The sequence below is a fragment of the Oryctolagus cuniculus genome, chromosome 4, assembly GCF_964237555.1.
Source record: "Oryctolagus cuniculus chromosome 4, mOryCun1.1, whole genome shotgun sequence".
Lineage (NCBI taxonomy): Eukaryota > Metazoa > Chordata > Mammalia > Lagomorpha > Leporidae > Oryctolagus > Oryctolagus cuniculus.
This window is the reverse complement of record NC_091435.1, coordinates 115,513,235-115,657,413: the sequence shown is the minus strand read 5'-3', so window position 1 is coordinate 115,657,413 and position 144,179 is coordinate 115,513,235. Positions and strand designations below refer to the sequence as shown.

Below are 144,179 nucleotides of genomic sequence, written 5' to 3'. Positions count from 1 at the left end.
GAAGAATACATATTGATTTTCTCAATTTTCCCAGGATTATCTCCTGAAGCAAGCATTCTGATTAACTCTTGATTATTAGTTCTGCAGTTATATCAGGTTAGACAATTTTTCTTATATTTATCATCAAAAATGAAAAAAATAGTGGCTGGTGCTGTGACTTAGTAGGATAAGACTGCCCGTGGCACCAGCATCCCATATGGTGCCAGTTCAAGTTCCAGTTGCTCCACTTCTGACCCAGCTCCCTGTAATGGTCTGGAAAAGCAGTGGAGGATGGCTCATGAACTTGGGCCTCTGCACCAATGTGGGAGTCACAAAGGAAGCTCCTAGCTCCTGGCTTTTGATCGACCCAGCTCTGGCCATTGAGACCATTTAGGGAGTGAACCAGTGGATGGAAGACCTCTCCCTCTGTCTCTCCTCTTTATCTGTAACTCTGCCTCTCAAATAAATAAGTAAACCATTAATAAATAAAAAAATCACTTTTTATTTTATAATTTAAAAAACTAAATAGGATTTTTTACCTTAAACTTCTTAGAAATAAACCCTTTATATCTAATTCAAAACTGCTATGGCTTGCATGCCATTTCCAACATTCACGTTGAAAGTTAATGCCATTGTAATGATATCAAGAAGTAGGACCTTTATGGAGTGATTGGATCCATGAGACAAAACCTTCATAAATGGACTAAGTCTTGGAAGCAGTTCATTATACCTAGGTTGTCTTCAGCCCTCCCTTTTTTTTCTCTCTGTCACATGTTCTCTTGCCATGTGTTGCTGTCTGCTAAGTTATGATGTGGCAAGAAGGTCTTCACCAGATGTGGACCCAGAACATGGACTTCCCAGCCTCTGAATTTGTGAGCCAAATCAACATGTATTTTTTTTATATTTTACCCGTTCTTTTGTATTTTGTTCTAACAGCAGAAAACAGACTAAAGCAACCACTATACACAATTCTATTGTTGAAAGCAATACAATATCTCTAATAATTACATTTATCTAATATTATATGAAGAATACTTAAGAGGTTTTTTTAACTGCAAACCTGAACTCACTTACACATAGAAGACTGAAATATCATCTCCTGACCAAGGGATAATCATTTTGATTCACAATCATTTTTCAATTCAACTGTAGTTTGTCACTACAGTTTGTTCACAGGAAATTTACTCAAAAGTCTTGAAATTTTATTATAAAATATCTGCTCTGTATCTATTCGTGGTAAGCATTTGCTATGTATTTAGTGCAAAATTAAATCTCATGGGGTCAAACTTTGCGAATATAATAGACAGAAAAAACAAATCACTTAAACCAAAATAAAATGAAATGTCATCCAGAAGTTCCAGTTAATTTTTTTATGTTTTTCATGATAATTTATTTAATTTTCAATGTTTTTGCTGGCACATGTAGGCATTATAATAAAAATGCTATATTTGTATGGTCATATGTTACACAGAATATATAAACAGGTGTTTATAGTCTGAGGCTGGCAGTAAAATATGAAAAGTCTTCAAAATGTTCATGGGAAATGAATGGATTTCAAAAATTTTAGTACCAAAATAAGCTTATCTTTTATTTCTATTTTTTACAAACTTTCTGAAATCCCTTTGTAGATCATATCCAAAATAGAGATTGTTATTTATTTTAGCAGTTCTTTTATCATTTAGTAGAATTAAATATAACATTTTCTAGCACCATTAAACGTATGTTTTCCATTTTTCTCAGCATATTATCAATCTGGTAGGATGACCATGTTGTTTTTTTGGCCCATGAATTGTCATTCAGAGATTTGAAAACTCCGAGTTTGGGAAAGCAGGTGATACAGCTCAGTTTGACTGCATATCTTGGCTCTCAGTCCATTCCCCCAGGGCACCACTTCATTATTTAAGTTGATAAACTTTTATTTTCTCATTGCCTATGCTTCTTTGATTCTTTTTTTCTCATTTCAGCATGCGATTGTTTACTTCGTTTGACTTCATGAGGTAACTCTGTCTGTTTTTCACATCATACAGACCAATCCTGATCTTCTAGTTACTTTAGATCACCCAAGTATGAACTACTGCTCTTTTGCACAGGTCTACATTTAATCCACTGTGTTCATGATGTCACATGCAATTGTAGGATTATACACACATGATTTTAACCAGGAAACCAGTTAGGAGGCTAGCTTTTCAACTAGAAAGATTTAGATTTGAGTATTTAGCTTCACATTCAATAAATGATGTTGGGGAAACTGGATTTCCATGTGTAGAAGTATGAAACTATATGGCCACCTTAAAACCTTACACATACACACACACACACAAACCTACTCAAAATGGATCGAAAGCTTAAATCTATGACCTGATACCATTGCATTACTAGAGAACTTTGGGAAAAATCTGCAAGAACTTGGCAAAGGCAAAGACTTCTTGCAAAGAACACAGGCAGTCAAAGCCAAAATTCAGGAAGGGGATTACAACATACTGAAAAGCTTCTGCACTGCAAAAGAAACATTAAGCAAAGTGAAGAGGCAACCAACAGAATGTAAGAAAATATTTCCAAACTATGCAATTGATAAAGGGTTAATATCTAGACTCTATAAAGAGCTAAAGAAATCCAACAACAACAACAAAAAACACTCCAGTTAAGAAATGGGCAAAGGACTTGAAGAGGAAGATTTCAAGACAGGGAATTCAAATGGTCAACAGACACTTGAAAAATATAGGGTCACTAGCCATCAGATAAATATAAATCAAAATCACAGTGAGGTTTTCACCTCACACCCTTTAGAATGGCTCCCGTACAGAAATTAGCAAATAACAAAAGCTGGTGAGGATGTGGGAAAAAGGGACCCTGGTCCATTGATGGTGGGAATGTCAACCAGTGCAGCCACTATGGAAGACAGCCTGCAGATATCTCAGAAACTTGAATATAGTGCTATCATATGATCTAGCCATTCCACTCCTGGAAATTTACCCAAACCAAAAGAAGTCAGTATATTAAAGAGTTATCTGTACCCACATGTTCATTGCAGCTCAATTCACAATTGCTAGAATCAACCCAGATGTCCATCAACTGAAGACTGAATAAAGATATTATGGTGTGTATATATATATATATATATATATCTTATAGAGTACTACTCAACTGTAAAAAAAAAAAAAAGAAATCCTGTCTTTTGCAACAAAATGAATGCAACTGGAAATCATTTTACTCCGCGAAATAAGCCAGTCCCAAGACAGATATATGTTTTCTGTGATAAGTTATAACTAATAGAGTACCTAACATATTTTGTGTTGTAAAAAAATGGACATTTTGAGATTCAATGATTGCCTAAAACCCTTATCTCTTCTATTGAGAAACCATGTTTTTTTTTTTTTTTTTTCCTTCATACTCTCTGTTGAATTCTTTTGTTTAGTGTAGGGTTAACCTTATGTTCATGAAGTAAACTGAAAGTAGATCTTTGTAAAAATTCAGAGTGCAAATGGGAGAGGGAGGGGAAGAAGGGTTGGAGTGTTGGCAGGAGGGAGGGAAGTATCATGTTCCTAAATCTATGTATATGAAATACATGAAACTTGTATAACTTAAATAAAATTTTAAAAATGAAAAAATAACATAAAAATTTAAAAAGTGCTAACTGTGGCAAATATTTGTTGGATTATTTATTTAACAATGCTTTTATATCCTGAAAGTTTCCATACTTCTGTACTTGTGCCCTCAATATCTCAGTTGAAGGAATCACCATCTTCCTAGATAGCCAGGCCAGGCTTCACAAGAAAATCACTCATGCATCTGCTGAGTCAGCTCTTCTGATGTTGGACAGCATTCACTCTTGCTGTTTCTTTGATATCCTGCAAAAAAAAAATGAGAGATTCAAAAAATGGAAACTTTTCCTCTCTCCTCAGCCATTCTTAACACCCTGGAAATATTAATTTCTGCAAGATAAATTGTAGACCAAATGGTTTCAGAATTTTTAAAACATGCAAATATTGTTAATCTCAGATGTATCAAACTTTTTTAATCATAACAGTAAATTTACCTGATAGTTTACAGTGCTAAAAATTAAATGTACATTTTGAGTTCTGTAGTAAGAAATGTGAATTTGATGATTCAGAGAAATCAGTATGTGTAGCCACAAGTTTGTGCTACTTTGTTGAACTCGCCAGCTACCTGAACTTGTGCAGCTGACGTGAAAACTTAGATGAATGTTTTTTATCCAGTCATCAAGTGTATATTTATATTTCTCAAGAAATCTAAAAGGTAAAAGTTATAGCATTCTTTAAATAATTCAAAACAATCCCTTGAAATTCATGCCAAAAGTGAAAAATATAAATATCTGAAATGAAATGCCATAAAAATCTTTCATTTGTATTCTTTGGTTTGGACAATTCAGAAACAACTAAGAAGGTCTATTGCATGGTAATTTGTACCTTTGCAGTGGCACGGATTTTAATCATACAGATGCTCAAAGTTTTATGAGTGGATGGGAAGCATTTATTTGAGAAGTGAGCCTCGCTTACTACACAGCATTAAAAGTTCAATGTGGTTTCACTGTTCTCCATTTGTGTATGCTCCTTCAGTAACCTTAAGGTACATCTGAAAGATGTCTTCTAAATTTTTCACTTATACTCTGTATAAAGTTTGGACTTTGAGGCTCATGAATGGGTTTATAAATTCTCATTGTCTACTAAGTAGAGAAACAAAACAAACCTCTCTCTAAAAAAAAAAAAAAAAAAAAAAAAAAAAAAAGGTATGTTGTGATAGGAAAATTGTAGTCTTTTGGTATTTGAAAGTTACATCAAAGTTGAGTGGAAAGTGACTGTGGTTCCTCGTCATAACAGCGAAAGAATAAAATCTTAATTACCATTTCTAAAACTTTTTAAACAACAATCTAAGCAGATTATAATGAAATTACACTTTCATTTGAGCTGTAATGTAGCAACCTTAATAATTATTAGTCTATACATTTTTCTAAAATAGTATTTGGTGTAAATATATAAGAACAGAAAGAAGGGTATAAAAGCTATTGAAAAATTTTTATACAATAAAACCAATACTGAAAATTAAGTATTCCACTATGGAAAACAGTTTTTAGTTTCTCTCTCAATATACAAATAATGAAATTTCTAGGATGGAGATCACCAAATGTAGATAATCGTCATTTCTGTATGATGTTAATTTGGGTAATTTAAAATTATATTCTCATTGTAATATCTTTTTTAAATAATCATCTTTATAATGCTTACTAAAATATTCTTGATATTAGAAATTTGTTTTGTTATTTTTATAATTCCAGTGAAATTTGTATCTTGCTGTATTTAAATAAAAGACATTACAATGAAAACATAATTTTAAATTACCCAAAATAACATCCCAGTGCTTGTGTTCTGACAGGCCTGGGTCTGAAGCAGTGGGATGCAGATAGTATGTCCCCCAATTCCCAGATACAGAACTCATGTGACTGGGAAATATAGCTTCAGCATTTATAGTCCCACTGCTGCAGGACATGAAGGGTAATACCCATGAAGGTCCCATGGGGTGATTGAAGGTTATACTGGGGATTATACACCAACAAGTGTAGGTCTCAACCTGAGAAATGAAATAGGGCCTCCCCCAGGTTCACAGGGGAGCACAAGTGTCTCTGGGACTTATAGAACCAAGAATCACAAGTCCAGGCCAATCATTTGCAGCTTACCCAGGTATCAAAAGGCACATGCAGATTTTTCTAACACAGCATGGAGCTTAGTAGCGGCTGTGCTGCAACCCCTCATGTCTGCAGCTTTTGAGGAGGCAATGTGGGTTCCTCTTTGGGAATATAGTGGTGGCTCAGACCCCAGTCAGCTCTCTAGACTGTATTTAAAGCTGGTGAGGACTATAGCATTTTCCTGTAGTTAAGGCTGCCTAGTTTCACATTTATCTTTTTCCATCAAGATGACATTCCCTTAGCTGGGGAGTTGAGGTAGGAGCATAGTCTACTTGTTCTTTCTGCTGGCTTTCTGAGTCTCTGCTCTTTGGAGTCCCTGCCATGTCAGTGAAGTCTTGCCTCAGTCAGTCTCCTGCAAATGTGGTCCTTCCTTTGCTGCTCTGGTTGTTCTCTTTGGGAGAGCCAAGTGCAGGGTCTCCTTATTCAGCCACCTTTGATCTCCATGTTTTATTATTTTAATAATATCTTCTGAATTAATACAAAAATAGCCATCTTAAGCTCTTTAAATGTATCCGGTTATTGGGAAAACAGAAACAATTACTACAAGAACCATTTTCTGCCTCCAAATAGCAAATATTTTCATGAGTCTGAGGGCAGAGACTCTGGTACCTGAAAACATGTCTGAAAATCACATATTATGAAAATTTGGAGCTATTTCATAAAAAGCAACTTTGGAAACTCTGAAAAAATATATCTGATTTATAGTGCTACTTCAACAAATTCATGGAAAAATGGAACGAAAAGATAAAGTTTATTTTGGTACAACATATTTTGAAATCTATGCAAAGTTGTTTTTAAAAAGATTTTTAAAGTTTATTTGAAAGAAACAGTGAAATGGAGCTAGGGAGATACAGAGAGGGGATGTCTTCCGTCTTCTGGTTCACTTCCCAAATGCCCATTAGGCAAGGCCACAACCAGGGATCAGGAACTATATCTGGGTCTCCAATTTGGCGTTCAGGAACCCAAATACTTAATCTATCATCCCCAATCTTCTCAGGAACATTATCAGCAAGCTGCATTAGAAGTAAGAAGCAGATAGGATTCCAACCAGTTGCTTCATTGAGTGGTGTAGATGTCCAGGGTGACAGCTTCAGCCACTACACCACAATGTCCTCCCCTATATATATAGTTTTTTCAAATATACACCTTCTGTGAACATTCTGAAGACCAATACACTTAAATTATTTTTAAGGAATATTTACTATAACCCATACAATCGTATCAAGCAGATACTACTATTATCTTCTTTGTTATGATAAAAATAGTTATTTTTTTAACTTTTATTTAGTAAATATAAATTTCCAAAGTACAGTTTATGGATTACAACGGCTTATGCCCCCCATAACTTCCCTCCTTATTCCTTAAAATAGTTACATAATTTGACCTGACTGGAACAGCTAGTGTTCCCAGTAATTGTTGTTTGTTGGAAAATACCATGCCTGCTTTTCTAAGCTCTCACAGAAGGGGAATTGAGTCTGTAAATTTTCCCAGAATTTCTTGTTAAAGAATTTCTATCGAATAAGTTTAAGTTTGATACAAAACCCAGAATAAAAGTTATTATTCAAAGATAGGTATTTGGACATCTTCAGACGGTAGATATAGGATTTTGTTTGCAATGATCAAACATCTTCCTGAGATAGATTTACAGACTTAACTCTGGATACACACATTATTAGCATTTCACCTCTAAAATATTACTTATATATTCCAAAGATCATATCATAGTGAGAATGGCAACAATAGTTCTGAGTGCCATCTCAGGTTAAACCTGAAAAATCAATATATTAGATTTCTATTTCCACTACAATAAAATATAACATTTATAGTAGCTTATGGTGACATAAATGCATTAAATTACTTTTCAAGATGTCAGAAGTCCTAAATGGACCTCACCTGCAAAATCAAGGTGTTAGGCAAAGCTATATTTTTCTGGGGCTTCGGGGAGAATCTGTATTCTTGCCTTTTTCCAGGTTCCAGGAGTTTCACATATTTTTGTTCAATATTCCTTTATATTTTTGCAGAGCAACAAATGCTCAGTTAATCACGTCATTCTTTCTTTCTTTTTTTTTTTTTTTTTTTGCCTTCATATTCATCTGGAAGAAGCCCAGTGATTACCTTGAGACTGCACAAATATTTTATGATTATTTCCCCACCTTAAAGTCAGCTGATTTAATTTATTCTGCAACTTATGTTTTCTTTTGCTAGATAACTTAACATATACATGGGTTGCCAAGATTAGGGCATGTACATCCATGTGGGATTATTTTCTTCTTACCATAATTTATTATTATAATAAACCAAATGTTGAAGTTTCAGATCACCAAAATTTTTAAAGGATATAATCTTTCTTTAAAATATTTATTTATTTATTTGAAAGGAAGAGTCACAGAGAGAGGCAGGGGGAGAGAGAGAGAGAGAGAGAGAGAGAGAGAATTCTTCTGTTAGCTGGCTCACTCTGCAAATGGCCACAATGTCCAGGGCTGGTCAGACTGAAGCAAGGAGCCAAGCGCTTCATCCAGATCTCTCCCGTGGGTGCAGGGAAATAAGCACTTGGGTCATCCTCTGCTGCCTTCTGAGGTGCACCAGCAGGGAGCTGAATTGGAAGTGGAGCAGCGAGGACCTGAACTCACTATGCCACAGTACCAGCCCCAGAGATCACCAACTTTTAACCTGATGGCTAAATATGATTCTTGTGATCTTCCGTTTGAGTAAATATATAAGATTTTTATAAATAAAAACTGTATTTGTTATTGCAATCATTATGGAAGCTGTGGCAGTGTTGGATATTTGTGGCAATTTTACTATTACATATGCAAAAGTAAATGTAGTTTACAACGATTTGGTTCTGTAACATTGTTTCTAAAAAGACTTTTTTTCCTTTTAAGAAAAAAAATCTATTTTAAAAGCTAACAATATTTGAAGACAGAAAATATATTTCTGAATCTCATTTTAAACCAATTGACACCTCTTAGGATGTGTTAAACTGAAAAGGCAAGCATCCGTATTTTCAATATGGCATATGAAATGATAATGCTCATCAGGTTAGCTCAATTTTACCACATATGTCTAGTAAAATTCAGAAATACATCAGTGCCAAGGTAAATAATACGGATTTCTATTTCTTTTACACAATAAACCATTTAAAAGAAACTAAGAGATGGAGAGCTGCAGGAATATCTATATAAAATAACAGCCATTCTATTTTAGGAAATACTTCTGCCACTCCCAGTTCATGCAGGTGCATATAAGGACATCAAGCCATAATACTTTATAGCCAGGTATGTGAGATTCTAATCTATGCTCTATCATTTCTTGCTGTCTGATTTTTTTTAACTTTTATTTAATGAATATAAATGTCCAAAGTACAACTTATAGATTACAATGGCTTCCCCCCCCATAACGTCCCTCCCACCCGCAACCCTCCCCTTTCCCACTCCCTCTCCCCTTCCATTCACATCAAGATTCATTTTTGATTCTCTTTATATACAGAAGATCAGTTTAGCATACATTAAGTAAAGATTTCAACAGTTTGCTCCCACACAGAAACATAAAGTGAAAAATACTGTTTGAGTACTAGTTATTTGCTGTCTGATTTTAAAAGTTTATTTATTTTCATTTTAAATGTACAGGCAAATACAGATTTCAAGTATTTCTAGAACAATTAATTCAGAAAATGGCACTTGACAAAGACCTGAATTAATTGAAGGAGCTAGATATGCTTTCACATGTAGATCAAGATTTGGTCAAAGAAGTGATTGTGTAAATGTTTAAAATGAAAACAAGGATGGTATTTCTTCGAATACAAAGCAGTAGGTGTTGAAGCAGGGAGAGCAAATGAAGGAGTGACATGTGCAAGTGTCAAGAGCTAGGTTTGCACCAGATCAAGAAGATTCTCAGTCTCATGTTAAGTCACTTATTTCCCCAAGACAGGGAGTACCATTGAAGGATAAGCATAGCAGTAACATCATTGTGCCTGTGTCTCACTAAAAAAAAAAAAAAAAAAAAAAAAAAAAAAAAAAACCTGCCTTCTTTAAGGAAAAAAAGATAGGGAGATAGCATGTATTGAGGCAACTGATGAAATTAGAGTGATTAGTCTGTTATGCTGGTCCATGTTAGCCATGGGTGTGATGGAGATCAATATTGGGTGATGCAGCCTAGAAAGACTAGGACCTAGCATTGACCAGATCTGGTGATGTGTTAGATCTGGTGGATAAAGGAGAAACTATTGCCAAAGATGACTACTCCAACTTTGTTGTGAACTACTGGGAGAATGGGACTGTCACATTCCCAAATAAAATTTAAAAAAAAGTATCACTGGGGGGCCAATTCAGCAATTAAAGTTGAGCTAGAGAGAGAACCAAGATCATGAGCTCAGTTTTGGGGAAAAAATCACTTTTGTTGTGCTTCTGGGGTGTCCAAATAATAAGGACAAGGACCAGGAAGGAGTTGAATGCATGAATGGGAAGGAGGTGCCCTGAAAGTTGCTGAAGTTTGAAATCATAAACAACAAAACACGAAGTGGCATCAGGGACCAACCTGGCTTTGACTAAGGACAACAAAATGATGGGAGTGTCACTTCTAGGAAATGTTGATGGTATAGGGATTCACTGACTAAGGAACTAGAATGCTTTGATTCTCAGAGGAGGGTAAAAGAGAAGGGAATAACTGAGACAGAAAGAAGGATGTAGGAAGGCTTTAATTTAAAACAATTTGCTCTGAACCTTTACATGTTGATTTTTGATATAATCTCATTTCCAGTTTCTAAAGATTCTCCTTACTGTAACCTGTATGTACTGGTAATGAATTTTATGTTTTAGTTGAATGTAGCAGATGAACTTGAATAGTATACATGTGGTTAATGTCATTACATCTTATTAGATGAACACTTGTAAATAATTATCTCCCCAATGTGATTATAATTTTGCTTTATGTTATATCCTATTAGTATATTTCAAGTATGAATTTGACCTAAGTGAACTATCCTTTTTTCCTAACTTACTAAGAAGCGAGATACCAGTTGATGTTAAGTACAAAGTTCACATTAATAAATATACTAAAGTATAATAAAACATGTTTTCTTTTCCAGTTGACCTGTTTTATTATAATCTCATTTTAAAGTAAAATTATGTAATTAAGTGGTCAATACATGTTAATATTCACATTACAAGTAAGCCAATATTTGTTTCTAGAGTGAATAGAATGTTACACAAAAACCCTTAAAATATTTACAAAGAGCATGAATAGCATGATATGAAGTCATAGGGGAAAATTCTTAACCAGACAGATGGTAGGAGCAAAATGAGGTATAAAAATGTGAAAGCCCTGAGTGATTAATGGAATAATTATGTGATTGAAAAGTTGATAGTTCCAAGTCCTACATAATATGTCAAGTTAAATGAAAAACCTATATATAGCTATCCAGAGAAATCCAAGATCATTTTAAAAAGTAATTCAAACTAAAATAACATATAAAGATGATCAGACAAGGAACAAAAGGAAAAATATTTTTGAAAGAATAGCCTTTGAACAATTTTTTTAAAAATTTAATTAAGCCTGAAAGAGAAATTTCTTTAAAAGGAAATATCAAATAATATCAAAAGAAGCAAGTATTTAAATTTTGAGAAAAAAATAAAAGATACATTTGGAGCATATACAAACTTTTAAAAGCGCCTATGTATAGGTAACTGCAAACATGCTAATCATAAGATGCTAAGATTTTTACTGCATTACTCTTCATAATAGGCAAGAAATGCAAATAACCTGTGTCCATCCACTGATGAATACTTACAGAAAATGCTACATATGCACAATGAAATACTACTTAGCCATAAAAAAGATAGCTCTTCATTTGCACCAACATGTGTTAATGCAATGGAGGTCATTATTTTAAGTGAAACAAAACAACCATAGAAAGTCAAGTATCGCATGCTATCATTCATATGTGGAGTAAATAAAAAAAAAAAAAAGGAATCCTCATAGAAGTTAAAAGTGAAATGGTGGTTACCAGTCGCTGGAAAGGGAAATGGAGAAGAATAGTTAGGGAAAAAGATTATTAGCAATGGAGCTAAATTATAGCTAGATAGGTATAAAAAGTTCTGGGGTTCTATTGCATAGTAAGGTTCTATACAGTATGTTAATGCATTTCATCTTTTATACAAAAAAAGAAAGATAAAAGATAGGATTTTGGATGTTTTCAACATAAAGAAAGGTTAAATGCTTGAGAGAAACATATTCACCCTGACTAGCATTGCACAATAGATACCTGTATTGAGACAGCAATAACACTGAATAACTATGTACAATTTTAATGTTTGTTAAAAATTAAAAAAAAATAAAATTAAACTTCCCCCCAAAAAGATACTGCACATACTCTTCAGAGTGATTGTTAGACAATTTATTTTATTGATTAGGTCATCAATTCATTAAGTTATAGCTAGGAAAAAATAAAACACATTATGGGTTAATAAAACAATAAATTCTTTCCCTAATGTTATGTAGCCTACATTACTGTTAAAACAAACATCCTTAAAAATTGTTATGCACCAAAGAAGACAACCTGTCAGTCTCCTCTTCACCTTTTCATAAAGTTCACACCGTGTCTCCACTCTTCCCACCTGGCTGAGCTGAATGATCTTCCAAAAAAAGAGTCATTTGTAGGCGGTGTGTAGCTAACCTCACCACATTGATGTAATTAAAATTATACAATATTTTATTCCCAGAAGAGCATTATTAATACTTATCTAACATGACTTTTTCAATTCCCCCCAAATCTATTTTCCCTTGTTTTGTTACATGTTTTCTAAATATATTTTCTAGCCATCCACTAATTCTAATTATGTACGCTCTACTAATCAGGAGACATGAATAGGACTTAATTTATTGTAGTATATATGGACAAATTTAAAAAAAAAACCTGAAATATCCACATTATTTATATACTGCATATTAATATTAATTATATTAATTATACCTTTTATTTTTTATATTTTTGTGTTTTTTGTAATCTCTTTAAGATTATTTAGAGGGATTATTCATACATACATTGAATGTAAATTAATTGACCAGTATAATTATCATTCTCACATATACAGACAATTTTTCTAATATAAATTCAATTGAAATTAATATAAGGAAATCCATGAAGTTTTTCAGTGACAACAATGAGCAACAGAAAAAAGAGGTCAAAAGAAAAATGTTATGGAACCCACAGATCTGCTGGCTAAAAAGCCCATGACAGCATTTAAGGCATGGAAAGCCAAGACACTGTGGCAAAAAATGACCTACATGAAAGATCTCTGTTAGTGAGATCCCTGTGGAAAGAAGAGGCCATCAAAGGAGGTACCTTTCTCTGAAGGGAGGAGAGAACTTCCATTTTGCTTATGGCCCTATCTAAATAATGTCAGAGTTTGTGGACTCAAGAGGCTTTCAGAGCCTTGGCAGCTCATGACAAGAGCCCCGGGTGATCACTGATGTCATAAATAAGAGTGTCAATTGTTAAAATCAACAAGAAGAGTCACTGTGCACTTGCTCCCCATATAGAACCTCTGTCATTAATGGGTTGTACTATGAGAATTAATGATAAAACTAGTCTTCAAACAGTACCTTATACTTTGTGTGTCTGTGTGGGTACAAACTGTTGAAATCTTTACTTAGTATAGAGTTGATTCCCAGTGGAAAGAACAGGCCAAAGGAGAAGGAGGCACCTTTCTCTTAAGGGAGGAGAGAACTTCCACTTTGACTATGGCCTTGTCTAAATAAGATCAGATTTGGTGAACTCAAGAGGCTTCCATAGCCTTGGCAGCTCATGACAAGAGCTGAGGGTGATTACTGACGTCATAAAAAAGAGTGTCAATTTTTAAATCAACAATGAGAGTCACTGTGCACCTGCTCCCCATGTAGGATCTCTGTCCTTAATGTGTTGTACTATGTGAATTAATGCTATAACTAGTACTCAAACAGTGCTCTACATCTTGTGTGTCTGTGTGGGTGCAGTTTGTTGAAATCTTTACTTAGTATATACTAAGATGATCTTCTGTATATAAAGATAATTGAAAATGAATCTTGATGAAGAATGGGATAGGAGAGGGAGTGGGAGATGGGAAGGTTGCGGGTGGGAGGGAGGTTATGGGGGAAAAGCCACTTTAATTCTAAAGTTGTACTTTATAAATTTATATTTATTAAATAAAAAATAAAGAAGTATAGAGTTGATCTTCTGTATATAAAATAATTAAAAATTAATCTTAATGAAGAATGGGATGGGAGAGGGAGTATGAGGTGGGATGATTTGATGGTGGGAGGGTGGGTATGTGGGGAAAAGTTGTACCTATGAAATTTATATTTATTAAATAAAAGCTTTATATAATGAAATATAAAATGTAAAAAAAAAAGAAACTCACAGAACTGGGAACACGTGAATGAAAATGTATTTCATCAAAATTTCCCCTTCTTGTCTGTACTATTTGTTCATGGCAAAAGGCTATTCCTTCAATTAAGTTTCGTGTACTAGGTTTTTTTTTTTGCCTACTTTACTAATTGTATTACTTCCTGCACTTTATAGCTCTGAACTTAGTAGCTTAACAGAAGAAAGATGGCAGGAGTTTCAAATCTGAGATCTAAATCAAAGTGCTCAAATTTTTATGCCAAACTAACAAAAAAAACTAACTTTTTAAAAAACAGAATATACAGAAAAGTTGTAAAATGCAGAATATTCTTAATAGATTATAGAAATTTATCTACAAAAGTAGATATATATAATGAAGTCCTGGAAGCAAGTAAACCAGTTGCAATCAATGCAACATGACAAAATCAGTCATGCTAAGATCTACATTGATTATTTATGAATAAAACATTATTGGCCAGTGCTGCGGCTCAATTGGCTAATCCTCCTCCTGTGGCGCCGGCACCTGGGTTCTAGTCCCAGTTGGGGCACCAGATTCTGTCCCGGTTGCTCCTCTCCCAGTCCAGCTCTCTGCTGTGGCCCAGGAAGGCAGTGGAGGATGGCACAGGTGCTTGGGACCTGCACCCACATGGGAGACCAGGAGAAGCACCTGGCTCCTGGCTTCACATCTGTGCAGTGCACCGGCAGCAGCATGCCGGCCTTAGCGGCCATTTGAGGGGGTGAACCAACGGAAAACGAAGATGTTTGTCTCTCTCTCTCGCTGTCTGACTCTGCCTGTCCAAAAAAAAAAAAAAAAAAAAAATACATTATTGTGGAATCACTGGAAATTGCAAAAAGCATTAAGAATATGCCATATAAACAATTCAAAAAAGGCATATGTCTGTGAATAATTGTATTTAAGTTGAAAGTTAAAAAAATCAGTTAAATAGAAGGATTACTTCATTCATTATGCCATTATATGAGAATTTCTAATGTAAACTGTAAAAAAATGACAGAAGAAATATTTGAAATGTGTGTGTGTGCTTAATTTAAAGCAGAGTATCAAAGAGAGTGAAAGAGAGAGAGGGAGACAGAGAGAGAGAGAGATCTTCCATCTTTTTTATATTTATATTTTATTTTATTTTATTTAATGAACATAAATTTCCAAAGTACAGCTTATGGATTACAATAGCTCCCCCCCCATAACTTCCCTCCCACCCACAACACTCCCCTCTCCCACTCCCTCTCCCCTTCCATTCACATCAAGATTAATTTTCAATTATCTTTATATACAGAAGATCAATTTAGCATATATTAAGTAAAGATTTCAACAGTTTGCACCCACGCAGAAACACAAAGTGTAAAATACTATTTGAGTACTAGTTATAGCATTAATTAAACTAATTAATTAAATTGAATCTTCCATCTTTTAATTCACTCCTAAATTCCTGCAGCAATTGAGACTGGGTTAGGCTGAAACCAGGAACCTGAAATGTCATTCTAGTCTCCCAGTGGGGTAGCAGGGACTCACGTACATTAGTCATCACATGTTGGCTTCCAGGGTGCACTTTAGCAGGAAACTGAATCAGAAGTTGAGCTGAGACTTGAATCCAAGCCCTCCAAAAATGGTTTTGGGCATCCAATGTAGTGGCTTAACAGTTGTACTATGTTTGCCCTGAAAATTGTTTTAATGAGATCCTTACATTATACCTTATACAAAAATCCACTCAACATGAATTAAAAATATAAATCTACGACCCAACACCATCAAACATCAGAGAAACCCTGTAAGATATAGGCACAGGCAAAGACTTCTTGGAAAACACCCAAGAGGCACAGGCAGTGAAAGCCAAAATTAACAATTAGGATTACATCAATTGAGACATTTCTGTACTGCAATAGTAACAGAAAAGTAAAGAGGCAACCTACAGAATGGGAAAATATTTGCAAATAATGCAACCAACAAAGGATTAATAACTGGAATCTACAAAGAATCTTGAAATTCCACAATTGGCCAGCACCGCGGCTCATTTGGCTAATCCTCCACCTGCGGTACTGGCACCCTGGTTTCTAGTCCTGGTTGGGGTGCCAGATTCTGTCCTGGTCGCTCCTCTTCCAGTCCAGCTCTCTGCTGTGGCCTAGGAGGGCAGTGGAGGATGGCCCAAGTGCTTGGGGCCTGCACCTGCATGGGAGACCAGGAGGAAGCACCTGGCTCCTGGCTTTGGATCGGTGCAGAGCACCAGCCCTGGCAGCCATTTGGGGGGTGACCCAATGGAAAAGGAAGACCTTTCTCCCTGTCTCTCTCTCTCTCTCTCACTTTCTAACTGCCTGTTCAAATAAAAAAAAAATTCCACAATAACAAAACAATCCACTAAGAGCTGGGCCAGGACCTCAATAGACATATTTCAAAAGAGGAAATCCAAATGGTCGACAGACACTTGAAAAAATGTTCAGGATCACTAGCAATCAGGGAAATGCAAATCAAAACCATAATGAGATTTCACCTCACCCCGGTTAGAATGGCTCACATACAGAAATCAACTTAACAACTGATGCTGGAGAGGATGTGGGAAAAAGGCTCACTAATCCACTGTTGGTGGGAATGCAAACTGGTAAAGCCACTATGGAAATCAGTTTGGAGATTCCTCAGAAACCTGAATATAGCCCTACCACATGACCCAACCATCCCACTCCTTGGAATTTACTCAAAGGAAAATAAATTGGCAAATAAAACAGCTGTCTGTACTTCAATGTTTATTGCAGCTCAATTCACAATCGCTCAGACCTCGAAACAGCCTGAATGCCCATCAACAGTAGACTGGATAAAGAAACTATGGAATAGGTACTCAATAGAATAGTATACAGCAGTAAAAAAAAAATGAAAACCAGTTATTTGCAACAAAATGGAGGAATCTGGAAAACATCATGCTGAGTGAAATAAGCCAGTCCCATAGGGACAAATATCATATGTTCTCCCTGATTGGTTACAACTAACTGAGCACCTAAAAGGAAAGCTGTAGAAGTGAAATGGACAATGTGAGAAACAATGACTTTATCAGCCCTTGTCCTGACTGTCGAGGAACAAATTACTATTTTATTCCTTTTAGCATTTTTTGGTTATACTTAATACCATTGGTTGAACTCTAATTAACACACAATTATTCTTAGGCATTTAAATTTAACTGAAAAGTGATCCCTGTTAAATATAAGAGTGGGAATAAGAGAGGGAGGAGATGTACAGTTTGGCACATGCTCAATCGGACTTACCCCTAATGGCAGAGCTAGAAACATGCCAGGGGATTCCAATTCAATCTCATCAAGTTGGCATGTACCAGTACCATCTCACTAGTCAAAGTGATCAGTTTAAGTTCATAATTGATGATAATGATAGGATTAAGTGTCAAAGGGGTCACATAAACAAGACTAGTGTCTGCTAATACTAACTGATATAATTAAAAAGGAGAGAATGATCCAACATGGAAAGTGGGATACACAGCAGACTCATAGAATGGCAAATGTCCTAAACAGCACTCTGGCCTCAGAATCAGCCCTTAAGGCATTCGGATCTGGCTAAAAAACCCATGACAGTATTTCATGCGTGGAAAGCCAAGACACTCTGGCAAAAAAAAAAAAAAAGACCTAAATGAAAGATCTCTGTGAGTGAGATCCCAGCGGAAAGAACAGGCCCTCAAAGAAGCAGCTTCTTTCTCTGATGGGGGGAGAGAACTTCCACTTTGAATATGGCCTTGTCCAAATATGATCAGAGTTTGTGAACTCAAAAGGCTTCCGTAGCCTTGGCAGCTCATGACAAGAGCCTCAGGTGATCACCTATGTCATAAATAAGAGCATAAATTGTTAAATCAACAACAGGAGTTACTGTGCACTAACTCTCCATGTAGGATATCTGTCCTTAAAGTGTTGTACTGTTCAAATTAATGGTAAAACTTCTACTCACACAGTACTCTATAGTTTGTGTGTCTGTGTGGGTGCAGTTTGTTGAAATCTTTACTGAGAATATACTAAGTTGATCTTCTGTATATAAAGATAATTTAAATGAATCTTGATGAAGAATGGGATGGGAGATGGAGTGGGAGATGGGCTGATTGCTGGTGTGAGGGAGGTTATGGGGGGAAAAGCTGCTATAATCCAAAAGTAGCACTTTGGGAATTTATATTTATTATATAAAAGTTGGAGAAAAAAGAGGATAAATAAAAGCCCACCAAACATGATGGTAACCGAGTATCTGAAACTAAGCTTAGAAGACTGAGCAGGTTCAGATATAAAGATATAGCTTTCAATAATTAGTACCATTTTATTTCTACACTTAAAGTGCCTCATATACTCTTAGTAAACTGGGTAAACAGGCTCCATTCTAATCCACATATGCAGTTTTGGAAATTGAAGATTAATATTCTTAGCAAAGGTGGTACAGTGTATGGATAAAATATGTGGTGTTTACAATCAGATTGATATATTTTCTAATTATAGAACCTTGGTATGTTATTTTACCTTCTCTTCATTATTTTTTTTTCATTTATAACATGACAATAGTGATATTACATACCAGTTAAAGGTTAATGAAATAACTTGAGATAGTATTTTAAAAAATCACAGTGAATATTTTGATTATTAGTGTAATCTGTAACAAGAAATATGGTAGTTGGTAAAATATGGATTCAGAAGCTGAAATTCTGACGGTCACTATATCATGGTTTCTCCTCAGATTGCATAATGATTTTCTTCCTTTTTTAAAATAAATGATTTATTTATTTGTTTGAAATTAAGAGTCAGATAAAGAGAGGGAGAGCAGAGAGAGAGATCTTCCATCTGCTGGTCCACACCCCAGATGGCTGGACCAGGCTAGGGCTGGGCAGGGCTGAAGTCAGGAGCCAGGGGCTTCTTCCAGGTCTCCTATGTGGGTATAAAGAGCCTAAACACTTGAGCCATCTTCCACTGCTTTCCCAGGCAGGGAACTGGATTAGAAGTGGAGCAACCGGGACATAAACTGTTGCCGACATTGGATGCCAGCATGACAAGTGGCAGCTTTATCGGTTCCACCTCAATGCCAGTCCCAGAACAATATTCTTAAAGGCTAACAGTATTAGATTTTAATTATGTTGGAAATAAATGGAAAGCCTTTCAAGCATATTCCTGAGAAAATGGTGGATGATGCTACTGCGGTTTAAGAACAGTTTATCTGGAAGTGATGTTCAGTGTAGTGGTAACTTACTTGATGAGAATACTGAAGGCAGAGAGGTTAATTAAGAAACACTTTTTCATTGGTTGACAGTTATTGTAAAGAAATAATCCTTATCCATACTGTGGAACAGTGGTCTCTCTACTTTCTACTTGTTGAATTCTTTATTTAGTGGAGGATTGAGTCTATAATTATAAGGTATATTAAGGGGCTGGAGCTCTGGCACAGCGGGTTAATACCCTGCCCTGAAGTGCCGGGATCCCATATGGGCACCGGTTCAAGACCCAACTGCTCCACTTCCAATCCAGCTCTCTGCTGCGGCCTGGGAAAGCAATGGAAGATGGCCCAAGTCCTTGGGCCCCTGCTCCCACGTGGGAGACCCAGAAGAAGCTCCTGGCTCCTGGATTCAGATCGGCACAGCTCCGGCCATTGTGGCCAGTTGGGGAGTGAACCATCAGATGGAAGAGCTCTCTCTCTCTCTCTCTGCCTTTCCTCTGGTTTTCAAATAAATTAACAAATCTTTTAAAAAAGATAAAGTACATTAAAAGTATGTTATAATGAAAGTTAAAAGGAAAAAGGGAAGGAAGAAGGAGGGAGTAAGAGGGAGAGAGTGGGAAGTATCATTATGGGCTTAAAATTGCATATATGAAATATATGACATCTGTTCTCTTTATATCAATTTTAAAAGCCAACAAAGGAGGGGCTGGTGTTGTGGTACAATGGGTTTAAAGCCCCAGCCTGAAGCGCCGGCATCCCATATGGGGGTGGGTTCTAGTCCCCACTGTTCCTCTTCCAATCCAGCTCTCTGCTATGGCCTGGGAAAGCAGTAAAGGATGGCCCAAGTCCTTGGGCCCCTACACCCACATGGGAGAGCTGGAAGAAACTCCTGGCTGCTGGCTTTGGATCAGCATAGCTCCGACCATTGCAGCCATCTGGGGGGTGAACCAGCAGATGGAAGACCTCTTTCTCTGTCTCTGCCTCTCTCTGTAACTCTGACTTTCAAAAAATATTATAAATCTTACAAAAAAAAATCCCCCAAAAGAAAAAAAAAGTATAAAATTGTATTTTGTATTCCAAAATACAGATGTGGCTAGATAGATGGAGTGGAAGAGACTATGAGACAAGAAAATTGCCTCACAATATTCAAGGATATGTCTATAGAAATCTAACCCATTCCATCAAATAAATTTATACAGAGGAATGGTAAAATGAAAGTACTCAGTGACCTTTGGAATTCCTGTTACATTAATTTCATGAATTATGAATTATAGATGTTATATGTACAATTTACGATTAAGTGACTTTGAGAAGGCTGACGCATACCAGTCTAGCCATTTCAGTAACTTAAAGAGTGCTGGCAAATCAAAGAGTATACAAATAGATTGAATTCATGTATGAGAAAATTCAGAGTAATATTTATAAGAAGACAAAACATTGCTTGGTCGACAATAGTGCCAATTATTTGAAGAATTAATTTCACCACCTACTGTATTTTCCCTTTGAGTCATATAGTATTATTATATAAAATATGTTTTTAAAATATGAAATGCGTCTCACGTGCAAATTAAATAATGAATTTGGAATTGAGCCTCCCAAAATGCATGGGACATACAGAAATGACAGTCAATCTCATTGAAAGGATACATGAAACTGACATAATTAATGAGATCATCACTGGAGCATGAAGAAAGAGACCAGCAGAAAACTATTAGTTTAATTTTAGAAAAATCAACATAATGGAAATAAAATGATTTATAAAAGAAAGCTCATCAGCATCTTCTTATATGCTGTCGTATAGTTTGAGGAGAAAGTGTAAGTATGTATTACTACTTTTATCATTGTAGAAAAATTTTTGGCTTAATGTAACATTTACTGTTTTAGAATATTTTACTTATTTATTAGGATTTCTTCACATGATAAGAAAGAGATTTTCCAAGAAACAAACATAGGAATTAAATCTAAACCAGCAAATATATTTCTATTTATCTCATTAATAAAATTTTCAGTTTTTAGTAGCTATTGATGTATATATGTAGAAACACGCATAAATGAGTTAAATGTAGAATTGAGTGAATTTTCACAAATGAATTCAGTTTTGGAACTAATAACCTGGTCATTTGTTAACATTCCTTGGTTTTGCCTGCTTTTTGATTTTTGTGCACTAGGAATCATTGTATGAAGAGCAAAGAGAAAATTTAGTTTTTCCTTAGGAATTAAAAAATAAGTCATAAAATACATTTCTTTTCCTATACAATATCTTCTTATTTGATTTTTAAAGCACTGTGTTTCTGCAATTAGCTGTGAAAACCAGCAATCCAGCAGCCACTAGAGGACATACTGATTTGGAAATCCCCAAGAAATCCAATCATCAGGAAAATAATACTGTTTGACCATTCCACAGTTCTCTAGAAGAGACACATTCACAGGGTCTGGCTTTATTTCACTTGGCTCAGAGTTTTGTTTTTTGTTTTTGTTATTAACAAAAACACTGTGACAAAGATATAGGTCAAAAATGCCTCACTGACAATTGTTTAACATTACATCTTATGAGATAGCAGTAGCAACTGGAACAAAAATATGACCAAAAAGCTTAAAAGAAGAACTGGAGAATAGGATGTCTACATGGGCCTGTTGGAAACTCCAGCATATTCCTAGACACCCAGATATCAACACACATGTGCAATGCTGCTCTGCTTCTGCACAGCTGTGAGCCTGTCCCAAATAAGACATGAAGAAGCCCTAATTTCACACCTCTGCCTGACTTTGAGATCCTGAACTAGTAAGGGATAAATCAAAGTGGTAAACTGTTGCAGTGTTGAAGGTGTACTCGAGTACATACACAGAACCTCTTAATAAAGGGCTCAAAGTACTTAAGGATATTGCTGGTCAATCATTATCATACAGTTAAGCTAAACAAGCAGACAATTCAGTAGTTACACCATTCAGAGAATATACACTTAGTACAAGAAAGTCAATAACAGTCATGATACAACATGAAGAAACAGATTTCCAGCAACAACAAATACAAGGGAGAATCAACTGATTTCCCTAGTTTTCACATTCTAAAGCTAAAAATCGGCACAACTCTACCAAAAAAGAAAAATTAAAAGATAAGCAAAGAAATTTGAAAGTATGCTCATACAGAGGGGTGTCACTCCCCCTCTTCGTGGAGGAACGACAGTAAACCCTGCCTAGGCTTCATATCCGAGTCACGGCACCATTATGTCGCTCCCCCTCTTCGTGGAGGAACGACACTAAGCCCTGCCTAGGCTTCACATCCGAGTCACGGCACCATTATGTCGCTCCCCGTCTTCGTGGAGGAACGACACAGGACCCTGCGCTGTTCTTTGGTCTGCTCGGCCCTCCCCGGGTTTGCTGCTGGTTCTTCCCGGGTTGGCTACTATCCCTTCCACCTCCGTGGAAGGGCAGTTCCCCCTGGCCACATTCCCCACTTCCGCAGGGGAGCGGCACACCGCCGGCCGGCTCTTCTCGGGGGCTGCACAGGTGTTCCTTCAGCTAGATGTTCCCCTTAGATGTTTCTCGTGCATGCCGTCTCTCTCCTCCTTTATAGTCCTCCTCCGCCAATCCCAACTCGGCTGCCCACACGCCGAGTACGCTGCTCTCCAATCAGGAGCAAGTCCTACAGTTTATTGGTTGAACTGGAGGCAGCTGTGCGGAAGCTGTTTACTTCTCTCCCAGCGCCATATTGTGGGAGAGCAGATGCATAGAATAAGTCTTAATTCCAGTAACTCAGTCCAGTCCGGGCTGCTCCCCACAGAGGGGTAAAAATGTGTTTAGTGAAAAATGACTCTCCAAAAGAACCAACACTGGATTTCCTAAATGAATATGTAAAAATAATATTAATTCATTGAAATCTTAAGGAGTCTAAACTCTAATTCAGCATAAATATAGTAAATTACAAAATGTGGGGCTGGCATGGTGGCATAGCTGGTAAAGCTGCCACCTGCAATGCTGGCATCCCATATGGGTGCTGGTTTGAGTCCTGGCTGCTCCACTTCCAATCCAGCTCTCTGCTATGGCCTGGGAGAGCAGTAGAAGATGGCCCAAGTGCTTGGGCCCCTGCACCCATGTGGAAGACCTGGAAGAAGCTCCTGGCTCCTGGCTTTGGATTGGCATAACTCCAGCTTAGACTTGTGGCTAGAAATCATACTGAATCTGTTAAAATTAATAAAAATAAAAATAAAAATAAAAACAAAAGGAAAAGACAAAGAGCAATGTTGAAAACAATGAAAGGAAACCTACTCATCACAAGAATAAATTTTTAATCAGATTAATTACCAGTTTATCATTAGAAAACATAAAGGCCAAAAGGCAACGGGATGGTTTCTTCAAGTCTAAAGAAAAAGGCCTTCAATAACAATTTTACATGCAACAAAGTTTTCAGAAGTAAAGATGAATTCAATGTATTTCTAGACAAACAGAAACAGAAAAAAATGTGTTGAAATTTACACCTTTTTATAAGAAATATTAAAGATTATTAATCAGGTGCTGGCATTGCAGTGCAGGGGCTTAGGCTGCTTGCCTGTGACGCTGACATCCCATATGAGGGCCAGTTCAAGTCCTGATCACTCCACTTCTGATCCAGCACCCTGTTAATGTGTCTGGGAAAGCCGTGGAATATGACCTAAGTACTTGGGGACCTGCCTCCCACATGGGAGACCTGGATGGAGTTTCAGGCTTCTGGTTCCAACTTGGCCCAGCTCTGGCCATTGCAGCCATTTGGGGAGTGAACCAGCAAATGAAAGATGTCTCTCTCTCTCTGTAACTCTTTCAAATAAATAAATAAATCATTAAAAAAGATTGTCTATGAGACTGAAATGAAGGAGGAAATACCAACTCAAAATAAACAAGAATAAATAAAATACACTGACATAAGATAACTAGGTAGTGAAGCATAAATGGAAAATATTTTTAACCATCAGTGATTAATTTTATCTGATTTAAAATGCAACTGCATATAACAATGAGCATATTATCTGCTGGTATGTCTACATCCAAGTATCCTCAAAAGCTATTCATTGCAGCCATTGTTCCCAAAATTGCAAGTTTAATATCTATAAAACACTAGCATGAATCCAAACACAACTGTCATTTAATTCTATTTTGTTTTATGTCTTATGAATCTTACATTTATTTTCCAATATTTATTTATCATTTACTCTGTGCTGAAACGAATTCTAAGATCTACTGATAAAAATTTTAAAAAGCAAAATGAAATTTCCTATCAGTCCATATTCTAGTAGAAAAAGTTAAAATATAAATGAGCATAGATGTAATGTTCAAGGAGTTTTAACTACAAAAATAAAATAACATAGTATATACAGTGAAGGTAGAGTATTTAAGAAATTAATATTTTCTGTTGAAAAGGAAAAAATGCAAGTACTTGCAGGAAGACATAAAAATTAAGGATATTTAGCCTGAAAAATTATGAGAAATGCAATGAAAAAATAAGCCATATGATTGATAGGGAGAGAGGTAGATGTTCAGACTCAACAACTATGACAGGGGACAATGGTACTTACATACCCAGCAACCAGTCTCCTCTGATTTCTTCCTAAGCTTTCATAGATTGTCTTACTTCCCATGAAGTTAGTTGCTGTCCTCACTTACATGGTGGAGACTTCTTGATTTGTGTGAAGTTAACCCACCCAAAAAACCACATAAACATTTAACCCAATCATGGCTAATGGGAAATAAATTAAAGCCATTGGAGAAGTTGCTAAGAAAAAAATCCTGTTTTTAAGAGTAAACAATAGAAAAAACAGAATAATAAGAAACCAAAATTTTTTCTTCTTCTACCTTCACTGTCCAATGTGATAATCATTGTAGTTATAGACAGTGAGATAGAGATACAAAGAGAAAGGTCTTCCTTCCGTTGGCTCACCCCCCAAATTGGCTGCCACGGCCAGAGCTACGCCAATCCGAAGCCAGGAGCCAGGTGCTTCTTCCTGTCTCCTATGCAGGTGCTGGGGCCAAGCATCCTCCACTGCCTTCCCGGGCCATAGCAGAGAGCTGGACTGGAAGAGAAACAACCAGGACTAGAACCTGGTGCCCATATGGGATGCCAGTGCCACAGGCGAAGGATTAGCCAAGTGAGCCATGGTGCAGGCCCATTTTTTTTTTTTTTGACAGGCAGAGTGGACAGTGAGAGAGAGAGAGAGAGAGAGAGAGAGAGAAAGGTCTTCTTTGCCGTTGGTTCACCCTCCAATGGCCGCCACAGCCGGCGCGCTGTAGCCAGCACACCGCACTGATCCGATGGCAAGAGCCAGGTACTTATCCTGGTCTCCCATGGGGTCCAGGGCCCAAGGACTTGGGCCATCCTCCACTGCACTCCCTGGCCACAGCAGAGAGCTGGCCTGGAAGAGGGGCAACCGGGACAGAATCCGGCGCCCTGACCAGGACTAGAACCTGGTTTGCTGGCGCCGCAAGGCGGAGGATTAGCCTAGTGAGCCGCGGCGCCGGCCTCATTTTTTTTTTTATTACTTATTATATAAAAACAGGATATATAAAGTTCTTTGAATTTTAGTAAATTAATTTTACCTATTATTTTTTACATTTTTGAAAGGTTGACTGAGTGATTATAGACAGGGTACAAAGTGGGAAAGATATCTTTCATCCACTGGTTCACTCCCAAAAGGCTCCAAAAGCTGGGACTGGGCCAGGTCAAAGCCCAAATCAGGAACTACACACAGGTCTGTCAAGTGGGTGTCAGGGTCTCAGGTACTTAAGCTGTCATCAGCTCCACCATATTAACCAAGAGTTGAATTTGAAGTGGAGCAGCCAGAATTCAAAAATGCACTCTGAAAGTGGAGGCAGGTGTCCCAAGGAGTGGTATAACCTGTGCTGCCACAACATCCACCTTATATTTCTACTTTTCAATGTGCACATTCAAAATTTAGAATTGTGTAAGGTGTAGACCTTTAGTCTAGTTAATGAGATAACCATATTTCATAAAGGAGTATTGGCTTTTGATTCCCAACTCTGGCTCCCAGCAGGAGCTTCCTGCCAATGTAGATCACAGGTAGCAGTGGTGATGACTCAAGTGATTAGGTTTTTTCCAATCACGTGGGAGACCTGGGCTGAATTCTTGACTCCTGGTTGGGCCAAACCCAGCCCTAGCCATTTTAGGCGATTGGGTGATGAACCAGAGGATGGGAACATCACTCTATCCTTCTCTCTCTCTCTCTCTTTCTCTCTCTTTCTCTTTCTCTTTCAGCCATTAGAGGGGTGAAAGAACATTTTCTCTTGTTTATAAGTCATACAACTTAGGCTATTTTGTTGTAGCAATTGAAATGGATTAAGGAAATATTCTGTAATTCACACTATTTTACAATATTGTTTGTGCAAGTTTGTGTGTTTCATAAATCTTTTCATACTATTCCTTTAATTTCCCTCCCCCAAATCATTCTTCTCTGTAGTCAGGCACATCTTCTCAAAGCTAAGTATTTTCAATTCTGCTTTCTTAGATTTTTTTCACTTGTGAGTATATGTAAAATTGTGTTATTATTTTGCATGAGGGAGTTAAAATGATATAAAAATATTAAGCAAAAATATATCAATATTACATTATTTTTAACTTAAGAGGATGATTGTGAAGCCTAGGTTACAATGTATAAAATCTAACTGTTGTTTCAAATTGATGAATGGTAGTCTATAATATGCATACATTTAACTCATCTCTTTGTTAGAAAATGGGTATTTTATGGGATAATAAGGTTTTATGCTCAAACCTTCTTCTACACCCAGCTGAATCAACTAAAAGAAGATTCTTGTATTCTCTGTAAGATAATCATATATAGATGTCATAGATGAGAATAAAACCATAAACTATCCAACTGCTGCCCATTCACTTAACTTGCAAGGAAGAAAAAAAGAGTTTATTACCAATGGGAAAAGTTGCTTTATGACTGCAACAAGGACTGGTGCATGAATCACTTTGGGGTTGTGATAAACAGAATTTAAGATGACCTCCAAGTTCCTCATCTGCTGCATTCATGCCTTTCTGTAACCCACTTTCCTTGAATGTGGACAATACCGTATGACTTATTCTAATTAACAGATGCCTAAGTTGATGGGAGGTAATTTCATGACCATGTTACATTATAAATGGCTCTCTCCTACTAGCAGACTCACTGAAGGTTCACCTTACTCCTTAGAGTAAGGAAGTACACGTGGCAAGGAATTGTGGGTAGCCTTGAGGAGGTGAGAGCAGTATCCACCAAGGGCAGTCTCCATATAACTACCAGCAAGAAGAAAAGCCTTAAATTCCACAATTACAAAGAAATTACTTTTGCCAACAATGTAAGTGACCTTGAAAGTGAACCCTTGCCCAGTTCATTCTCCAAAAATAAGAACATAATCCAACTCAGCCCTTGTTTACAGCTTTCTGAGAACCTAAAGAGAGGAATCAACCCGGCTATTCCCAGAACCCAGATCCCTTGAAATTGTGAAATAATTTGAAGTTGCTAAACTTATGATCATTTGTCCCACAGAAATAAAAATACTAGTGTAGAAGGAAGTTTTTACATATTGCTTTAAGGTTCCCAAGATAAGCCAGTCCTTCCTTACCAAGAGAAAAGAAAGTTAGTATGTCTGCTAGGGATATTACATAGTAATACAGCAGCAAAAAACTGAAATAGAAATTTCTTCACGTTGTTTGGGAGAGACAAGTGTAAGAATCTCATTTCTATGTTGACAGCTTCTCAAGCACATGTAATCTACTCCCTCTTAATAAAATGAACTTGGAATTCTCCATAGTCTATGTCTGAAATATGACATTGAAACTAATACAATTGCTGTATTAATTCTGGAATAGTGCCAATTAGCTATATAAACTATTTTTTTTTTTAATTTTTGACAGGCAGAGTGGACATTGTGTATGAGAGACAGAGAGAGATAGAGAGAAAGGTCTTCCTTTTCCGTTGGTTCACCCCCCAATGGCCGCTCTGGCAGCGCGCTGCACCTATCCGAAGCCAGGAGCCAGGTGCTTCCTCCTGGTCTCCCATGCAGGTGTAGGGCCCAAGCACTTGGACGATCCTCCACTGCCTTCCCGGGCCACAGCAGAGAGCTGGACTGGAAGAGGAGCAACCGGGACAGAACCTGGCGCCCTGACCAGTACTAGAACCCTGGATGCCGGTGCCGCAGGTGGAGGATTAGCCCAGTGAGCCGCAGCGCCGGCCTAAACTAATATATTTTAATGAATTTAATCACAAGAACCAACATATTTTGTTATAAAGTTGTTTAGGACCCCATAAGTGATATTATTGTTAGTAATCTAACAGGAAAGACACTTTACTAATTTTTACTTCTTTGCTTGCACAGTCAGGCATTGTGGCTCAGCAGGTTAAGTCGCTGCTTGGGATGCCAGCATGCCTTATCAGAATGACTGTTCAAGTTCAGGCTACTCTACTTCCATCCAGTTTCCTGCTAAAGTATCTAGGGAGCTGCTCACAGGTTTGGGCCACTCATGCGAGAAACCCAGATGCAGATTCAGGCTCCTGGCTTTGCCCTGGTCAAACCCTGCCTGTAGCAGGTATTTTGTGGAGTGAGCCAGCAGATAAAAGATTCTCCCCTCCCCTCTTTCCCCTGCTCACTATTGCTCTCACTTTCAGTTTGATGCAAATAAATAAAATGTTAAAAAAAAGAGTTTATCCCTCAAAACTACCAGAAGTTGTGAAGCTGTTATTTATCGACTGTGAAGAGAGAGAAAAGCCTGGGAAACCATGGAGTGTCTCAGTGAGAGAATGTTAGGAGGTGTCTCAGAAGAGCTGGGCATGTGCCAGATGACTGGGGTACTGTTTAAAAAAGCACAGCTTTGCTCTGGGTCTCAGCAATCAGCTCAAATTTTGATTTGTATATTTTCATGTATTCTTTTCAAGGAGGTGGGAAGAATTACATCTGCTTACAGACATAATTTGTTTTTTTAATGATATTTAAAAAGGATTCTCATTCAGCAACAGAGTAATTAATGATTAGTATTTTTATGTCTTGTTTTCTGCTCAGTTGTGATTAAGGTGTGGTCTAATTATTTTTCTCTTGTTCTGTGGAAGTTGCAAGATGACCTTGTCTGATGGTGTTGTGTTGACAAGTGTTTACATGCTACAGAAAAACAGCATGGTCCAGCAATTAAAGCCAAGACTGACTGCAGTCAAGTCATTAATGATTTTAATACTCGATAACAAGAAATGAATAAGTCTGTTCACATTTCTTTGTATGACTCTGGGAACATCTCAAAATGGAACTTTGGATGAATGAATATAAATATACAAATTAAATTTTACAAATTGGGAAAATGACTATGACTTATTTATACTCCCACATGCAGTAATTGTGGATTCCTTATCAGCACCTAGTTTTTAATACTCTATTTGTCAATTCCCTCAATTACCACAGAATTTCTCAGAAATAACTTAAATTTACTATTATTATTTTTGTTCTTGATTTTATTATCATTTCTATTATTATGCCAGATCCTTTTATTCCAAGTTATGATTTGTCTTTTGTTCCATTATGATCTAATTTTCTAATTAGAGAAGAATTATATAAAGGCACAAATTGATTAAATAAATTCTAAGCAAAATAAATGCCAAAAAATGCCAATAAAAATTATTCTAGACCATAAGTTAGAGAGTCTTCCAAACTGAATGAATGACTTAGGATGATTTATTCAATTAACTAGAATAAATAGTAATATCTTTGTCCAGTTCATAAGACAAAGCTAGAACACAAAATTTGGTTTCTGCTGTGGAAAAATTTGAAGTGATGTTTGTGTCCTGACTAAACTCCTATGATGAAATTCAGATCTCCAATGTGCTGGTTTCTAGAGACAGTGCCTTGTGCAGATGATTAGGTCATGAATAAGAAGCAAAGTTGCGGGGCCGGCACAGTGGCACAGCGGATTAACGCCCTTGCCTGAAGCGCCAGCATCCCATATGGGCGCCGGTTCGAGACCCAGCTTCCCCTCTTCGATCTAGCTCTCTGCTGTGTCCTGGGAAAGCAGTGGAAGATGGCCTGGTTCCTTAGGCCCCTGCACCCGCGTGGGAGACCCAGAAGAAGCTCCTGGCTCCTGGCTTCGGATCGGCGCCACTCCGGCCATTGCGGCCAACTGGGGAGTGAACCAGTAGATGGAAGACACCCCCCACCGCGCGCGCGCGCGTGCCTCTCCTCTCTCTGTAACTCTGACTTTCAAATAAATAAATAAATATTTAAAAAAAAAAAAAAAAAGAAGCAAAGTTGCTTCCTATCTTTCTCGATGCCATGTGAGGATATTTAACTAGGAAGAAGTGCTAACCATTCATCAGATATGCAGGTGCCTTGATGTTGGTTTTCTCAGCCTAATGAACTCTGAGAAATAAATGTTTCTTTTTTAAGCTGGTAATCTTCAGCAATATATAAAAGTGTTTTAAACCAAATAGAACAAATTCCTTTAGAAAAATTAAAAATGCATCTTTTATATGGTTAAATACATTTATTTTCTGTTTTCTCATTATGTGTACATACCAAGAAATAATTCAATCTTGTGACAACAGCTGTTACATAACTTAAATCTACTAAGTTTTAAGGAAAATGTTGTATATAATTTACAGTTACATACAATTTCACTTAATTTAAGAATCAGCTGTTTTAATTTTATCCTAGTCACACATATACATATTCAATAACTAGTTCACACTTTTAGCAGATACCTAATGGACAAATATAATTATTTAAATCCTACTAAGCATATTTAAATAGAGAATAATTGGCAACTTAGTAAACTAAAATTAGCATAACTATTGATGCATACTGTTCAAAAAACATTTAGATAAATGTTACAAATTATATTTTATAGACTATAAGAAGCCTGGACAAATTATAAGTGCTATGAAACTTAAATCTAGGTATTAATTTCCTTTTGACAGCTGAACTTCATAGCGATCTTCAGGACCAGGAGATTTCTATTGGGTCATCTAGAGTAACTTCATGTGCCGTCAGATCAATATTTAATATCTACAAAAAAGGAAAATGATAATTAATTATTTAATCAAAACCACACTTCCCTGTTGTTGTTATAACTAATAATATTTCCATTAAAAAAATAAAAATAAAAAAGTAAATAAGATATGCTTCATTTTTCTTTCTATTGTGATGAAATTTGTATTCTGGAGAGTTTGCAACTGTTCCAGCAACATGCTCACCCTAAACTATCCATTTTAGAGATGATGGAAATGAAATCCAGGGAGGTACAGTAGCTACCAACAGACAGTGAACCAATTATTTTTATTTCATTTCTTTTTCCATATAACTCCTAAATATGGAATTATATATAACTATACTACATAAATCTCTGTTTTCTTATCTAATATTTGAATTCAGTCATTTGTACTCAAAGTTTAGATTTAGAACTGTATTTTCTCGTTCCTCATTCAAAACAGCTTTGGCGAAATCCCTTCCAGGATTTTTATTTTGTATGTGCTATGTTCTTTCCCTGTAGATAATCTCAGACTTTATAGTGGTTAAGCATGGAGATAATCAATTAAGCATCCTTAGTCAAAAATCTGTCATAATTTTATGATATGATGATTTCATGAGATGTCACTTTTGATAATCCCAATCATCTATATGATTTTCTGTGTTTTAGCACAGAACATTTGGATTCCATCGTCAAACATGCAAAACAAGGAGGAAGAGAGTTAACCTTTTTTGGTTGTTTTTGCCTGGCACACATCAGCGAGTCTCCTGAATGCTTTATAAAATTAATTGTTCACTAATGCCCAGAAATTTTGAATTAACTTACCACATTTACAGTGGTGAGTTTAAAAGGTAGAAGTTAAATGATTGTCTTAATTACTATTAGCAAGGTTTAAACTTGATCTATTCAACATCAAAACTTAAGCTAGCTCTTTTATCAACTGTTTGAAGCAGGACACAGCACTGCGGTATGACAGGTTAAGCTGCCATCTGCAATGCCAGCATCCCAAGTGGGTGCTGGTTCAAGTTCCAGTGATCCATTTTCCATCAAGCTCCCTGCTAATGACCTGGAAAGCAGGAGATGGCCCACATAGTTAGGCTCCTGTCACACATATAGGAAACCCAGAAACAAGGCTCCTGGTTTCAGCTTGGCCCAGCATCAGCTATTGCAGCCTTCTTTCTCTATAGAATTCTGCCTTTTAAATACATAAACAAATAACTTTAAAAAAAATAAAAAGCAACAGTTAAAACACATAGCTCTTGTATATAATGCCTTGTATAAAAATCAAGTAGGCATAATCTTTGCTAGGAAAATGTCTTTAAAATTTTAGTGATAGAGCACTTAAATCATTGTATAAAGTTCCCACAACTATATGTAGAAGGGAAATCAGGATAGAAAAATAAACTGACCATTCATTCCTTTCCCTACATGTCCATTAAGGCTTGAAAACTGCAGGGGCTCATAAATATTCGTTTTATGGCACTAGAAGAAACTGCATATTCATATAGGTTGAAGTAAAATCTTTTGAAACCATTGCAGCAATGAAATTTCATCAAATGCTTTTTCTTATAATGCATTCTGTGTGTGTAGGGTGGGCGAAGTGGGCAACATGACACAGTGGACTCAGGCTGCAACTGAAGATGCCTGCGTCCTGCATGGGACTACGTGGGTTTGAGTTCTGGCTATCCCTCTTCTGATCTAGCTGCCTGTAACGTGCCTGCTAAGGCAGTGGAAGTACTTAGGCTCTTGCCACCCAAGGGGGGAGACCCAGATGGTGTTCTGGGCTATTGGCTCTGGACTGGCTTAGCTCCTCCTGTTGGGGTACATTTGGGGAGTGAATCAGAAGATGGAAGATTTCTCCTTCTGTGTCTCTCCCATGTCACTTTGCCTTTCAAATGAATTAATCTTATTTTTGTGTGTGTGTGTGTGTGAATATGTTTAAAATCCCTGGAATAAACTTTGGAAAAAAATTATTTTATGTTACACATTTCATCAAAATGAATATGAAATAAAGTGACATTTTAAAATATTTTATTTGACTTGTTCAGCTATATTTACTATTAAGTATTGTTTTATTTTTCATCACTCTAATAGTAAATGAAGAATAAGGAATATATAAAAGAAACTCTCATTTTATTGTTCTGATTCAACACTGAGTAACATAACAAAATTGATTTCTAATTTTAAATAATTTCTAATTAATTATGATTGTTCTTTATTCTTGAAGAATTAATTTCCATTTTCAGAGACTCAGTTTCTTTATCTGTTATATAAGATCACTAGATTTAAACAGTAATCCCTTTACTTTGAAATTGCTTAATGTTTAAATGTAGATATTTTACTTTTAAAAATATTTTTGACAGTTAGCGAATATGGATAACAATGAGGTGATTTAGAGGTCTCATGTCATTTAATCTTACTTTGATGATATAAAGACAATTATAAAATAGATATCATTAGATTGATTTGTATGACAAGTTGTTAAGGATAATATCATAGAGATAAATATAGAGGTTTAATGAAAATGAATTTATGTGTATGATCATAATTCATAGTTATTTCTATTTAGGGCTGAGAAATATCAGTCTATGGAGATGTTTTCAATAGCCTTATTAAAAGACATTATGTCACTTACCTCTTGGGCTTGGGTTTGGTTAAATATAAGTGGATAATTTATTTCATTATACATTAAATTAACTGCATTGATCAAAGTGTTTCCTATGCCCCATACATGGACATATCCAAGTCTTATTTCAGTTTTATTTATGTAACCAGTTTTCAATAGCGTGCTTGTCAAAGTTGTCTACAAAAATAAAGAGAAATGTTTAAACCCTTCATTTGCAAAAATATTTTAAATATATGTATTTCTGTTAATTCAAATATATTTAAAATAATTTAATATATATAAAATATGTAAAAGTATACTTTAACAATTTAAGCAAATTGTTCACTCATACTTGAAATATGGCATTTTATACAACAAACATGAAATAAATTTCAAATATTAATACAATTACATCTAAATACTTTTACGTACCTTATTTAAATTAAATTGTACTGATAAATACAGGTCTCTTTCATAGGTATCTGTAGAAAGAGAAAAGGCAGTATCTTTTTATGTCCAAAGAACAAGATGAAATATTAGTGTAGTTTGCTTTTCTTTCCAAAATAAACAGTGTCAAGTACTGTCAATACATATACATTCTTTTTTCTAATCTTATTTAGCTTGTTCATAAACTGTCCAAGGAACATTGAAAACATGAGTCACCACAGACTGTCCTGAAGGAAAAGATCAGTTGTGTGTGTACGTGTGTGTGTGTGTGTGTGTGTGTATCCATGTGTGACTGTGTCTGTTCTGTGTCTGTCTGTGTGGGAGATAACATTAAAATAGGGGCAGGTCTGAATTCACATTATCACATATCTCTGGGCAAGTGGGGAGAAATTCAGTTGTTAGAGGTTCTTACTGATTAATTAAAATCAAACTATCACTAATACAGAGTTTTATTCCTCTCCTTAACTCTTTTTTTTAAGATTTTATTTATTTATTTGAGAGGTAGAGTTGTAGGCGGTGAGAGGGAGAGACAGAGAGAAAGGTGTCCCTTCCATTGGTTCACCCCCCAATGGCTGCAAAGGCCAGAGCTGCATGGATCTGAAGCCAGGAGCCAGTTGCTTTTTCCTGGTCTCCCATGTGAGTGCATGGGCCCAAGCATTTGGGCCATCTTCTACTGCTTTCTCAGGCCATAACAGAGAGCTGGATTGGAAGAGGGGCAGCCGGAACTAGAAGCAGCATCATATGGGATGCCAGCGCCATAGGCAGAAGATTAACCTACTGCGCCACAGCACCACCACTCCTTAACTCTTTAAAGTATAATCTTGTTGTATTCAAAGTCAATTTTAATAAAACATGTTAGCAAAAACTAAGCACTTTTTATTTACCAAATTCTAAGGATGTCATGACTACTTTAATAATATTATTATTCCCATTATGGAGGAGTCAAATGACTCCCAAAGCAATCAAAGAAATTGCCAAAAAGAAAATAACAACTGCCAATGATTGGAATCAAGCTCAAGTTTCCTTGATTTCTATAACTGCATTTATATTTAAAAGAACCAATAAGTGTGTATAAATAGAATGGGAAAAGTGGAGTAAAATGAATGCCTGAAACAAGTAATTGGGGTAACACTGAAAATGCAGCGTATTTTAATGCCCCCTTCACATATATATGATTGTACCATACTAATTAATCTACTGAAAATAATTTGTAATTGATTTCCCTGATACTAAAGTTGATATTTTGCCCCAAAACTCATTCCATGAATATATTAATCCATGTGTGGTTAATTTAACATACATTACAGGGCTTATTGGCATTAACATGCCTTACCTATTATAGTTTCAATTTTTAAATACACAATTTTAGCATAAATTTATTAAGAACAGATTTCTAAGTTTAGAATTATAGGATAAAAAGAAAAATGGGAGTTACCAAAAATCATAATCAGTTTTGTTTTTACTTTTAATGAATAAGAGGAACACACCAGATATAATCTTAGTCAAGGACACACACATTTCTACTTTATTAGAATAAATAAGACAAATTAACATTTTACTAGGCTACAATTTGCAAACTGGAATGCTCAAAATTTACTTAATGAATATGTTAAGACAACTTCATTTTGAGCTATAGTTGGATTTTCTTTGAAATAAATTGTCAGCAAATTATTATTATGCTACAACATTTGAATGTATTTGTTTAAAAGGAAGAATCAATTCATATATGTGCCTTCAACTAGATTAGCATGCTTTCTCTGAGAGAAATCTCAGAATCTCTTAAGAGATTCTAATAAATTAAACAACCAATCAATTGTACATGATTGTTGCTGTTTCCTCAAGATTTCAGAGAATTATTTGAAATCATCACACTTATATAAAATATACTAAGATGTTGATATATAACAAAATAAACAGAGATAATTGTCTAGAAAATTCTGTATGCTTGCATTAAGAGGTAATTAAGGAATATCTTAATTTTCCTGTCACTTTGCAGTGATTTAAAGAAATAAATCTGCTGTGATTTTTTAATAGAATAAGGGCAGGTGTCAAGTTCTTTCACAGGTATCTTGGTTTAATAGGAAGAGTTGTAGCAAGTATTTTAAGGAAAGCTGTGTTTCCCCAGTTGTTAGAATGAACTAATCCAATTTGGTGAATAGTAAGAGTCAAAGATCAAAAACAAGGATGCGAATTATGCATATCTCAAGTTTATAGCTCTGAAAACTCATCTCCAACAAATTTAATGTGAATGATGAATATTGGGCCCAGGTGAGACAGAAAGGCTACATCCAAAGTCTGTAGAACCTCACTTAATGTGTAAATGAAGGTCTGCGCTCTAAAGACAAGCATTCTAAGAACAGAAGTTGATTCTTTCTTTATGAATCAGAAAATATGAAGAAGATTGTACTTTTTCCAAGGAACTTGCTCAATAGTATGTGATTCTTATGTCAAATTTCTGATATATTGATATATACTCTATATTAATATATGCTTTTTACTGATTTGATATTTAATTGACACATATAAATTGTACAAATTTAAGACAGCATCACATGTTTTGATACATGTACAGATCCTGTAATATTCCAGTCAGAGTAAACTTATGTATCTTCTCAAATATTTATCATTTTATCATTGTGTAAGCATTCAATATGACCTCTTTCAATTTGTCTGCAATGCACAGCATATTATTGCTAATTGCAGTTAGTGTACTGTGCAATAGAATACATGAACCACTTTCTTATGTCTAACAATATCTTAGTACCTTTGATAATTTTTGTCCATTCCTCCCTAACTTTCCCCCAGCCTCCAGTAGCCACTATTCTGCTCTCAACTTCTATGAGAAGTTTTTTTACACTCCATATATTAGTGAGATCAGTTACTAATAGATTCTTATTTTTTATGGTTGCAGGATATTTATCTGAAAAAATGAGATATATACATGTCTGTGGCATTAATGAAAATTCTGTTATCTATGGATATATAATTTATTTAAATTGCAGTGACCCACTCTTAAGAACTTCAGCTGTGCACAGATGTTAGTCTTAATGACTAAGATTTTTGTCATGAAAATGTTCAAAATCCTGGTTCAAAGTCCTAGTAGACATGGCATTGGTAATAGTAGTCAGTAATCTTTACTCACTACGAGTGTTGGCATGAACATAAGAATCTCCCAGGGTATTTTGCTCAAAGGTAGTTTCCCGGGTTTCTTCTCCAACTAATGAAATCTGGATGCCACCCACCCCATGAGTCTGTATTATTAACAAACTATCCCAGATACTTCTAATGCCAGTGGACAAATGAGCATACACAGCTAGGGCTAGGGCTTTAGCAGTTCCGACAGGTCTTTAGAAATAGTCATGGATGGAGTAAACATAGATTCAAGGGTACATTCTCATGTAAAAATAATCCTTAATATTAACACCAAAATAAACATATAAGCAAAATCAATAGCCACAAAATATGGAGAAATACTCTCTTGAGTTTGGTTTCTGAGCAACCTCCTTGTGTTAAAGGCATCCCTTGTGCATGGATACGTGCACATGGAAAGTGGGGATCCTGGGCCGACACTGTGGATCACTAGACTAATCCTCCGCCTGCAGTGCCGGCACCCTGGGTTCTAGTCCCGGCTGGGGCGCCAGGTTTTGTCCCGGTTGCTCCCCTTCCAGTCCAGCTCTCTGCAGTGGCCCGGGAAGGCAGTGGAGGATGGCCCAAGTGCTTGGGCCCTGCATCCGCATGGAGACCTGGAGGAAGCACCTGGCTCCTGGCTTCAGATCTGCGCAGCGTGCTGGCTGCCAGCGGTAGCAGCCATTTCGGGGGTGAACCAATGGAAGGAAGACCTCTCTCTCTGTCTCTCTCTCTCTCTCTCTCTCACTGTCTAACTCTGCCTGTCAAAAAAAAAAAAAAAAAAAAAGGAAAGAAAGTGGGGATCCGTCTGAGTGGAACTTACACACACCAAATATCAGTGATATGAAAAGCACAATGCTAACGTCTGGAAGGAAAACACCAATAAATATATTATCCATGCCTGCATAAATTTCTTAATCATTTATATATCTACCATAGAGTTTAGTTATATTTAGGATGATGAGGGAGTCTTTAAAGGCTTGTGGCATTGCTTATTAATTTAAATTGATCCTGAGGCCAGAGTGCTATTTAGGACATCTGCCATTCTATGAGTCTGCTGAGATTCTCACTTCCCATGTTGGATCACTCTCCCCTTTATTTACTCCATCAGTTAGCGTTAGCAGGTACTAGACTTGTCTATGTGCTCCCTTTGACTCCCAGTCCCTTCACCATGACCAACTGTGAACTGAAACTGATCACCTGGAACAGTGAGATGGCATTGGTACATGCCACCTCGATGGGATTGACTTGGAATCCCCTGGTATGCTTCCAACTCCACCACTTGGGGCAAGTCAGCCTGAGCATGTCCCAAATTATACATCTCTTCCCTCTCCCATTCCCACCACCATGTTCAACAGGGATCACATTTCAGTTAAAGCCCATGAGAGTATTTCAGGCATGGAAAGCCAAGACACTCTGGCAAAAGATCTCTGCGAGTGAGATCCCAGTGGAAAGAACAGGCCATCAAAGAAGGAGGTACCTTTCTCTGAAGGGAGGAGAGAACCTCCACTTTGACTATGAGCTTGTCTAAACAAGATAAGAATCGGAGAACTCAGAGGGCTTCCATAGCCTTGGAAACTCATGACTGGAGCATAGGGAGATTACTGATGCCATAGACAGGAGTGTCAATTGGTAAAGTCAACAACAGGAGTCACTGTGCACTTACTCCTCATGTAGGATCTCTATCCTTAATGTGCAGTACATTGAGATTTAATGCTATAACGAGTACTCAAACAATATATTTCACTTTTTGTTTCTATGGGGGTGCAAACTGTTGAAATCCTTACTTAATGCATACTAAACTGATCCTCTGTAAAAAAAAAAAAAAAAAAAAAGAAATTATCAATTCCCAACTTGACTCTCACTGGGATTAAACATGACAATAGGTCTGCTCTGATTTCATCATCATTTTAAAAAATCATCTATTATTTTTCACTTTATGTTTCTGTGTGGGAGCAAACTGTTGAAATCCATACTTAATGTATACTAAGCTGATCTTCTGTATATTAAGATAATCGAAAATGAATCTTGATGTGAATGGAAGGGGAGAGGGGGTGGGAAAGGGGAGGGTTGTGGGTGGGAGGGACGGTATGGGGGGAAAGCCATTGTAATCCATAAGTCGTACTTTGGAAATTTATATGCATTAAATAAAAGTTAAAAAAAATTTAAATTGATCCAACTAATTATTAGATGTTTTTGGCTTTAAATGTTATTAATAGCTTTGTAGTAAGCTTCAAAAGTACAAGAATAGGATGTGAAAGAATATGTGCGGCATCAATTACATTTATCTATCAAAGAGAATACTCACCTATAGTGTCCCCATCATCCCAGAAGAGAGATCCTTGTGCCATGTGATTATCATCTGCAGCAACAATGAGCTTCATGTACTTCTGTCGACTTTAAAAAAGAAATATATAATTTTACTTATGTTTGTATGACAGCATATGTATAGCTAGGTATTGTCATCTATGCAAGTAACCCAAGGAACATAAATAAACATAATTACAAAAAATGCAAACCGATTTAGATAAAGAAAATCAAGAGTTCTACTTTTAAATACATTAATAAGAATGATATGACTATAGTTTATTTCTTATTGCATAGAATATATCTTATATGTCCTTTGATCTCAAGAAATTATCCATTGTAACAAATAAAAAGTTGTCTCAGGACTGGTGCTGTGGTACAGCAAGTTGGACTGTCTTCATGCAAAAAAGGGAAACTACTGGCCAGGTGGTTACTTAAGAATGGTGATAAATAAGACATCTAGGTTACTCTTTATCTTACTATGGGACAAGTCCTCTAAGAAACAGGTCAGCTTCCTCTGTGAACAGCAGGAGACTTACTAACTTAAAAGAATGGTGATACTATCAATAGATAGCTATATTTTCATGGACTATAATGAGCAAAGAAATATAACTCAGGACAGGTAAATGGAAGCAGAGAAAAGGAAACAGAAAAGAGGTGGAAAGGAGCAATACTGAATGTTTATAAAGAGATTCAAAAAAGGAACTATCCAGTGCTAAAAAGAAATGAGAAACTGAGCCATGAAAACACATGCAGGAAATTTTTAATTTTATTACTAAATGAAAAAAAAAAAAAAAAAAAAAGAAAGCAAAAGGCTCCAAACTGTACAGTTCCAACGATGTGACATTCTGGAAAGGCAAAATTATAGAGATAGTAATAAGATCAGTAGATACAATGGATTAAAGCACAATAAATAAATGGAATACAGAAGAAGTGTAGGGCAGTGAAACTGTACATATGTGATGGTACACTTGCCCAAACCCACAGAATAGGTAACACTGAGAGTAAACCCCAATATGAACTGCAGACCTTGCCTAACAGTATCAATGTAGGCTGATCGCTTGTAACAAATGTACTGTGCTTCTGGGGTATGGTAATACTGGAGGAAACTGAATGTGCCAGATGGGATAGGGGTTTTATGGACTTTCTTCTCACATTTGCAGTGAATCTAAAAGTGCTCTAAAAAATAAAGTATTGAAGAAGAGGTTCAGGGGCTAGCAGTGGGGTAAGCTGTCTGTTTCATTTCCCATAGAGCTCCCTGATGATGCTCCTGGGTAAGCAGTGGATGATGGCCCAAGTATTTGGACCCTGCCGCCATTCCTGGCTTTGGCTTGGCCCAACCTTGGCTGTTGTGGCCATTTGGAAAGTAAACTAAATAGATGAAAGATCTCCCTCTCTCTGTTTCTCCTCACCTCTCTCTCTAACTCTGCCTTTTAAATAAATAAATAAATCTTAAGAAAGAAAAAGAGGCTCATAAAATACTATATTTTCATGAAGTATATCATGGCTTTTTTCACATATCACAGGCAGAAAAAAGATGAGCTAATGGAGGAAGTCATTCAAGGTACAAGTTACTCATTTGTCATTGCTTCTGCATGTTATCCACCCACATAAAGGTTTAAGGATAGAGACTTATCTAACTGTCTTGTCTGGACAGCAGACCTTTTAGAAAATCTTTAGGGTCGCTAGGGGCTTGTCCTAAGAAGGCAGTCCTTATAAGAGAGTTGATTATGCAAGCCAAGTTTGGTCCAGCAGTTTTCTGGCTCTGGTTAACCAAATGGGCTCCACCACTGCCATTCTCCATCAAACACCAGACTCATGGGGCTGTAAGATCTTGAACTGTGACTCTCCAAAACTCTAAGCTGATACAAACCTTATTTCCTCCTTAGTAATTCCTGTTATCTTAGTTAAAGTCATTAAATGTTGACTAATAAACCACACATTATACAAAGCTTCCCTAAACTTGGGGTTCCTTGGCTGTGACAAAACCTGCTACCTGTGCAGCATCTACTTGGGCTACTCCATCTCATTGCCATGGGATTTTGGGACCAAAGAATGTTGAAATTCACAGAAAGTTTCTGCTTTGTGCTATGCCACAGGCTAACTTAATAGCTTAAAAGCGGGTCAACTCTCAGACCATTCCTAATTCCTGACATTTCCAGTTTAGTGCATCACAGATTTTAATATCATCTTGATAATGGTTCAATATGATCTCAACAACATTTCACTTACCTTAAAAATGTGGTTCGAGCAGGTTCCTGACATGGTAGGATGTGACCACCACGAACATGTAGATTTATTGCATCATAAGGAGTGTTAAAATCTTGAAATTGTCCTCTGATTCCAATATCTTCTCCCTGAAAATGAGAAATGGAAACAAAATCAAGAGGGCCAGAAATGGAGTCATAAGTAACATTGGTACTTGAGGTGGCACATTTATAAGATCAAATGACATACTTTGTGATTTATGAAATATTAAATACACAAACATAGTCAGGAAAACATGCTGTTTAAAGCATACCCTTAAGTCATGCTAGTTCAATCTAGGTCTGTATGCTATCTCTGAAAGTGATTTATAGCTATTTGTTTCTGTGGAACTCATAGGCAGAATGTGTATGAATTTTTGAAAGGTCACAAAAGCTGTTCTAGAGTTGTCATGCACATTATTCTCAGAGGGAGTGCTTTAGTTTTAATGATCATTTTGCATATCCAGTAAAGGGGAATGACCTTTCTGTATACAATGTGCACTTTCATTTTATTTCTTAAAGTGAATCAATGACCTGATAACATACTATAGCAGAATAAATTAACTCTCAATATGTGTTAATTTGATTCAGCTCTAATTAGCAAGACATATTTTATTGTTTTCAAATAGAAAGTAGACCAAATATAGCATTGGTTACTATCAATAGGCATCCAAACTGTTACCTCTTTCTGTTCAGTCAGTCCCCAGAATTCCCTAAATACTTACCGTATGATAGTCAAACCACCGAGCATTAGGGACATAGCCACGTACAACAGTAGTATACTGGAAATTAAAGATACAATAATTAAAAACATACATACAAACAAACAATTTTGTGAGCAAAATAATAGTAGGACTTACAGGTTCCAACACAGGGGTAACCATAAATGCTGGACCCCACAGAAACTGTAGAAATATGTCCCAAGTTGTTCTGTCATCAAAGAACCTTGAAAAAATTAGAAAAAATAAATCAAATAATATTATCTCATCTGGATACCATAAAACACTATTCAACTTAAATTTGATACTATGGGTTTTTGGATTAAAATGAAAACCAAATTATAGGGGTTAGTTGTGGCTCTGTAGGTCAAGCCATCACTTGCAATGCTGGCATCCCATATTAGAGTGTGGGTTCAAGTCTTAGCTCCTCCATTTCTTATCCAAATTCCTGCTGATGTGCTTAGGAAGCCAGCAGATAATAGCTTAAATCCTTGGGCCCCTGACACCCACATAGGTGATCCAGGTGAAGATTCTGTCTCTCTTTCTCTCTCTATTTCTCTCCACCCCCCCACTCTAGTCACTCTACCTTTTGAAGAAATAAATAAATTTGAAGCAAATGAAAAACAGAGGCCAATGTTGTACACAGTGGGTTAAGCCACCACCTAAGATGCTGGCATCCAGTATGGTTCTGGCTCGAGTCCTGACTGGTCCATTTTTGATCCACCTCCCTGACAATGCAGATGAGAAGGCAGTGGAAGATGGCCCAAGTACTTGGACCTTTGCCACCCATGTGGGCAATCCAGATGGAGCCCCAGACTCCTCTATTTTTTTTTTCAACCTGGCCCAATCCTGACCACTGGAGTCATCTAGGGAATGAACCCGCAGATGGAAACTTGCTCTTTCTCTCTTCTCTCTCTGTTATTCTTTCTTCCTTCCCCCACCCCAGTAACACTGCATTTCACATAAATAAATGGATATTTAAAAATGAAAACCAAACCATGAGAATAATCTCATCATTTGGATTTTAATGCACAGTGTAATAATTTATGAGTAAAGCTACATATAACTGAATAAATATTCCTGAAAAAATGCAAAAGATTATGATAGAACACAGGGTAACTGAAAGAAATAGCCTTGGAAGAGGCAATATAGAAGTGCAAATGTTAACTTCACCTAGTATATGAACAAAAACTAGGAAACTCAAACTGTGAACATTCTCAAAAAGAATTATGAAACTTGTAAGAATTCAATTTGTTAACTTTAGAGTTTGCCTATCCTCCTCAGGTTAGAGCTCTCTCATAGTGGTTTTCATGGCCTTAAAGTTGCTTCCATATGTTATCAGGTGTTCAAATATTATATATAAATGGCTAGAAAACATAAAATCTCTTGTATCATTTGAGAAAAGTCACAATGAAATGTTCACATTTCTTCTTCAATTGAAATAAAAGTTCAAAGTTTATTTTTAAATGATTTTATTTAAAATTTTATTGTATTAAAATCTGACACTAATGCTGAACTGGACTGCTCAGCTTACTACTTTATCAACAACCCAAAAAGCAAAGTTCCAGCCATTTTCAATAGGGCAAGAATCTGCATAGTTAATAATAATCCTTCCAATTGAAGACTCAGTCCAGAGTCAATGCCATAGCTCTCCTGGGACATTTAAAGGAATTTAAGAAAAGGAGGAAAGTCTATAAGCGAAAGAGAAAGGAGATCAATCAAATGCTATCAGAAATAAAGAAAGGATTACACTAGATAAATTAATAATTTGAAGCTGTCATCAACTTGTTAACTTTCCATGTGTAGTGGCTGGGGCTGGGCCAGGGTCAGAGCCAGGAACTAGGAACATAATCCCATCTTCTCACATTGGTGGGAAGTACCCGACTACTTGAGCTATTACTAGTTTTTTACCAGGGTTTGCATTAGCAGGAAGCTGGAGTTAGGAGCCAGAGCCGGAAATCCAACCCAGACAGTTTGATGTAGGATTTAACTGCTAATATGAACTTCTGCTCCCTCATTTTAAGTTGTAAGGGATAAATCTAAAACAAATTTCCAAGAATAATGCTGAAACTGGTCTAGGGAACCTATTTCCATACCTTTAGTAAGAGGTGGGAAGAACTTCTACAGTAAGGCATCAATATTTTGTAGATTTACATAACTGTAGTAAACTTCAATTAAGTAAATTGTGATGAATATCATGACTTATCCCCAGAAATGTTTAAAAATACTCCATGTAGTTATATATGTAATTTTCTGATTCATGGCTGGTATACAGTAGTCATTTTTTAAGAAATTATTAATTTAAATAATAAATTATTTCATTTATTAAAGGCATATATTATTCTATTAGTAGGTTTATTTTTGTAACCAGTTTTTATTAATTCAAAATGAATGCTAAGAACAACAAAAAAATTCCCAATCTAAAATGTTCTATGTTGGACTATGAAACATTATAAGACTCAAATAAATGAAAGCTATCTCTTTGTGGTAGAAAAACAATTTGTACTCACTCATGCATAAGGGGTCGGATAACAGTGCCACCATGAGCATGAATTTCATGCAATTGTGTATAGAAATAAGGTAATAAAGTATATCTAATATTCAGAACATTCCTTGTCATTTCAACAAAAGTTTGATTCCATGAAACAGGGTCTTGTCTCTGAAACAAAGAAAAATAAAATAGTCGTAAATTCATTTTTATTTAGTCATAATATACAAACATATAGATATTTAAAGAAAAAAGTAGGAAATTATATTAATTCATTGTCATACAGTGCAAACTTTATTCAGAAAAATCTTAAGCAATGATAACCCTACCCTTTAAAACAGAGAGAAAGAAGACACAGGATTAACAATTTAATAAGAATAATGAAAATTAAGCCTATGGATTTGATTTACTGCAGATGAATATGCAAAGTAGAGTCCACATCTTAATAGATGGTGATTATATTATCAGTGTTGGCATTACTCAGTTTTGGAGGTGAGAAGTATAAGAAAGAAAAGGAAGCTGCAGTCTATAAAAGTGTATTGAAATAAGCAAACACTCAGAGCTTATCATGGTGATCTGGCACATTTTATGTGCTCAGGAAAAAAAATTCTTCAGGCACTGAAGAATTAATAATAAAGAAGGAAGAGAAGATCGAATATTGAATGAAATAGAGAACATGTTTGAGTCTGGAAAATTAAAAGTAAAACATTGCAGCACATATTAGTTAGAAAATAATAGTCACAGAAAGTGATTAGTATTTAATACATTAATTTGTTCCAGAGGCCTAAACAAGGCTATCATATAATTCCAATGAGAAATACTTTTTGTTGCTGTCAACAGGACTGAGGCTCTTTAGATCTATATTGTATTTCTGAAATTTCCAATTTTTATCAATTTCAGGAATAAGGAAGTTTTAATGATGATTGACTTAACACTGGTATATGTAGTGTAAGAATAGGCAAAACCTTGAAAGTAAAAGTGGTTCAAGAAATATTATGTGATTTAATTCTTACTAAATTCGAAGTCAAGTAAGAAGAAAGCAGCAAAAACCATATTTGTGGCTTACTGACTTCATTATTACAATTTTGATTAAACATTTTGATGCATGATATAACTTGTAAGCCATACATTCATAAATGTAATAATATTAACATATTTAAACTGATAGGTAAATTTATGATCTATAGATTTTTATTTAAAAAATCTCTAATTCTCTTACTTTTTCTATTTTAAGATTTTACTTATTTATTTAAAGTTAGAGTTATGAAGAGAGAGAGAGAGAGAGAGAGAGAGAGAGAGAGAGATCTTCCATAAGCTGATCCACTACTCAGATGGCTGCAATGGCCAGGGTTGGGACAGGCCAAAGGAAGGAGCTAGGAGCTAGGAGCTTCTTCCTCTTCTCCCATGTGGATGGCATGGGCCATCCTCTGCTGCTTCTCTAGGCCATCTGCAGTGAGCTGAGTCAGGAATGGAGCAGTCAGGACATTTAACCTGCAATGCAACAATGTTGGGCCCTATCCTTCTTTTTATTTTTCTCAGAAACTCCAACCACATTAGTATCTCAGGGTTTTCATGTTTTTCCCACCTGAATTTTCCTCCTGTTATTTATCTTTATTTTCTCTGCTCAAACGTCACTTCATCCTATACCTCCCTAACCCCTCCTTCTAAAACAAGACTCTCATCAGTCTCTACGTCCTTAGCCACTCTATTTTTCCTTCTTACACACCATTTATTTGTATGTAACATACTATCTATCTATCTAAATGTAAATGTATATATATATATATATGTGTGTGTGTGTGTGTGTGGGTGTGTGTGTGCGCGCGTTCATGGCTGTAGGTGTATATATAATTGTATATCATCTTTTATCATCCTTAGACTATATGAATAACTAGGACACAGACTATAAGTACTAAGTAGTAGACTTTCGATAAACACATGCTGAATTAATGCCATTCCACGCTTTTACAGATTCCTGCCCTACTCCCTGATATTACAGCCTTCTAGATTGCACTGTTGACAGTAACTTTTTCCTACTAAAATATTTTTATTCCATCATATTATATCTATCTCTATTGCCATACTCCCAAACTCTTCCAAAAAGTGCTCCATCCTGCCTTCTTTCCTTCTGTCCTTCTATGCTCTCCTTTTATTTTAACTAAAATTTCCTAGAGGTGGCAGACATTTCAGTAACTAGTTTAGAACCCACTCTTCATAAATCAGTTCTACTTTCAATTCTTCTATGATGCACATGTTGCTAATTTGTCTTTTATCTGCCCTGCACTGAAATTCAGTGTCACAAAGTATATATTTTTTAGATATAGTTTCTAATTATTTATACCTTCCCTGATTTTCAGCGTTACCTCTATAATCACTCAACAATTCTTTAGTCAATTTAATAAAGTGCATAGATGTGCCACCACACAGAAATTTGTCCTCATCTCTTTTCCTTTTGTATTTTCTCTGCATTTCAATAAATTGTTTTATAATTTGTCTTATATATCTGCCCATATCATTCATTCATGCAAATGATTTTAACTCTCAAGATTTAGCTTGAATCTGACTTCTTTCTTTTTCATTACCATTTGAAAAAAGTTCCAGGCCATAAGTTTCTTTTTTACTATTTCCAAACTATATAGGACAGCAGTAAACATACAGTCACGGTCCCTAACATATAATGGAGTTTATGCTTCCAATCAGAAAATCTCAGAGTAATGGGTTTAGATGTCTTCCGTGAATATGCAGATTCAAAACATTGATCTGGAAATCAGAAGGTTAAGGCACTTTCTATTCCAAAGCTTCTAAATTTGGTTGGAAAAAAGAAATCAAATGCAGATATTACATACTCTAGTAAATTGAATGTTGTGATTTCTTGCAAATGGATAAAATGCTCCAAGTTGTGTCCAGCGAGTACAGAGATGATATTCTGAATCATTGAAGAAACCACAGATGTCTGCTCCAGTCTAAAAGATATTATTACATTTAATACACGTTCAATGGTTTATATTATATTTCGTGAATATAAATGAAACAAATTTACTTACATATGATATTCCAAAGAGACTAAATTCCATCATACCTAAAAAATAGGAAAAAATTTAAAAACTACTATTTCATATATTTTTTATTTCTAGTAATGAAAAAATTTTTTTAATATCATCTCCAATTAAATGAGGTATTTTTAAAACTGTTAGTACATTTTCTTTACTTATTGCATATTATTTTCTGAATAGTGTCAATAATGTTTATAAAAACAGAACACAGCTGCCTTGACACTTGTATGATGATATACTAGGAGCAGAGACTGTTATGAAAATGTAGTGGCACAATGTATCAGTAGTGGATTTTCCCAGTTTCATTTTTAAAAATAAAGAAAATGCTTGTGTAGTTATTTAAGAATAAGTCATTATTATTTGAAATAAACTTAACTATTCTTATTGATTAAATTCTCTAAGAAATGGATAAAATATTACATTGTACATCAACCGTCAGGACAAGAGCTGATCAAGTCACTGTTTCTCATAGTGTCCATTTCACTTCAACAAGTTTCCCCTTGGGTGCTCAGTTAGTTGTCGCCAATCAGGGAGAACATATGATATTTGTCCCTTTGGGACTGGCTTAATTCACTCAGCATGATGTTTTCCAAATTCCTCCATCTTGTTGCAAATGACCGAGTTTCGTTGTTTTTTACTGCTGTATGTACAATGTAATACTTTATCCATTTTAGTATTTTTTTTGTTCTAGTACCATTGGTTGAACTCTGTAATTAACACACAATTATTCTTAGGTGTTTAAATTTTAACTGAAAAGTGATCCCTGTTAGGAATTTGGAAAACATTATGCTGAGTGAAATAAGCCAATCCCAAAGGGACAAATACCACTTGTTCTCCTTGATAGGTGACAACTAACTGAGCACCAAAAAGGAAACCTGTTAAAGTGAAATGAACACTATGAGAGACAGTGACTTGATCAGCCCTCACCCTGACTATTGATGAGCAGCTTAATATGTTATCCCTCTTAGTATTTTTTTTGTTTGTTCTACTTAATACTTTTGGTTGAATACTGTAATCAATACACAATTCTTCTTAAGTGCTGAAACTTAACTGAAAAGTGATCGCTGTTAAATATAAGAGTGGGAATAAGAGAGGGAAGAGATGTGCAATTCGGGACATGCTCAAGCTGACTTACCTCAAACAGTAGAGTTAGAAACATACCAGGGGATTCGAATTCAATCCCATCGAGGTGGCATGTACCAATGCCATCTCACTAGTCCCAGTGATCAATTTCTTTTCACAATTGATCGTAATGATAGGACTAAGAACCAAAGGGATCACATAAACAAGAATAGTGTCTGCAAATACTAGCTGATAGAATAAAAAAGGGAGAGAATGATCCAACATGGGAAGTGAGATACACAGCAGACCCATAGAATGGCAGATGTCCTAAACAGCACTCTGGCCTCAGAATCAGCCCTTAAGGCATGCGGATCTGGCTGAAATGCCCATGAGAGTATTTCAGGCATGGAAAGCCAAGACACTCTGGGGGAAAAAAAAAAAAAAAACCTAAATGAAAGATCTCCACTAGTGAGATCCCAGTGGAAAGAATGGGTCATCAAAGAAGGAGGTACCTTTCTCTGAAGGGAGGAGAGAACTTCCACTTTGACCATGGCCTTGTCTAAATATGATCAGAGTCAGTGAACTCAGGGGGCTTCCATAGCCTTGGCAGCTCATAACAAGAGCCTAGGGTGATTACTGAGGCCATAAACAAGAGTGTCAATTTGGTAAGTCAACAACAGGAGTCACTGTGCACTTACTCCTCATGTAGGATCTTTGTCCTTAGTGTGCTGTACATCACTGAGATTTAATGCTATAACTAGTACTCAAACAGTATTTTTCACTTTATGTTTCTGTGTGGGAGCAAACTGTTGAAATCTTTACTTAATGTATGCTAAACTGATCTTCTGTATATAAAGAGAATCGAAAATGAATCTTGATGTGAATGGAAGGGGAGAGGGAGTGGATAAGGGGAGGGTTGCGGGTTGGAGGGACGTTATGGGGGGGAAGCCATTGTAATCAATATTCTGTACTTTGGACATTTATATTCATTAAATAAAAGTTAAAAAAAATAAATTCTCTAAGAAATGATCACTTCAATAAAATAGAATACATTTGATTTTCTAGTTCTTTTTTTAAACAATATTTATAAACTTTGTTTACCTTGAATCTATTCATTATTTTTTTGTATTTATTTGACAGGTAGAGTTATAGACAGCGAGAGAGAGACAGAGAGAAAAGTCTTCCTTCCCTTAGTTCACTCCCCAAATGGCCGCTGCGGTCAGTGCTGTGCCGTTCAGAACCCAGGAGCCAGGTGCTTCCTCCTGGTCCCCCATGCAGGTGCAGGGGCCCAAGCACCTGGGCCATCCTCCACTGCTTTCCTGGGCCATAGCAGAGAGCTGGACTGGAAGACGAGCAACCGGGACTAGAACCCTGCGCCCATATGGGATGCCGGCGCCACAGGCAGAGGATTAACCAAGTGAGCCATGACTCCAGCCCTGAATCTATTCATTATAAGACGTTTTAATACTAAAGGTGAAACAAAAATGTACCACTTCTTTAAAATTATAGTGTATTTTAATTTTTTTATTTATATAAAGGGAGCAAATTTCATGTATTTTATATATACAGTTTTAAGAACATAAATATACTTCCTTCCCCCCTGGCTCACATCATCTCTCTTCTTTCCTTTCTTATTTTTCTTTTATTTTTCACAATTATATGCTTTCAATTTACTTTGTAATCACGAATTAATTCTCCACTAAATAAACAATTCAACAAGTAGTAAGCAGAAAAGCCACTGTTCCTCAGGAGCAAAGACAAGGACTTTAAATAATAATCATCTCAAAGTGTCAATTTCACTTATGTTCATAGTGCCTTATTTATAATTTATTCTACCATTGTCAAATATCTTTTTAAATATTTAGTTTGAAATATTCTTTAGCATCTCTCAATGATTGTTATTTTGTAGAATCCATAATTTCTATTCCCTTCTAATTTGTAGTTCTAGATGTTCTCTTTTCTAGCTCTTGCCCTTTTCATAAAGAAACTGAAAAAACAGTAAAATTATTTTTAAAATAAATCAGTAGCATAGTTTCTGCACAACATCCTTGATCTTATTTCTTGGGCCAGTGGTTTTTCATAATGCTATGACTTGTAAAACTCAAGGACAGAAGCACATAATTTTGAAAATTTATGTTACATGAACTAGCAACAGCATAAGCGGTTATCAAAGGAAAAATTCAAAAGACTAAAAATGGAGATGAAGACTCTCACATACCAATGATCGATTTGTCCATATTGTCCCACCGTGCATAGTTGTCTCCAAGCCAGTGTCCTGCCCATCGCCCAGCAGTAGGATATGTAGAACGAGAAATAACTATCCCTCTTTTGCCAGTTGTCTTCTGCAAGGCACTGATGTACATAAAAAAGTATTCTGAGTTTTTGTTAACCTATACGATATTTTCATCAAATATTTCTACTCATAACCACTGAGTAAAAGTGTTTGATTTATGGTGTTTATGTTGAATCTTATTACAACTAATACTTTATATGTGAGTTTTGTCTGCTATACTATGAAAACCTCTTGGGCATGAAAAAATATGATTCTCTTGAACATTTTCCAGAGTATTATGCAGATATTAAATGGCTTTAATGCATTTTTTCAATGAATACAAGCTAACTCGATATATAGTGTAAACTTAACTAATTAGCCAAATAGAACGTTGGCATGTAATGTCAGTTCAAAGATTTTTTTAAACTAATGAATATCTCAAAATAAAGATATGAGACTGAAAATATCAGTCTAAAGAGACATAGATGATATATTCAACAGAGACAACACTATACTCATTAACTTAAAATTTCCTACTTGCATCTTTGAAAAGATGATGTAAGAAAACTATCTTCATTGTTTCATTTTTCTGCAAAAAATATAAAGGGACCAGCTCCTTTGGAGTATAACTATTTCAATATATACCTCAAATATTTACTGACATTTAACAAGAAATAAGTGTGTACTTCTGTAAAAAATAATCAATGATCTAAAACCTATATGAAAACTATCAAAAGAAATTTTGAGTTTGCAACCATAGCTTGTTTTATTTAATTAACATAAATTATTTACAAAAGCAAGACCATCTCAAATTCTCAATATGTTCACTCACAAGAAATATATATTCATGAAGGATTTTTTTCTTGCTTCTTAGGCTTACAAAAACTCTTTTCCAATGCATAAAACTACTTAGTGAACATACACCTCCTTAGATTTCTTATTAAAAATAATTCTGCAGAAAGCATTTTCATAATCAATTTCTGCTAAGGAAAATCTAAGTGCCTATATTGGAAGAATCTCCTCTGTAAATTTTTATACAGAATATTTATTTGAAAAATCATTTACCATTACCAACAATGTAACTTTAAAGTCTAATCCTTTAAATATATTATAATTATCTTTGAAAGGCAGAGCAACAGACAGAGGGGGAGAGATGAAGATCTTCATCCAGTGTTTTACCCCTGAAGTAGCTGCAATAACATCTGGGGCTGGCTCAGGCTGAAGCCAGGAGCCTAGAAATTCATCCAGTTCTCCCACACAGGTGTCAAGGGCCCAAATTCTTGAGCCTTCGTTGCCTTCCCAGGTGCATTAATAGGAGCATGGATCAAAGTGTTTGGTGCTTATCCTGACCCTTCCACTCTGATCCACCTTGGGGTCCCTATTGTGGGATTTCGTTGACAAGTCCGTAGTCATATAATCATGAAACGCTTTTCAACGCATCTATTCTGGGTTGTTTAAAAGTTAGGTAGTAGGGACGATAAGCATGTACAAGATAAGATTAGCAGGTGCAATAATGTGAGAAACTTTATCCATACTCTTTCCTCCAAAATGTTTTCCAATCTTTTACCAACTTCAATCATATACTTCAATGTTGTTTTTTAACCCTGTATGCTAATTAGAACCATGAGAAACTTTTAAAATCCAGATTTTGACACAATATAATAGACCAAATAAATCAGCATTTATTAATAATCTCCAGGTGGGGACTGGTGTTGCTGAGAAGTGGGTTAAGTCACTGGACTACAATGGCAGCATCCCATATAGGCACAATTAGAACCCTGGCTGCTCCACTATGATCCAGTTCCTTGCTAATGTGCCTGGGAGAGCAGGGCAACATGACCAAGTGTTTGGGTCCCTGCACCCATGTGGGAGACCCAGATGAAGCTCCTGGCTCCTGCTTTGGCTTGGCCCAGCCACGGCCATTGTGGACATTTAGGTAGTGAATCAATAGATGGAAGAGCACTCTCTGTCTCTCCTTCTCTCTCTGTAACTCAGCCTTTCAAATAAATAAATAAAGGAGGAAGAGGAGGAGTAGGAGGAAGGAGAAAGGAGAAGGTGGGAAGAGGAAGGAGAAAGGAGGAGGAGGAGGAGGTGGGTGGAGGAGAAGCAGAGGAGAAGGAAAAACTATCTCCAGGTGAACAATGTGCAATCGATAGCTAGTGGTTTAGATTTACTCTGACTTATGTAGTGGCCACTAATTATCTTTTATTTCATAATTAGTGATTTAACCAAAATTAAATAAACTTTAAAATTTGATTGCTGAGTCACACTAACAACATTGCTCGATAAACATATCTGGCTACATACAGAATTATAGAACATTCCTATCATTGAAGAAAGTTTTCTTTGACGCAATAATAAAGACTAGATACACAAACAATGATGTATATTTAATCATCATTGGCCTCATGTGAGTTTCTTAAAAATGATGTGAAGGGCCACAGCAATGATGTAGCAAGTAAAGCCTAGTCTTACAACACCACCATCCAATACGGGCACCGATTTGTGAGCTGCGTGCTCCACTGCCAATCCAGCCAAGCAGCAGAAGATGATCAAAGTGGTGGAGCCACTGTCACCTATGTGGGAGACCTGGATGAAGCCCCTGACTCCTGCCTATGGCCTGGCTCAGCCCTGGCCATTTTGGCCATTTGGGAATTGAACCAGTGGAGGAAAGATCTCTCTGTCTCTTCTTCTCCCTCTTCGTAATTCTGCCTTTCAAATAAATAAATAAAACTTGAAATAAATAAAAAACCAAACCTGTTGATGATTAGTATGAACAATAAAGTTTAGAACCACCAGATCATTCAGAAAGACTGTAATTTGCTAGCTGATTTAAATAGAATTAACTAAGCTTTCATGACATCAAATTATATTTTATCTGTTCATTCATCTATTCAACACTATTTATTGAGCACCTACTGTTTGCAAGATACTCTACTGGCTACATGACAGGGAACAAAATAAAAATAGCCTAGGATTCTTTTTAAAATAAGATGAAAATTAATAATAATAATAGATAAATGGATATATACAAAAATTATATAGATAATATATAAGTTGATATTATCAATGCTTTTTTAATATCCATTTATGTATTGGAAAGTCAAAATTACAGAGAGAAAGGATAGACAGGGAGAGAGATAGAGATTATGCACCCACTGGTTCACTGTCCAAATGGCTACAATTGCCAGTACTCAGACAAGTCCAGACTGAAGCCAAGAGCTTCCTCTGGGTCTCCAACATAGGTGGCAGGGGCCCAAGCACCCAGACCATCTTCCATTGCTTTCCCAGATCATTAGAAGAGAGTTGGATTGAAGTGGAGCAGCTGGGTCACAAATTCTCTCCCATATGGGATGCCGGGGTCGCTGGCTGGGGCTTAACCTGCTAAGCCAAAATGCTTGCTCCAAACAATATTTCTAACTTAATTGAAAAGTAAATTTCAGAGAACAATTGGGAAAAAGGGGCTACCAGATAAGATCACTGACTTTTAAAATATGTAGCATTAAATGTAAAAGCACAACAACAAAAAACGTTTCAGAGAGGATAATTACAAACATTGCTTACTCATAAGTAGGCTTTGCTTGTGACCATCCATAGAGATTGTGAACATCATAATGTAAAACTGATGATCCATCACTAAGAATATGCTCAGTTTCCATGCACATAGTTCTGAAATGCAATCCATCTGTCCGTTTTGTAAGTTCTGGGGAAAATCAATGAAAAAAGTTAATGTATTACAAAATGCCTTATATTGAAATGAAAACTTGTAACTACATATAATCTTTTAAGATTTTTCAAAGATATTTGAAAGTCAGAGTTACACAAAGAGAGAAGGAGAGGCACAGAAAGAGAGAGAGAGAGAGGTCTTCCATCTGCTGGTTCACACCCCAATTGGTCGCAAGGGCTGGGGCTGCGCCAATCTGAAGCCAGGAGCCAGGAGTTTCTTCCAGGTCTCCTGAGTGGGTGCAGGGGCCCAAGGACTTGGGCCATCTATGTACAGCTTTCCCAGGCCATAGCAGAGAGCTGGATCAGAAGTAGAGCAGCCGGGACTCGAACCGGTGCCCATATGGTGCCAGCCCCACTACATATAATTTTGACACAACATTAATAATTGTTTTAAAATAATTATTAAATCTTTTGGACATTTTATTCATACTAATTATAAATGCAAAGCTGATCTGCAAATGTAAGTTAATCTTATGAATTAACAAATACCTAAAATAAGTATACTCTTAATGTTTATGCACTGGATGGAAAAGAGCAATTTGCTGAACTCTTGACTTAGTGTAGTGTTAATCTTATAAGTATAAAGTAAATTGAAAATACATCTTTGTAAAAATTGAGAGTGGGAATAGAAGAGGGAGGAGGAAGGAGGGTGGGAGTGTGGGCAAGAGGGAGGATAGGGTAGGAAGTATCGCTGTGTTCCTAAATTTGTTTATATGAAATACATGAAATTTGATACCTTAAATAAATTTTTTAACAAAACAGATTTTTATAAAAACTGCATTTGGCAATATAAAGCTTTGAATTAAGAACAAGACAAATGACATAACCCTGTCTTCTGATTCACTTTTTCTCACTAAAATCTCTCTCTCATTTTTATTTTTTGGAACTTTGCTGTCATTTTCCATGTTAATAACAAATTAGGTTTGCCACCTACTTTAGAGAATGAACATGAACGCTGGTGGACCAGCCCTTTCTCTCATAGTTCAGGAAGTTGTTACTTTACTTTCATTCATTCTGACTAAAGACAAACTTAATTTTTTTTTATTTGTACTTATTCATTTTCACTTTCTATTTCATAGGCAGAGAGACAAAGAGAAGACAGAAAGATCTTCTATGTGTTGGATCATTCCCTAAATGCCAGTAAAAGCCGGGACTGGGTCAGGCCAAAGCCAGGAGACCAGAACTCCATGTGGGTCCCTGAAGTGAGTGTCAGGGACCAAGAACATTAGTCATTGCCTGCTGTCCCCTAGAGTGCACACTAGCAGGAAGTTAGATTGGAAAGGCTAGAACTGGGACTTGAACCATGCACTTTGTACCGGATGTACCTAAGCACAATGCCAAACACTCACTCCTACAAAAATTAATTCAAACTGTGACAAATTTTAAGAAAGTCAAACTAACAATTTCAAATAAATGTAAAATATTTTCATATAGATTAAAGCATGTCCCTGTATTTATTTTTCTTTCAAAATAGTGCTAAATATAATTGGGGATGGGTCAAGGTATAGTCTAGTGTGCGGGTAGGTGGTGAAAGTTGGGAATGTTATTCATAATCTGTACATCATAGGTATGTATATATTAATTAATAGTAATAGTAATGTGATAATGTCAAAGGCATAACAACAATATTGTACCTGGGAAATAAGGTGGATAATTTAGCTCTGTATTTCTGCATACATTAGTAGTTGTTCCATTCACAAAACTTGATGGTTCATTCATATCCTTAAAACATAGAAAGTAATCAAACACTTAAATTTGCAATACATATTCTTAAAAACCAATTGAGAGAGCAAGCAAATTAAAATAGCATATTTGAACAGTATCACATATGCTAAATATGGTAAAAGCAAAACTAAATTGCAGCACATTGACACTGAAGAATTTAGTTTAGCTTAGTGTGCCTAAAATTTTATAATCAGTTCCTCTTTTGAGGAATATAAAATGTCATCTATCCCCTGTATTGTGAACTGTAGATATAAAATCAATTTATTTCTGAATTTCCAAGAAAAAATTAAACTTGTGTTGTGGTGTGCAGGTTCTAACACCATCTTCCCCTCCATTCCTGCTAGAGCCTGAAATCAATTACTTTTGTTTTAAAAACCACAAAATGGATTTTACAAACACAGAAAACTCCAGAGTATCTATCTCTATGATGTATATAACGTGGGATCTCAGTAGTCATATATAAGGGACAATAATCTAGATACATGGACTAGTAACCATGCAAAGAAGTTTCCTCCACCTTGAAAGTTTATCTTCACTGGATCAATATATTCTCAGGGATATTTTTAAAATAATTTCTTAAAGTATGTAAATAAGTATGTAACAAAATAAAGTATGTAACAAAAAACTCCTGTCTCATTATTTTTTTTTAAAAACTATGGTTTATGTACTCTTTCTTTCTTCAATTTAAAATAAAAAGTAAATAAATATATTATGGAAAAACCAAGAGTAAGAAATGTCACCTCCACACAGCCAGAGAAGTATTTTATAAAATTTCATATATTAAATACTTGTGATAATCTAAATTCATTTAATTCTATCTCTTTTTAATGCTCTCTCTAAATTATATTACCAAAATTACACTACCAAATTTTAAAGTTAAACTAAAATAAGGAAATTGTTTGAGAGCCAATGGTGTTAAATTTATAAAAGCTTGTTATTTTTTACACAAAAACCTATTTTAGTGTGAGATTTTTTCTACTTTGAATTAAAATAAAATAAATGGTTTATAGATATTTATCATTAGCTTAAAATATTATTTTGGTTCCTTGCTCAAGTTGAAAATATCCAAAAAAGAACATCTACATGCAGAAATTGAACTGTTGAAACTGTAGTTTAGCAATCTTTAGCATAATAAAGTTTGATGGAAAAAACAAGGGAGTAGGCTCATTTTCATAGAAAAAAACTTTGTTGATACTTTTAAAGTCAAATAAATTTTTACATAATCATTACATGATAAATAACTTAAGAGAAATTACTTACAATCCACAAGCCATCAAACTTCATATAGTTATTGTAGAAATCTAAAATTTCTCTTGTCCACCACTCTGCTGTGGAATTCCTGAAGAAATCTGGAAAAGCTGCGTGAGCTCGGGAAGCCTGTAAACCCAAAATTCAGGTTAATATATAGAAAAATTCTAAGGGAAATCATACTTGTCTAAAAAAGAAATATATAAATACATCAGATGAACAAGTCTTGTGTGAATGAAGATGAAGGCCATTTGATCTCAACTTTCATTACGTACATGTATGTGGTTTTCTGCTAACCACTCTATGCTGCAGCGAGAGCTCAAAACACACAGACAATATTCAGAGAGGACAGGACAGCCTCATGTTCCTGTGAGGACAATCAAGAAGCAGTTCAGATCGCACACCAATATATTTCTATTGCTATCTGGAAGTTTTTTAGCTTGGTATCTGTTGAGCCCCATGGTATACATTTGCCTTTGTGAAGAATGGTGAGGGAGGAGAAAGCCTATATTTGAGTCACTTTTTCCTGATTAAAAATGCATTTACTGGGTGTGGGCATTTGGTGCAGCAGTAAAGACACTACCTTGGGCACCCATATCCAATATCAGAGTGCCTGGGTTCAAGCACTGGCTTTGCTCCCAATTCTAGCTTCCTGCTAATGTTTAACTTGGCGGGCAACAGGTGCTAGCTGAAGTAGTCCAATTCCTATAAGAACATGGGAGATCTGCATTGAGGTCCTGGCTCCATGTTGCAGGCATTTGGGGAATGAACCAGTGGATGAGGTCTCTCTCTCTCTTTCTCTCTCAATCAATACACAAATAAATTTTAAATGTGTTTACCCAGCTTTCTGACTCTCTGAATCAATATATCATTCCTTCTTAATAAACTGCTTCACTTTCTCGGTCACCTCTAACCCTTCTGTTTCAGCAAATAAGAGATGTTTATTCTGCTCACTACCATGAAAATCGCCTACTTGCCAGTCCATGCATGCATGTTTCAAAGGGTGAGTTAGCAAAATATTGATGTTTATGTAGATAAATCAATAGGTGATGCCACCAAAATATGGTATAAACTGAATGCTTGCTTGGTCCATTTTAAGACTACATAGTAAAAACCAGAATCATCTTCTCTATGAACGGGATATGAAACACCAATATGTACAGAGAAAGTACAGAGAGTAGGAAATATGGAGATTTAGGAATATATTACATGAATATTTTTTAACTAAAAGGAGACTTAATTTTACCATCTTATCCAATGATTATAATTCTCTCACAAGGAGCAAAGGTTTAGTGGGATTATTTTCTATCTAGAGTTTCCAGCAGAACACAATAATAATTAGAAATAAGGATTGTGCCAGATCTTATCTTCTACTTTTCTGCTCATTTACACAGAAAATATTTTTTATTTCTTTTTGCTTTTTTTAATTAACCTTGAAGATATTAAACTGAATGAAATAAGCCAGCTGCTAATGACAAATACTACATGACTCCAAACTCATAGAAACAGAAGGCAAAGTGATGGTTACCCAAGACTATGTGCAAGGGAAAAATGGGAATCACTAATTAAAAACTTAATGCTTCAAGATGAATAAATTCTAACAATCTGCTACACAACATTGTCTCTATTAGTTTATAAAACTATATTGTACACATAAAAATTTATTAAGAGAGTGGATCTCATGTTAAGTATTACTGCCTCAATAAAAAAAACACAAGAATTATTGCTTAAATTAAATGACATAAAATATATAATTAAGTAACCGAGTGATAACACAGTTTGTTATTTAAAAAGTATATAAATTTGATCTGAATATTTTCTGATATAGAGCATTTAGAATACACCATCTACTTTTTTAAGGAAAATATTCAAATTGAATTCTTGGTCAAAATGATCATTAAATCTCAGTTTTGAATTTCTTTGAGTTACATAATTAAGCAACATAAAACATACGTTAACAGCTTCATCTTCAGTTAGACTTTCATCTATTGTTATATTAGGCAAGTCTGGCCAAACCTAGGAGAAAGAAAAAGTAGAAAAATAGTTTAGAATAAATTAATTATGAAGTGCTTGTGATGTAAATAAGTATAAAGATGCATTTGAGCCATATTATAGAATCAAGGTACTCAGATCTTAGTCCTTTCAATTATTTATTTCACTTTGTGTTTATGCATATGTACCATTTGCAGACTATTTCCATTCTTTATACTAACCCTATCTTTAATATGACATATTGGAAAACAAATCACCAAATATTTTGGTAGTTATTGATTTTAAAAACTAGTCTTGTACCCAAATCTGTAAAATCAAAGATAGTAATGGAAATGTAACAACAGACACAACAGAAATAAAAAGAATCATCAGAAACCACTACAAAGAGATATATCCAAACAAATTGGGGAACCTGGAAGAAATGGATCGATTCCTGGACACATACAACCTTCCTAAACTGAGCTGTGAAGATATAGAAAATCTAAACAGACCCATAACCATGGAAGAAATTGAAACAGTAATAAACGCACTACCGAAAAAGAAGAGTCCAGGATCGGATGGCTTCACCGCTGAATTCTACCAGACATTTAAAGAACAACTAACCCCAGTTCTTCTCAAATTATTCAAAACGACTGAAAGGGAGGGAATCCTCCCAAATTCTTTCTATGAAGCCAGTATCATCCTAATTCCTAAGCCCGGAAAAGACACAACAGAGAAAGATAACTACAGACCTATCTCCCTGATGAACATAGATGCAAAAATACTCAACAAAATTCTGGCAAACCAAATCCAATTCCACATCAGAAAGATCATTCACCCAGTGGGATTTATCCCTGGTATGCAGGGATGGTTCAATATTCGAAAGTCAATCAATGTAATACATCACATTAACAAATTGAGAAACAAAAATCATACGATTATCTCAATAGATGCAGAGAAAGCATTTGACAAAATACGACACACTTTCACGATGAAAACCCTAAGCAAATTGGGGTTAGAAGGAACATTCCTCAACACAATTAAGGCAATTTATGATAAACCAATGGCCAGCATCATATTGAATGGGGAAAAGTTGGAGGCATTTCCATTGAAAACTGGCACCAGAGAGGGATGCCCACTCTCACCATTGCTATTCAATATTGTCCTAGAAGTGTTAGCCAGGGCCATCAGGCATGAAAAAGAAATTAAAGGGATACGAATGGGAAAGGAGGAAGTTAAACTATCCCTAATTGCAGATGACATGATACTATATATAGGGGACCCAATAAATTCCTATAAGAGACTGTTGGAACTCATAGAAGAGTTTGGTAAAGTAGCAGGATACAAAGTCAACGCTCAGAAATCAACAGTATTTGTATACACAGACAATGCCATGGCTGAGGAAGAACTTCTAAGATCAATTCCATTCACAATAGCCACAAAAACAATGTACCTTGGAATAAATTTAACCAAGGAGGTCAAAGACCTCTATGATGAAAATTACAAAGCACTAAAGAAAGAAATAGAAGATGACACACAAAAAAATGGAAAAACCTGCCATGCTCATGGATTGGAAGAATCAATATCATCAAAATGTCCATTCTCTCAAAAGTAATTTACAAGTTCGATGCAATACCAATCAAAATACCAAAGTCATTCTTCAAACAACTAGAAAAAATGATGCTTAAATTCATATGGAGAAACAGGAGAACGAGAATAGCTAAAGCAATCCTTTACAATAAAAACAAAGCCAGAGGCATCACAATTCCAGACTTCAAGACATACTACAGGGCAGTTATAATCAAAACAGCCTGGTACTGGCACAAAAACAGATGGATAGACCAATGGAACAGAATAGAAACACCGGAGATCAATCCAAACATCTATAACCAACTCATATTCGACAAAGGACCTAAAACCAACCCCTGGAACAAGGACAGCCTCTTCAACAAATGGTGCTGGGAAAACTGGATGTCCACATGCAGAAGTATGAAGCAAGATCCCTACTTTACACCTTATACAAAAATCCACTCAACATGGATCAAAGAACTAGAGATATGCCATGACACCATGAAACTAATTGAGAGTATAGGGGAAACCCTCCAAGACATTGGAACAGGTGAAGAATTCCTGGAGAAGACCCCAGAGGCATGGATAATCAAAGATAAAATGAACAAATGGGATTACCTCAAATTGAAAAGTTTCTTTACAGCAAAGGAAATGGTCAGGAAAGTGAAGAGGCAACCAACAGAATGGGAGACATTATTCACAAACTGCACAACAGATAAAGGATTAACAACTAGAACCTATAAAATGATCAAGAAACACCACAGAAACAAAACAACCAACCCAATAAAAAGATGGGCCAAGGACCTTAACAGACATTTTTCAAAAGAGGAAACCCAAGTGGCCAACAGACACATGAAAAAATGCTCAGTATCCTAGCCATCAGGGAAATGCAGATCAAAACCATGATGAGGTTTCACATCACTCCGGTTAGAATGGCTCACATACAGAAATCATTCAACAACAGATGCTGGCGAGAATGTGGGGAAAAAGGGACACTAATCCACTGTTGGTGGGAATGCAAACTGGTAAAGCCACTATGGAAGACAGTTTGGAGAGTCCTCAGAAACCTGAATACAGCCCTACCACAGGACCCAGCCATCCCACTCCTTGGAATTTACCCAAATGGAATTAAAGGGGAGATAAAAAGAGCCATTTGCACCTCAATATTTGTTGCAGCTCAATTCACAATAGCTAAGACATGGAATCAACTTAAATGTCCATGAACAGATAACTGGATAAAGAAAATATGGGATATGTACTCTATGGAACACTATACAGCAGTAAAAAACAATGAAATTCGGTCATTTACATCAAAATGGAGGAATCTGGAAAATATCATGCTGAGTGAAATAAGCCAGTCCAAAAGGGACAAATATCATATGTACTTCCTGATCGATGGCAACTAAATGAGCATCTAAAAGGAAATCCATTGAGGTGAAATGGACACTATGAGAGACAATGATATGATCAGCCCTTGTCTAGGCTATTGAGGAACAACCTACTATTTTATTCCTTTTAGTATTTTTTGTTGTTGTTGTTGTTGCTCTGTTTGTTCTACTTAATATCACTGGTTGAACTCTGTAATCAATACACAATCAATCTTAGGCGTTTAAAATTAACAGAAAAGTGACCTCTGTTAAATATAGGATTGGAATAAGAGAGGAGGAATAAGAGAGGTCAGCACATGCTCACTCGGACTTACCTCCAATGGTAGAGCTAGAAATGTGCCAGGGGATTTCAACTCAATCTTATCAAGGAGGCATGTACCAATGCCAGCGCACTTGGTAAAGTGATAAATATAAGTACATAACCGATCAAAAAGGTAGGGTAAGTGTCGAAGGGATTTCACAAATGAGATCAGTATATGCGAATAATGAAGGATAGAATTAAAAGGGAGAGAATGATCCTGCGGGGGAAGCAGGTCACACAGCATATTCAAACGCCCCAAACAGCACTCTGGCTTCAGAATCAACCTTTGGGGCCTTCAGATCTGGCTAAAAGGTCCATGAGAGTCTCACAGGCATGGAAAGCCATGACACAGTGGCAAAAACAACCTAAATGAAAGATCCTGGTGAACAAGACTCCAGCGGAAGGATCAGGCCATCAAGGAGGGAGGCACCTTTCTCTGAAGGGAGGAAGGAACCTCCACTGTGATATGGCCTTGACTAAACAAGTTCAGAGTTGCTGAACTCAAGGGGCTTCGATAGCCTAGACAGCTCATGGCAAGAGCCTCGGGTGATTGCTGACGTCATAAATAAGAGTGCCAATTGTTAAATCAGCAATGGGAGTCACTTGGTACATGCTCCCCAAGTAGGATCTCTGTCCTTAATGGGTTTTACTATGAAATTACAGATAAAACTACTAGTCGAACAATACCCTATACCTTGTGCGGTTGTGTGAGTGCAGCCTGTTGAAATCTTTGCTTACTATATACTAAGTTGATCTTCTGTATATGAAGATAATTGAAAATGAAATTCAATGAAGGGCAAGATGGGAGAGGGAGTGGGAAAGGGGAGGGCTGCGGGAGGGAGGAAGGTTGGGGGGGGAAGCCACAATAATACAAAAGTTGCACTTTGTAAATTCACATTTATTAAATAAAAAAAAAACTAGTCTTGTAAAACAAAGTTCTAATATGAAATATAATTTAATATTCTATGTTGGAATTGTTTCTAAAATCACTCCAGGATTTAGAACTACAAATAAGTATCTTTTATTTGCAGGATATCGAAGATCTGATTTGAAAATGTCTCTGGCCTCAGAATCAGCCCTTAAGGCGTTTTGGATCTGGCTGAAGAGCCCATGAGAGTATTTTAGGCAGGGAAACCAAGACACTCTTGGAAAAAACAAAACAAAACAAAACAAAACAAAACAACAACAACAAAAAACAGACCTAAATGAAAGATCTCTGCAAGTGAGATCCCAGTAGAAAGAATGGGGCTATCAAAGAAGGAGGTACCTTTCACTGAAGGGAGGAGAAAACTTCCACTTTGACTATGACCCTGTTGAAATAAGATCAAAGTCGGCGGGCGAACTCAAAAGGCTTCCATAGGCTTGGAAACTCATGACAAGAGCCTAGGGAGATTACTGATGCCATAAACCAGAGTGTCAATTTGTTAAGTCACTGTGTACCTACTCCTCATGTGGGATCTGTCCTTAATGTGTTGTCCAATGTGAAGTAATGCTATAACTAGTACTGAAACAGTATTTTACACTTTGTTTTTCTGTGTGGGTGCAAACTGATGAAATCTTTACTTAATATATACTAAATCAATCTTCTGTATATAAAGATAATTGAAAATGAATCTTGATGTGAATGGAATGGGAGAGGGAGCAGGAGATGGGAGGGGTGCGAGTGGGAGGGAAATTATGGGGGGGAGCCATTGTAATCCATAAACTGTACTTTGGAAATTTATATTTACTAAATAAAAGTTAAAAAAAAAAAAAGAAAATGTCATGCTAGGCAAATATCCCACTGTTTCTCAGTTAGTTCTAAATCCTCATTCCTCTACCATCTCACCACCTCCTCTTCATATCTATCAATGTGTTCTTTCTCATCCAATCAGAAAAAATATCAAATAGAACACAAATTAAATCATGCTGATAGATCTGTGAATTTGGGTCTCAATGGTAGAAGTCAGAAAGTCTCATATAAAAATGTAAGTAATTACCCATACACTAATGATTTACAAAGGCTTAATTGCTCTTAGGAAATAGTGCTGTAAAGAAACAGAAAAGAAGGCAGAAATCTGATAAAGTATTTAGAAATACGGAACAAGGCAATAGTAATATGGAAAAAAAAAAAAGCTTGCCTTTTGCTGGCGCCGTGGCTCACTAGGCTAATCCTCCGCCTTGCGGCAAAGGCACACTGGGTTCTAGTCCCGGTCAGGGCACCGGATTCTGTCCCGGTTGCCCCTCTTGCTGGCCAGCTCTCTGCTATGGCCCGTGAGTGCAGTGGAGGATGGCCCAAGTACTTGGGCCTGCACCCCATGGGAGACCAGGAGAAGCACCTGGCTCCTGCCTTCGGATCAGCGTGGTGCGCCGGCTGCAGTGCGCCGGCCACAGCGGCCATTGGAGGGTGAACCAACGGCAAAAGTAGACCTTTCTCTATGTCTCTCTCTCACTTTGTACTCTGCCTGTCCAAAAAAAAAAAAAAAAAAAAAAAAAAAAAGCTTCCTTCTACGCCCAAATGCTGTATTCTATATGTACATGTTTCCTAAAATATTATATCTCACTAATTTTATCGTGATAGCTTTCTATTGTATTTTTACCATTTTACTTGGTATTTTTAGATTTAACAGAAAAGCTGTGAAAATTGTACCTAGAATTTGTCCATAAGCTTCACCCAGCTTATCTCAATGTTAGCATATTAACCATAATATAATTATAAAAAAACCATTAATTCCATCAGTGACTAATGTAAAGACATATAAACTATGTTGAATTTCATCACATTTATAACTAATGTCTTAATTTTGATCCAATATCCAATAAGAATGTCTATTGCATTTAATTATATCTACCAGTTTGGAATTTTGTGGAATTTTTTTCATTCAATTCAATTTTTTTCTTGATTATGTTTTATGAAAATCAAATCAAGATATTTTAAAATATATTCATGTGCTCTGACCTAAATATTATTGCTTATATAAACTGCAATGAAATACATTTTTGCTCAAGAATATAAGCACAATTCTTAAAAAAAATGTTATTTTATTAATTAAGTGCCTTAGAGAAGTAAAATTGATTAAATGATTCTTGCAATATAGAATAACAAGTAGCTATATTTCTAATAGGAATTTTGTAACACAACAAAAAAACTAAAATATAATACAATTTAAAAATAAAATAAATGACCTATAAAAGTATTATTTGTATGAATTATTTTCTTTATGGCTAACAATTTGGATTGAATCCAAGACAGCATATTTTTTGTTATCAAATAATTGCAATTTTGTTTGTCTTTCCAAATATATTTCCAATATTTTCTAATCAAATTAATACTTTCAACAAAACTTCATTTTCAAATGTATTCTGTTTCAAAATATCAATTTAGTACCTTTGCCCAACAAATATCACTGGTATTAGGCCATTTGACGAAGACATCTTTAGCTTCCCCTCTGTCAAATGCAGGGTAAGGCCGTGTTTCATTTCCTGAAATTGCTGGGTCCTAAAATTAAAATGAAAAATAAAAAATTAAATTTTTAAAAAAGTATAGACCTTTGTGTTGCCATTATGAAACATGACTTTCCATTTTTACACATCCATAGTGTTCTCACAGGGACTGAAAAATGGTATAAATATAGTGTTGTGGCTAGATTGTATTCTTCCTTGCTTAAACAAAAAGAAATTCTAAGAACTTTGAAAAAATGCATTAGCTGCAGTTTCAAATAACATTATTATCTTTTTTTTGTTTTAATTTCTCCGATGTGAGTTCTGGCTGCCTAGCTTACTTTCTATAATTCATTGATAAATTAGTCTCACTAGAGGGAATTTTTTTAAATATGAAAAGCAGCAGAGGTGATCCCTGAGAATTGCTTTGGAATAGAAAAATCTATCAACAATTTGTGATCATGTCTTCAGATGGATGGCAGTTTTTGATAACTGGAAAGCATGCCTTTGACACCCAGCTTTAGATAGATTTCTAAGTACATGGTCAAGAACAAAGGTAGCTGGTAGTGGTCCATGCAAATAAAATGAAACGTTAAAGGAAGAAAGTTTTAGATTTCTGAGTAGAATCCAAAGTTATGTATTTTCCATCTTGAAATACCTCATGGTCCATTATAGAAGAATTAATAAAATCAAGATAATATGACTCAGACAAAATATAAATACTGACCAGAATAATAATGTATCTCATTCCTTCTCCTCTTATTCTATCAACAAATTGAGGAAGTTCACGAAAGTTTTCATCAATTGTAAAGTCTAGTTGCCTTTCCATGTAATCAATATCTGTGTATTGAACATCCTGGAATATATAAGAATTGTGGCAGTGGGTGAGAAACTTGAAAAAGTGAGCGTATTATATTATGTCATGCTTTTAAAAGTGGCAGCAATATCACTTGATCCTAAAAATTAGCAACCAAGTAATTTGGTGCTCAAAGAGTAAAAGCAGTATGTAGATGGAAAATATTCTAAGAATAATTTCATATAAATGTTCTGTTATCTTAGTAGTTCATTTAGCACTTTTGATTTGGAAATGAAAATTCTTCTAAATAAGTCAATATTTTTTACTGATTTCCAAAGGATACAAGACAAAAAAAAGGATAAAAAGATTTAAATAATTATGTTAATTGGCAATTTGTGTTTACAGGAATAGGCATTGTTCTATTTGTGGAAATACAAAATAGATATAAGATATTTTCACATAAGCCTAATATGGGCAAAAATGAATATTAGCAAATCTATCAGTTATTATGGTTCTGCTTGTATTTTCATCATTTTTGGAATAACAACATTGTTTAAATAAGCAAAGTATTGCTTATAGATAGATACTGCAAATACATTTTTCTAACAAATGTTTGAAGTTTTAATCAAATCTCATAAAAATAAATTAGTAATATCTTTTGTTAGTTGACATTACATATTTCTGTTATCAATTTATGCAATTAATTTTCCCAGAACAATGCGTTCATTAACAATAAATTGAATTCTAAGTAACAATGTTTTATGATTAAATCCCTCTAATTCTTCTTAGAATGCGCTTTATATACCAAGAATTCTATGTTTCAATGTTTAAGTGTTATCATGATAATCTGTATTATTTCTTAATTTTACTAGAAAGAAAACCACAGGCTCTGATTATTTGTGGATACCATGGAATAGTTGGTTTTCTGAACATTGAATAAAGAGAAAATTTTGCAAAGTTGCTCGTTTTGTATTTCAGGTTATGACTGTCACCTATTCTAGGGCAAAAGTATCCAGTTTTGTTTGAAACTCATTGCTGTAATTCATCATATCAATTCACATAGTTTACTGTGGATTATTCTCTAACTTAAAAAGAATATACAGAATATGCCTGACCACTTATAGAACTCAAAATTTATTAGGAGAAGCAAGTGTATGATGACTTTCTGAAGACAAATCAAGATCATACACCTTAGGAGAAAAAAAGAAAGGAATTGTATTGGAACTTGTCCTTAAAAGTTTATTAAAGCCTTGTATGAAAATCTCATACCCAATACATAAAGTGCTAATAAAAAACTAAACATCACTACCAATTTCATAATATACTCATTCTTGTTTTTATGAACTCAAATTAATAGTTTTTAAAATTGATACATACATAGGGTATGTCAGCAGCCACCATCCCCTCATATAGTTCAATAATCTCTGAAGTATTTCTGTATCCATACCGACATAATTGGAATCCTAAAGACCAATACGGTGGCATGACTGGATGGCCAATTACCTTTAAAAAAATATTTATTTGTTAATTGAGAGAATTACTTTACATCATAAAGAAAACTTTATGTTTTAAAAAAAGAAATATGCCGGCATACTTCATGATATTGTTGGGTTGCAACTTCTGGAGTTGGGCCTAAGAACATATAAAAATCCAAGATTCCTCCAATTACACGATAAGTTAGAGCTGGAGTTGGCATGAATGTAACATCTGGAAATTCAAAATATGATTTCATTTCTATTAGTATATAAGGTAACAATTTATTAGAATGTCAAATGTCATACAATATGATAAATTCAACAAATGATTGTTTTACCCATTGCATTGCTGTTCAGTAACAAAACTCCATGGGCATTTCCTTCATCTTCCAGAGCCATGTAATAAGGATGAAATCCATAGGAATTAAGTTTGTACTGAAATATTTTAAAAAAGCAAATACATATTTAAATAAAAGAGTATGCAAAGTTAATTGGTGATTCACAAAAAGATTTATTCATTTATTTGAAAGGCAGAATTAGAAAGAGATGAGATACACAGAAAAAGAGAGAAAAATATAGACACACATAGAGAAAGAGAGAGAGGGAGAGGGAGAGAGAGAGAGATGCCATCCACTGGTTAATTCCCTCAAATGGCTGCAATGACAAATATAGGGCCAGGCTGAAGCCAGGAGCCTGGAACTCCAACCAGGTCTCCCACATGGATGGCAGGAGCCCAGTCACTTGGGCCATCATCTTCTGGTTTCCTAAGTGCATAAGCAAATAGTTGGATCAGAAGTGGAACAGCCAAGACTGACATGGGATGCTGGCATCAGAGGTGGCAGCTTAACATGCTGTGCAGTAACACCAGCCCCTGATTGATGATATTTTTAAATTCATTATAACTTTGAGTCTTGAGACTTAAATATTCCTTTTTACACACTCAAAGCATGAAAATGAATACATTATTTTCCTCAGAAAAATATTCTCCTATTATTTGAACTGATAGTGTGTTAAAGCACAAGAATGAAAATATAAATATGTAACACAGATGTTGATGCATTAAGTATTATAAAAAAGGCATTGGCATTATTATAACTGAGTTATTTTCCAGAGGTTATATGCCTTAATTTATGTATAAATTGACACTTATTTTTCCACAATAGAATCTTCCCAAAATTGTTAACGTGATCAAACTTCCAGAGAATACCTTAAGATTATGTATATTTATAAAAATAATTTTTATTGATAAAACATTGAGGCTATTATCCGACATTTGGTTCCATCTAGTTAATTAACATGTGAAATTAAATCTTTAGCTTAAAAATCAAGATTATATTAACTTGATGAAATCTCAATGCTGGTGAGTTTTTAAAAGTCAGCTTCATAAAACATACTCTTTCAAGCTGGTCTAAATGAAAACAACATTTAATAAGATGTCTTAAATTTGGATTATTATGATACAGGTAAAAGTTATGTTAAGACCAAAAAGTATAAAATGCGTATGGTAGGACCCATGTTTAAAGTTAGTTACTGAATAAATCTTTTAAGAATATATTATAAGTGAAATATAGAAGTTAGCTAATGATTTTATTAAAATGTATTTTCAGAATATATTTGAAATTATTATAGTTAATATTATTTATTGCCCAATGCATTAAATATACATGATTTGTTTCATTAATGAGACAGAACTTTGAAAAAAAACTGTCATGAGTATATAAAAACATCTTTTAAAGATGTAACTTGCAGTTCAGACTCTTAAAAACACAAAACTTTAGCTGTGGGTTACAGAGGAAAAAGTTGGGACAAAGCAAGAAGTAAAAATAAGAGAATTCTAGGCAGTTATTTTCTAAAAAAGAGGAAGAAACATAGACATGACAGAGAATATTGCAGCCAGAAGAGTGAAGCAACTGGATCATAATTTTGTTTCTCACTGGAGTTGAGTAGATTTTCACCCATCCTCTCCTCCAATTTCACCTGGAACTTATGGTAATTTTTGTTTGTTTTGTGCACAGTCTCTAGCAGTTCTGGAGATCTCTAACTGCTTTGTAATTATACACTTCAACACTTCTACACAGGGAGACTGGGGTCTGAATCACAGTCTTAGTGGCTTAATGGGGTAGTCAAATATTGATACCTACACCAGGGGGTTGGTCTCTTGTGAACATCCCCCAAGTATGCCAGTTCAGATCTCTCTTAAATGCTGTGTGCTCTGCTTCTCCAAAACCATATATATATTCCGATGGCAGGCGAGTAGATATTTGAATGAACTGATCATTAAAAGCAAAACCAGGTAGACAAGAATCCCAACTGAAAAACAAAGCAAGACAATTACATTACTATAAAAATATAGATTGTAGTATTATAAATAATACTGGTAATTCTTTTGTAGGTGATCTAAAAATCAATAATCTTCCCAACGTATCTAATTCTACAAAGATACCAAATTAAAATAAAAAATTACTCCAATACATTTTTCTTTTAGCTAAGTTAAGGATTATATAAAACATGTTTTATGTACCCATATTTTGAATCATAATATGAATAATATAATATATGTTTTTCGTTTGAACTCTGTAATTAACACACAATTATTCTTAGGTGTTTAATTTTAACTGAAAAGTGATCCCTGTTAAACATAAGAGTGGGAATAAGAGAGGGAGGAGATGTACAATTTGGGACATGCTCAATCAGACTTGCCCCAAATGGTGGAGTTAGAATCATGCCAGGGGATTCCAATACAATCCCATCAAGGTAGCATGTACCAATGCCATCTCACTATTCCAAGTGATCAATTTCAGTTCACAATTGATCACACTGATAGGTCTAAGAGTCAAAGGGACCACACAAACAAGACTAGTGTCTGCTAATACTAACTGATAGAATCAAAAAAGGAGAGAAAGATCCAACATGGGAAGTGGGATACACAGCAGACTCATAGAATGGCAGATGTCCTAAATAGCACTCTGGCCTCAGAATCAGCCCTTAAGGCAGTCGGATCTGGCTGAAGAGCCCATGAGAGTATTTTAGGCATGGAAAAACAAGACACTAGGGAAAAAAAAAAAAGAAGAAGACCTAAATGAAAGATCTCTGCGAGTGAGATCCCAGTGGAAAGAATGGGGCCATCAGAGAAGGAGGTACCTTTCTCTGAAGGGAGGAGAGAACTTCCACTTTGATTATGACCCTGTTGAAATAAGATCAAAGTCGGCGGGCGAACTCAAAAGGCTTCCATAGGCTTGGAAACTCATGACAAGAGCCTGGGGTGATTACTGACACCATAAACCAGAGTGTCAAATTGTTAAGTCACTGTGTACCTACTCCTCATGTGGGATCTGTCCTTAATGTGTTGTCCAATGTGAAGTAATGCTATAACTAGTACTGAAACAGTATTTTACACTTTGTTTTTCTGTGTGGGTGCAAACTGATGAAATCTTTACTTAACATATACTAAATCGATCTTCTGTATATAAAGATAATTGAAAATGAATCTTGATGTGAACGGAATGGGAGAGGGAGTAGGAGATGGGAGGGGTGCGAGTGGGAGGGAAATTATGGGGGAGGGGAAGCCATTGTAATCCATAAACTGTACTTTGGAAATTTATATTTACTAAATAAAATTTAGATTATTTTGGTATATCTGAAATCAGAAAGAAAATGTATCAGAAAGTATATATATATGTGTGTGTGTATATATATATACATATATATACACACCACACACACAATGGAATATTATTCAGCTATAAAAAGGATTGAAATTCTATCATTTGTATCAAAATGTATGCTACTGGAAGCCATCATATTAAGTGAAATAAGCTGAACATGTTCTCCCTTATATGTGAGAGCTAAAATTAAAAAAAAGAAAGAAAAAAGCAAAAACAAAAAGACAAGAAAAAACAATTCCCTGTGTGTTCAGTATTTCTGCAAATATAGTTTCATAAAGCATTGTTTTATATATTTTTCAAACTAATGGTTAAGAATATTACACTACTATAATTTCAATGATCTGTGATGATTTAAATGTACTGTATATGGGTAAAATAATCATTTTTCCATACAATTATTTGCTTATAGCTGTTGCATTTATTTCCACTAAATTAGGATCATTTTGCTTTCTACTTGTTAACTTGTTAAACTTCTTATCTAGTGGAGCAAACATAAAGTTAAAATATGTTATCTCAAAAGTGAAGGAAAAAAAGGGAAGGAAGGAAGGAAGGAAGGAAGGAAGGAAGGAAGGAAGGAAGGAAGGAAGAGAGAAAGGAGAGAAAGGGGAGAGAAGAGATACGTAGAAGGGAAGGGAATCTCATATTCTTAGAATTGTATTTATGAACTATAATGAATCTGTTAAAAACAAAATAAAATTTTAAAATAAAAGGAATAAAGTCTATTTTAATATGATTTGGTGAAAATAAAGATGCAATGTCTTTTAAATTTATTTATTGCAATATAAAATGTAAGACTAGATTTATGAGTCAATTTTTTCATCACTATCTGGTGCAGAAAATATTAACTTAGAAATTGGCAACTATTTAACACAAAAGTTATTAATTTTTTTAGTGTCAGGCTAATATAGCACAGTTAAAGCTTTGATAATAACTTTTTTTTTTTCTCTTTTAAAGCTAAAATTAAAAAGTACACATCAGAGAATTCAATTACTTACATAACTTTTCCAGTGCTTCTCCGTCGAATCTGGATACCAAAAGGGTTTTCCTTGATTTCAACATCATAAAGTCTGTTTTCCTGTGTGCTTGTTGGAGTGGCTGGAATGTCTAGTGGTACCGGAACTTCATATCTCTTGTTTTGGGGATCAAAAATCTATTGCGCAGAAATGATCAAAATAAGTATGATTTTCTCTTATAGCTAAAATAACATGCAAATATGAAAATCATATGAATAATGGTTCAAACAAGAATATTTAGAATTGCAGTCCATGTAATTACTAAATATCCCCTGTATTTATATAGAATTCCACATATACATTTATAATAGGGTCATACATACTGACTTTTCATTTTTGTGCCTACTGAAAAATGTTTTGTGATTCATTTTCCACACAATAAGAAACCATAAAAACTTTTATAGGTAAATATTCTATTATGCAGATACACTATAATTATTTCTCATTTCACAGACATAAAAGTTATTTCAGTATTTTTACCATATATGTTATCCTGCAAAAAAAAATTATTGTTAACTTATGTTGATTCATGTCTTTCTTTCATCAGCAAATTTTTTATAGTGATGGTATATGGGTCAGAATGCTCTAATACTTTAAAGTTCTTGATATCTCTTAGAAAATCATTTTCCAGACTTAATGTACTAATTGATATTCTCACAAATATATGTTCTAATATTAATTTATATTAAACTAAATGGAGTTTTTAAAATTATTAATTACATTTCTTCTCACATAATGAAGTTTTGTCAATAGCAGATCACATTTTTGATGGTGCAGAATCAAATTATATTGCCCAGTGAGTTCTTACACATACTCTAAGTACAATCTACACTGTTTGCACAGTGACAGCATTGCCTAAGGGTGCATTTCTCAGGATGTGTCCTCATCTTTAAGACAAGCATGAATGCATTTTCTTGCTGATGAGAAATGATCATACAGTACCTGTGTTTTCCCATGTTTGAATTTTTCCTTTCTTCTTTGGTCTTTAACGAATGTAAAAGTTTTTATTTCTTCTGTTGAATGTCTGTTTATGATATCTTAATAATTTTCTTGACTGAGTTGAAACCTATTTTCTTATGTCCAATCTGTATTAGATATTTACTCATTTTCCTTTTTTATCATGCTTTTTAATGTGGCAGCATGTTTAATTTTTATGTGAGAAAATGTAGAGTTTTATCTATGACATTTATGCTTTTGTATCTGGGGTCTGAAAGACTCTTACTATCAAAATATAAAATAAGTATGCTTTTAAATATTGTTTTACAACTTGTGTTTCATTTGTCTTTTCATGTGACTCAATCTAAAATTTTAATTCAGCATATAATTTGGGGTAGACACTTTTCTATATGAATTATTCCATAAGCTATACTTTTAGTATTAACTTTTGAAGTTTACATTATTTTCCACTAATTCTTTACAAATATGTACACACATATATTATATAAATAATTATACATATTGTAATGCTTTTATGTATGAGTATATATACACACTCAAGAGGCCTTTCAAAAAGTTCATGAAAAATAAATATTATGAAAAAATATACATATATCCCAAAATGATTTACACCAAGAGGAATTTAGTTTTCCATTCATTTCTTTAAATTTTTTTTGAAGTACCATCATGCATCTGTTAAGTTTTTGTGACATCTAATGTCAATACTTGGGCAATTCTAATTCCAGCTTAATATTATAATTGCACTAATGTTTTTCTTACCATCCTCATTGCTCATTTTTAAAGATTCATCATTACATTACATTTATTTTAGCAGATGAACTTAAAGATGACTTTGCAAAGTCTCCAAAACTATTTCAGGTAATTTCAATGGAAATACTTTAAGAGCATAAATTAATGTAAAGAACATGAGCTTCTAAAATAGCATTTAGCCTTATTTAAGATTTTTTAGAGCTTTTATTTTTTATTTAAAACCCATCATCACTTTTGATCATTTTTTTCCTTTTGAACAGTCCACTGATTCCTATGCTTTTTATTTTTAATGCTTTTTGTTTAATTTTTTTTTCATTATATTTTGCTAGTGGGATTTGCCACCTTTTCAGCTTGTAAATGGTGAATAATAGTATACAAGAAAGTATTTTTGAGGTATTTACATTTGGTCATTTTTCTTTGTCTTCATTGCCAATAGGTTTCTTAATGGATTCATTGGAATTCTTTATTGAAACAAACAGAAAAATTGCTAATTGCAAATCTGAAACAGAGTATTTAAGTTGTATTTCTTTGTGTGTTTAGCCAGAAAATTCAGATCACTATAATGGAATCTAAGTGACTTTCTATTTAACAGGAATTTAAATTTATTTTTTTGAAGTTACAACTGTGCATTTATTCAAAATTAGCAAAAAATAAGAAACTTCATTTATTGAACACCTAGCTATGAGCTGTGTAAAAAATGTTATAGAATAAAAATTAATTAAGGCAATTGTTAACTCTAGTACTACAATAAAAATCCAAGCATCTAATCCAAGCATCTAAAATTTTTGTCTCAAAAAATGAATGAAGCATTGGAATATTAAGCATACCTTAAATTGTACCATATCATTTTTGTGATATTTCACCTCCACACGAAGATTTGTAATGGGTTCAGAAGGTAAAGTTATTCTGGTTCTTGTAGGATTCAACTGGAGGTCAGCTGTTATACCCGTCGGTGAATACTGAGTTGAGCTAACTGAATAAGGGTTGTCAGTTTTAGGGAAGTAACATTCAGGTGCTCGAGGGTTCACAGTATTCTAAAAAGACAGTACACAGTAATTGCCAGGATTTGTAAGATTATAATATTTAACTCCAAAAAATATAGTATGCATATGTTTACTTACACGGTATGATGTGTAAACGTTATGGTTTAAGACTAGGATGGGACAACAATCACAACATGAAACATCTGTTATGCAATTAGACACTACACATTAAAATGTTACATTGAACATTTATATTTTGACCATAAATAAACATCAAAGGGATAAAGCATAATTTTTTCAACTCAAATAACAGAAATATATCATGCTTACTTTCCAAAAATTAAGTCTATTACTCATAAACTTTGATCCTTTTCATGTTATTACTCTTCATATAAACTTTACTTCTTGACTACAACAATGGCCTTATAACAAGCCTCAGAAGGGCACATGTTTGGAGCTGGCGCTGTGGCACAATAGATTGATCCTCTGCCTATGACGCCGGCATCCCATATGGGCACTGGTTCTAGTCCTTGCTTCTCCTCTTCCAATCAAGCTCTCTACTATGGCCTGGAAAGCAGTAGAAAACGGCCTAAGTGCCTGGGTTCCTGTACCTGCATAGGAGACCTGGAAGAAGCTCCTGGTTTCTGGCTTTAGATTGGTCTAGCTCTGGACATTGAGGCCATTTGGATAGTGAATCAATGGAAGGAAGACCTTTCTATCTGTCTCTCCCTCTCACTGTCTGTAACTCTACCTCTCAAATAAATAAATAAAATCTTTTTTTTAAAGAGAAGGTGCATGCTTAGAGTCCTTTTTATCCACTTATAATGATACCACATCAATCTTTCTTTTGTGACTAGCCCTCATACCAATTATATGCTGACCAAGTTTTAAAATAAGAACATGTCCCCAAACCAGATCTGATTAGTTAGTGACAGCAACTGATAACTATGGAAAAGAATGATGAACTATGGCATTGAAGACTGATTGCTTTAAAAACTTCATTCTCCACATCTTCCTAAAATCATTATATTGTTGAGAGAAGCATTATTCCTGTTTACATTCCTCAGTGTCCTTCATGGAAGTTCTATAAGACACTCAAAGGACCTTAAGGTCAGATGTTTGGCATTGCTATTTAGTCAACACTCGAGGCAGGACACATCACGTCAGTGACGGTTTGAGGCCTCCCTCTGTTCTCTCTCCCAGATGCCTGCTATTGCTATTTCAGACCATGGCTCAGGTACTGAAGCCCCTACCACCCATATGGGAAACTAAAATTGAGTTCCCATAACCTGGCTTTGACATGGACGGTTGTCAGCTATCGTAGGCAACTGAATCATGGACCTCTGGACAGGAGCTTTCTGTCTGTCTTTCTCTTTTTCCCTGTGCCTCTCTGACATTTTTTAAAAATATTTACTTTCTGTTTATTTGAAAGAGTTACAGAGGGAGGAGGAGAGATGTACAGAGATAGATAGAGAGATCATTCATCTGCTGGTTCACTCTTAAATGACCACAATGAGAGAGGCTGGACAGATCCTGGGCCAGGACCCAAGAAATTCCTTCAGGTCCCCCATATGAATGCAGGGGCCCAAGCATTTGGACCATACTCTGATGCTTTCCCACGCACATTGGCAGGAAGCTGGATAAGTTGAGCATCCACATCCAGGACTCCAACAAGAGCCATATGGGATGGCAGTGTCACAGACAGAGGCTCAACCTGCTATGCCACAATCCTAGCCCCACATTTCTAAAAGTTATTCAAAAAAAGAGATACAATCTGATTAAATTGGGATATTCCTTGATCTCCCATCTTCAGTGTTGTGCATAGAGTGCAAACATAATGGCATAAAATATGATTTTTCCTTGAAAACGGAAACCAAATGTAAAATATAGATGCATTTGGAGCATTATGATATTGAAATGTGAGTGCATTAGGCCTTGGATTCTTTTCTTTTTTTTTTTTTTCAAGGAAAAACAAAATTCTATTGCACTTAGCATATTCCATTTCTAAGTGTCTGATATTCATACTCTCAGTTGAAAGGATTTCTTAACTGAAATGATGGGGCAGGCATTGTAGCACAGTGAGTAACTCTGCTGCCTGCAATGCCGGCATCCTATGTGGGCATCAGTTTGAGTACCAACTTCTCCACTTCCAACTCCTAGCATCATCCCGGTCTGGCCGCTGCAACCATCTAGGGTGTAAGCTACTGGTTGGAAGATCTTTCGCTGTCCCCACCTCCATTTATCCTCTTTTTCAAAAAATAAATCTTAAAAAAATTATTATTGTGCTCATTCCAAATGCAGCATTCAAAGGGCCAGTGTTGTGTCATGGTGAGTTAAGCCATTGCCTACATCACCAGCATCCTATACAGAAGCTGGTTCAGGTGCCTGGCTTCTCTACTTCCAATCCAACCCTGCTAATGATTTGGAAAACCAGCAGATGATGGCTCAAGTGTTTGCACCCCTGCCTGATGTTTGGGAGACTTAAATGAAGCTTCTGGCTCCTAGTTTCATCTTTGCCCATCTTTGGCCATTGAGTTCTTCCAGGGAGTGAACCACCATATGGAACATAGCTCAGACTCCATATATATATATGTGTTTATATATATATACACATATTTCTCTCTCTCTCCCATAACTAAGAGGAAAAAACACCACAGCACATGAAATCAGAGCAAATAGAAACAGGGGTATTATTGACTTTAGACAATTGGAAAGTCTATCTGTGACTCTCTCAGAGCTAACTCACGGGCCATTTTTATTTCCTCTATAATACCATAAGCCATCCTGTTTATTTTCTTAATGATAGTTCCTATCTAACAACTAGAACCTATAAAATGATCAAGGAATTCCACAACTACAAAATAAACAACCCACATAAGAGATGGGCCAAGGACCTCAATAGACATTTTTCAAAAGAGGAAATCCAAATGGTCGACAGACACTTGAAAAAATGTTCAGGATCACTAGCAATCAGGGAAATGCAAATCAAAACCACAATGAGGTTTCACCTCACCCTGGTTAGAATGACTTACATACATAAATCAACTAACAATAGATGCTGGAGAGGATGTGGGGAAAAAGGCTCACTAATCCACTGTTGGTGGGAATGCAAACTGGTTAAGCCACTATGGAAATCAGTTTGGAGATTCCTCAGAAACCTGAATATAATAGCCCTACCACAGGACCCAACCATCCCACTCCTTGAAATTTACCCAAAGGAAATTAAATTGGCAAATAAAAGAGCTGTCAGTACTTCAATGTTTATTGCAGCTCAATTCACAATAGCTAACATGGAATCAACCTAAATGCCCATCAACAGAAGACTGGATAAAAAAATTATGGGGCATGTACTCTATAGAATACTATACAGCAGTAAAAAAAATGAAATCCGGTCGTTTGCAACAAAATGGAGGAATCTGGAAAACATCATGCTGAGTGAAATAAGCCAGACAAATATCATATGTTCTCCCTGATTGGTGACAACTAACTAAGCACTTAAAAGGAAACTGTAGAAGTGAAATGGACACTGTGAGAAACAATGACTTGATTAGCCCTTTTCTTGACGAGGAACAACTTACTATTTTATACCTTTTAGAGGTTTTTTTTTTTTTTTTGTTCTACTTAATACTATTGGTTGAACTCTGTAATTAACACACAATTATTATTAGGTGTTGAAATATAACTGAAAAGTGATCCCTGTTAAATGTAAGAGTGGGAATAAGAGAAGAAGGAAATGTACAATTCGGCACATGCTCACTTGGAGTTACCCCTAATGGTAGAGATAGAAACGTGCCAGGGGATTCTAATTCAATCCCATCAAGGTGGCAAGTACCAATGTCATCTTTCTAGTCAAAGTGATCAGTTTAAGTTCATAATTAATCAAAAAGATAGGATTAAGTGTCAAAGGGATTACATAAATAACACCAGTGTCTGCAAATAATTGATAGAATTAAAAAGGAGAGAATGATCCAAAATGGGAAGCAGGATACACAGCAGACTCATAGAATAGTAAAAGCACTAAACAGCACCCTGGCCTCAGCTCTTAAGGCATTTGTATCTGGCTAAAAAGCCTATGAGAGTTTCGCAGGCAGGGAAACCAAGACATTGTGGCAAAAAAAAAAAAAAAAAAAAAAAAAAAAAAAAAAAAAACAAACACAACAACACCTAAATGAAAGATTTCTGTGAGTGAGATCCCAGCAGAAAGAACGAAAGAACACAAGAGGTTTCCATAGCGTTGGCAGCTCATTGCAAGGCCTTGGGTGATTACTGACATCATAAATAAGAGTGTCAGTTGTTAAATCAACAACGGGAGTCACTCAACGGGAGGCACTGTGCACCTGCTCCCCATGTAGGACCTCTGCCCTTATATATATGTTGTACTATGAGAATTAATGGTAAAACTACTACTCAAACAGTACTCTATACTTTGTGTGGCTTTGTGGGTGCAGTCTGTTGAAATCTTTACTTAGTATCTACTAAATTGATCTTCTATATATAAAGATATTTGAAAAGGAATTGTGATGAAGAATGGGATGGGAGAGGGAGTGCGAGATGGGATGGTTGCGGGTGGGAGGGAGGTTATGGGGAGAGAAGCTGCTATAATTCAAAAGTTGTACTTCGAAAATTTATATATATTAAATAAAAGTTGAAAAGAAAAAATTATTCTGTAAATTCATTTACATATTGGAAGTACATGAATATGTAGTCCTAACAGTAAAGAATTGATTTTATAGAAGTCCTAGTATTTAAAGGGAAGACACTGGAGAGGTGAAAAAAAAATACTTCACTACTTGGCTTCTTGAGCCCAGACACATTTTTCCTCCTAATTTCTTATTTTCTTCAATAATTACTTAATATTTTATATGCTAAATATTACACTGCTTTATCAAGCAATGAAGAAGGGGGCATATCTCTTCATGTAAATACAGACATTTTTGGGACATTGCTGACAGATACATCCTGATTCTTCTTAGTGGTTAACATGTGCATTTAATGTCCTCATTTCATAAAATAAATGTTTTGCTGACAAAACGGTGTAACCAAAAACCCAGAATTTGAAAAGTAAAAATAGCAGGAAAGGGTATTGCCCATAGCCTTTCATGTAACACTGCTAAAAAAAAAATTGCCAAGCTCAGTCAATGTTTTTCTGCAGGAAAGATGGCTAAAATAACTGTTCAAAAATTATCATCCCTCAATGGACAAGAACTACCCACCACTCTAACTGATTATTATGAGACAGCACTTCCATAAGACTGTCCACCACTGGCATAGTGCATTATAGCGCTGACTAGTCAGCCACAGCCAACACCCCAAAAAGTACAACAAATACAGTTCTATTTCATCAAATAAAGTTAAAATATTTAAAGGGCTTGGATAGCAACCTCCATATCCATTTTGCTTAGTGTTTACTAGGCTGTGTATTATGAGAATTAATGAAAAATATGAATTGACTATCAAAGATACTGCTTTTGAATTCCTCATGATCATATGCAGAATCAAAATGTAAAGTCCATTTTGAAATGCCGAGGGGAAAACACATTGGGAGTTAAAATTAAAATTCTCATTACCGTGTCCCATATACATCCACGTTGAGTGCACTTTTCCTGAGTTGCAATGTCTGCATCTGGATAACAAGTAATCTTTTCGCTTTCTAAGAAAGTTTGATCCCATTGAACTCTGAAGTTTCTTCCAAGGTTAAAGTTGAGATTCTCAATTAAGAGAACCTTCAAAAACAAAAGAAAATTAATGATTATTTCTGACTATTGGACAATTTTTGAAATATTCAGATTTTTACAAAATGTGGCACAACTACTTTTCAACACAAATCATTAATAATTCTTACATGTACTTGAGGAATGAAACAGAGGGGAGGAAAATGTCATTTTGTAGCTGAACTGACTAGAATCTTAAAATGGGAAAATAATGAGAGAGTGAAAGACTGATAAAAGGCATTATTTCTAAATCTACACCAGAGTGTCATTCTCAGTTCTGCCACTTAATCCTCAAGAGTATTTGTGGAAATTGTATGTTTTGAATTATTCTCAGTTTCCTCTCCTGTAAAATGGAGATAACAACCTTATAAAAGGAATAATGTGTGGAAATTAAAGCACTTAATACAATGTATGAGGCATAGTTCACAAAATATAGGTGAGTTCCCTCAAAAATATACAGGGAAGAAAAAGGTGGCCACTATGTTTGATGCAGTAGTTCCTATATTCAAAGAATGGGAAAAACATACATTGTCTCTCTTTAATTCTGTCCCTAATTTTATCACTGCTTACAATGTTTGAGGGACAACTTGGCCTCTTACAGGACAGGAAAGATCTGAGCAAATACTTGAAGTCAGAACAATACAGAAACATCGATGGTTCAATCAGAGTTCATAAAAGGAGAAGCAGGAAGAATGACTAAGTAAATGGATAAAAATAGTATCTTAAAGAATCTTGAATAAGAAGCCAAAATATTTTGAATTTTTGTTGTATGGAATAGGTTAGTAAGTTTGAATTCCCAGATGAAGAATGGAGTGATAAATGTATTAGGAATGGTATCAAAGAAAAAATGAAATAGGAGGAGAGATATAGATTAGAGTCCCTTTAACATAAATAATTAACATAATGGAATATTGGCAGAAAAAGTGAAGAGAGAGAACGAAGAGGGAGGGAGCAATGAACAGAAGGAGAGACTGAAGGATGGATGGAGGGAAGGAGGGCGGAGGGAACTGTGATGAAAGTAAGGGGGCAAAGAAGCATCTGAATGGTTAGATATTGTTAAAGATAAGGATATATGACTGCTAAAATATTTTTTAAAGATTGTATTTACCTGGTTGGAGGGATCATATGTGAAATTAGAGTGCGTACTCATTGCCTGATTATTTTCTGCCACTGTAACCTGTGTAACGGTCTCCGTCACCCCGAGAATTTTTATAGTCTGAAATGCTAAAGTTGTTCCTTCTGAGTATAATTCATGTGTGCATGTGATATTTAAATTGTTCTGGATGAAAAAAAAGGAGCACAGAGTATTATTTATTAGGTCTTCAGACAAAAAACTTAAAATAGCAACAGAGACATGAAATAGGAAAAGAACCAATCGTGTACCTCTCCATATCTCCCCCAGCATCCAAGTAAGATATATTGATACAATCACTATTAACTGCCTTTTTTGGCATAAATGCCATAAAATTTCTTTTCCAGAAATACCTTGTTGTTTATGATGCAACTTACATACCCCTCTTCTTAATCTATTCTTAATATTTATGAAGAATAATAACTTTGGCAAAAAGAATATAGAAAGAAACTCAACATTTAAAATTATTTATATTATTTATGCAAAATTAATTTTATGCATATGATTTCACCTTCATTCAAAATATGCAATGATATATAAAACATTTTCTGTATGTTGAAATTTTTTTCCTAAGACATGTGACTTAAAAGCAGACGTAATAATTTAAGAAATCTAAAGCCTTCCAAACATCAATTGCATCATCACAAATTCATATCTATTACAGTTAAATACAAAATTACAATACCATGATTTTTTATAAATTGCATAATTTAAGTTTAGCTTTTTCCTTTAACAATTTATTTCATTGTGGTCCATTGAAATCTAAGGTAATTGAGAATATTCTCAAAAACTCATTGTAAAAATCAGTATATTAATAAAATATATATTTCACTGTAACAAAGGAGAATGCTTACGTTAGAAACTGCAAATGTATATAATATGTAGTTGTCATTTTGTACGGTATCTGAAATTAAAGAAAAAATAATATTAAATGTAATGTTACTATTTTGACTTTTTATGGTTTTCAACACTTAGGAAATGTAAAAATTAAGTACTATTTATTAATTAGTTCTAAGCACATTATTTTTAAAGTAAATTTTAAATTATTTGTAAACAAATAATCTTGAAATTTTTCTTTCTGATTAAGAAAATTTAATGAAAATATTTTACTGGTTTAATTTTTCAAAGTGCTATAATACTTAGAGAAATCCAAAGAAGGAAACCACTTATCATTGTAAATATATTATTTTGAACAATGTCAATATCTTTTTCTTTCCATGTTGCAAACTTTGCAACATCAAGTTTTCACTAGGAAGATATATCATATTGCAATTTAATTTTGTATCTTTTTACTTATGTTTTTCTTTATTTTGGCAGAAAGGGATGAATCTGAAGTCATGTAAAACTAAACAAATATTAAACTGTAATTGATGAGGAACAAGGAAGAAAATAATTTTCTGCATCAAGTAAATAATAACATTTTATCAACATGTTTAATAGAAACAGAAGATTAAGGTTAAAATAATTTGGAGAACATAGAGTGTGCAAAATAGAAAAGGAATCCTAGTAATTTATACTCAATTTCAATAATATTAATTTTAAAAATCCTTATCAATCCTAATAAATAAATTGGAATCAGAACTGGAATTGAAGATAACTTTACTGTTTGCATATTTACTAACTAATTTCATTAACAGAAATTTGTGATTTATTTAACTCTTTAAATAAAAATGTACAAAACATATGTGTATCATATCAGTTGACTGATTAAATTATATTCTTTAGATTCTTAATAGCTTGGCTTTATGACAGCCAATTGTCAGTATAAATTTTCTGATAGAAATAAATAAATGTATATGGAGACACACTGTAATTTGACAAATAAAAGTAACCTCAGTGTTGTTTACCATGTGCTATCAACTGTCTTACAATAACGGTATTTGTTTTTTTGCTGACTACGAATAATTTAGGTTTAGATGAAATCCACTTTTACTCAGCTGCTAGGTAGCAAGTGCTTTGAATTCATTATCCTGAGAGAGCTCACTCTTGGTGTGTTTATGTCCCACGGTGTTTAAAATAGAGCTTTGAGGCTTGTGTGCTGGAATAGAATAGGAAATATAGAACAGTAGGGAGGTGTGTGTGTGTGCGTGTGTGTGTGTGTGTGTGTGTGTGTTAAAGTACAGACTGATAAATCTTCTTCTAGACCTTGGTAACGACTGTGGGTTTTAATTGAGTTAACGGAAAATTCATGGGAGTATTTGAACAGAGGTGTAATAATTTGAATATATTTAGGAGGTATTATGTTTCCTGCTGAATTGTAAATCAAATAAAAAATTTTAAAAGCCTGGACTGACAAGAACTATGGACCTATGGAACAGCCAGAGAGCTACTGCAGTAATTAATGTCAAATATAGTAAGGACAGTGATGGAGCTACTGAGTAGATTCAGAGCAAGACAGAACCAAGAGAAATTCCTAAAATTTGAGAGAGAATAGTTGGCTCCAATTTTAAAAATTCAATTTAATAGACAAATAATGTGTTTATATATATATACATATGTACCTGTCAAATTTTTACAACAAATTAAAAAATTAGTTTAAGTATATATAACTAATATAGCAATATAAATTTCATAAAGGAACTTAAAAGCCTAAAGTAGATGTAAAAATTTAGTAATTAAAAATGAAAATATAAGACATTTTTTAAATGAAAGAAAGTATAATCAACAAAGCCCAAATTTTCATCAACAAAAACAGAAATTTAAAAGCATATCAATTTGAGACTTACCTTTAGTTTCTCCATCATCCCAGAAAAAGTCTCCTACTGCTGTGTTATCATCATTTAATGCAATTATAAGTCCTAGAGGATTCATACGACTGTTAAGCGAAATTAGATACATATGTGATTAAAAATAAATGTATAATAGTGAAATATTCTATAAACAAGTCAATTTAAATGTAACAGTTTTTCAATAATGTATTGAAATAAGAACATGTATATTAATAAATTGGTATTTGAAAATTCATTAGGAATTTTTTTATTATCAATATTCTTATATGAAAGCAAAAGTAATTAAATACTTAAAAAATAAAGTATAGAAACACATTAAATTCAATACTGATTTTTTGAAAGCCTAGACAGGTGCAAAACTGGAATACTGTAATATTCCCATTCAAATAGGAAAAATTAAATGGACCTTATGAATATACAGTTAAACTTGCATAATCCTAAATTGCTGTGCATTCATTCTACATTTTATATGAAGAATAATTATAAATGCAGCATAAACAATTTAAAATGTATAATGAGATCTTTATAAATGAAGCCAATTTTATAGGATAAATTTGATATATGCTCCATAAATTACATTTCTTAGTTTCATATTACCATAAACTAGTATCCCTGAGGCTATATGTTCCAGGCAATTGTTCTCTACAAAAAGTATTCTTTTCCAGAATGCAGTTGTCAAAGTGCATGTTTCTATTTTTCAGTACTGTTCTATAATATAACTAAGTGTGTGAGGACATAGCCATAAAGCAGTTAAATTCAGAATAGTCAATTCTAGAATCTCAAAATAATTACTCACAGAAGCGCATTCCCTCATCAATTTGATTCCTCCATAAATATTAATGAGAATTAGAGAACCTATTATTGGTCCAGACACCATTTCAGGTGTGAGATCAAATTGTACAAAGCCACGTATTTGTTTCATAGGACTTACAGTTACGGTGATTAGACACATTTCATATAAGAAAATGTAAAAAATATATAATATATGATAATGTTAATGTCACAAATACAGTAGTGTAAAGAACAAAGTGACTATCAAGTTGGGTAATGCGGAGCATGGGAAAAATATGAATTCAATGGCACCTCTGTTCGCTTGTACTCAGAGTGAATACTACAAAGTAGAACATCAGAGCTTTCAAGTGTCTTCTTTTTTCCTAAGTGTTTTTGAGATTTTTCTATCACTAAGCAACTTAGAGTATCTCTTGCTCTTTACATAAAATGAAATATCCACCTCATTTATCAACTTAAAAGTAAAACTTTTATTATAATTTAAAAATTATGATATCCATGTATTTAAAATTCAAATATATTAGCAAGTGACATAATTTTATCAATTATGTAGCAAATATTAACATTTAACATTTTATTAAGAATGAGACATTGTCTTTAATTCTGCATACTTTATAGAAATTTGAATCAATTTTCAGTGTATGGGACAAATTTCTCTTTATATACATTTTATCACTCACGATATTTGTAACAAATCACATAATTTGATACTTTGTATAACAATAATAATTACCTCTGTGTGTCCAATATTTTCCGATAAAAAAACTAAACATTGATATCTGATTCTTAGTAAAAATGCTACATATGAACACAAACTCTGTGTTAGGTTGTAGCTAATGATCTTTCAAGGTACCTTGCTGTTGTTGTTACAGCAGGTTGTTGAATGGGGATAATGTAACCTCCTCTAAGATGCAGTCCTATTTTGTCTGCTGGAAGACTCATTTCCACCCGTTGCTTTCTCCATGGCCTTTTTGCACCCTAATTTGTAAAAGATAAAATAATTTTTACTATTAGAGAGGAACTTGAACTCTATGTCATGAGAATTAAAATTTATATACTGAAACAATTTTTATCATGAGTAATTGATGTCATCTAAATGAATATTTGTATATTGTTTTCTGACTTTCAGAGAAAATTATTCTTTTCAGCTTATTGAATAAATCATAGAAAATAAGCTCACATTATCAAAAATACAAAATATTAACATAAACAAATTTATTCCTTACTATAATAATTCTCAAATATTCTTCATCCACTCCACTTGAGTTTTGTTTTAATCTAATCATATTTAGGGAAAAGTATTTTCTTAAGCATTATTTATACAAAATATATGATATTTATTTGATATATATATGAATAAATGAATATATTTCTTAACAAATAAAAGTGCGTGCAAAATAATGTTTTTTAGAATGAATGCTCAAGAGGTCTTGGTCAAATAATAAAAAGACTATCTGAATGAGTGCTGCTCTTTTCCCTATCCAAGGTTGAAATGCAAAAGTTTTACACATGGTTGAAACTATCATATTATGCAACATAGAGTTTCTCACTGCTCTATTCTAGCATTAAGATATAGAAAGCAAGATAAAAGTATTCAAATAAGTCACTACTCTTTCATAAAATTATTTTTCCACAATTTTAAAATGCCTATGTCTTTATACAAAGAAATATAAGTTCATATTAAAGATTAGCTCATGTAAAAATATATTTACATAGTTTTTTGCAGAATTTCAAATTTTAAATTCTTATTTTATAATAGCAGAAATCTTAAATTTCCATGTATTGATGTTTGAAAATGTAATGCTTACAAGCCCATCAGTATATAAAAGTACTTACTGTTTCATAATCATACCAAACAGCATCAGGAATGTATGCACTCACTGTCTCTGCTCCCTATATTAACACAAGATAATGCATGTTATTGTTTTTTTTTAAATTTTTATAAATTTTTTTATAATTCTTAACAAGCACACACTTCACAAATGATATGTTGATTTTCCATAGTTAGGGAGAGGGAGAAAACTTCTTATGCATTCACCCTGAGTATTTCTCAGTGATTGGATTCAAAGAACTATTTTATCAGGTTTAGATAATATCATAATATAAACAAATCAAAAGCAAAGAAATATAGATAAAATTAGTTTAGGTGTTAACTACAATAATGCATGCAAATGTTACCAAATGTTACCAAATGGTAACTGAAAATGTGAATAAGTCCATTCCTCTATTTAAAATTAATTAAATAGGACCCATATGATTAATTCCATTATTTTTTCAAGAGTTTTTTTTTATCTGCTGATTTTAAAGTTCTCTTTTGCTTATAATTTAGCAAAATTTCAGTGTGTTTTTTTTTTTTTATTTTAGTGAGACCTCATTTTGTTCACTATAAATTTGGTTTGGGTTAAATAAATAACGCTTTTTTTTTTGGAGAATACTAATTTTATAAAATTCTCTTACCCCCAGCTCGATGTCACTTATTTGATAAGCATTAATCTACTTAATATTTTATGTTTTTGAAGTATTTTCAACATTTTAAAATTCAATTAGTTGTGTATTAGCTTGAAGTAGCCCATTTAGTAGCATTTGTTACTCATATATTTTGTAATGTGGTACGAATTGGGTTATATAAACTTCCCTTAAGCAATGTGTTTTTTAAACTTTCAAAACCTACCTGTGTCAAAACAGGAGTAATGAGTAAAGCGGGGCCCCATAAAAACTCTCTGTCCTCAACCCAGCTGTTTGTGTCCTCATAAAACCTAGTAATAATACAGGTATTTAAGAGACAACAATACAACTTTTTAGCAAAATTCTCTGTTCGATTAACATTTCTGTTTTTCTCATAACTGCTGTTAGCGGTGGTTTTACTTGTTGATATGTCATTTTGAGTAGACAGTTTGTACTTCCTTTATGGTTCACCTCACAGTGAAGAAGGAAGAGAGGCAGGAAGCAGGGAGAAAGGAAGAAGAAAAGAAGGAAGGAAGAGAGGCAGGAAACATGTTCATCTGGTGTTCAGTAAAATCTATCACAGAAGACATGATTACATTTAATCTGTAATGAACAACTCTTGTGTTTATTTTTCTCTTATAGGTTCATAAAGTATCAGACATATCTCATATTCTTTTTTCTTTGTGAATTTTTCATTATAAGCTCCAATTTTATCCTGTATTTCAACGGGTCTTAAAGTCATTTCTTGAGGAAAGGCCCTACTTTGATACAACGTACTAGGATAACGAGAGTTTACTTTTGTTCTCTACTGTTCTACACTCTTGATGAATATTTTGGATGAGTTTCACAATGTAAATGTGTGCTTTAGCAAGTATATGTTTAATCTTTCTTATTGATTTAATTTTTCTAAAAAACATTATCTATCTTTTTTCTTTGTAAGTACTACCTAGTTCACACATGCCTAGCTTTATCCTGTACAATCAACACAAAATTAATTATATTGAGTACTGTCATTACATAATTCATCAAATTGTTTATACAAATTTAAAAGCAAGCAGCAGAAAATAATTTGATGTCTTATTTCTCTTCTATATATACATACGTTTGAATACATTTTAGAAGATATGATTCTTATCCTTAGTACTTACTCATGAAGAACTGGCCTTGCTACTGTTTCTCCAAACGCATGGGCTTTGTAAAATAGAGTATAGAGGAAAGGCAATAAGGTATAGCGGATATTTAAGTAGTGCCGAGATGACTTAACCAAAAGTGAGTCTTGTCCAAAAAATGCGGGATCCTGATGCTGTGGAATAAAAACATAGATTAAAATAAAAAAAATGGATACATGAATGGAAATAAAAATAGAAATATCTTTACCTACTTTTAAAAATCAAATTGCCTAACTTTGAACTTGTTTGTAAAATACTAACATTAGCCCTGTTTATCATCAAAATGTCTAAATATTTCAGTGTTTGTGTTTTCATTTGGTTACGTGAGGGTACTTCAAAAAGCACATCATATAATAGAATTAAAAACTAAATTGATTTTGGTTTAAAAATGTTTTAAATCCATGAAAAGTTTCTTCACAATATACATTTTCCATGAACTCATGAAAACTTTTTGTATCTTTTATTGAGCTTCACTTTAATGTGGAAATTTCTCATTTAAATACACAGAAGTAATGAAAACATGAATAGGTTTTTAGTGGTTAATGGTGGTAGGATGAATTCTTGGCTCTAAGTTTCTTCATGCTCCCTTGCACCTATCTTCTCTTGGTAACTGCAGAATTTGCTACTAAAGGTGGAGGGTACCTACTGGCCGTCTGAGTTTATAATCAGCGAAGTGACATTCTCTGGCCGACGAGATGTTAGGACCCATGACACATTCAAGCAAAGGCTTGAAATGTGCTTTCCTGAGGACACGCTGTCTGATGCCTTGCCATCAGCATTAAAATAATAATCATAGTCAGTTTTCTGACTCAGGAACACAAGGAACAAAGTTGCTGGGCCTGCCTGCAGACTTCCAACATGAAGCCCAATATGTGTGCTGGGTCCATGCTGTATCAACTTACTCCCTCACAAGTTTAGATTTGCTGCCATAGGTAAGAAAATTACTACCTTCATAGATCCAGAATGTATTATGTTACTTTGAAGTCATGTTTTCCTTTGGCTGCAGCTGGCCATTGAACAAGCATGACGGTAATACTATGTAGGCCTTTTCTGGGAAATACAGGATTATTCTATGGGTCAATTTTTCCTATTGACCCGAATAAAACATTGTTGGAACTGGGCTGAAGTATATGACACTCCTTATCAAATCACCTTTTCCGTTTTGTCTTTTTTTTTTTTTTTTTTTTTTTTTTTTTTTTTTGACAGGCAGAGTGCACAGTGAGAGAGAGAAAGACAGGGAGAAAGGTCTTCCTTTTCCATCGGGTCACCCCGCAATGGCCAGCACACTGCGGCAAGCGCTCTGTGCGGATCTGAAGCCAGGAGCTAGGTGCTTCTCCTGGTCTCCCATGGGGGTGCAGGGCCCAAGCACTTGGGCCATCCTTCACTGCCCTCGCGGACCACAGCAGAGAGTTGGACTGGAAGAGGAACAACCGGGACAGAATCTGGCGCCCCGACCGGGACTACAACCCAGGTGTGCTTGTGCTGCAGGCGGAGGATTAGCCTATTGAGCTGCAGTGCCGGCCCCCTTTTCTCTTTGACAATTTCAGGCATGAACTCTGTTCTAAAGGTTCTCTCCACTTTCTCCTGCTCCCTCCCCTTTACCCTCCATAGGAATTTCAACTTGAAATCTCTAGTATGTCTCATACCATCTTGTCATCTGCTTTATATGGAGAATAGAAATGAATACAGTATAAAGTAATTAATATGGTGATCCTCTGCAGACACATATTCCTTGAACGTATCTTTAGGGTGGATCAGGCAGTCACTAATATCCATTTTGGGACTTTATTTCTGCTGTGATACCTCTTTGAAGCTGAGCTGAGCAACTGTCACTCATCTCAGATAATGCCCTGTATGCAACTAATGTTTGAACATTAAAAGTTACTAACCAAAATGTGTTAGTTGACTTAATGAGTTAACTAAACTACACCAATACCTTTTTTTAAAATTCACTATGAGAAGCCATAATATACTGAATCTCCAGGTTGGAAGGAGAACTCTCTATTCTTTGTACTTTTTACCTCACCTGTTAAGGCCAATGTTTTGTTAGTGTTAGCTTTGCTTTTCCCAACAGCTTTATCCCAGATTTATTTATTATTGAAATACTCTGGACTCAAATAGCTTTGGAATTGTCTCTAACTTGTTTCCCTTTAGAAAAATTGAAACTGGAAATTCTTGATAGTGTATTATATTTTTATGGGAGAAAAATTGCCTTGAACCTACAAAGTTATATCTGTCATATCCATACTCAAAAAGATTTGGCTCTTATTAAATAAAAATGTTATTAAACAAAATATTGCTGATTTATTACAGTTGTATATGGTTAGACTTAAATAAAATATTGCGTGCATTTCGTACTATGTGTTCCTTATTCGACCATTTATAAAGAATTAAAGGAGATTATCAGTATATTAGGTTCTCAGGGTCACAACAAATGCATAATTACCATAATACAGTTCTCATTAATTCTCAAGTTAATGTGATATTAGTACAAAAAGAATATACAAAGTGGCCATGGCCTTCAGAAGATGACTTACAACTATTTATGAATTATGATATCAGGTTTCAAAATATATCATATATATATAATTTAATGTATTCTTAAAAATGTGACTTGCTGTATTTTAAAATGTGGAGAAGTATAGCAAGACATACTTACCTCAAATCCATCAGCATTATGATTTCTGGAAAACGGATAAAAGGCCCCAAGTTGCATCCACCTTCTGCAAAGCTCTTCTGTGGTTTCAGCCTGAAATCCACAGATATCTGCACCAACCTAAATAACAATATATCCATTATTCATACTGTTAGCATTATCATATTTGTGTAAAATGTCACATTTTATGCCTCAGCTAATTTGTATTATTTAAAATCTCCTTTATTGTCTTTATATACTCTTTCATAAACCAGTTTTCTTTTTTATCTTTGCATCAGCCTTGCTCTGATTACATTATAACACATACTTTTTTCTTCAGTGTCTTTGTATAAATTTTCTTAGCCTCACGTATATAATTTATTTTCTCTTGTGACCTAATCATTAATTCACTGTACAAAGATCAAATTATGGTATTAAAATATGTTGGTTCTTAAAACAAAGCATCCTTATTGGTTTTTATCATTTATATTTTTGAAGATATAAAATAGTTAAAAAGTATGTATTTGTATTGATTTTAAGAAATTATTTCAAATAACATTCTGATATTCCCACTCTATCCCAAAGGACTCTCTAGGAAATACTATCATAAATTTAGTATTTAACTTTTAGAGAGTTTTCTTTATTTTTCTACATGAAAACATATGCATTTATAAACAATATATAGGATCATGTTACATATTAATTAACTTTATGTAAATGGTATATTTTATGAATTGCAATGTTTTTTTCTTAATAGGCAATGTTATTAATCTTATAAATATTATTTTGGTGCTGTATTGTATAGGGTTATATGACTTTACAATACTTCTTTGAAGTTAATATATAAGATGTAAAAAAAAATCCTTACAAGTTCTATGATATATATATATACATAGGACCATATTTCTAATTAATCAGAAATATACTTTTTATGAGATAACTGTTACCATTTATAAGCACTATGGTAAAACATGAAAGTTCCTACTATTCATTAGCTTTCCAAATAGTTTATGGCTTTATTTAAAATTTTTTTTTAAAAAATTTGTATATGTTTGAAAGGCAAAGTCATAGAAACAGAGAGAGAGAAAGAGAGGGAGAGAGAGAGAGAGAGAGAAAGAGAGAAGATTCAGCAAGAGAATGAGATCCTTCATCAGCTCACACTCCAAATGGCCACAATGTCCAGGACTGTGGTGTGCTGAAGTTAGGAGAAAGGAGTGTCTTCCAGGTCTCCCTCATGAGTACAGGTACCCAAGCTTGTGGGCCATCCTTTATTGCTTTCCAAGGCACATTAGCAGGGAGCTGGATAGGAAGTGGTGCAGCCAAGACTAGAAATGGCACCCAAATGGAATGCTAATGTCACAGGTAGTGGCTTAATCTGTTGTGCCACAATGCCAACCACTATGTCTTTTGACATTTAATTTTTATCACTTGTTTATACAAAATGCGTATTTTTATTTTTGAGACAACACAATTTTAATTTAATTATATCACCAAAGTATATTTGAATTTTTCATTATTAGAGTAATTGGGAATATTTTCATACTTTTGTTGCATCTATAAAACCACCTGCTATGCATCCTTACTAATTTTATAATTTTTCTTGTTTTATATAGATTTGCAGAAGGCACTTTTTCTTGAGCATTAATAATTTATTGCAATATACCTGGAAAATACTTCCCTATATATGATGCTTTTTATTTTTTAGCTTTGTAAAATACTTTTTGATGCACAAAAGTTTTAATTTTCTTTAGGTCAAGTTTATGTTTCCTGTATGATTTGTGCCCTTTGTGTTCTTCTTAATTATACCTGTAACCTAACATCATAACTTCACTATCTTCTAAAATGGTCAAAATTCAATTTCAAAACAAATTTCACACATGATACCAAGAGTCAATTTCTGTGTATATGGTATGAAAAACGGACACATTTTATTTTTCACTTTAAATGGGTACTCAATTGCCTATATGAATAGCTGATACATTTCCTCACTTAACTATAGTGTTGGTGCTTTAACAAATTCCCACATAAGCATGGGCCTGTCTTATTTTACCTTACCATTCTATTCACATATCAAACATCCAGTACCATTTTGTTGATTACTGTAACTTTATCTAGTATGTCAAATCTTTATTTTTTTGTACTTTTTAAAAAAATGCATTGTCTTCTACCTGAAATCTAGAATAATCTGCTTTGTTTCCAAAGTCCTTTGTATGGCTTAAAATCTAATTCCCCTGAATTAGGGTAGCAGTATGGGGAGAATATGCACTTATAATCTGTTTTTCCTTTATATCTAGGAACATGGTATATTTTTAATTTGTTTAGTTGTTATTTGGAATTTTATCAAAAGCCTTATCTGTAGTTTTAATATTTATTCATTACTATTTATTGATTGGTTATAATAAATATTTTATATTAAAATGCATTATAATATTGAATATCTATTTTCTTTTTGATAAAGTATCCTATAAATTGATATTTTTTGTTAAATTTTCAAAATCATCTCTGTATATCTTTTTAAATATTTTCTCCAGAGACTTGCTTTTGTTCATTAATTTATTATCCTACTTTCATTACCTGAATCTTTCATAAGGTTTATTCTTTTATCTCTTTCCATTCAAATTCATGCATTTCACTCATTAATAACAAGTCTCTGCTTCTAATTTAAGCTTTCATTTTTTCTAAATATTAATTTAGCTCATTTTCACTGGTGGTAATAAGAAGTAACATTGTTAACATTTAGTTATAGACTCATTTTCTTTTTCCATTAATATTCAGTTTAGTTTTTGACACAAGGATAATTTGATACTTTTTTTAGTTTCCTGATGCACAATTGTATGTGTTTGTCCATGTGTTCCCTGTGTCTGTGTCTGTCAACTGTTCTGTTTGGTTGGTTAGCTTTTGGTGTTGATCTTACTTGTGCAAGCTATGAAAGAAAGAATACATGAATCACTATAATTTCCTAAATATTTTACATTTTTTGTTATGTCCTTGGTATCTTAAGTCTTGAGCATCAATCGTATAATTTTTTATTTTATATAATCCGAGACTTTCCAGAATTCATATATTTAGAATTTTCTATTTTCTTCACTTTCAATATGTCTCTGTTCTCATCTTTTTGTCTTCTAGGTATAGGAAATATCTTTATTACCTTTCTAATTCTAATCTGATAAGGTAGTATTTTCTAGTTTTTTAAATAAACAGACATTTGACATTTAGTTTTATAACAAATATATTTGGATTTATCCATATCATCTTATCTGGTACTTTGTTTTATCATAAAAGCTTTTTCAGTGCTTTGTTTATATTTATGTTTGTTTCTTGAATTTACTTAAATAAGTAAATTTGTTAATTCCACTGTCTCACACTAAGGTTTTGAATATTAAAGAATCATCCATATTCTCATTTTCCCATAAATTTTTAAAGAACACAGATTTTTTGATATACCTTTTAATCTTTTCACAAAAAAATTAATATTATAAAACAATTAACTTAATTTGTTGCCCTATACGTGCCGTATGAAACAGACTTACCAAAGGCATTCCAAACAAACCGAACTCTAGCATCCCAGTGATAGACCACTCCATTTGTTCCCAAGTAGCCGTGTTATCTCCTAGCCAATGTGCAGCATGTCTTCCACTTCCAGCAAAAGTTGACCGAGTAAGGATGAAGCTTCTCTTGTTAGGGAAAACTCTTTCTACAGCTCTAAAAATGAAGTCACATTAGAAAAAACATCAAATTAAGAAAAAATATTTCTTTTGAAAATAAAATTGCTATATATAAGTTGTAAATATTCATTTTCAATCTAGGTTTATAATTTCAAAGCAAATCCAAGATATTTTTAGATATTTTGTCATGTTTGTATTTAGCCATCAACATTTTTTATTTAACCTTCATATTGATATTAAGACCTGTATTTCATCAACAATTGCATTATAGGATATTTACACAATGCTAGAAAATAAGTAATCAATAAATGTTTGTTCTCTTATTGTATTTTTCCCCAAAGAAACCTATTATTTAAGGAATACAAACTCCATACATTTCCTAAATACAACTTTAGGAATGTAGTGATTATTCTCACCATACCCACCCTCCCACCCACTTTCCAATCCCTCCTCTTCTTGCCTCTCCCATTCTCAGTCCCATTCTCTGCTAAGATCCATTCAGATTAATTTTACACAAGAAGACTAACTCTATACTAAGTAAAGTTTTCAATGATTTGCACCAAAAAAAAAAAAAAAAAAACTTTTGAGACAAGGGCTGTTTAAAGTCACTGCATCTTGAAGATAATTTCATTTCTTTTTTATTAGAAACTTAATGAACTTTAAAGAAGCATCCAAGAATGATACCTCATGTTTCTTTACATGCAAGTATTTTCACAATGCATTAGAAATTTCCTTGGATGAATACTCGTTAAAATGCTATGCTTTAATGGAAACTTTTTTTTTGGAAAAGAGTTAAGAGTATGTTCTAGGGATACAGTTTTCCATAAACTTATTATAAATTTCATCCTTAGGAAATAATTATATCCTGAGATGGCAAGCATAATCAAAATTTTGAAGGATATTTAAATGTGCAAATTAAGAAAGATTCCTGGTTAAGTACATATACCATGAAGTTCCTGATAATTGAGTTCCAAATTCATGTATATTGATAAAGAAACGGATATCTTCAAAGCCCTAAGATTTTAGCATCAAAATATTTGTATTAACTTTATTTTCTTTCTTATTCTTGCTACTCTCTTAGCACATCGATAAATTAACAAAAACATTTCTAAACAATAAAGATAAGTTTTTGAATGAAAGTTAACTTACCTTTCAGTGGCTATAGCCATGCTATATCCATATAGGCTGTGAACATCATACTGTTTTCCCCAGTACTGCACAGAATCCATGCAAAGTGTTTTGGAATACATGAGCTTATCAACAATATCTTACAGAAAATATAAAAACATAACATAAATATTATCTTACCATGTTAGTCTTTTATCTCTATGTATGATGTGCTATGTAGCTAAAACACATTGAGAGATGGCACTTTCATTAAGTTCTAATTAAGTTCCACCATCCATTCCTGTTGAACGTGGAATAACTACCAGATGCATATTAACTCAGAAAATACTCTGCTTCTTACTGAATTTCTAGAAAAATAATTCTATCAAGTATACAAAAATACATATCTATATTACATCATAAATTTATAAACTAATTTTAAGCCATTGTAATAGAACCATATTTAAGCAAAATCCAATGGAGAAAAAGTTTTGGTTTACTGGAATAGAAACATTGGTTTCAGGATTTCAAAATTATACCATAGATTGTGACTTAGAAATATATGATGGGGGCTGGCACTGTGGCTCAGTGGGCTAAGCTTTCACCTGCAGCACCGGCATCCCAAATATGCACCAGTTCTATTCCTGATGCTCCTCTTTGGATTCAGCTCTCTGGTATGGACTGGGAAAGCGGGAAAAGATGGCCGAAGTCCTTGGGCTCCTGCACCCGCTTGGGAGCCGGGAAGAAGCTCCTGCTCCTGGGTTTGGATCGACCCAGCTTTGGCCTTTGCGGCCATTTGGGGTGTGAACCAGCAGATGGACGATCTTTCTGTCTCTCCCTCTCTCTGTCTGTAACTCTACCTCTCAGGTAAAATAAATTTAAAAAAATTTTAAAAAACAAATATATGATGTAATTTACCAGCTAAGAAAGTTATCCTCAGTTAATGATAATTTGATATGCAAATGAAATTTATTTACCAGGAATGTAAGGTGGATAATTCAATGTGTTGTCATTACAGCCCTTATTTGAGCCTTGAACAAAGCTGGACACTTCATTCATGTCCTGAGGGGATTTAAAATGAAGAATAGAAAATTTTAAATAATTATAAATCATGTAAACAGGAACTCTCTAATCAATTAAAAACGTTTTTATTTAAGGCAACCATGATGTTCTTTCATTCAAAGACAAATACAAGCTACCAATCTAAAAATAAAAAGAATATACCTTTTATAAAACAGATATCCTAGAATTCAGAGACTTTAAAGAAGCATAATACATTCATCTACTTATTCTTACTTATTCATTTATATATAAAACATGTTCACTGTAAATATTAAACCACTATTTTCTTTTATTTTTTAAGATTTACCCATTTATTTAAAAGGCAAAAAGAGAGAGAAGCAGAGATACACAGAGAAAAAGATCTTCCATCCGCTGGTTCACTCCCCCAAATGGCCACAATTTCCAGTGCTGGGGCAAGCTATAGCCAAGATTCAGGAATTTCCTCCAGGTTTCCCACATGGGTGGCAAAGGCCCAAAAACTGTACCATCCTCCACTGCTTTCCCCAGGCCATCAAGAGTTAGCTGGATAGGAAGGGGAGCAGCCATGACATTAACTGATGCCCATATAGGATGCCAGCTGTGGGCTAGGCTGTGGCTTCACCCACCATGCCAAAACATGGATCCCTTAATCTGCTCTGTTCTGAATTTTTGTCAGTCTTCTCATTGTGAGTCTAATATCAAACATATAATATTTATTCATTAAACATATACAGTTCCTGATAGCATTTATCTACTTTCTTTGATATGCTAAGCACGTACTTAACAACATATTTGCCTTATGCACTTTCCCATAATCAGAGAATTAAAATGAAGGGAAGGTGTTTGCTTTATTGGTTAAGACACATACATCGTAAATAGGAGTGACTGGGTTCAATTTCTGACTCCAACTTCCACTAACACAAACTCTGGGAGGTAATGGTGATGCCTCACTAACAGTCACTAAAGTTAATAAAGGGACATAACAGTTACACAGTCAATAAATGAAATAATTTCTATTCCTGTTTTTGTTATATTTATGCAAACTTGCCATAAAAGTTTGAAGATCTTCCAGTAATCACTTAGTGAAAAATTGATTTGTTTTGTAGTAAAGAGTTAAGAGTGGACAAGTGTTTAGGTTCCTGCTACCGGTGGGTTTGACCTAGATGAACCTCTTGGTTCCTGCTCAGCCCTGATCATTGGGGCCACCTAGGAAGTGATCCAGAGGATGGATGATCTCTCTCTCTCTGTTTCTCACTTGCTCTCCCTCTTTCTGTAACTCTGCGTTTCTAAATAAAGTAAATCTTTGAAAAAAAAAAAAAAAACAAATAGCAATACTTTTCATAGAACCCTGTTAACATGATTGTCAGAACATGATCATTTACCAGCTCACAAAATAAGTCTTATTCAACAATCATGAAGATAAATTATTAACCTACTAACAGAAAAACACTTTTATTTATTTTTGGTACATTTTATTTCAGATGTAGCTTTTATATATTATTACCTTTCATTAATGTGTCTAAAATATATAAATTTGACTAAATTTGGTCTCTAGAAAATTCCACAGTACCTTTCTTTAACTTATCCAAACAATTTAAATGACATTATAATTATTTAATATTATGTAAAAGTGAATTCAATTAGCATTTTCAGTATTACAACCAATAGATTAAAAACATTCTATGCTTCAGTGCTTTGATAGTACAGTGTACCTAGAGTTATTCAAATCTTGTTCAGTAAAGCCACTATGGAAGACAGTATGAAGATACATCAAAAATCTGAATAAAGACATACCATATGACCCAGCCATCCCACTCCTGGGAATTTACCCAAGGGATAGGAAATGAGTAAACAAAACACCTCCATGTTTATTGCAGTTCAATACACAATAACTAAGACATGGAATCAACATAAATGCCCATCAACTGAAGACTACATAAAGAAATTATGGGATATGTACACTATGGAATACTACACAGCAGTAAAAAGAGTGAGATAGGCCAGTCCCATATTGGACAGATACCATTTGTTCTCCCCAATCTGTGAGAACTAATAGAGAACCTAAAATGGAATCTGTAGAAGTGAAATTGACTTTGAGAAGGGATAATTTGAACTTCCTTTGTCTTGACTGAGAAGGAAAAGTTTCATTTTCTTTGTTTTTTTTGTCGTTTTTTTTCTTCATACTGTGTGTTGAATTCTTTACTTAGCATAGAGCTAATCATATGTGTATAAAGTCAATTAAAAATATATTTCAGTAAAAAATAAGAGTGAGAATAAGAGAAGGAGGAGTAAATTTGTAACTGTAAAGCTGTATAGCTCTGTATACATCCCTAAGGACATATTTCTAAGGGTACAGTTTAAAAACTTATCATGGGACTCCAAATCCCATAAAACTTTGTGATAAAAACACCATCTTAATTGTTAAAGTGTTCAAATTAAGTGTTAAAGGAACATATATATATATATATAGGATTAAGTGTTAAAGAGATCATATAAATAGAATTAAGTGCCTGATAATAATAATAGACATAATTAAAAAGAAGAGAATATCCATATGGGAAGCAGTCCACATAGCAGACTCATTGAATGACAATCACTTTAAGTAACACTCTGACCTCAGAATCAGCCTTAAAGGCCTCCTGGTCTGGCTGAAAAGCCGATGAGAGCATTTCAGGCATGGCAAGCCAAGACATTGTGGCATAAAATACCCTACATGAAGGATCTCTGTGAGTGAGACCCCAGTAGAAAAAAGTAGCCATAAAAAATGGATGTACCTTTCTCTAAAGGGAGGAGAGAACTTCCACTTTGTTTATGGCCTTGTCCAAATACTGATGGAGTTTGTGGATTCAAAAGGCTTCCAAGCATAGGCACCTCATATCAAGAGCCTCAGGTGGTCACTGACATCATACATAAGAGTGTTACTTGTTAAGTAAACAAGAGTCACTGTGTACTAACTCCCCATGCAGGACCTCTGTCCTCAATGATTTGTATGGAGAGTTAACTGTAAAGCCAGTTCTCAAACTCTGTGTTTGTGTGTGTATGTGTGCAAATTGTTGAAATCTTTAGTATAGAGTTGGTCTTCTGTGTTAATTGAAAATGAATCTTAATGAAGCATGAGACTGGCAAGGGGAGAAGGAGGAGGAGGAAAGGTAGGAATGTGGGTGGGAGGGCTGATATAGTGGGAAGAATAACAATATTCCTAAAGTTGTACTTATGAAATATTTTTTTTTATTTTTTGACAGGCAGAGTGGACAGTGAGACACAGAGAGAAAGGTCTTCCTTTTGCCATTGGTTCACCCTCCAATTCCTTAAAAAATAAATTTTTAAAAAAAGAAATGCTTAAATGCAAAAATAAAATTTTATTCAGATCATCTTGTTCTCCTAATAACTACATCTAGGAATTGTTGACACCATTTGTAGTGATGTTTCTCAAGATCACTATTCTTAAAATCCATTGAAAAATATGTTTAGTAATCTGGTGGCATTTCATACTTTCCCACTTAAACGAAACCTATATAAACACAGTACCAACGTTAAAAGAATTTGTAAAGGAATTTAATGTTACTAGGAATCATATAAAATATGGAGAAAGTATACCCTTATTAGTGTCCAGTTATTTGTATATATAAATTTATTTGGATACATTTTCACAATGAATTCTAAGTTTCTAAAAATGATATATTAAATTTTTATATTTCTTTGGAGAATTCTGCTTACTAGATTATTTTAAGTATGAAACCATGGCAACAACATGATTACCAAAAATGCCTTCAAATTCTAATAACATAAGTGACTTTTGAATAAAACCTCAAGAGTTAAAGGACAAAATTTCTGTTCACTGAGTAATCATTCTATCAGGAAAAATAAAGAAAGTGAAAATTTAGAGAAACCACTAAGAAGTAGGATTTAGTAATTATTCAAGGATAACAAACAGAATATCCAACGCTAATATTGAATATACATTTTCTAATGTTGAGTGAGCTTTGAAAACATACAGATTTTCCTGTGGTGCTTTAAAGGATTGTCAAAATGCTCTGTGTTAGTATTGTTAAAAAATTCTGCCTTTCTCAGCTGCTCTTTTCTCTCCCATCCTTTCTGTCTTTGAAGATGAAAAGGTATTTCAGTCTTCAATGGATGAAGGAATTCTCTCCTACAGAACAATCATAATGCATAAAGTGTCCTTTACAATTATTCTTGTCTAAAAGATGAAATTGTTTCCTATAGGGATTTTTAAAAAGGCTAAAAATATATAAATTAAATAAGAGCTTGAATGAAAAATAAATTTCAAGTTTAGAGTGTGAATTGTTTTTTTTTTTCTTATCAGTAACTATATATTACCTATGGGATCTCACTGATTTTACACCAATAACTAAAACCTCACCATCTTCACTCCATTTCTATATTTACAGAAATCTTTAAAATGTTGCTAACCAGTTATGACTTCCATGACACCGCAATAAAATATTATTTTTCAATATTGATATGCCTCACACTGTTACAGGAAAGTACAATGGATCCTATGAATCTAAACAACCGGAGGAAATACAGGCAGCAATACGATGTTTATTATGCTTCCTTCCAAAATTCTGTACAGTTGTAAAATTTTTGAAAAAAAGAATTTCCGTTGTCCTCTCTGTGTTCAGACTTCTCTGACATTTTTTTCTATAATATGGAATTCTTGGATCATCAGATAGCTTCATCCCCTAAATGTGGCAATAATTCCCATAAAAAAGACACGAAATCTTGAATGCCTTCCAGTATTATTTTATATCATGAGTTTAGCGGCATGCTATCAATCAATACAAATACAAAACATCATTCCAAGGCCCTAATAAATACTAGCATTTTTGTTTCATGTTACAAAAAACCTGGAGTTTTGTTTGTTTCTGTTGTTTTGCAAGAAAACACTAAACCTATTGGCAATTTTGATTTTATACATAGTTAATTAAAAAGAAAATTTGAAAATGTAGGGGATTATTCAGACTCATATCATTTGACTATTGTATACCTTAATTTTTGGAGTTGTACTGATACAAATTTCTCCAAATCTCATTAACTGACTTACAGATAACATTTAGTCACAAAGGTGTAATACCTTAGTTAAAGAAAGTAATTTGTTTTGCACTATGTATTATTAGAGAAGAAATTTTCAATTTGCAGTTTTAGTTTTGCTTTTTTTTCTAACCTCAAAACATGATAGTGTGATATCCATACATCCTAGAAAAATATGTGATATAATTTTTATGGGTGTTGACCAAAATCACTGGTTTAAAATAACTACTTACAATCCAAAGTCCATCATAATTCACTTCTTGATGGAAAATATTGCATTCATTTGCCCACCATTCTATGCAGTTTGGACTGGTGAAATCAGGATATACTGTATCTCCTGGCCAGACCTAGAATAAATCATTCACATATACATATAAATAAAAGTAAAAATAAATAACTGGAATTTCAAACTACTTTCTTTAAGAATAGTAAAATATTAAAGTTACAAAATTGCACTTCTTTAAGGTCGATGTGACTCAGGCACCATCCATATGCACAATACCCTCAGTCGTACTTTAAGATGCATTTGAGAAAGAAGAGTATAAGTAAAGAAAGATTATAAAGTATTAAGGAGTGGAGAAATATAAGAACATGAGATAAGGCCAGTATTTTGACATCAACTAAATTTATTTCTGAGTATCCATGTAGGTTAGGTTAACAAACAAACAAAAAACAAATTGATAGAAACCCCAAATAGTCTTGGTCTGATTAAAAAAATCACATTATTTTATATAAAAAGAAATTTGTTTCCAAGAAGGTCAAGAAAAAACATTTTCTAATTTTAATTAACAAATAATGGCACAATATATACTGGGCATTGATCCAAGTGCTTTTATAATTACTCTCATTTAATCTTTGTAACTATGGAAGGTGGGTGTTATTTCTATCACAAATATACAAATGAGGTACGTATTAAAATGAACTCCATTGTACAGACGATAGAATTAATACACAGGGAAGGTAAATAAGTTGTTCAACATCACACCGCTAACAACTGCAACGGTAGTGATGTGAACCAGGGCAATCTTATGCTTGAGTCCATGCTATAAACACTGTATATTCTCTGATGCCTCTTTATGCTTCTTCAAATTATTTTATAATATTTTAATTAAATTACAATAAAATTAATAAAAAAGAACTTCAACTTCAAATAAATTACAATAAATTATATTATTTTATATCCAAGTAATCCATATTGGCATTCTAATCTGTATATATCAAACAGAATAGGCCTTAAAATTATATTCTGTGATATATAGAGAGAAGATACATTGATAGATGGATAGAAATAGATAAATTGATGGGTTCTATAGGTAAGAGAACATGTGACACTAATGGAGCTCATAATATTATTTTTTCACTAAGAAATTTAGCTTTATGAATCTAATGAGAAATTGTTAAGATATTCTTCATTGTTGTAAATAATGCTATAATAAATATGTTTTTGTAAAGTGTTACTTTTTCCTTCTTGTACAATTATTTTCAACTTAATCACAGAAGTGTAACTGCCAACTAAATGTGCCTAGATATTACTGTGGTTTTGATATGTCCTACAAAGTTGTCCCCCAAAGAATGTTTATTCTGGCTAAATGTGCATTCAATAGCTAGGAACTTTTCTCACTCTGATCCTTATTAGCTCTGTGATCTTAGAAAATATACAATTCAGGTTGTTCACCTGCAAAGTAAAAATTTTAGTCATTACAATCTCATTATTTTATTGTAAAGATGTAATATAAAACATAAAATTTGTGTATATGAATATCCAAGTCTTTTTTGATCATATTATTTCAGCATAGACTTTTCAGAATTGTTGCAATGATGTAAGTTATATATATTTTGTTTATATCAGTGTTATTTATAATTTTGAAAATTATGTGTTATCATATATTAATTCTTTTTGTGATTTATTTAAGAACTATTTTAGTGAGTCCTCTCTAAAATTAGAATTCCTGTCTTCACAATTAGAATATGAAATTGACAGTTGAAAGTACATAGAAATATACAAACACCTATATGCACATGCATAATTTATAAAAACTTTGTTATTGCAGAATAGAAAATCTAATTCACATAACTTTAATGAGTATCATAATTTACCTCTCCAACTATTGGTGTAGTTCCATCTGACTCATTTACCCACACATTTTGTGCATTTCCTCTGTCATAGGATTCATATGCTTCTCCACTGGCACGCCTATTTATAGAAATTGCAGGGTCCTAATGATATAAAGAAGAAGCTTTAGAAAAATATTCTAAGTTATAAATGTATGAATGCTATATCTTATTAATTTAAAGTCATTCATTACCAAGATAATAACATATTTCTGTCCATGGTCATGCAAATCTTGAACAAAGTCAGGGAGCCCATTATATGCCACTCTATCATAAGTGAAGTCTTTCTTGTCTTCCATATAGTCAATATCACTGACTTGTGTATCCTGAAAATTATATCAGAGAATGTTTCAATAAATAGTGCTGAAAGAACTAACAGCTTGAATTTTTAAGTCCCATGAACTCATATTATAAATATAATGATTAAAGATAAAACAATTTATGCCCCTTTATTTCATGAAAGAAGCAATGATACTGGTTGTGAGTCATTTTTTTCTAATGCTTAAGTACAAAAACATTAAAAGAGTATTTACATTTTTTCAGTGATAATGAGTAAATATTCATTATATTTTTTATTCTCATGGGATTTATCATAACGAAAACAAAAACCTCTGAATTTTTCAAAACAGCATTTTTAAAATATATATCTATAAAAATGTGTATTTAAAAACTGAATGTGATTCTGTTCACAGTTAACAGTATTCTGTTCTAGTATAAATCCTAATCAACCTACAGAATATTATATAAATTTCAGGTAGGTGCTGATATTAACTATGGAAATAAAGTATACTTTACCACTAAAAAAATCTGTTTCATAATCATATGTGTTATGAAGCTCCAATAAATTCAACTATATCAAATTTACAGTATATATCTTACATACATAATATTCCTAACAAATTTCTGTATTTACATTTATGTGACAATAGTTGACTTAAGACATATATTCCCAGAAATCCTTCATTCTACTTACAAATGGTATGAGAGCTTCCCTGTTTCTTCTTACCACCTCTTTGACTACATCTAGAGAATTGTAATTCCAGCGACTCAGTTGGAATCCAAGACTCCAGTATGCTGGCATTGCTGGTCGTCCAATGAGCTAAAAGTAAATGTACATTTGGTAAGAAAACTTCACACTTAAATATAAATACATTTAGCATGAGTAACTAATATTCATGTTCCTTTTTTTCTTTTCTTTTTTTAAAGATTTATTTATTTATTTGAAAGTCAGTTACACAGAGAGAGGAGAGGCAGAGAGAGAGAGAGGTCTTCTATAGTACTATAACATTCTTAACCATTGATTCGACAAAAATATAAAACAAAGTTTGACAAAACTGTATTTGCAGCAATACTGATAGGCACCAACATTTATTTCTTTTTAAAGTTTCTGGTTTTTCTTTTTTTTTTTAAGTTTTAGCTCCAAGGAAGGAAGGAATGATAGAAGGGAGGAAGAAAAAGGTGAAAAAGGAGGGAAATATCCTATTAGAATTATATATATGAACTACATTGAATCTGTTCTCTTTGCATTAATATCACATTAATATGACACTTAATGAGAATTGTGTTATAGAAGTTATCATGCAATTGCTATGATCCTGAAATATAATGTATTAATAAAAAGTCCTTTAAAAATAAAAATATATTTTAAAATAAACTTGGTATTTGAATCTTATACCAATAAAATCATTTCTCTTAACACCAAGAATTATATATGTGAACAGTTGCATGATTTTTATATTTATGTAAAATTTAACTATTGTGTTCCTCACGCTGTAATCTCATCTCAGACTCAGATAAACTGCAGTGTTATTTAACAAGTGAGGTTTATTTAGATTGTTACTTTAAGATCTATGAGTTCATAGCTTGAGATCAGAGCTTGGTTACCTACTGTACACAAGTTTCACAGGATTTTAATCAAAAGGATGGATGACCTATACATTCTTTACCCTGCTTAGATCCTTTTGTAAATACATAAAAGTAGATCAAGTATAAATGCTTAATATGTAGAATCTCAATGCAGTTGTACTCGGAATACGGATGCCTAGAAGCCATTTTGAAATGAAAAGAGACATACAATAGCATCTCGTATAAGATAATCATAGGATAAGTCATTTACTCATATATTAAAAGTAGGCAAGATTTTAAATATATTCAGCAATAGGTCATGAATATCTAGTTATTGAAATATGTAGACACTAAATGAAATGATGGCAGAAAATAGTTTTATAAAATAAGCCTGAACACACCTCTTGATACTGTTGGACCACCTGTTCTGGTGTATCTCCTAAAAAGATGTAAAAGTCTAGGATGCCACCGATAACTCTATAGGTTACTATTGGAGTAGGCTGGATGAAAATTTCTACAAAATAAAAATTAGAACAGATTATGTAAATAGTAATATGTTATATACCAAAAATTAATATCTATTTAAACTACTTAATAATATTATTTAGCTCTAAGTAATTAAGAAAAATATATTAAACATATTAATAAGATAGGAGAAAAGTATAATTTCATTATGGACAAAACTTGTAAGGGGATATCACATGTATTCCTTTAATAAATAGTGGCAAATGCTCCCCTGCTTCCTTAGAAACTGTACAACAAAAGGTGAGAATTAGTCTTCTCATAGCAAAAAAATTCCAAAATTGCAGTTCAATTAATAAATTACACATTCTCTGAATATTATATCACATATTAATTTCTACAATCAATATTTTTATTTAAATTTATTTGTAAGAAATGGTAATTGAATTTCTCTCCATGTAATATATTGCTCCTGCTGTAACCTTAGCTATTTTATTATAATTTATCTAATTGGTCAATAGACAGTCTATTTTTAAAAGATTCTAAATTACTTTCATCTTGATAGCCTAAAAAATAATTTTTATTTATAGTCCCATAAAGACCTATCTCATGTCAATTTGTAGAAGCACGCTAATTTCTCTTGATAAGTGGAATTTATGAGAAATGGAATGCACATCCGTATGAATGTATTTTGGTATTGCTCTGAAGGGAAAAGGAAGTATCTATGACCCTTAGAATAGCATACTCTCCTCAAAAGAGAAGCAGTGATATGCAAAACCTATTGTCTCACTAACTTCAAAACCTACTTATAATATATGCACTGTTAAAATCGTTAACAGAGTTGGTTCTGACATACAGAGTCTCTGACTGGAATAGAGTGCAGATTAAACATGTTAAGTTAAACCTTAATTAGACATATTATCCTTACCCATTATGCATTATTCTTACCCATTGCATTGCTGTTCATTAAAAAAACACCAAATGACTTTCCAGTAGTGTCTTCAATACACATGAAGAATGTCTGATGGCCATATAAATTATTATTATTCTAAAAGGAAAAACATGTGAAAATTAAGCTCTGAAGTGCTTTTAAAACAAAGATTGTATACATTAAAGTGGTCTTTACATACTTACTTGTTTCTGTATTTTATTCTCCATATGTCTATACTAATTTTCTTCATTGTATGTACTGTCTGAAACACTGTAGTACAAAACATATCTAACTTACACAATAATGATTTTATAACATATAAGCTATAATATATGCTTTATTTAAATAAAGAACTTAACTTTATATTGTATTATGAATAAATATATTTTAATTAGAAGCTTATTATAAGTTAATGATACTTTTATCTATTATGCCCCATGTGTGCCGAAGCCACTGCAGGCAATTACAAGATAATGCCTACTCTCATAGAAGTCTTGCAGTATATTTGGTGAAAGTTGATAAGGAATTGGAAGGGCAGAGACAAAATAGAAAGATACTGACAACAGAACAGGAAAAAGATTTCCTAATTGATTGGATAGGGGGCTTTAAAGGAAAGAATGTATGGAAAATAGCTAGGAGATTTATAACATGGTGTTTTATATATATATAATGATGCTGTAAGCAGAGGTTTATAGAATAGGTTAGTTCTGTCACGAGGGAACCTCTTTCAATCACTAACTAACTGAGTTGGGGACATTAAAAAGCAATGACTTGGCGAAAGAAATAACAAACATCAACCAAAATAATTTTCGATGTTATAGTTTTTATCATCAAGACTCTCATATTCTAGAAGGAGAGAAAATAAATGCATGAACAATACAATGTGATTATTGTCATACTAAAGTATATGTAAGTAATTAGAAAATAAATACTACATATGAGAGTTTGGGAGAAGTACCTGTAAGATGAAACTTCAAATGAACCCTCAATAACATATTGTAAAAATTATAAAGAATTTCAAGATTTAGTAATAATAAAAAAGGACTCAAACTCCTGTGCAAGGGTTTGAAGTTACAGAAGATTATTGTACGCTATGGAGCAGGAAGAAAATGACAAAATTCACTAGATGATGTCCAATAAGGCAGACACAGTATGGTATAAAGCTATGTAGAACATGGTGGTTGAACTATAATGGATAGCCATAGATGGCTAAAGTACTAGAATGATTGAGAAAGAAAGGACAAAATATACAAACAAAAGTTCAAAAAATCATTCATAAGCTAGAAATGCCTGTTCAAAAGTCCATAAAATCTTTCAGTCACTGATCTAATTTAGGATTTAATTATCAAACCTCACCTCTAAGGTAAGCAAGCTTCTAAATTTGGAATCACTATGTCCAAATTATTTAATTGGCATTTTCAAATATAAGATGGCATCAAATAGTTAGCATTATCATCTGCTCCAATATATTGATTTTATTTATAAAAAGATAGTTTCTTACATCATCAGTATGTTGATCCCGAGTAAAGATCGGCCATGTTTTCCAATATAAATCATGACGAAATCTCTTGTGAACATGTTCTCCAAAACCATACATGTACTCACTGGGAAGTCTGGTTGAGATCTGTAAATACTGGTCAGAGTACACCAGGGGACCAATGCTGCTGTCAAACCTGGGTCATGAAAGAAATAAACAAACTGTTAAAAACATATATTTTAAAATTCCACTAAATATGACTTGATATGAACATCATCTAGAATATTTCACTTTAGAAATTACTGTATTTACCTGTGTTTACTCCTTAGGAATGTGCAAATTATCACATGAAAGAACTTGTTCATTGAACCAACTTAATTCATTTCATCATGTTTTTTTTTTTTTTATTTTTTATTTATTTATTTTTTGACAGGCAGAGTAGACAGTGAGAGAGAGAGACAAAGGGCTTCCTTTGCCATTGGTTCACACTCCAATGGCCGCCGCGGCCAGCGCACCGCGCTGATCCAATGGCAGGAGCCAGGTACTTATCCTGGTCTCCCATGGGGTGCAGGGCCCAAGTACTTGGGCCATCCTCCACTGCACTCCCTGGCCACAGCAGAGAGCTGGCCTGGAAGAGGGGCAACCGGGACAGAATCCGGCTCCCCGACCGGGACTAGAACCCAGTGTGCTGGCGCCGCAAGGCGGAGGATTAGCCTAGTGAGCCGCGGCGCCGGCCCATTTCATCATCTTTTATTTGTTTTTCCACATAAATTCTCTCCTCAACCTTTAACAAAACTATAAAGTATAACTACCATCATCAATTCTATTTCACAGATGACATATACTGGGGAAATTAATTCATGTTTTTGAAAGTCAGAAACTGATAGGTAGCAGAGTTAGTTCGGCCTGTTCCAGGGTCTTTTTTTTTTTTTTTTAAAGATTTGTTTATTTATTTGAAATTCAGAGTTATACAGAGAGAGGAGAGGCAGAGAGAGACAGAGGTCTTCCATCCATTGGCTCACTCCCCAGTTGGCCGCAATGGCCAGAACTGCACTGATCCAAAGCCAGGAGCCAGGAAATTCTTCCGGGTTTCTCACGTGGGTGCAGGGGCCCAAGAACTTGGGCCATCTTCTACTGCTTTCCCAGGCCATAGCATAGAGCTGGATCAGAAGAGGAGCGACTGGGACTGGATCCCGCGCCCATATGGGATGCTGGCGCCTCAGAAGAGGGTGTTAACCTGCTGCACCACAGTTCCAGCCCCGGGTCTTGGTTTTGAAAATACAATATTGTACCGACTTCCACACATCTAATGTTTAAAGCTAACATTAAGTCCAAAATCAACTTTATGTACAAAAAAGGAAAGAACTTTGCATTTTATTCGGAGTAAACTATATACTACAAGAAATGTTAAATGGCATTTAATATATAGTAAATAATGATCATGTACATTTATGATATTTTGACATATACTGATGGATTAATTCAACCTAATTAAATAAACCACTCCACTTCCTTACCTGTGTGAATATGATCATGAGTGTGTGGATGTGTGTTTATGTGGTACAAACATATATAACCTACTCTCATCAATTTTGAAAAAATACATTATATTATTATTAACTACAGTCACAATGCTGTGAGATAGATTTTGAAGAGTTTTTCTTCCTACCTAACCCTTTCATCAACATCTCCCCATTCTCCATTATGTCTCTCGCCTTTGGTAAACACAATGCTACAGTTTGCTTCTTTAGTTATGGCATTTAAAATTTCACAAAAGTGAGATTACGCAGAATTTGCCTTTCTTTGTCTGACTTATACATAGTATTTTGTGATTTAATGCAATTCGACTGCAAAAGTATTACAATATATTTAATGAACGTAAGTGCTCGATCAATTTTCTCAATTGCTAACATACATGTCTTGAAGACACAAGAGCATTTTTGAAAATATTTTCATAAAGCACTAAAGTCCTTATACCAATATCCCCCAAATACATTCATAATGAAGATACTCATATATATTTAATTTAATATACATAGAAACATTTTCATAATATTATCGTTGGAATTAATGCATCTATCAATGGCAACAATTTGGTCCTATAAGTTACAAACACAGAATGAAATAGCAGTTCTAGTTATCCAAAAATATAATTACATTAGAGAGGCTCTCCACACTCACCTTTGGTTGAGCCCAATGTTTCTATTCTAATATTATTCATATAGAAAACAAATATCCTTATCATTACAATCATTACAAAGATGTATACCCATCCCCTTTTAAGACAAATTAATTCTTTCTGAAAATGTCTTGATTTAAAGATATTCATATTACATAACAATAAAATAAAATTGACTATTTAAATTTATATCAATATAAAACAAGATAATTGCTTACAAAATCCTGTTGTTACTTTTCCTGATAACTTTGATGCTAAAAGGATTTTCTGTAACCTGTACATCATATAATGTCTCAGTAGCTGCAGGTCCAGCAAATTCTGTCACAAATTGATGAGGAACTTCATATCTTTTATTATTTGGATCAGTAAGCTGCAAAGATTTAAACAAATTTATGTTACTTGTTCAATATTATTCAATTTTCCAATTCTGAATTTTTATGTTCAATCTAGTCAAAAACCTAATTTTAACATTACTGAACTGCTGTGCACAGATACCTGAATACATTTTTAAGGAACACAAAATGGCATGTTATAAAAATACTTACATAAAATCACATCAATAGTTAACATTCACTGACATAAAATAAATGACTGTATTGATAAATATTGATTATTGAATACTAGATTTTTGGGACTTAATTATTCTCTGTGCATTTTAATGTTCATCCCTTAGATAGCTGCAAAAGGATTTTTAATTTTGTTTAAAATTTTGTGCAAAATGTTTCCAAAAAAGTAAAACAGAAAGAATATAGTGTTGTTTTCACTTCCAAATTCTTTGTTTTTACTTATTTATTTTTTAAATTTTTTGACAGGCAGAATGGACAGTGAGAGACAGAGAGAAAGGTCTTCCTTTACCATTGGCTCACCCTCCAATGGCCGCTGCGGCCGGCGCACCATGCTGATCCAAAGCCAGGAGCCAGGTGCTTCTCCTGGTCTCCCATGTGGGTGCAGGGCCCAAGCACTTGAGCCATCCTCCACTGCACTCCTGGGCTACAGCAGAGAGCTGGAAGAGGAGCAACCGGGACAGAATCCGGTGCCCCGACCGGGACTAGAACCCGGTGTGCCGGCACCACAAGGCGGAGGATTAGCCTAGTGAGCCGCGGCGCTGGCCCCTTCACTTCCAAATTCAAAGTATACCTATCTAGTATACTGTTCACTATTAAAATAAGCAAATTTCTTTAAAATTATGACAATTGATAACAGTAATAATATAAGTGAATGTGAGTTCCATTTATATAGCTGTAATTATGTATTTCTCAAATTCAATTTTAGACTAATCTTTCATCATATTCTGTAGTTAAAATAGTAAAAATTCCTAACACTTATTGAGTGTTTATTTACAAGATACTGTACTAAATATTTTACACAGATTACATTGTTTATATAATCCAAAAATAGTTTCAGGAGAAACTATTATTCTTATGTGACATTTGAGCAAGCAAGCTCAGAGAAGTTGAACAAATAGTCCTGTTCTTTGGTATTAATATTTGTCAAAAGGGAACATGTGTTTGTAGGTGCAAGGTATGATGACAGATGTCTTTGATTCTTAAATCCTTACAATCATCAAAGAAAAAAAAAAAAAAAACACAAACAAACCTTGAACCGTAAACGATTGGCTGTCTGACTTTCAGTGGTGAGGAGGACATTGTTAATATCATTTCCAAAAAGTGTAGGTGTTGATTTCCTGTTTAACCTGGCTTCAAGTCCTTAAATGAGGGGAAAAGTTCATATGCATGACTATAAAGACCAATAATTGTTAAATATTTTCTATATTTTTATGATTTTATAATTTACTATAAATAAGGAGAATTCTTTAAATTTTGAAAATATGATTATGTAAAACATAAATTATTATAAATTCAATGATTCCTATGTACATACTACTCATTTTATCCTATTTAAGATATTTTTCTCAAGTAAAATTTAAAATGCATTTCTTCCACTTAGAATATATTGCACTGGCTTATATGAGAGAGCACTTCTCACCAGTACTTGTTGTTGTCATTCCTTCAACATTGTAGCCATGATTGTCTACAAAGAAGCACCATGGGATATCTGAGTTGTTCCATGGTCTCCAACAGCAGTTTCGTTGTGCACAAATCGCCTGATAAAATATTTTTAAAAGGAACAATGATTAATAATATAATGATATTATAGATCTGCAACTTTCTATTTCTACAATAAATAAATGTTTTAAAATGAACTTTTTATCCTTTCAACTGGAAGACAAATTCAGGTATTTAGTGAGTTGAATTAATTACACCCTATTAGAAATTTGTGCTTTAAACTGGGATTTGGAGGAAAAGAATTATCTACAAGAGAAGAAGAGAGAACTTATTGCAAACTCATTCTGATTCTACCTCCAGAATTGTGAGAAACTAATGTTTTTGTTTAAGCTATTCAAGCTTAATATTTTATTTTATCACCAAAAGCCGATTATTACACTTTAGATAGAATTACCACAGTTTTTATAATTATCATCTTGACTGTCTCCACATTTTCTCATGATTGTGCAATAAGGATGTAGGTCTTTCCTTTATTTTTTTTTATTTTAGAAGTTTATTTCCTTATATTTATTGATTTGCATTTTTAACTTTTATTTAATAAATATAAACTTCCAAACTACAACTTTTGGATTATACCGTCTTTTTCCCCCATAACCACCCTCCTCCCTGCAACCATCCTATCTCCCACTCCCTCTCCCATCCCATTCTTCATCAAGATTCATTTTCAATTATCTTTATATAAAGAAGATCAATTTAGTATATACTAAGTAAAGATTTCATCAGTTTGCACCCACACAGAAACACAAAGTATAAAGTACTGCTTGAGTACTAGTTATACCGTTAATTCACATAGTATAACACATTAAGGACAGAGATCCTACATGGGTAGCAGGTGCACAGTGAATCATTGTTGATTTAACAATTGGCAGTCTTGTTTATGACGTCAGTAATCACCCTAGGCTCTTGTCATGAGCTGCCAAGGCTATGGAAGCCTCTTGAATTTGCCAACTCTGATCTTATTTAGACAAGGTCATAGTCAAAGTGGAAATTCTCTCCTCCCTTCAGAGAAAGGTACCTCCTTTTTTGATGGTCTGTTCTTTCCAATGGGATCTCACTCACAGATCTTTCATTTAGGTCATTTTTTTTTTTTTTTTTGGCCAGAGTGTCTTGGCTTTCCATGCCTGACATACTCTCATGGGCTTTTTAGGCAGATCTGAATGCCTTAAAGGCTGATTCTGTGGCCAGAATGCTATTTAGGACATCTGCCATTCTATGAGTCTGCTGTGTATCCCACTTCCCATGCTGGATTGTTCTCTCCTTTTTAATTATATCAGTTAATATTAGCAGTCACACGATAGCTAAGACATGGAATCAACCTAAATGCCCATCAAAGGAAGACTGGATAAGAAGTTATGGGATATGTACTCTATAGAATACTATACAGCAGGAAAGAAAGAAAGAAAGAAAGAAAGAAAGAAAGAAAGAAAGAAAGAAAGAAAGAAAGAAAGAAAGAAAGAAAGAAAGAAAGAAAGAAAGAAAGAAAGAAAGAGAAAGAAAGAAAGAAAAAGAAAGAAAGAAAGAGAAAGAAAGAAAGAAAGAAAGAAAGAAAGAAAGAAAGAAAGAAAGAAAGAAAGAAAGAAAGAAAGAAAGAAAGAAAGAAAGAAAGAATCTGCTGGTTTGCAACAAAATGAAGGAATCTGGAAAACATCATGCTGAGGGAAATAAGCAAGTCCCAAAGGGATAGATATCAGATATTCTCTCTCATTGGTGAAAACTAACAGCACCTAAAAGGAAACATGTTGAAGTGAAATGGACACTATGAGAAACAATGACTAGATCAGCCCTTGTCCTAACTGTCGAGGAACAACTTACTATTTTTTTCCTTATAGTATTTTTGTCCTACTTAATACCATTGGTTGAACTCTTTAATTAACACACAATTATTCTTAGGTGTTTAAATTTTAACTGAAAAGTGATCCCTGTTAAATATGAGTGGGAATAAGAAAGAGGAGATGTACAGTTTGGCAAATGCTCAATTGGACTTACCCCTGATGTTAGAGTTAGAAACGTGCCAGGGGATTCCAATACAATCCCATCAAGGTGGCATGTACCAATGCCATCTCCCTAGTTAAAGTGATCAGTTGCAGTTCATAATTGATCATAATGATAGGAATAAGTGTCAAAGGGATCACATAACCAAGACAAGTGTCTTTTTTTTTTCCTTATTATTTCACAGGTAGATTATAGAGTGAGAGAGAGAGACAGAGAAAAAGGTCTTCTGTTGGTTCTCTCCCCAAATGGTCGCTACGGATGGCACTGTGCCGATCTGAACCCAGGAGCCAGGTGCTTCTTCCTGGTCTCCCATGCAGGTGCAGGGGCCCACGCACTTGGGCCATTCTCCACTGCCCTCCTGGGCTGCAGCAGAAAGCTGGACTGGAAGAGGAGTAACTGGGACTAGAACCCAGAGCCCATATGGGATGCCGACAAGGCAGGCAGAAGATTATTCAAGTGAGCCACGGTGCCGGCTCCAGTCTTTTCTAACCAGAAGTAATTTAAAAATACAAGAAAGATCTCTGTGAGTGAGATCCAAGTGGGAGGAACGGGGCCATCAAAGAAGGAGGTACCTTTCTCTGAAGGGAGGAGAGAACTTCCACTTTGATTATGACCTTGTCTAAAAAAGATCAGAGTCGGCGAATTCAAAAGGCCTCCATAGCCTTGGCAACTTATGACAAGAGCCTATGGTGATTACTGACGCCATAAACAAGAGTGTCAATTTGTTAAGTCAACAACAGGAGTCACTGTGCACTTACTCCTCATGCAGGATCTCTTAATGTGTTGTATAATGTGAATTAATGGTATAACTAGTAATCAAACAGTACTTTACACTTTGTGTTTCTGTGTGGGTGCAAACTGTTGAAATCTTTACTTAATATATATTAAATCGATTTTCTGTATATAAAGATAATTGAAAATGAATCTTGATGAAGAATGGGATGGGAGAGGGAGTTGGAGATGGGAGGGTTGTGGGTGAGATGGAAGTTATGGAGGGGAAAAAGCCATTGAAATCCATAAGCTGTACTTTGGAAATTTGTATTTATTAAATAAAAGTTAAAAAAAATACAAGTTTAATACAACCAATTCTTTTGTTGTTGTTGTTGTTGTTGTTGTTTTTTTCTGTGACAGGCAGAGTGGACAGTGAGAGAGAGAGACGGAGAGAAAGGTCTTCCTTTTCTGTTGGTTCACCCCTCAAATGGCTGCTATGGCTGGTGTGCTGTGGCCAGCGCACTGTGCTGGTCTGAAGCCAGGAGCCAGGTTCTTCCTTCTGGTCTCTCATGCGGGTGCAGGGCCCAAGGACCTGGGCCATCCTCAACTGCACTCCCGGGCCACAGCAGAGAGCTGGACTGGAAGAGGAGCAACCGGGAAAGAATCAGGTGCCCCAACCGGGACTAGAACCGCGGGTGCCAGCAATGCAGGCAGAGGATTAGCCAAGTGAGCCGCGTGCCGGCCACCAATTCTTTATTTACAATTATTTTATAATTACATTTCATTCTTATACACGTGAAAATAAAAGATCTTGTTTTAAAGACCTCTTAAGGAAAATATTTGTAAATTTTATCCTAACAACTTTGTAGCAAATAATATTTAGATTGTATGCTTCTCATATTTTAAAAGTTAAGTACTTTTATTTAAGGTGATGACTCATTGATTTAGATGATGACATGATATTATGGGAGATTAACCTTTAGAAGTTTATTAAATAATATTCATGGGCTTTATGAGATAATATTACTGAAATGTGAATTATAAATAATATTTTTAAAAAGTCTTATGAATGACAAAGTTTGAATAAGAATTTCATTTGAAATTTGCCTCAAGGTGAAAAAAAAAGAAAAATTAGCCCTTTTTATAAATCAGTTAGCCTTTAAAAAATTCATTCCGTATATATTTAGCATATTTTCTGTGATAGAAAAATATTACCTTATAAAATCTGCTTAAAGAGAATTATAGTTAATGTACATGTTCATGAAACTTGAGCTCACATTGAATTTTGTGAATTCCCATTGTGTATCTTAACTGGCAGAGAAAAGTGCTAGAAACATGCATTTATCCTTGACAAACTAAATTCCCATAAAAGTCCACAACTCAATTTAAATTAGAAGGTTATTAAAATAACTTTGCTAATTTTCAATTTTCCTTATTAAAAATGTATAAAGACACTTAGACAAGTGAGAAATGTACTTAGAATATGGCTAATAGAATTTTTATGATTTATTTAATCATTTTGTATGTGGTTGCTAGAGTGAGAAAGATGAGATTTAGGTGTGCAAATTATGTTTTAGAGAAAATATGTACACACATACATACTCAATGACTTTTATCCCCACACAGTTTTTAGTATTTCTTATTTTTTCTCAATTCTCTTTGCTCCCAATTTAAAAATAATGATTTTCAACAACTGTTATTTTATATTCCAGTGATATAGTTAGTTTCCTAATTACAAATAATTTAATGTAGCGTTGATATTTTTCACTGAAATATCGCATGTTACCAAATGTTATACTTCTGAAGTAGATTTGAGAAGATAGAATTTCATGAGGTCTTAGAAAATTAATAAATACTTATTATTGTTTATAGTCCATTTCCTACCAATGAGGAACAGTGTTTCTTTCTTCGTAGTATTTCTTGAACACTTTACTTACGTTAAGATTAATCTTATGAGTATAAAATAAACTGAAAGTAGATCATTGTAAAATTAAAAGAAAGAATGGAAAGCAGAGAGGGTGGGAGCATGTGTGGGAAGGAGTGTAGGGTGGGAAGTACCACTATGCTCCTAAATCTGTATATATGAAATACATGAAATCTGTTCATCTTAAATTTTTTAATTATTATTAAAAAAAAACAAAAAAGAAAAACACATTAATCATAGATGACTATTAGCCTAGTAATTGAATGGAATTACTATAAAAGATAAGTGCAGCCTAATTTATTTCTACATCTTTAGTCATATCAAATTGAAACAATTTGAGCAATTACATTAATACAATGATTTACATATTTCTTTAAAAGATAAAGATCTTTGGCTGCTGACCTGTGTTGGAGATTGTTCTGGAATGCAGTTTATTCTCTCATTGACAAGCTCATTTAGCTCACTGGGACAGCTTACTGAACCGGAAGTTGAAGTTGTAGTTGAAGTCGTAGTTGGAGTTGAACTGGAAGGATTAACCTCTGGAGGAGAAAAATATTGAATAAAAAATAAATTAAATTATGTTTACATGAGAGATTACATGAATTCTTATATAATGAAACTTTAAAACTAATTTTGTGTTAGAAAACAACTCACAATTTCAAGCCTCAGGCATCAAAAGAAAAAAAATCCAAATAATATTTTAAAATTGTAACTGTAGATCCTTGTTTTTTTTTTTTAAAAAAAAGCTCACAGAAATTCTCAGTACAGAATAAAAAGTAGATAAATTATATATTTGCAATTTCTTATTTATAGAAGTAAAAAGAATACAGAGAAACATGGAATGGAAAATGGATGCAGAGAATGAAAAAATCAATTAACAAAAAAACCAAAGGAAGAAAACATTTTTGAAGGATAATGTAATTGGAAGAGAGGAAAAATATGAAATAACAAAGAAGAAAATTCCAGCTCTGTATAAAGAATATTCTGGAAGTCTGGAAGTTTATATAAGATAAAATTGATAGCTTCACAGTATAGTAAGCTCTCAGATACTAAAGAAGATAAAACAAAAGACCAATAGTTAGAGGAAAAATGAACTTCAGTTAGACAAGAAAGTAATGTGCAACATATTTTACAGATCTGATTTGAATAGAGAGAATGATGAAAATAAAGGAAGTAGGTTATGTGGTGATATGCAGCCCTTCTAAGTTAGAATACAAATATTCGGAAAATGATAGCTAAATATTGCAAGCCACTTTTCACCTTCTCTTTACCTGCCTTTTTTTTTTTTTTTCATAAAACTTCTCTCATTAAAAAAGGGTGAAGGAGAAGGCGATGGGAGCCAAGACACAGAATAGTCACCAAATTTTCCATCTTCTTTTGAAGGAGAGAGTAAAAACCTAGATTTCCCACTATTGAAAAGACTCTCACTTCCAACAGAACCAACTATTCCTCTTTAGATTAACAACTTCCTTCTGTGGCCTCTTTGCTTTTCCTCAAGCAACTTGAGGTAGGGAAGAACATGAATGTCTCAACACATTTATTCCTTACTTACAATGGTTTTTCATTGAAATAACTGCAAAATAATAAAAAGTTGAAGTAATTGTGTCATTCTGTCTAGAATTTACTTCACATGTCCCATTTTATATAGATTGTCTTCTTAAATCCCTAGCTATTATAGAGTAGCTTTCTCTTAACTTTATTATAATGTACAAGTGTTTTTAATATCAATTACCTTCAACTGCTGGTGTCTTAGTTGCTAACACAGCAATTAGAGCAATAGCTATTATAAAAACTATCACAAAGAGGACAATCAGAGTGATTTCTAAGCCAGAAAATTTCCTCTTGGCCATCTGAAGAAGAGAAAAAAGGAGAATATATTTAAAATGTAAAAACAAAAATACTACAATAAACCATGATTAATTAGTGTGATATTATGTACACTTTTATTGCAAAACAAAGCTACACACTGCTATGTCAGTTTATAATCTAAAATAGTACACATTAGCAATTTGCAATTTCAAGTAAAGGAGTGAATTGGTGACAAACACTACGTAGTACACTAAGATGAAAACATAAAACATGCAGTGAAAAAAAATCAGAACATATTTTAGAGCATTTTTAAAATCAAGAAAGCCGTCTACTTGCAAGAGAAGATATTTCTTAATTCTCACCATTTTTAATTCCTTGAAGGAGATGATGTTATTCACATTTTACTGATTCAAAGTTAGAATAATTTAGATTTCAAGGCCAAAAATTTCTATAATTCCAACTCTACTTTTATACAACAGTATGGTAGAAAAGAATACAAAAGAAAAAATTATGTAGGACAGTACATTTGGGAGTTGCTGCTCTGTTTAAATGTTTTGAAGTATATAATTTCCAAGTTCCTTCATGAGCTAACAAATAAAAATATACCAAAACAAATAAAATATACACTATCAAAAGTAGGTATTTATTAAGACAACATTCTACATCTGAGTTAGCATAGAAGGTACCTAAATTTTTTTTTGATAGAGTTAGATAGTGAGAGACAGAGAGACAGAGAGAAAGGTTTTCCTTCCGTCGGTTCATCCCCCAAATGGCCGCTGTGGCCAGAGCTACCCGATCTGAAGCCAGGAGCCAGGTGCTTCTTCTCATCTCCCATGCAGGTGCCGGGGCCCAAACACTTGGGCCATCCTCCACTGCACTCCCTGGCCACAGCAGAGAGCTGGACTGAAAAAGGAGCCAATGGAACTAGAACCAGTGCGCTTACGGGATGCTGGCACCGAAGGCTGAGGATTAACCAAGGGAGCCATGGCACCCACCCCCCGAAAATACCTAAATTTAAATTGAAAAATTGAAAAGAACCTTTCTTCAATGACTATCTTAAAGCACAATGTGTTAATTTTGACTGTATATCTCTTATGTTCCCTGCTCTTCAATTAAGAATATTGTGAAATCTTTAATTCCATTTAGTCCATAATTCTTTTTTTTTTTTTTTTTTTTTTTGATGGGCAGAGTGGACAGTGAGAAAGAGAGACAGAGAGAAAGGTCTTCCTTTGCCGTTGGTTCACCCTCCAGTGGCTGCCGCGGCCAGCGCACTGCGGCCAGCACACCGCGCTGATCCGATGGCAGGAGCCAGGTACTTATCCTGGTCTCCCATGGGGTGCAGGGCCCAAGCACTTGGGCCATCCTCCACTACACTCCTGGGCCACAGCAGAAAACTGGCCTGGAAGAGGGGCAACCGGGAGTCCATAATTCTTAATTCAGAAGCATAAACCAAAGTACCATTTAGAATGTTACACAGTAAATTATTTAACAAATAAATGATTTTAAAATATGGCATCTTTTGTTTCACAGTAGTCCTTTATCTTGTGGTTATGTCAATGTATGCACCTAGTTGTCCCATGTTTTTCTACCACATTCATTCATTCAACATGTCATGTTGATTTTACCATCAAAATATTTTCAGAATTATTCTCTCATCCTATCTCCAACCCTTCAACATCTATTTCAGATAATGTCTCTATCTCATCTGCTGTTCACTTTTCGATACCTCTCCATCTACCCTTTTAAATAAATTACAGCTAATGCCCAGTTCATGTATCATATGCTCTTTGAATCCATTCCTACTCTTGAAGACAAGATTTATCTATTTTTCTTCATTTGATCATAGCACAAAACATATCTATTCAGTTATTTATGCAAATATCAATTTTTTCCATTAGATTGTTGTAATCATCACAAAAATCATAACAGTTCAGACTGACATCAAGTAAGAATAAGCCTAATTTTTAATACAGCATTTGAATGGATATTTAAAGATTGGGATTACATTTTAGTTGTTACAAATATTACAACAGTAATCATCAAAGAAACTAAGTTTAGCATATAAGCTATACTTATTCAAAGCAACAAGTGATATATTGATATACATATAAAATGAAAATCATTTGCTTCATGTTATGTGAGAAATGACATTATCACATTTACTGTTTTGCTCTAAGTAAGTATCACAAAAAACAATATCCCACTTTGATGTTAAGAATCCAGTAATAAGATTTACATTTTTCATTTTTATATGGGAAAATGTGCATTTTATCATGAAACAAACTCTTTAATCTAGAATTATCAGAAAAAGTAATGTATGAAAATTATATCATTCACATGAGAACTCATAAATAATCAATATTAAATTGTTGATATCTTGTATGTGGTGATTGCAGTGATTGCATTTATAGTTGCAGTAATTTTAAGCAATTTTTGGAGAATTATATAATATTAATATAATATTGTTTCTCTGCATATTTACTATCAAGATGTTTAAGACTTTATTAGAAAATAGTGTGATGACTGATACTTAAAACATCAGTTAGAAAATATTAAATGTTTTATTAGTGGAGCATGCCACTCTGCCTATATAGATTTACCCAACACTTAAAGATATTGCCTCTGCTTTTCAAAATATTTCTCAATACTTATTTCCTTCTATATAGATCCATTAAATAATACCTGCAATATTTCCACCTTAATCTAACAAAATTTCAAATGAAGAGCTATGTAAAGAAAAATCTCATATATTTAAAATTTTTCAATATATTTCCAGTTTTAGTACAAGGAACTGTGTATTTAAAATGACAATGTACAGTACATTATTTTGCTATTCTAAACTTTGTAGATTTATGGAAAATTGTTTTCATAAATTAAAAAATAAATATTTAGAAACATGAACAAAGTAATTTGATCCTTAGACTTACCTTATTTCATAGCCTGTTCTGTTTCTGTGTTGTTCCAGATCGAGTGATGTTGCCAAAGTAATGCTCACAGTGGATTGCTTAGGTATATATTGACCTACTCATAAAATTTTATTACACCCCACCAACCTATCAGTATTTAATAAACTTCTGTTCAGTGTTTAAGTCCTAACCTGAATGCTGTTTACATAAATATTTCTCCCTAGAAATTTGTGTTAATTAATAACTGTGCTGCCTTGGAGTCTTTGAGTTCTAGAAGCTTTGAACTATCTTAACATAAAAATAGTTATTCATGCTGTGTTTTCATAACTGTGTTTTATTATTTGAATGTTATTAAAATAAGTTTTATTTCATTGTATGTAATTTAAATTCTTACTGCAGAGTAGAAACATCTTTGAAATATAAAATGTGAAAACATTTATAAGATTTAACATTCAAGAGATAATATTTTATGAAAAGTAATTATTAAATATATGTTATCCCTATGTCAATTATTAACATCAAACTTGAAGGACTAACAAAACCATAAGAATAGATATATAGTTAAGTACTTCAAAGTCCACATTTCATTTATTTCTTATTGATAGTACTAACTTAATTATCAAGATTATATTATAGGATGGTTATTTGGTCCATTAGTTAAGGTGCCCATTGGGATGACCACATCCCATATCACAGTGCCAGAGTTGAAGTTCCAGTTCTGGAGCCAAGTCAAGCTTCGAGCTAAGCCACAGCCTTAGAGGCACCAAAATGGAATATCTCATAAGGTTGAGTCACTGCCACTCATGTTGGAGATCTAGATTGCATTCTCAGCTTTCAGTTTCAATGTGACCCAGTCCTGGTCATTGTAGGCCATTTAGAGAGTAAGGCAATAGATGGGAGCGCTTTCTCTCTCTCTTTCTTTCTCTGTGTGTGTGCCCTGCAAATAAACAAAAAGTAAACTTTAAATATATTTATTATTAATATTTCTATTTTATAAAGTAATATTTATAGAATCAATTTTACTGCTTGTTTAAGGTAGTTTTTAAGAACAAAGGATTTGGCCCAGCGCCGTGGCTCACTTGGTTAATCCTCCACCTATGGCGCCGGCATCCCATATGGGCTCTGGGTTCTAGTCCCAGTTGCTCCTCTTCCAGTCCAGTTCTCTGCTGTCGCCAGGGAGGGCAGTGGAGAATGGCCCAAGTAAGAGGGCCCCTGCACCTGCATGGGAGACCAGGAGGAAGCACCTGGCTCCTGGCTTTGGATCGGCACAGTGCTGGCCAGCCATAGGAGCCATTTGGGGAGTGAACCAATGGAAGGAAGACCTTTCTGTCTCTCCCTCTTTCTCACTGTCTGTAAACTCTACCAGTCAAATAAATAAATAAGAACAAAAGATTTTATGTAAAAGATATGGGTATAACTGGCAGGTGCACTACATATACATGAGAAACCATGGGCAAATTTGGTAATTTTTAAAGTCTAAGTCTCTAGACAATATATTAAAAATAGTTAACACTTTGAAAATTATATGGGCTAATATGTACCTTGTTGTAGCTTTATCATGACAAAGATAGTCTAATTTCACTCTGAAATATCAGAGTTCTACACATTATCTGGGTACTATCTTTTCAAAGAAATGCATATTAAAATAAAGTAGTCACACAAATTATATTAGCTACTTTTAAGGCAACTCAGCATATGAGTTTAAACAGAAAAAGAAGTGTATGTGTAAATTACTGTGAGATTCAGGGGGCATATAAAAGAGAACATCTAATATATAAAGAAAAGTTATATGGAAATAAGATGAGCTCATTCCAGAATGTCCTCTGTGAGGAGACGTAAATTCAGTGTTATAGAATATATGAGTGAATATTCTCTATTTATAGATCACATAATTAAATATATGAAAAATTCTGTTATATTTAGGCAAATCTCCTAGAACTGCAATGTGACTATGGTAAGGTCACAGGATATGAGGTCAACATACAGAAGTCAGTCAAGTGCCTACATAACAGCAATGAACAGCTGGAAACTAAAACTAGAATATAGACATGGTTATAGTTATAAATGGATAGATAGATAATCATTCACAATAGAACCAACAGAGTAATTGTGCATAAATCTAACAATATTGTTATTTATCTGCATATGTACACATATATACTTATGTATGTGTATGTAATGAAAATTTCAATATATTAATGAAAGAAGCCAAAGAAGATCCGAATAACTGGAGACAAACACCATATTTGTGTAATGGAAGGCTCAAAATTTTTAGGTTGTCGATTCTCCTTACTTCAGTCTATTTATTTCATGTAATCTGAAGCAACACATCCCAGCAGCTACATGCAAGTTGATTGAAAATTTTGTATTCAAAATTTTACTACTCTATTCATAATTTTCCCAGGCTAGACACAACTCAAGGGTCTGTTAACATCTGACATATCCATACAAACTGTGCAGCAATGAAAGATTACCAAGTATTGACTAACTTGAAATGAGTGAATTTTAAATTTCAAACTGTTATAATTTGAATTGCAGTTCTGTGATGAGTTCCAAGAAATAATTAGGAGTTTGTCCATCTTTTTTGTTTGAAGAGTAAGCATCTTTTTCCTGATTCCCATATTTTTTAAACTAAAATTATACATCATTCACATGTTCTAGTTAATTCTTAGTGTTTTCCATTACATTGGAATTTTTTTTTGTTTTTTAACTTTTATTTAATGAATATAAATTTCCAAAGTACAGAATATGGATTACAATGGCTTCCCCCCCATAACGTCCCTCCCACCCGCAACCCTCCCCTTTCCCTCTCCCTCTCCCCTTCCATTCACATCAAGATTCATTTTCGTTTCTCTTTATATACAGAAGATCAGTGTAGCATACATTAAGTAAAGATTTCAACAGTTTGCTCCCACACAGAAACATAAAGTGAAAAATACTGTTTGAGTACTAGTTGTAGCATTAAATCTCAATGTACAGCACACTAAGGACAAAGATCCTACATGAGGAGTAAGTGCACAGTGACTCCTGTTGTTGACTTAACAAGTTGACACTCTTGTTTATGGCCTCAGTAATCACCCTAGGCTCTTGTCATGAGCTGCCAAGGCTATGGAAGCCCCCTGAGTTCACTGACTCTGATCATATTTAGACAAGGCCATGGTCAAAGTGGAAGTTCTTTCCTCCCTTCAGAGAAAGGTACCTCCTTCTTTGATGACCCATTCTTACATTGGAAAATATTTTTAACTTATTCTTTTTGTCCACTCTGTCGGGGAATAGTCCGCGGCGGTATCGCTAAGCGGAGGTTTTTACTTACGGTTTTGACCAGGGGGCTTTCCTACGAGCGGGGCTCTCCGGAGGCGGAGGGATCGAGGGCGCAGTAAACAACAAGATGGCGCCAGGACCCCCACAGTGAGTCTGCCTGCCTGCCTGCTGTGTGACACCTCACCTGATTGGCTGAACGACGCGTGCCCTTCACATGAACAGAGACCGGATTGGTGTGCCCAATGCATGGACTCTAGCTTGCTCCTGATTGGTCGCATTTTGTATATAAGCTGCAGGTGTGAGGAGGAAGCTCTTTTTCTCTCCTCTCCTTTCTTCCTTTCCTCCTCCCTCTGTCACGTTTACTTTCTCTAATAAAGAGTCTACTGAAGACGGATAAACGTCGTTTGTTCTTTTCTCACCCGAGAAACCGTCGTCACGGGCCCTGGGTTGAGTCTGCTGGCCAGACTCCCCAAGACGCTCACGGCACTCTCTAATTGAAAATTTTGTGTGATTTTAAAATTTTTGTAATTCCTGAAATTTATCCTAATCCACTTGTCTGGTGCCATGACCTGTACTTTTGCATAAAAAGTTATTTTTTACATTTTTGTACTTCCTTTCTCTCTGATTCTGTCAATGTACCTCAGAAAATAAAAGAGCAATCTGATCATGGATACTTAGAATCCCAATACACAACTGTAAACATAAGGAAATGATATATAAGAATAGAAAAGACATTATCACTTAAAATAAATAATTTTCATTTCAAAGAAAACATAAATTAAATATTTTAATTACAATACTGATTTTACAAAGTTTTCAAGCCAGTTGAAGGAAACTCACCCCCAATTTTAGTGCTTATGTAGAAAAAGTTCAAATAAACAAAAATTGTGAATTGATAAAGAAAATGTGGTATATATACACAATGGAATATTATTCAGTTATAAAAAAGAATGAAATTCTGCCATTAGTAGCCAAATGGATGCAACTGGAGGAGGACATCAAGTTCAGTGAAATAAGCTGGACCCAGAAAGACAAATATCACACATTCTCCCTTACATTTAAAAAACATTTAAAGCTAACATTTAAAAAACAAACAAAAAAGGTCAAGTGTGCAAATACAGTTTTGTAAGATTTCATTTGATACCTTTGTCAAACCAATGGTTAAGAATTTTATATTATTATAGTATTTCCTCTGTGATTACTTAAAAATTTACAGTATATGTGTGAAATGGTCATTTTTCCATTCAATTATTATTTATTGCAGTATTTCCACTAAACTAGGGACTTTTTGACTTTTACTTGTGAAGGTACTTATTCTGTGAAGTACTCAGACTTTTTACTGTGATATAATTTTTTAAAGATTTATTTATTTATTTGAAAGTCAAGTTACACAGAGAGAAGAGAGGCACAGAGAGAGGTCTTCTATCCGCTGGTACACTACCCAGTAAACTGCAATGCTCTGAACTGCACTGATCTGAAGCCAAGGGCCAGGAGCTTCCTCCAGGTCTCCCATGCAGGTGCAGGGGCCCAAGGACTGGGGCCATCTTGTACTGCTTTCTCAGGCTGTGGCAGAGAGCTGAACTGGAAGTGAAGCAGCCAGGACTCAAACCAGTGCCCATATGGGATGCCAGCACAGCAGGCTGCGGCTTTACCTGATACGCCAAAGAACCGGCCCTCGTGGTGTAATTTTAAAATATGTTTTCTCAAAAACTAAAAAGAAAAGAAAGAAAGAAAAAAAGACGAACACAGAAAGAAAGAAAGAAGTGAAAAAGAGAAGGAGAGAGAGAGGGAGGAAAGGAGAAGGAAGGAGTATAGGAGGGAAAGAGGGGAAGATAGGTGGGAGGGCGGAAGGGAGTATCATTGTGTTCTTAGAATTGTATCTACAAATCACATTTAATCTGATGACTAATAATATTAAAAGTTAAATATTCCAAAAAAAGAAAAACTATAAACAAAAAAAATTATGAACACCAAGATGGAAATTGAGTGATAGCTGGTGATTGACATCTAGTGTAATCAGAAAAGATTAGCACACTTTATGGTCTGTGATGTATTTTGAATTCTTCAAACACAGTCTGGAATTTCAAACATACGGTGGTTAAATGATGCATATCAAACATGCTCTTTAGGTTAAAAGTTATGTGATTTTGTATGCTATTTGCATATATTTCTTTGCAGCTAGAATGCAGCAGAAGATGAAAATCTGATTTTTACAGTGATGATGTAGAGGTAATTCAAAACACTAAATCATCAACATTTTTACTTTTCTTTTCATACCTATGAAAAAGAAAGTGGCCACATAGAGATAAGAGGAGGAATGGAAGGATGCCCTAGGAGTTATTGAGCTTGCTTGAGTTATTACTTCTAGAAGTCAGGAACATAAGCCTAAAAAAAAGAAGCCAAATTATCAAGTTTCCTGCCTGAAGACTAATAAAAAACACTGGATACAAAGGAATTCAATTAAAGCATAATACAAAGGAAGGATAATCATTACAAAGGCTAAAGCATGGAGGGCTATATGAAGAAGTTACAGATTACAGAACATGGGCAGATACTGGGTTTTCCAGGGTTATCATTCACTGATAAAAGGTAACACTGACTCCCCATTTTTTTAAAAATGAGATGAAAAAGGAAACGTAACAACAGACACCACAAAAATAAAAAGAATCATCAGAAATTACTACAAGGAATTGTATGCCAGCAAATAGGGAAACCTACCAGAAATGGATAGATTCCTGGACACATGCAACCTACCTAAATTGAACCAGGAAGACATCGAAAACCTAAACAGACCCATAACTGAAACAGAAATTGAAACCGTAATAAAGGCCCTCCCAACAAAGAAAAGCCCAGGACCAGAGGGATTCACTGCTGAATTCTACCAGACATTTAAAGAAGAACTGACTCCAATGCTTCTCAAACTATTCAGAACAATCGAAAAAGAGGGAGTCCTCTCAAATTCTTTCTATGAAGCCAGCATCACCTTAATTCCTAAGCCGGAAAAAGATGCAGCATTGAAAGAGAATTACAGACCAATATCCCTGATGAACATAGATGCAAAAATCCTCAATAAAATTCTCACCAATAGAATGCAACACCACATCAGAAAGGTCATCCACACAGACCAAGTGGGATTTATCTCTGGTATGCAGGGATGGTTTAATGTGCGCAAAACAATCAATGTGATACACCACATTAACAGACTGCAGAAGAAAAACCATATGATTATCTCAATAGACGCCGAGAAAGCATTTGATAAAATACAACACCCTTTCATGATGAAAACTCTAAGCAAACTGGGTTTGGAAGGAACATTCCTCAATACAATCAAAGCAATCTATGAAAAACCCACAGCCAACATCCTATTGAATGGGGAAAAGCTGGAAGCATTTCCACTGAGATCTGGTACCAGACAGGGATGCCCATTCTCATCACTGCTATTCAATATAGTTCTGGAAGTTCTAGCCAGAGCTATTAGGCAAGAAAAAGAAATTAAATGGATACAAATTGGGAAGGAAGAACTCAAACTATCCCTCTTGCAGATGATATGATTCTTTATTTAGGGGACCCAAAGAACTCTACTAAGAGACTATTGGAACTCATAGAAGATTTTGGCAAAGTAGCAGGGTATAAAATCAATGCACAAAAAAACCAGCCTTTGTATACACAAGCAATGCCATGGCTGAGGAAGAACTTCTAAGATCAATCCCATTCACAATAGCTACAAAACAATCAAATACCTTGGAATAAACTTAACCAAGGACGTTCAAGATCTCTACGATGAAAATTACAAAACCTTAAAGAAAGAAATAGAAGAGGATACCAAGAAATGGAAAAATCTTCCATGCTCATGGATTGGAAGAACCAATATCATCAAAATGTCCATTCTCCCAAAAGCAATTCATAGATTCAATGCAATACCAATCAAGATACCGAAGACCTTCTTCTCAGAACTGGAAAAATTGGTGCTGAAATTTATAAGGAGGCAAAAGAGACCTGGAATAGCTAAAGCAATCTTGTACAACAAAAACAAAGCCGGAGGCATCACAATACCAAATTTCAGGACATACTACAGGGCAGTTGTAATCAAAACAGCATGGTACTGGTACAGAAACAGATGGATAGACCAATGGAACAGAATTGAAACACCAGAAATCAACCCAAACATCTACAGTCAACTTATATTTGATCAAGGATCTAAAACTAATTCCTGGAGCAAGGACAGTCTATTCAAAAAATGGTGCTGGGAAAATTGGATTTCCACGTGCAGAATCATGAAGCAAGACCCCTACCTTACACCTTACACAAAACTCCACTCAACATGGATTAAAGATCTAAATCTATGACCTCACACCATCAAGTTATTAGAGAACATTGGAGAAACCCTTCAAGATATTGGCACAGGCAAAGAATTTCTGGAAAAGACCAGGGAGGCACAGGCAGTCAAAGCCAAAATCAACGATTGGGATTGCATCAAATTGAGAAGATTCTGTACTGCAAAAGAAACAGTCAGGAGAGTGAAGAGACAACCGACAGAATGGGAAAAAATATTTGCAAACTATGCAACAGATAAAGGGTTAATAACCAGAATCTACAAAGAGATCAAGAAACTCCACAAAAACAAAACCAACAACCCACTTAAGAGATGGGCCAAGGACCTCAATAGACATTTTTCAAAAGAGGAAATCCAAATGGCCAACAGGCACATGAAAAAATGTTCAAGGTCACTGGCAATCAGGGAAATGCAAATCAAAACCACAATGAGGTTTCACCTCACCCAGGTTAGAATGGCTCACATACAAAAATCTACCAACAACAGATGCTGGCGAGGATGTGGGGAAAAAGGGACACTAACCCACTGTTGGTGGGAATGCAAACTGGTCAAGCCACTGTGGAAGTCAGTCTGGACATTCCTCAGAAACCTGAATATAGCCCTACCGTTCAACCCAGCCACCCCACTCCTTGGAATTTACCCAAAGGAATTTAAATTGGCAAACAAAAAAGCGGTCTGCACCCTAATGTTTATTGCAGCACAATTCACAATAGCCAAGACCTGGAACCAACCTAAATGCCCATCAATGGTAGACTGGATAAAGAAATTATGGGATATGTACTCTTTAGAATACTATACCGCAGTAAGAAACAACGAAATCCAGTCATTTGCAACAAAATGGAGGAATCTGGAACACATCATGCTGAGTGAAATAAGCCAGTCCCAAAGGGACAAATACCATATGTTCTCCCTGATCAGTGACAACTGACTGAACACCAAAAAGGAAACCTGTTGAAGTGAAATGGACACTATGGGAAACGGTGACTTGATCAGCATAGCCCTGACTATTAATGAACAACTTAATACATTATCCCTCTTAGTAGTTTTTTTTGTCTGTTCTATTTAATATGACTGGTTTAATTCTGTAATTAATACACAGTTATTCTTAAGTGTTGAAATTTAACTGAAATGTGATCCCTGTTAAACATAAGAGTGGGAATAAGAGAGGGAAGAGATGTACAATTTGGGACATGCTCAAGCTGACTTGCCCCAAATGGTAGAGTTAGAAACATACCATGGGCCTCCAATTTAATCCCATCAAGGTGGCATGTACCAATGCCATCTCACTAGTCCAAGTGATCAATTTCAGTTCACAATTGATCATAATGAAAGGACTAAGAGTCAAAGGAAGCACATAAACAAGTCTAGTACCTGCTAATACTAACCGATAGAATAAATAAAGGGGAGAGTGATCTAACATGGGAAGCAAGATACTCAGCAGACTCATAGAATGGCGGATGTCCTAAACAGCACTCTGGCCTCAGAATCAGCCCTAAAAGCATTCCGATCTGGCTGAAAAGCCCATGAGAGTATTTCAGGCATGGAAAGCCAAGACACTCTGGCGAAAAAAAAAAAAAAAAAAAAAAAAAAAAAAAAAAAAAAAACCCTAAATGAAAGATCTCTGTGAGTGAGATCCCAGTGGAAAGAACAGGTCTTCAAAGAAGGAGGTACCTTTCTCTGAAGGGAGGAGAGAACCTCCACTTTGACTATGACCTTGCCTAAACAAGATAAGAGTCGGAGAACTCAGAGGGTTTCCATAGCCTTGGAAACTCATGACTGGAGCATAGGGAGATTACTGATGCCATAGACAGGAGTGTCAATTGGTAAAGTCAACAACAGGAGTCACTGGTACTTACTCCTCATGTAGGATCCCTGTCCTTAATGTGCTGTGTATTGAGATTTAATGCTATAACGAGTACTCAAACAATATATTTCACTTTGTGTTTCTATGGGGGTGCAAACTGTTGAAATCTTTACTTAATGCATACTAAACTGATCTTCTGTAAAAAAAAAAAAAAAAAGAAATTATCAATTCCCAACTAGACTCTCACTGGGATTAAACATGACAATAGGTCTGATCTGATTTCATCACCATTTAAAAAAAATCATCTATTATTTTTCACTTCATGTTTCTGTGTGGGAGCAAACTGTTGAAATCTTTACTTAATGTATGCTAAACTGACCTTCTGTTTATAAAGAGAAACAAAAATGAATCTTGATGTGAATGGAAGGGGAGAGGGAGTGGGAAAGGGGAGGGTTGTGGGTGGGAGGGACGGTATGTGGGGGAAGCCATTGTAATCCATATTCTGTACTTTGGAAATTTATATTCATTAAATAAAAGTTAAAAAACAAAAAATCTCTAAATTTGACTATTCTTAAAAGAATTGGGTCCTGGTTTCCATACAATTCATCCTCAGCAGTTCTAAAATAGAACTAACCCTCCCCATCAAGGCCATTCTTTATCTAGCTCTTCTTCCTCAATAATGTCTCCTCCTCATCTCAGACAGGCTCAACTTGTCAACTCCTTCTGTTCAGCATTATACATAAACAATTCTGCAAATGCCCTTCTTCAATGTCTCACATGCAACCTTTTCTATTCACTTTTTTCTTCCGCTGCTATAATGTATAACCTCAGATCTACATGATTGTAGTTGTTTACTAATTGATCTTGCAGACAATACTTACTTGAAATATCTCTATTTCCCCTAAAGTAGATCTTCCTAGGACTCCCTGAAAAAATAATTCAATTCACGAAAATCATTGTGCAATATTCCAGCGGTACTTATTGTCTAGAAGTAGAAAAAGAAATTTCTTAACCTTATATTTAAATCTCTGTAAAATCTGTTTTTCCATTTCACCTTAAATCCCATTATCAATTGGTTTCCTAATATACCCATCCACCAAGCACTTTTTCACTTAAACTACTACCTGTACTTATTTTCTAAGGTTGATTGCTTTATTTTCTAATATAAATTGCATCCATATTTTGAAACTCAGTTGACATCATTTTTCTTCTAACAGGACAATTCAAATTCATTTTCTTGCTTTCAAGATCATTAATTTCTTCTTTTGCTTTCTCTCCACAACAATGTATTTTAGACTGTGGAGTTCAGCTTGTTTCAGATCAAAGCTACATTTGCTTCTGTTTACCCTTTACATGACGGGAAACATGTAAAGCACCAGGACAGTGGCTCCCTCCTTTTATTTATTTCACAATACCTCAAAGGATGAATTGTATGCAGCCAGATACAGCAGTGTCTGGCAATTGTAACTCTGCAGTAATTCTCTGTTGTGAAATTCCACCAACCAAAACCCAATGTGAATACAACTGTATTCAGAAAAAGAAGAGCAGGGTGTCTTAGTAAAAGGAAGGTGGAAGAGGTTTATTAAAGGATTTGTACTTATGCTGTGTGATTATTTAAGAGAGAATAGAGGAAGGAGGACTAGCTCAGGACTGGATAATGTTCAGAGTCCAGGGCAATTCAGCAATGAATTTGCCAGGTATTATAATCCTGGTTCAGGAATTGGAAGAGCAAAGTCAAGCTAGGCATATCATTAGGAGTAAAGCAGAAACACAGTCAGAAGTCGATTTTTCAGCAACAGTATGGGCTGGTGAAAAACACGGCTTGTCTCTGAACCACAGCAGAGACAATTTTTCATTTTCTCTTTTCATTTCCTAAGTGATAGCATCATCCCAATTTAAGTAGGTGCAGCTCGGTCCATCTACAAGCTCCATTTCCAACCTAGATTGCTGTTATTTTTGTCTATGTAACTAAATTCTAATCAAGAGAATGAAACCAGAATTCATGCATACAACTTCCACATTACATTTTTAAGAAGAAACTTCTTCCTCCCCAATATTGAATTGTGTCTGTAAATCAAACATACATGTCTTTCTCTAAGACAGCTTATTAGCAAATACGCCCCTGGAAGATAGTGGAGTAATGAGTTAGAGGGTCTCAGTTTTCTGGACACCTCTAGTATAGCTACCTTTCCACCTGGGGCCATTCATTTTTCTGTGAATATTAAGTGAAAGAGAATTGACCTTTCTTCATTCCACCAGTGAACATTTGATTTTCCTAATTAGGAATAGGTTTTTTTTCCATACTCAGATGGTCAGAATAGTTATTAGCTACAGAATTAGAATTCCAATGTTGAAATGTTGAGTATGTCTACTGTAGATCAAGAGATTGCTCTTTGGATTAGGTACATTATCTATTACCTCTTTAGCCTTTCATTTTGCAACTTGTCAAATATTTTCACAATTCAGGTAATGATATACATAGATACACTGCATAAGCATATAAGATTAAGTACAAACAATAAAGGTATTTTAAAATGAGTAATATAATCACTATAATTATAAAATGGAATATAAATAAAAAGGATATCTAACTCTGGGGGAAAAAAAAACCTCAATGAAAGATCTCCACTAGTGAGATCCCAGTGGAAAGAATGGGTCATCAAAGAAGGAGGTACCTTTCTCTGAAGGGAGGAGAGAACTTCCGCTTTGACTACGACCTTGTCTAAATATGATCAGAGTCGGTGAACTCAGGGGGCTTCCATAGCCTTGGCAGCTCATGACAAGAGCCCAGGGTGATTACTGAGGCCATAAACAAGAGTGTCAACTTGTTAAGTCAACAACAGGAGTCACTGTGCACTTACTCCTCATGTAGGATCTTTGTCCTTAGTGTGCTGTACATTGAGATTTAATGCTACAACTAGTACTCAAACAGTATTTTTCACTTTATGTTTCTGTGTGGGAGCAAACTGTTGAAATCTTTACTTAATGTATGCTACACTGATCTTCTGTATATAAAGAGAAACGAAAATGAATCTTGATGTGAATGGAAGGGGAGAGGGAGCGGGAAAGGGGAGGGTTGCGGGTGGGAGGGACGTTATGGGGGGGAAGCCATTGTAATCCATAAGCTGTACTTTGGAAATTTATATTCATTAAATAAAAGTTAAAAAAAAAGAATAAAAAAAGGATGTCTGTACTCTATTTTTTCATGAGGAACATTTTATTTCTTTTTTTCTCAAATCTATAGGATTCAAATATGAACTGTGTACTAGTATGTGCTATGGCCTGAATGGTTGTGGTCCTAACCAAAAATCTTCTTGGAATTCTAAACCCCAAGGTGATGGTATCACAGTATGAGGTTGCTGGACGATGATTAGGGGATAATAGAGGCCTCATGAACGGGATCATAGCCTTCATAAAAGAGGCCTGAGCAGGAGCCCTTGCCCCTTGCATCTCGTGAAGACACAAGGTGAAGGCATCATGCGCATGAATTATGAAATGGAGCCTTACCACACACTGAATATGTGAGTACCTCAATCTTACATGTACCACTCTCCAGAATTTTGGGAAATAGATGTCTGTTTATAAGTCACTGAGTTTACGGAATTTTGTTATAGCAGTTATAGCCTAAGATACATGGAGAGAGCTGTTTCATTTCTAATATATATACTTAGAGAACTCTTACAAGTTCTATTTGAAAACTGTCTTTTATTCTTTCCTGGATAAGATTGCTGCCCAGTAAATTTTAATCATGTGATATGTAAGAAATTTAATTTTGACTACAAGATTTTATCAGTAATATAAAATTTATGTAAAGTAGAACAGCTAGTCAAAATGAATGTGTGAAAAAATTTTAATAATTATAAATATTGTAAGTATAATTTCAAATATATCTCATCCATGAAAATAGTACCAAAATTTCCAATTTGTTAATAATGTTTTTACTTTGGGAATTTGAAATACATATTCACATATTGTAAATAACCAATAAAAAATGATAAGTAAGGAGTTTAAACACACCCTGACTTCTCAAGAATGGCTATTTAACATATATTTTCCTGAAATAGCAGTTTCACAAATGACAATATAAATATACAGTGATTAAACATTACCTTGAAATTAATTTGATTCCAGGAAAATGTGATATTTACCTATTTTTAATAAATATTTAATAAAAAAATTAAAGTCATATTTCTTGGGCAAATACTTCAAGAACCTAAGAACCAGCTTAAAGACTTTGCTTTCTGGGGCAGCGCCGTAGCTCACTTGGTTAATCTTCCGCCTGTGGCGCCGGCATCCCATATGGGCGCTGGGTTCTAGTCCCAGTTGCTCCTCTTTCAGTCCAGCTCTCTGCTGTGGCCCGAGAGGCAGTGGAGGATGGCCCAAGTGCTTGGATCACTGCACCGCATGGGAGACTAGGAAGAAGCACCTGGCTCCTGGTTTCAGATCAGCGCAGCTCTGGCCGTGGCCTCCATTTGGGGGGTGAGCCAACGGACTGAAGGAAAACCGTTCTCTCTGTCTCTCTCTCTCACTGTCTATAACTCTACCTGTCAAATAAATTAAAAAAAAAAAAAAAAACAAACTTGGCTTTCTAAGTTCCCCAAGGCAAATTTTACATTGTTAAACATAATTAGTAAAAACTATATAAGACTCAATGTTCCTAGCACTCTGTAAAAATAAATTTGAATTTTAATTCTGTAAATGTTTAAACATTAAGTGATTAGTTCTCATGATACATGAACTAATCATTAGTTTCTTAATCTTTCACATCTGTGAATGAGTTGACAAAACTTTTATTAATTAATGACAATAACTAAAAATTAATTTAAATAAATGAGTATAAATTATTTGAAGTAGTGTAACAGCCTTTATAAGTGAACATCTCAGAAACACAACCTAAGTAATCAGCCAAGATTTTATCAAATGTTTCCAAAGGCACCTTTTGGGTATCCACCCATATCAGCAATAGTCCTAAGAAACGGATATTTTAGGATGACTATATGGCCTCAAAGGCTCATTTGACTCACATGTTTTCCAAGCCAGTGAAGAACTATTGGACCAAGAAATCCTGTTAAGCTCTAAAACATTCACCACATTTTGAGATTTTATGACCACTGTAACCTACTGATATGTTACCAAATGTCAACTCTGCATTAAGGAAGATAAATGGATGAATGATATTCTTGTGTCTATAATCCCTGCCTCATAAAGTATATGAAACTTTGTACTGAGTGCAAAAGTCTCGGGTTATCAAACCCTTGACACAACAAAAACTTGAAGATCTTTTACGCTGTTAGTAAACCTCACTGATGTTCATCAGAAATATACAAAGCAAAGTTTACAATGCTACCATTTTAATCATTTTTGCCAGAATCTCTGAGAATCCATAGCTACCATATAATTCAGATTAATAGTTGGGATTCATTTTAGGTTTAAATGATTAAATGAATTATATTTTGGAAAACCAAGACACTGTGACAAAAAAAAAAAAAAATGACCTAAATGAAAGATCTCTGTGAGTGAGATCCCAGTGGAAAGAACAGGTCATCAAAGAAAGAGGTACCTTTCTCTGAAGGGAGGAGAGAACTTCCACTTTGATATGACCTTGTCTAAATAAGATCGAAGTTGGCGAACTCAAGAGGCTTCCATAGCCTTGGCATCTCATGCCAAGAGCCTAGGGTGATTACTGACGTCATAAATAAGAGTGTCAATTGTTAAATCAACAGCAGGAGTCACTGTGCACTTACTCCCCATGTAGGATCTCTGTCCTTCATGTGTTGTACTATGTGAATTAATGGTATAACTAGTACTCAAACAGTACTTTACACTTTGTGTTTGTGTGCGGGTGCAAACTGTTGAAATCTTTACTTAGTATATACTAGATTGATCTTCTGTATATAAAGATAATTGAAAATGAATCTTGATGTGAATGGAATGGGAGACGGAGTGGGAGATGGGATACTTGCATGGGGGTGGGTGGTTATGGGGGAAAAGCCGGTATAATCCAAAAGCTGTACTTTGGAAATTTATATTTATTAAATAAAAGTTAAAAAAGATTTATTTATTTATTTGAATGTCAGAGTTGGAGAGAGAGAGAGACAGAGAGAGAGACACAGAGAGAGAGAGATTTTCCTTCCACGATCACCCCCTGGATGGTTGCAACAGCCAGGGCTGGGGCAGTCTGAAGCAGGAGCCAGTAGCTACCTCTGGGTGTCCCACATGGGTGGCAGTGGCCCAAGCACATGGACCATCTTCTGATTCTTTTCTTACGGTATTAGTAGGAAGCTGGATTGGAAGGGTAGTAGCTGGGATACAAACTAGTGCTCATATGGGATGCGGGCACTGCAGGCCGCAGTTTTCCCCACCACACCACAATACCAGCCCTGCTTTATTAAAAGAAATCCTAATCAAGGAAAGTTCAAATGTTGTATGCCATTCATAACACATATATCTGATGACTTGTACTGTTTCCCAGCTACCAGAGAGAGGAACTCAGGAACCATCTACTGCAGTGCTTTCAGCAGAAACTAAATTGCTGGCCTCTTCCACAACACTGAGTTGTTGAATGTAGACCTATAATATGACCCAGGGATCCCATTCCTAGGAATTTTTTGTTTGTTTGTTTGTTTTGGACGGGCGGAGTGGACAGTGAGAGAGAGAGACAGAGAGAAAGGTCTTCCTTTGCCGTTAGTTCACCCTCCAATGGCCACCGCAGCTGGCGCACCGCGCTGATCCGATGGCAGGAGCCAGGTGCTTCTCCTGGTCTCCCATGGGGTGCAGGGCCCAAGTACTTGGGCCATCCTCCACTGCACTCCCTGGCCACAGCAGAGAGCTGGGCTGGAAGAGGGGCAACCGGGACAGAATCCGGCGCCCTGACCAGGACTAGAACCCGGTGTGCCGGCACCACAGGTGGAGGATTAGCCTAGTGAGCCACGGCGCTGGCCCTCCTAGGAATTTAACCAAAGGAAATGAAATCTGCATAAGAAACAGTTATCTGTACCCACGTGTTTATTGCATCTCAATACATAAAAGCCAAGATATGGAATCAACCCAGATGTGCATCAAATAAAGACTGGAAAAGAAATTATGGTGTATTTATACCTTGGAATACTACACAGCAATAAAAAAGGAAATCCTTTCATTCACAACAAAATAGATACAACTGGAAATCATTATGCTTAGTTAAATAAGCCAGTCCCCAAAAGACAAATACCATATGTTCTACCTGATCTATGACAACTAATAGAGCACCAAAAAGATAATCTGGAGAAATGAAATTGATGCTTTGAGATGCAATGATTTTGAACAACCCTTGTCTCTACTACTGAGGAACAGTATTTTTTTCTTCATATTATTTGTTAAATAATTTAGTGTAGGGCTGATCTTATGAGTATAAAGTTAACTGAAAGTAATTATTTGTAAAAAATAAGAATGGGAATAGTAAAATGAGGAAGAAGAATGTTGGGAGTGTGTGTGGGGGATAGGGTAGGGTGGGAAGAATCACTATGTTCCTAAATTCATATATACATAATGCATCAAGTTTGTATACCTTAAATAAAAGATTTCTAGGTTAAAAAAAAGAAAAGAAAAAAAGAATTCCTGATATGTCAATTTCATCAATATAATTTCTCAAAACATAATCTGTTTTAATCATACTTCAAGATGTAAAGATTCTGGCTGCTTTGTTTTTCATAGGATAATGAATCCCAAGCATCAGAGTTTTGACTGCTACCTTATAGGATGCACATTAGTAGGATGTTAAGAATCAAGTCCCACAATTAAATGATTTTTTTCTTTAAGAAATCCGTTTTGAAATAAGATTTTAAAGTATTATAGATAGTAGCTGTCTGTTTTTTGTGTGTGTGTTTTTATTTGAAGGCCTAAAGAAATACCTTTATTCATATGATGTTTTAACACACAACAGAATATTGGAATAAATCATTTTTACCATAAGACACTGCAAAAGTATCCAATAATAATAACCACAACAAGAAGAACATATAATTTGAAAAAGAAGGGAAAATGCAGAAGCTTTTAAATTATAAGTACAAATATAGAGCTATTTTCAATTAAAAAAGAAAAGGAGTGGAAAATTAGAAAAATGTTCTAACCAGGTTCAATTGTTTCTTTTCCAAAAATTTAACATTAAAATAATTTTCAAAAAATCCATAGTTGATTGTAGTGCACTTTGAAATTAAGCTAAAATGGCTAAGATTATATGATTAATCAATTATAAAAAGTCTGATTTTTTATGAAAAGCAATAAAAAGGAGAAAATTTATAAAACAATAATAAAAATGTAAAAATTATTCCCGACAAAACCTATGACAATGTATTTTAAGAAGTGAACTACTTAATCAAATAGGATAGAGTTTGCTTGTTATTGTCCATCATAATATTGTAGATTTCCTTAAAGGGCCGCAAGGACTGGAGCTGCACTGATCTGAAGCCAGGAGCCAGGAGCTTCCTCCAGGACTCCCACACAGGTGCAAGGGCCCAAGGACTTGGGCCATCTTCCGCTGTTCTCCTAAGCCATAGCAGAGAGATGGATAGGAAGTGGAGTAGCTGGTACTCAAACCAGTGCCCGTATGGGATGCCAGCACCACACCATGTGGCTTCACCCACTATACCACAACACTGGCACAAATTGAAGTATTTCTTTAAGGTAATGATTGTTCAATAGCATATAATTTGCTGCTTTATTTTTAATATCTCTATATTTTATTGAATTTGCAAACATAGTCTGCTGCATATCCAGTAGATAGAAAAAATTAATAAATGTCAGACCAAGTTAGTTCATAAACTAACTAATCCTACTATAACAATCCCCCAAAAAGAAAATAATTTAGTTTATCTGATGTTATTAGGAAGCTTACCCTGCCAAATCTGTGAAGAAAAACAAATGTATTTCTTTTATTTAATTAAAATCTTTGTATAGAGCATTTTAAAATATTTTAGAAGTAAATTCACTTGAAACTTCATCAGGTTTATAAGAATATCTCATATCGCGCAGTGCTGATATTTAAATGCTACCACTCACTGCAGATCAGTTTGCAGATAGTGATTCCCTCACTATCATGAAGTTTTTTTTTTAACCATCTGATAATTTATTTTTTCATGTTAATACAAAGAGAACACATTCACTCCTATCATGAAGACATTTTTAAACTTTCCCAAATCTATTGTTATACACTAACAATAAACAATTTAACTTATCTCTACCCAACATGGTATATCATATTGCCCCTTATATCTTCCTTCTCCAATCAGTTATATTAGTATTTGATAATTTTTCCACTCATCTTACCAAGATTGGTTCAATGTTCCTAGTCACTTCTCCCATACCCTGAGTGTTTATCAAATAGAATAGTCATTAAACATCACGCAACATGTAGCAAGTAATTTTATTTACTGATTCCCTAAAAGCATACATAAATGGATAAATATCATAAGATATAATAACATTTGAAATTAGTGCATGAGAAAAGCAGAGGAGACAAAGACATGAGAATAAATATGAAATATGCTCAAAATAAATCAGGTTTTGATAATACAGACATAGACAACACAAATTCCTGAATATGTAGAATATTAACCACAAAATTAATCTAAACTTTCCTGCAACCTATTTCAAGTAAAATTCATAATCACTTATGTAAGCCTTAGTACTTGTTAGGTAAAATCAAACAAATTATCCAGAAAGTTTGCATTGCTTCCTTGTAATGAGACTGTCAATGTATTCATCCTATTTGTGGGTGTGTGTGTGTGTGTGTGCTTGTAAGGCACAGGAAAGCAATCAACATTGTGTCCCCTTGTTAGACTATGTAAGACCATGTATTTCATTGCTTTGTCATTTCTACTGTCTCTAAATATAGCCCCAAAATACGAAAGAGACAATGTTGGCAAAGTTGAAGTTTATAAAATTCAAACACAAAAATGAATATTATTTGTACACATCAACAATGCTATGAATAAAAAAGAAATTGTAAGATCTATCTATAAAAATATTAAATACCTTGGAATCAATTTAACCAAGGATATGAAAGATCTGTGCAATGAAAATTTCAAATCATTAATGAAAGAAATATAAGACATAAAATGCAAAAAACCTTAAAATTAATTAAATATCATTTAATCATTTAATCACTTTATGATATCATTTTAATATCATAAAAATATCAGGACTACCCAAAACAATTTACATATTCAATACAATCCAAATCAAAATATCAGGGACATTCCTTTTGGATCTAGAATAAAACTATCCTAAAATTCATTTGGAAACAAAACAGACCCTGAATAGCTGAAGTAATCTTAAACAACAAAACAAAGCTAGAGACATCACAAAACTATATTTCA

The 144,179-nt window shown here is 34.5% G+C and overlaps 1 protein-coding gene across 1 annotated transcript; it reads right to left on the bottom strand.

Annotated features, from left to right (window-relative positions):
• Positions 1-30,722: 30,722 nt before the first annotated feature.
• Positions 30,723-124,473, bottom strand: SI (sucrase-isomaltase). The gene is given in 50 exon segments (NM_001082266.1): positions 30,723-31,263; positions 33,861-34,028; positions 34,263-34,312; positions 39,712-39,800; positions 41,943-42,014; positions 42,017-42,028; positions 42,030-42,067; positions 42,682-42,738; positions 42,817-42,901; positions 45,186-45,334; positions 48,010-48,126; positions 48,208-48,242; positions 51,497-51,630; positions 55,115-55,253; positions 56,911-56,998; positions 58,262-58,378; positions 60,203-60,265; positions 66,846-66,956; positions 67,626-67,754; positions 69,072-69,197; positions 69,289-69,401; positions 69,508-69,604; positions 71,311-71,479; positions 73,830-73,984; positions 76,382-76,588; positions 82,105-82,260; positions 83,357-83,527; positions 84,235-84,284; positions 86,107-86,195; positions 87,752-87,876; positions 88,735-88,791; positions 89,570-89,654; positions 90,492-90,646; positions 93,172-93,288; positions 96,678-96,849; positions 97,962-98,079; positions 98,897-98,981; positions 104,246-104,359; positions 106,110-106,229; positions 106,319-106,450; positions 107,098-107,223; positions 108,371-108,483; positions 109,380-109,479; positions 110,864-111,035; positions 113,237-113,388; positions 114,615-114,724; positions 115,005-115,122; positions 120,114-120,250; positions 121,444-121,561; positions 124,448-124,473. Coding segments are annotated over 49 exon segments (5,481 nt in total). The 5' UTR covers positions 124,448-124,473; the 3' UTR covers positions 30,723-31,194.
• Between the last annotated feature and the right edge of the window lie 19,706 nt (positions 124,474-144,179).